Source organism: Lissotriton vulgaris, chromosome 3_1 (assembly GCF_964263255.1).
Source record: "Lissotriton vulgaris chromosome 3_1, aLisVul1.2, whole genome shotgun sequence".
Lineage (NCBI taxonomy): Eukaryota > Metazoa > Chordata > Amphibia > Caudata > Salamandridae > Lissotriton > Lissotriton vulgaris.
This window is the reverse complement of record NC_141689.1, coordinates 560,500,234-560,644,412: the sequence shown is the minus strand read 5'-3', so window position 1 is coordinate 560,644,412 and position 144,179 is coordinate 560,500,234.

The following is a 144,179-nucleotide window of genomic DNA, read 5'->3' as shown; positions in this document are numbered from 1 at the left end:
CTAATAGTCATATGTACTTTGTGAACATATAGAATTACACTCACCCAATTTTCAGGAGAATGTTGCCTCCCCTCACCTGGCCACAGCTCAGGTAAAACGGAGCACCGCTCTATTCAAGCCAAACAAAAGAAAAGATCAGAGGAAGCACCTCGCTGCTGCGAATTAAAATAACACTCTTCGCCTTAACTAAGCTTATAGTGTTTAGGTAAACCATACATTTCTTATTTAAAATACTATAGTCACCGCCCAGTTAAAACACCACTAATGTCATGGATGGATTAAAACTCATAAACTGAGCAGGTGGACTTAATATCTGCAAGGACATACTCAGGACAATGTCTGTACCCAAATTCGTCATTATTGAATGCGACTTACACTCATCAAACTCCACAAAGATTGATCTCACTGCACAGACATGTAAGCTACCAGCCTGATTGAATTGCGTGGCGCTCACTTGGATTCTACAGATTAGAAATACATCGCTGATGCCCAGGAGTCCAGCTAAGTGTGTACGTCATCCCTCATCTAACATAACGAGGTCCATCCATTTGCCGAGCACTCGCATTAGCAGATACACACCATCGTGTGTCTAGATGACACAACAAAACAGAGCGCGAGCCCTCACGCATCGCTCCTATTGTGAAGCGTGTAGGCTCATCTTGCTTTCATTCGGGCGCTAGTTTGAATTATGCTCATTAGCCGCTTTTTTGGTTTACTGATCACAGCTAGAGTTGGTGCCGTATACTCACTAAGCTACCCCTTTATTTAATCTTCTTAAGGAATCGCCAGCCTGCCTACCTGTCCGTCGGTACTCCAGACGTCCTTCTGGGCTGTCTGTGGGAGGTGCCGAACGGACAGGAGGAGGTCTATTTGGCGAATCGTCTGGTTGGCGGCCGCTGTGATGTCATCAGAGCGCGCCCACGAGGCTGTAGGGAAATGTCGTGTATTGTCCCAAATGTGCCGATTTCGTGTCCTATGAGTAGATTTAGGAGTGTCTAAGATCACTTTTCCTAACATCGCCTCACTCGACTGGAGCAATAGAGATATTAAGTCATTAATCCCTCATTTTCTGGAATGAACATAGCACATATCATCACCGGATAAGCAACACGCCTACTTTTCTGACCCCGTGCTATTCTTTAGTTGGTATTCAAGTAATTGTTAGGGCTGTAGCATTGGTTGGTCGTAATTCCCTAGGACCCCCTTTCTTTGTTATAGTTATTGAGTTCTACACCCATCAGTGACACAAAAGGCAGTTTCATTACAAGCCAGACCCACTGGCATTGCCATTGCTTGTTATGTATCGCATAGTAAGAGTCCTATGGGAAATTGCATTGAGAGAGGTCAATTAGGGTGGTGGCTGCCCATGGGAGGAGAGGAGGGGTGGATGCAGGGCTCAATCCATTGGCCAAGCACAGCATGGGGTTGGTGTGACATATGGTAATAAAATATTATTCTAAGTAAAAAATAAAAAGATTCACTGAAAAACTGACGTTATAGTTTTTTTTTAAAACGTTATTTTCATCTTAAATAACAACCAGTCAGTGTACATTGACATGTCAAGTACAGGCAAGATACAGAAGACAGGAATATTACAGGCTTACAGTGAGTGCGGTCGTAGTCCAGGTGTGTCAGACAGTACAATAGTATTCATGCAACAGCAAAAGAGGCATTTCCCACCGTTGGTATATAATCTTCCACATTAACCACCACAGGGGATCAGGTGAGCAACTTCCTTTCTTGCGTTGGCGGGCAGGAATTTGAGCAGGAGCCTTGACCTAATCTCTCTACAGCACCACACACCACCCGCCCAACAAGCATATAAACAATAGCACCGCAAGGCATATGACAACCTCACTCCCCTCTCTATCCATAGATTTGTCACGGTGTGTGCATGCCAGGTACACTTGACATGGACCCCAAATATTTCTTGGGCGATTGAAAAGCGGCATGAGGTCATGATAGGCATCTGATTGAGTATTACAGTACGTCATGTTAGTATGTCACTCTTGCAATGTGGGGCAGGACCCTTCATCCAGTGCATTGCTATTCTATGCCGTGCCAGCAGAAGTCCTAATGCAACAAGCCATCTGCAGTCCTTCAGAACATTCCTATCATAGCCCAGTAGTGCTAATTGAGTAGTATGGGCCATTGTCTCACCCATGATCTCCCGCAGCTCTTGGAATATTGCAAGCCAGAAGTGCTGCACTCCAGGGAAGTACCATGCCACATGCGCAAAGCTGGTCCCAACACCACCTTATCATGGACAGCAGGAATCATCACACAGGCCACAACAAAATAGCCAAGCTGTGATGTAGTACACACGGTTAACATACTTGAAATGTAGTAGCCGGAGGCAGACATTCAAGAGCATGGTTCGGACCACTGAGCAACAGTAAACCCATTGTTTGTCCCTGACAACTATATGTAAGTCCTTCTGCCAATCCTGGCTAACATTGGTGACACCAGGCTGTCAGGCCTCTTGCAAGAAAGTGTATAATTCAGCGATCGCCTGCTGTAGTGATGGCATCTGCAACATATAGGTCAGAGCTGGTGGCTCCAGGGGTTCCACTAGCGCCTCACCCAGCAAGGCAAGCAGCATGTGGTGCTCGATAGAAGTGCATGAAAACAATTGGGTCTTTGCACTGTACACTCACCTGGCCCAGGAGGGCCCCCTCTTCAGAGAAGTCACCCATGCATTGTATTCCAAGCATCTGAAGTTCATTCACTGCTGCCTTCTCCAGTCCCAGAGGAAACCACACACATCACTTCAGTGGTAGCTGAGGGGAATACAGCAAGGTCCCAGCCTGCGAGTCTATTGATATCTTTCAAAGGCATTGCATTGTACCACTAAGGCCCACAATGTGAAAATGACGCACAGACTTGTTAAACTAAAATTGGGGCAAAGACAAGGGAAGAGTAGCATTCCACTCTAGTCATAGGTGCGGAAGGTACACCGGACAATGAAACCATAAGTGGGCGAACATGCACTGTGCACCTCTATAATAAGCTTCGAAGTCGGGAGCATTCAGAGTCCTCGTTGCGTACTGGAGCGTGAGTGTATCCCATCGCACCCTTGGTTGCTTGCCAGCCCACGCTGGGCACACATGTAGGGCATGCAAGGTCTGGAAAAATGTGCAAGGCAAAAGCATGGGGATGTTAGCAAATAAGAACAGGAATCGGAGTAGCACCACCATCTTCATGATGAATATACGGCGATAGAGGGAAAGGGGCAGGTGAATTCAACAATCTATTGCCTCTGTTATGCTCTGCATCACCTTCCCGTAGTTCTCCAACATTACTACTTCTGGGTCCGGGTGGACCTAAATATCACACTGGGTCCATTGCCTACTGTTGCGGATACTACAATTATATTTGCGTTGTGGCCGCAGTTAGGGGAATATAAGAAATGTATCCCAATTGATTTGCAACCCAGAATGACCTCCGAAGAGGGCTGGCAAAAGATTATGATGGGGATTTCAGACATACAAGAACGTATCATCTGCATAGGCGGACACTACCAGGTTATAATGTGGGAAACGTATACACAGATGGGCATGATATTCATATACTGCACAAGCCAGAGGCTGCGCAATGAGGGCATTGTTATAGTTACCTCAAGTAACTATAACTTGCTCCCTTACTATGCACTGCTAATTACCTCACATATTATATCACTCATGACAAGTTCTATGACACCATTGATAACATCAATGCAACATCTGAAATGGCATAACTGATGACCACCTCATGCATTGCGAAGGCGCAAGTATTACTTTAGGGCAGAAGTTAAAGGTTCTTGAAATAACTAACCGGTGAATTTCAGTGATTTTCACTTAACTATAACATCACTTTAACCTTTATTTTTTTCAGTTTATGTACATATATATATATTTTTTTTAGACACAAATATTTAATTGGGCCATTGGTTAACCTTATTATTGATTATGTTTTATTTAAATGAAGTGACACGCAGCGCATGTTAATCTGCTGTTTTTCTTTTGTTTCCATGATGACGTGTGGTATAAAATAGACAAAAGGGCTGCACATTGTTTGTGTGATCTAGGCCATCAGTGGCAGCTGAAATGCGTAACATGGTACTTGGCAAAAAAAATAAGATTATGAGCAATATTTGGTGTCTGCATCAATGCTGCGGGAGGAATTACAAGTGGTGGATTGACAGTTTTGTTACATTTACAGAGTTGTTGTCTCTGTGGTTCAGACCCCCTCCATGTGGGCAAGTGGCATTCATCAAAGCGGCTTGATGCTACCTGCAGTGAGCCTACTCCAACTCTGCAAAGAAAGCAGCTGTGAGCCCCCCCCCCGTGCTAGTGATATCCCTGAATGGGAGTGAGGATGCTGTGGAGAGTCAGATGACTTGCATGATTCTTCTGAACTGATAACTAGGTGAGAGGAGTATGCAGGAGGAGGGCATTGTGATTGTAATTGACATGGCTTGAGAGCCCCAGTCACTGAAACTACATTGAATGTTGTCATGTTCATCGATACATTGTGTGAATGAGAGGAGGTGGCTGAACAGTTTACAGTGATGAAGCTTTACAGAGTCAGACAAGGGCTGCATCTGGAGTTGCTAGCAGCCCTAATGGACATGATGTTCATAACAAATTGAAGTTGCTTGAAAAATTGAGACAGACCAGGCAAACAAAACAGTGGGCGCCTAAGTCCCTGCAGAACTGCCTTGAAGTGGGGTGCATCCCCAGGGGGTTAGGATACTGATTGCACCAAGCTTTGAGAGCCCTATCCAGACATGCTCAGCGAATGGCTGAAAGTAACCTTGAAGTGTCCAACAGACTAATATGCCTTCTTGTGACATATGCTGATATTGACAGAACCAAGATGCATTAACAGATTGATGCACTTAATCTTGAGCTTGACAAAGATCCTCAGCAGGAACTCATCACGAAGTACAGAGAAGACACTGACGCACGCTTGAAAAAACATGAGGAAATCTTTAAGGCGTGCATAGCCTAACTATTTTTAAGCGATCAGCAAGCTTATGATTGTGGTCAAATTTTTACCTTTGCATGACATTTTGACACTATTAAGCATCGGAAGCTTATGGAGGGCAATAGATCTCTGCAAGAGCACAAAGCAGCAGGTACGGAAACTGAATTACGTTCAGATCTAGATACTAATACGGATGATAGCGCCATAAACGCTGGTGTGTCGGGCACAGGAATCAGTGTAAAACAATCTGTCATAGAGAAATTGGATTTTTTAAAGTCTGGACAGACGTCAAACACTAAGGCCTCGAGATTCAAGGCACAAAACCGTAAAAGGAAGAGGCTCAATCACTGTAGTTGATTCACAAGTAAAACCCAATCCAGAGAAATCATGGAGGAAGAAGCATTGCATGTGGCCAATACTCAATCTATCATTAACCTATCACACATTACGTAGAGTGAAGCAGAATTTTTTTTCTCTCTTTGGGCTTGTCATAGAGCCCCACAACTTCACTGAATTACAGTCAAATCAGAATAGACATTTTCAAGTTTATGCACAAACTGTTATTGAAATTCCATGCAGGTCGAAATAACAAACAAGTAAAGCCACCACTAAGAAGCGTCCAACTCCAGCATCAACAAGGCTTGAAAGTATCAGTTATGGATCTGTTGAAGTAGCTTACCGAGCTAAAACATGAATGCTTAGGAAACATAGAGCCTTTGTCTGAGGAAGTTTTAATTAATAAGCATCAGTTGGAAGTTTGGGACGAACTAGAATCACCGTTCAGACCCGCCTCCACATTTCTCCCTGTAACTCAGCATGATTCAGTGAAAGTATTCAATGACATACTAACCGAAGGGCTCAAGAAATTATACAGGGCTACAAACAACGCAGATTCCGCTCAGGATGTGCAGCAGAGGAGATACCAAGCCTTAATTAAAAGATTGCAAACAAATAATGACCTAATAACAAGAAATTTGGATAAAGGGGGCAACATTGTCCACTGGCCAGTAGAGACATCAAGACAGAGGCGTACAATCAATTGGACAATATTTAATGTTACATTAAATGCAGTCATAGGGACGTGATCCAAGTGAAGGCACAGTTCAAATCTGATTTAATTGAGTGATGAAACAAAGGTTTACTCATTAAGGATGAATAAATGTTTTTGCAGTCATGTATTCAATCCCTAAGGTCCACAAAGACCCGTGCACGCCCACTGGTAGGCCGATAATTTCTGCAGTGGCTGGCTATTTTGAAAATATATCAAAATACATTGACTATTTTTTACAAGAATATGTACAGAACTTGCCATCATTCATAAAATACACTGAGGATTTCTTAAAAGTAATTGATGGCATTCAATGAGATGACAACTATGTGCTCATGTCTCTCGATTAAGCATGGGTGAATTTTGCGAATCTGTAGTTTGCGAATTTGCGTATTTGCAAACTCGCAATCCGCAAAATCCGCGAATTCTCGCGAATTTGCAGATTTTTTTTTGTGTTCGCAAGAGTTTCTGTCAGTTTGCGAGGGTTTTGTACCAGTTCGCAATTGCGAACTTACTTGTCGGCTCGCAACGGTCGCGACTATGTTGTTTCTACGTCCGGTTCATCATCACAGGTTCCCAGCACCCTCTGTTTCACCACTGCCACCCTCTGTTTCACCCATGCCACCCTCTGGTACATCAATGCCACCCTCTGGTTCATCATCACTGTAGATTATGGGGGGGGAAAGCAAGCACACCTGCCCTGCTTCAACTGACATGAATTAATTTGGGGTTGATTTATTAATGTGTCACTGTTTTAAAATTCCAGTCTGGCACCTGCTTCCTTATCTGTAATTTGCTTTCTGTTGCAGTGCAATTTTTTTTTCCAGGACCTTTGTGGCCTACTTGTAGCTATTCTATGAGCCTGCTGTGAGGGTCAGAGCAGGGTCATACAATTGTTGCAACTAGCAACTGAACTCTGGAGGGGCCCCAGTCAGGAAGCACTACAGAGAATGGTTACTATTACTAATGATGAGTTTGAACTTTTGCACCTGCTGAGTGCTTTCAGTTTTGCAAAATTCGTTTTCCTGCAGAACAGCAACTGTAATGCCCCAAACAAACATAGGCACCTGAACTCTGGAGGGGGCCCTCAGGAAGTACTACAGGGAATGGTTACTAATGATGAGTGAACTTTTGCACCTGCTGAGTGCTTTCTGCAGAACAGCAACTGTAATGCCCCAAACAAACTTACTTATGAAAGTTGATTTCTAATCCAAAAGTGATCCAAAGAGAGTCAAAAGGCCTCAAATCCAAAAAAGTGCAGGCAAATGTCAACCTGAGGAGTTATTCTGATAAAAATCATTATTTTCAGAAGGTCTATGCTGCTTGCTAGTGGATTTCTTGTGCAAAATTGCAAATTTTGTAATTTCGCGAATGCGAGATTGTTGCTGTCCGCCGCACCTACATGTTCGCAATTGCGAACTCTCGCGATGCGTCTCCAAACTCCCGCTGGATCCCGCAGCAAGATCCAAAATGGTGCAGCACTCGCAAAATATCGAGAAAAACAACTCGGCAAACGCTGAATGACGGTAAGTGAACGCCGCACGCCGCAAAATTGTATCACCAAGAAAAAAAATCCGCTGCGTGCGAATTTGTGGATTTTCGGTAAATTCGCGAGCGTTCGCGGATTGCGAATTTACCGGAAATCCGCAAAATCCGTGAGCGGAATGGATTTTCCACCCATGCTTACTCTCGATGTTATACCATTATATATGAGCATTCACCTCAAGGTTTGATTAGGGTGGTGGAACATTTCTTAAAAAGTTCTCCACTGAAATTGGATAAACGCACTCAGATGGTACTGGGTATGATAAGTTGGTTTCTTGGAAATAATTACTTTATGTTTGTCAATTAATTGTTCCATCAATTGCAGGGCACGGCGATGGGTATGTGTTTCGCCCCCAGCTACGCATGTCTTCAAAATGGGCTGGTAAGAGGAAAAGGTGCTCTGCAATAAACACAAAGTAGCATGGGAAGAACATTTGGTCACGATTTACTGATGATCTATTTATGGTGTGGAGAGGTTCTTAAGAAAGTGCTAGGAAATTTGTTGAGAAAATCAATGTCAATAATTTGAATTTGCACTTTACCAGTGAAATCAGTGAATTAAAAGTGAATTGCTTGGATTTAGAGGTTTTCAGTGCAAATAGCAAAATTAAGTCTAAATTGTACAGAAAGAATACCACAGGCAACACAATATTGCATGTTTCAAGCTTTCATCCCCAGCACCTCATGGGAAGCATCCCTTATGGTAAAATGCTTCGAGCTAAACTTAATTGCAGTTCAAATGCTGATGTTATTGCGTGTCAAAATGACATTATCTATACATTTACTCAAAGAGGATACCGCCAGGGATTGCTAAAACAAACACAGGAGGTGGTGAATAGAAAGTAAAGAGACACAATTCTCTTTGCCAGGAAAACCAGGAAACAGGAAAAGGGAAAGTCAGACTGATTGTGCCTTACAGTAAGCAAGATAAAGGATTACAATAATTGATTCTGGAGAAATGGCTAGGCTCGCTAGTTCCAAGAAGTCCCCTGACTACTTACTGTAGGGCTTTCTCAATGACGGATGCCCTGGTGAAAAGTAGCCCTGAAGTAAGCAAACCAAAAAGCTGGCTCACCCCCAAGAAGGGATTCTTTAAATGCGCAAAGTGTAGAGCACATGTAATCAGCTAAAACATAGCTTAGAATATAGAATCCCTTTTCATGACACATAAAATCACAAGCACCTTTAACTACAAGACTGGCTTTGCAGTATATGCATTAACATGCAGCTGCAATCTCCTATATGTAGGCAGCACAGTGCACAATTAAAGAGTTTGATCAGACATACCCAGTGGCAAGGCACTGTGCAGTATTTCATGACAGTAATGTAATACAGATGCTGTATTTTGTTATTGATGTTACTCCTAGCAATAGACAGGTAGAACGTGTCATAGTATTAAGGCAGCTCGAGACCAAATACATTCTAATTCTCGATTCGAATGTTGCAAATAGGCTTGGAATTGGAAGCAGATTTATAGAGCGCGTAGCTACCCGGGGGCGTCCCAGCGCTGGACTCTTGGAATTATCTCAGGAGCAGAGGCTACCTAAGGGAACAACCATGTTTTAAAGAGATTACGGAATTTTAGTAGGTCGGTTTCCCTGCGAATGTTGAGGGGGAGTGAATTCCAGAGTTTGGAGGCGTTGTATGAAAATTAGCGTCCTCCTGACCGCGCCTTCTTGATTTTGGGGATGTTTTCTAGCGAGAGGTGGTCGTATCTGAGATCCCTGTTGGCTTTGTATGATTTGATCAGGGATTGCAGAATTGGGGGGCCCTTTTCTTGTAGAATTTTATGTGTGATACAGAGGGTTTTGAAGTTGATTCTCTCATGAATTGGGAGCCAGTGTAGGGAGCTTAGCGCAGGCTTAGCGGAGAATCGGTTTTTGTGCCTGTGAGCAGCCTAGCCGCTGAATTCTGGACAAGTTGAAGTTTGTTTATGACCGATTTCAGGGCGCCAAGGTATAGGGCGTTTCCGTAATCCAGTCTGGACAGGATGAGGCCTTGCATGAGTAGTTTTCTGGAATGGGGAGATAAGAGTGGAAGGATTTTGCGTGTGGTGCGTAGGAGGCCAAAGCAAGTTCCCGTGGTTTTCCTAGCTTGTGTTTGAAAATTGAGGTCCTGGTTGAGCCAGACACCCAGGCTTTTTATTTCTTTTTTGGGGGCGGGAACTGGTCCCATGCATGGTAGCCACAAAAGCTTGGTGGTGGGTTTAGATTGATTGCCTAGCACTAGGATCTCTGATTTATCTCTGTTTAATTTGAGGAGAGATTTGCTCATCCAACTGGAGATTTCTGTGAGGCAGGAGCATAGGTTTTCCTGGCAGTGGTCCGTCTGGTTTAGAGCGACCACTAGTTGGGTGTCATCCGCGTACGTAACCAGGTTGATGCCAATGAGGAGCTGTACACCTGTCTGCAATATATGAATTTGCCTTATTTGAGTAGATCATTCTCAGTCAGCTGGATTATTTAACATGTGATTGTTTTTCCTAGATAATTTGTCCTCTTGTTCTGTAGGTCTGTATATGGGCAATATGTACAAAGATATGGTAGTGTCACCTTTTGAGTTACACTTAATTTAAATGTTGATGTAGTATCGATTCTCTTGTGAGCTTGTCGAAATACATAAAATTAGTTGATCGTGGAAACGTAAAAGTGTATTAATAATGGCCCATCATGGCACTATTGTTTTAGTGTCATTCAATAAGGCAACACCGAATGTTCCCACTTGGGCTTAATGGTTCATGAATCAGTAGTATGTATGAAATTCTTGAATTACATACAAATGTAGTGAGCGCTATCAAACGCATGATGATATGGTGTGTTTTTTTTTTAAAGAATGTGCTCATTTTACTGCAATTTAAATGTGATATGTAAGGAATAAGGTAAATTTGTGATTCACCATTATTGTTTTTCAGACAAAATTATTTAATTGGCCCCTTGATTAATCTTATAATTGATTACATTTTATTTAAATGAAGTGCCATGAAGCGTGTGGTATACCTCTGTGTTTCTTTTGTTTCCATGATGAGATGTGGTATAAAATTGACAAGAAGGTGGCGAATTGTGTGCTCAAGGCCACGTTACAGTGTGCTCGCAAAATGAACAAGATTATGAGGAACATATGGTGTCTGCACTAATCATGTGGGAGGAATCACAGGTTGTGGATTGATGGTGTTGTTACACACACACATATATATATCGGAGTAAATCTAAATACATCCCTATGATGCCCAGGGATGCAGTGGATGTGTTCCACGATTGTGTCATCAACGATATAAAAAAACGTTATTCTAAATCCAACAATAAATATCGAAAAAAAGAAATACACAAAAAAAGAACATATGACAATCTAATGAAAAAATTGAGCAGTAATCCTGAGATAGTCATCAAGAAATCAGACAAGGGTGGCAACTTGGTGATCTGGCCCAAAACAGATTACATTAGTGAAGCTAAACGACAATTAGATGATCCCCTCTGCTATATGAGAACTACTACTAAAGAGTATGAGGGTGCAAAAAACAAGTTGCACAAAATGTTGGCGCAATACAAGCGAGAAGGTCTGATATCCTCTGAAGAATTCAAATTTATGTGTGTGGACCACCCTATTTTACCATCTTTGTATTTAATACCTAAAATACACAAGGCTGTGGTTCCCATACCGGGCAGACCTATAGTATCTGCCATAGGAAGCGTGGGAGAGAAAGTGGGGGAATTTATTGACTATTTCCTCCAAGACTTTGTAAAAGAATTACCCAGCTTTGTGCGAGACACCAGTCACTTTTTAAGCAAAATTGATGGAATACAATGGGACTCTGATATGTGGTTAATCACCTTGGATGTTGAAGCGCTTTATACAAGCATTGACCACCAACAAGGGATGGCTGCTGTTAAACATTTTCTGTCTAAGCGCTCCATCATACACTATGAACATAATAAGGTCATTATCGGTCTCATGGAGTGGTGTCTGCACAACAATTTCTTCAGCTTCGGGAAAGAGATATTCAGACAACTTCGGGGCGTGGCGATGGGGGCCTGTTTCTCCCCCAGCTATGCGTGTGTACACGTTGGCTGGTGGGCGGAGCAGGTCCTCATGGTACGCCACAAAATGTGGATGGACAATCATGTCGTATGCTTTTTACGATACATTGACGACATCTTCATTGCCTGGCGAGGCAGTGAAGATGAAGCATTAGCATTTATTGATGACATCAGTAACAATCATTTTAATTTAAACTTTACTGCTCATGTGGACAAACATAAAATTAAATTTTTGGATGTTGAACTTTATATTGAGAACAACAAAATTTATACCACCTTGCATAGAAAATCCACGGCAGGCAATGCCACTTTGCATGCTACCAGTATGCATCCCAGACACACAATAGCAGGTATTCCCTATGGCGAGATGTTGAGATTAAAAAGAATCTGCAGCTCTGCATCTGATTTTGAATCTTGTCTTAGGGAACTTACTATACGCTTAAAAGCTAGGGGCTATTCAGAAGCGGTCATTAAATCTGCCTACACTAAATCTCTCTCTCGGCCGAGGGAGAGTTTGTTTACAGACAATATTCATGAAACATTGATCACTCCTACATCTGAGCTCCCCACTACTTGTCCACGTATGATCACTACTTTCAGCAAGGAGGAAAGGAAGATTAGAGCCATACTCAACAAAAATTGGCCCATTGTGCTGAGTGATCACGTGTTGAGTACTAAATTACCTGTAGCCCCATCTGTTACCTTCAGGAGAGCTAAAACGATGGGGAACTCACTTGACACACCTGCCCCTGAGCTGAAAGCCAAAGTACCCTGGTTAAGACCTACCAGAGGTTTCTTCAAATGTTCGAGTTGTAGGGCTTGCAATTTTGGCATTTCCACGGCACATTACAATACTCCCTTCAGCACTTTACCCAAAACCATCCAGGGTAATTTTTCATGTAAAACTGATTATGCAGTTTATGTTTTAACTTGCACCTGTGGGCTTAGGTACGTGGGCAGCACCAAGCTCCAGGTGCATGTCCGCATTCTACAACATTTGCGGGCTATACTGCATAATGATTCAGCTTATCCAGTCGCAAGGCATTTTAATTTATTTCATAACAAAGACTTATCTTGCCTTAATTATTTTGTGATCGGATCTGTTCCAGTGCTGAGAAAAGGTGGCAATAGAGAGTTGGCACTTAGAAAGTTGGAATCACGGTTCATTCTAGAGCTCGACAGTCGTTGGCCCAATGGGCTCAACAACATTGAAGAGTTACATCATTTCCTAGAGTAACACACTAGAGCCCTTCCAACGTATAGCCATCAGTCCACCTTTATTATATTAATATGTATTTGTACTATAGCAGCAGTTCGCAAGTTAGGTTCCCTATTTGCGATCTGCATCATTACAATGCTCTGATTTTAGGAGTTTATGCTGATAGTATATTTTCATAGTATGTTGTATCTTGCTGTCCGTTATCAATTTTGTTCTAATGTTTTGTATATATTGTGTGTCTTTTGTACGGTGCCATATATGAATTTACATATGGGATATAATGCTTTTTAGATATATACCCATTTTTAATGTTTTCATAAGCAATTCTTTTTGATACTAGTTTTTATTATATGGGATTTTTACATCGTTACTATTTATGATATATATTGCTCACTAGCTCAGGGATCTGAGTTTTAGGATGCATTTATATTTTGTTTAGTATGTTCAAACCATATGATAATGCGCTTCTTCCTGCATAGGAGAAATATAATTTCTCGTATTCACTTTTTGCACTTTATACAATTATTTGCACTTTTTTGATCTATTGCTGCTATTTCAATTTTGCTATTTTGCACATGATAACTTAATTCCTTCTATTGTGATATGATGGTTTTTTGATCTTAATCACTCCTACCTTCAGGCATTATGCTATTTTGCACTACTAGGATTTATTGACCTAATTTTACTTCTGGATTTTAACCTAGTTGTATTGTAGTGTGGTAAGAGTGTTTTTAGCCTTTACTCTCAATTTTGTTGGATTTTAACCAAAAACTGTATTTTTCATGTGCATTATGCTTATTTTCTTATGAGTCAGCAATAGTCTTTCCTCACTTTTTATTCTTGACACAATACTGGAGGTTACCACCAGGGGGTGGTAACGGAGGAGTAGTAATGCATAAAAAAAGACAGTGAATGTTTAGTTAGTCGCAGCGTGATCAAGGGTACTTGTACTCGAAACGCGTCGCTGATGGTTCCGTGAGAGACTAAATTAAACTACATCTTGCTGATTTCCTGTGGTCCGTTCCTTTTCTTTGTTGGCGTGGGTCCCGAGCGCAGAGCAAGCGAAGAAGGATATCGAGTGTTTTGCATATATATATATATATATATTATATATATATATATATATATATATATATATATATATATATTCCAAGGATAATCCGGCACGGCTCAGGTTACCTCCAGGCTGCAGACACGGACCCAAAATAAGTGCAAGTGTAAATTTTATTGTATATCGATGCTCCCAATCGTCACAACGTGTTTCGCGCTTCCCAGAGCGCTTGATCACATGACACAGTAATCACCAGGCATAGGTTTAAATACACTGATCACATGTTATGGCCTACAAATGGCATAGAAACTGAAGAGTTATCACAGTTTAAAAACTACCAAAAACATTTCATTAATAACATTGTACTGAATGTGGCTCGTATGTAATGTTCGGTGGCACATAACTACAGTGATTTTACCCGTGTGTGTGTTAAAACCTAGTCCTTAAACAATAGGTGACAAGAAAAGAAAGAAATGTTTTAAAATGAAAAAGTTTTTGGTATATTTTGGTGAAAGAGCAGCATTAACAGTTTTGTTCTTCTTGATTACATAAACAATGTAACGTGGATTAAAATTGCATTGTCTTGGTATGCCTTCAAGTGCATTTTGTGGAATCGCAATGGAGCCCCATTTGCTTTTACTGTCCACATATTTCTAAACGCACTAGGGCCGGAGATAAAGTGCGACGTACAGTATATTAACCCTCCCATATTTTGGGGGGATTTCTGTTTAGGGGACATTGATATCGGTGAAATACCGTTTCCAATAATGTTGGAGTTCAGATGGTTAGGCCACCTATTGTTGTATTGTAGATCTTTGTGCAAAGTAAGCGTAGAATCTAGGCGTAGATATTGCATCTTTCCCATAAATATCTCACAACCAAAGGTAATAGATATAAATATAAATATATACACAGTCATAGGACTCATAAATACGCCAATAGCTAAAAACCTTAAAATGGTTAAATGATGGCTAAAAGAAGGAATTCATAACAGATATATCTAAAATTCATTACATTAATTTGATTGCTAAACAATGGTAAAAGATGAAGGAATTAATACGATATATTACATAATAAATATCCGCCTAAAAACCCATAAAAGCATGTTAAGTAATTTTTCAAGTCCTGTAAAACATGTGCAAAATAACATAAGTGGCCTACAGTGAAAGATGTACGTTACAGGCAAGTGTAAAGGTCCTCTGTGATATTAAGACCTGAGGGGTGCTTAGTATTTAGTTCAAGTATATAACGTGTCTCGAGGCGGCGCAGTTTTTCCTCCCTGTTGCCACCTCATATACTTGCCTGGCTACAGTCTATTACAAAGTATTTGAGTTCATTGCTCTTAGAATCATGTTTGGCTTTAAAGTGCCTCGCTACAGGGTACATATTGTCCTGATTGCAGATTGCTCTGAGATGTTGTAAAATTCTCTTGTGTACGGAGAGCTTAGTGCTCCCCACATAGTGCAAATTGCATGGGCAAATAAGGACATAGACAGCGTATTCCGTCTTACACGTAAGTAACTTGTCAATCTTGTGTACCCTGCGATCAAATGGCGAGTGGTAGCTATTTTTGTTTACAGCCTGTTGACAGGCTTTGCATACCTTGCAGTTGTAAAATCCCGCCTTGGTCTGAAACCAAATTGTGGATTCTAAGACTTCAAGACTGGTCTTGACTAGTTCATCTTTCATAGATTGCCCCCTACTATAAGTAATAGAGAGCCTTTTGGGGAGATCCCTCCCTATCACTGGGTCACTCAAAATCAGGGGCCCGTTTTCACTGATGATTGTTCGAATCTGTTTCTGTTGGGCGCTATATTGCACAATTAATCTAAACTCAGGTGGCTTGGCGGTAGTGTCCCCACTGGCTGTTAATGCCTTTGAGTCTCCGGCCAAACGTTTGAATCTATCCTTCTGCCCCGATTTATGGATAGCAGCTTCTATGATATTATCTGAATAGCCCCTTTCCTTGAATCTTAGTTTGCTGTCCCTCTGGGCTTCTTTCAAGTCGCTTTTTCTACTATGGATGCGTTTCAATCTCAACATTTCTCCATATGGGATGCTATTTATAAGGTGTTTGACATGCAAACTTCTTGCATGCAGGGTTGAATTCCCAGCAGTCGTTTTTCGGTGCAATTTGGTCTCCACCTTGTCATGTTCAATGAATACCTCAGTATCTAAAAAGGTAATAGATGTTTTGCTCAGGGTGCCTGTGAATTGGAGGTTCAAATTATTCTTATTAAGGTCTGACACAAAACTTTCTGCAGATGCCAAATCCCCCTTCCAAATCACAAACAGGTCATCTATGTAATGTAACCACGTTATTACATGTGATTCCATAGCTTCTGAGTGTTCAACCCTGAGGACCAGTTCCTGTGCAAGCACGCGTAGCTGGGGGAGAAACTGGCCCCCATGGCAACCCCCTGCAGTTGTCTATACATCAAGTTATTGAACATAAAGATATTATTGTTCAGACAGAAGTTCACCATTTCTCCCAGCATGCGTCTATGTTCCGGCATGTCTGATAGGGATCTCTGTAAGTAAAAGTCTAATGCTTTGAGGCCATCCACATGTATGATGCTGGTGTACAGGGAACATACGTCCAGTGCTATTAATAAATAATCATTCTGCCACTCAATGTTCTTGATTTTGTTGAGAAAGTCACTGGTGTCGCTTACATAGGAAGGCAGTTATTTTACTAGTCCCTGTAGGAAAAAATCAACATATTGCGACATATGTTCCAAACAGCTGTTTCTGGCTGAAATGATTGGACGTCCAGGGGGACTTGTTGCATTTTTATGGAGCTTTGGCAAAAAGTACAATGTTGGTACTACTGGGTAATCATTTTTGAGGAATTTGTGTTCTTGACTTGTGATTAAGTCCATAGATTTCCATTTGGCCAGTTTCTTGTAGCAATTCGCATACATTGTCTTAAGCTCGGTCACAGTAAATCTTGTATAACAATTTCTGTCATTTAATTGTAAATGGGCTTCCTTAATGTACATATCCCTGTGCATCAGTACAATATTTCCTCCTTTGTCTGAGACTCGAATGATTACTTTTTGATTTTTCTGTAGTTTTGTTATCAGAGCTGTTAGATTCCAATCCAAAGAAGCCCACGACACTGTAGGAGCGATGTATGGCCCAATCCGCTACCCCTGCCCATATGCCACTCACTGGACAATACACAATGAGAAAGCAGATGAACACCGGGAGAGGGTGGGAAAGGGAAACAAGAAAAACAAGGAAGAGAGACAAGGGAACCACTTCTACTTCTATAGGACCCTCCACGTGTCTGCGCCTACAAAACAAGGCACAACATTACCACTCTACACTGTCACACACTAAACCCCACCCGCCTTTGACCATGACCATGCCATACCCAATACAACACCAATGACTTCCTTAACAGCGTGGAATGCCTGTGACGTCCCGTGGGGGGTCATGGTCCTTTCAACTGCAAGGCTTTCTCTCTGTTTCAGCCTCAATAAGGGAAATCTAAATATTGGTCCCAACCCTTCATTTGGGTTTCACGAGGGGGAAAAAGTCAATTAAAGACAGAAAAAAACCCCTGTGTCAAATACAGGATACGTGGATCACCACGAGAAACGGGGAATTAGGAAAGGAAGTCCAAACAAAGAAGAGCGGAGCACCAAAGCAACTTCTCAGCTCCGTTCTGTTCCAAGGACGCCGAAAGCGTCCGAATCAGCACAACGACGATAAGCGACTCCAAAAGATGCGGAAGCTGGACCCTCAGTTCCAACGCACAGCCGTGCGTTAATCCGACAGTATACGGAGCATAACTTTCCGTCGATTCCTGATGAAGAACGAGGGTACTGGAGCCCCAGAACCCCCAACAGATACCACGAAACGGCCAGAAGCAAACACAGTTCCGAACTCTTCACACGGGAAGGAGCAGGTAGCCAATGAGGTACACGAGGAAGACAGGGGAGGAGGGGAGGAATGTACGAAACACAAATCACGGGGAAATGATAAGCAGGAAAGGAATAAGCAAGAGTGCTATGAGCTCATTAGCACTAGAGTCTCAGAACCACACGGGAAGACGCCCAACACCTGGAACCTAAACCTAGGAAAGATACCAAGCAAGAGGAAAGGGGCGTGCATTGCTTATATCCCCCTGTCAGGCAGGTCAGATGATGGGTAATGCATGGTCATAGAAAGGGGACTGACACGGATCCTAACAAGAGCTCTGTAGTCTGCTGTTTCCTTGTTGTATTTATGCCTGCCCCTGTGTATTTTGATGTTTAAATCTTTCAATTGGCTCGTGACTTGGTCAGGAAAGAGGTCTATGGCGTCTTTCAACATTACTGGATTGAATGTAGATTTCATTTGAAAATTCGTTAGTGGTTTGCTGCGCTGATGAAAGGGTCTATGAGGGAATGTGGTTCGACTGGGTTTGAAGAGTTAGATTGCCATAACTCGTTAATTTCTTCCATTAGGGCCTCAGTGGTTTGTGAGCATTCACTGTCCCCTGTGTAAGTATCACTCTGTGGCGGTGTTCGGTCCCCCCAGACAGTACGGATGACTGCCAGGAGACACCGACGGACAGAGCGGTGCTCCTCATACCTGCGCTGCAGCCAGGTGGGGTGAAGCCTCTCAACCATCATATATGGTATACGGTTGAGTACGTACCTGAAGTTCAGGTGATATTGTTCTTAATTTTTCATTATTACAAGCAGCAGTGTTTTTATATAAGGTCCTGAAGAATGCATTTGAAACTATGTTCTATGTAATGCAGAAACATGTTGACCACTATTAAGTACGGTTATTATTTAAAACCCGCACTTACACTTGCTTTTTAAACTTTAGGGATTGGGAGACACTAATAAATTTTGTTTGTCCACCCGATTCACCTAATTTTATTCTATTTCCCTCACTTTTTCACTCCTACCACCTTAACACTGCTTTTTCAGTAGCCACTTCAATCTTTGTACATAATACACCACCCACTTACCACATCTATCGGTCACGGTAACATCTGCCCGGCCGTTTTGTCTCCTGGGTAAGGAGAACCCAAATGATGAGAAAGAGGGCGGTACAGTGTGGCTTCTGATGGGAACTATTTCTCCATATGCTCCTGAGCCTTTACTTGGCCTGCATTCACTAACATGCATGACGTCCTCACTGGTGTTTTTTGCGTAGTATTGGTGTTGTGATCCATTCTGTTTGACTAACTATTTTTGACCCCCAGGTATTATTTGTTGTGATAATATTGTGTTTTGGGGTATGTACCTGGTTGGTCGGTAAACTCGCCCTTAGACCCTCCTCCCATTGTTTGTTGTGTGTGTTCGGTCTTTGCCAAACTTGTTCACAATAAAATATTTTTTAAACTTCAGTTTTCTCGTGCTTTTGAACACATCCAGTCTTGTATTGACATAATTGAAATCCCTCCTAGGGCAGTATGATAAGCCCAGACTTAATATTTCTTTTTCTTTTTGATTTAGTTCTATTCCTGATAGGTTGACAATAGTTCTGTCCAAGTTTGGGTGGATTACTTGTTCTTTCCCCATCCTCCTCTCTTTTTGCGAATTGCCCCTGCATTTGTTTGCCTTTCTCCGCTCTCGTCGCTTCCAATTTTTGGTGCAGTGTAGTTTTGTTGTTTTGTCCGAGAGCGTAAGGTTTGCCTTCGGTCCTCGCAAAAAAGGGCCAGTTCCTCATCCAATGTGTTTTTTGGACCTGCTGCCCTCGCTTGTTCTTCTTTTTCCAGGTCACTATCAGGGTTAGACCTATTGTCTGAGTTTGACGAGCCTGACCCAATGTTTTCAGATCTTACCACTTTGGGTCTTGTTGCAGACTGTTTGCCCGCTAGTTTTGTTTTTCTTCGAGCCTCATATTTCTTGGAGAAGGTGAAAATTTGCTCCACTTCGTCACGTATACTGTCAATGGGAACACACAGCACTGCAGACTCCAAGGCATTTTCAAATCAAATATTATTATTTAACACCATTTACTGCGTTAGAACGGAAGGTCGACGTGTTTCGGCACTCCGTCTTCAACTGGACCATAGAGTCCCGTCATGTAGATCATCTTTGAAAGTGCTCACACACTGCAGTCCCTTGTCACTGTTCATTAAAATCAACAACTAGACTGTAAGTCTCCATTTTGCTTACTGGCACTAACCATTTGCCATGATATCTTTTTTATCACTGTAAAGTACAATATTCCATAAATAAGCAAAAATTACATTTTGAGAACATATTCAGAAAAATAAATAAAGAGATAAGTAAAACGAAATCATTAAGAAGAAGAGAGAAATTCATATTTTATCAATTCAATTTTCCACTGAAGTGCAAGTGCCTATAAGTTAAGAGTCATAGAAAATGACCATTTTATACGAAGACATGGGGTCCAAATACAAATTCACATTGCATTATTAGTGTTAATTGTTATAATTTTGTATGGCTTGTTTTTTCTCTATTTTCATTACTGCAGAAATGTTGAACTCTGTTCAACAAACTACCAATAAACTTGAGCCAACATATAGAGGAAGGGGCCATGAGACCACTGTGGACTATATACTAATCACAGAAGCCCTAAAACCGCTAATTGGAACATTTAAAATTTTGGAAAACTGCCTCAGTGACCACTCCGCCCTTAGCCTTAGTCTCCAATTACATCACTCGAATCCTCTGATGGTAACTATAGCCAACACTTTATCACAGAACAGGCTCGAGTTGCACAGGACCAATGGCTTCACAATTAAATGGAATAAAGTGGACCCTAATATTCTTACGAAGAGACTTGTTACTCTCGCCTATAAAAATATTTTGATCTGTCTTGATCCCCAAGCGGAGGCGAATCAAATCTTAGAAAATTTTAATACCATCATAGAATATGTCAAAAACCTGTTAACCAGATCCCATAACCAAAACAAGCTAAAGACCACAGGCTGGTTTAACCGAGATTGTACGAAAGCACAAACCAACTTGAGGAAAGCCCTCGGAGAATCTAATAGAGATCCAACAAAGATTCAAGGCCTCAGAAGGGAATATACAATTGCCAGAAAGACGAGGAAAAAAGAACTAAAAACATCCCTTTGGAAGGCACTACACGAGAGTGCACTCGCGAAGGACTCCCAGGCTTTCTGGAAAATAGTCAAATCCCCTTCATTAACTGATCCCAGTGGACCAAAAATAGACGTGGCCATAGACGAGACCACATGGACGAGTCATTTTTCGAAAATCTTTCAATCTACACCTAACTGCGATTTGTATCAGTCCGCATACAATCCAGTCACCTTCCCTATTTCTCTGGAAGTCGACTTACAAGATTTCGAAAAAGCACTATCCTTAAGTAGGCCTGGAAAAGCTCCCGGTCCCGATGGGGTCCCCGTCGATTTATTCAAATTCCTTCCCGACTTCTGGACCCCAATAATTACGAGAGTTTGCATGGCAACTATGGAACTCGGATTGTTGGACTCATGGTCATCATCAATAATGGTCCCCATTTTCAAGAAGGGGGACAGGCAAGATGTCAAGTGTTATCGCCCAATCTCCCTTCTTGACTCTCTAGGTAAAGTGGTTGGCAGAGTCCTCCTTGGTAAGTTGCAACAGTGGGTAGCGGACAAAAACATTCTCTCTGACCTACAGTTCGGCTTCAGGGAGGGATTTGGAACCATTGACCAAGTTTTGAACCTCTCCTTGCTTACATCCAAGTATACTCTCGCAAAAACAGGGACAATTTTCATGACATACGTGGATTTGTCATCCGCATTCGACTGTGTCTCACATTCCAAGCTTTGGCTGCTGTTGAGCAAGATGGGGGTAGACCCCCCTCTTTTGGACTATCTAAGGGAACTCTATAGCGGGGCCACAGCGAGAGTGAGGTTTGGGACAAGAGGAGAACTGACGGCACCGTTTGGGGTAGAGCGGGGAGTAAGGCAGGGCTGCGTTCTCGCCCCCTTTCTATTTTCATTATACACCAACGGTCTCGAAGAGTGTATGTTGAAGGGGGGAAGAGACCTTCCAAAAGCAAAAGATCGCCTGATCCCCGCCCTGCTCTACGCGGATGATGCTGTCATCTTAGCCCGAACCCCAATTGAACTACAGAAACTACTAACCAAGTACGCAGATTTCATGGCTGCCTTGGACTTGCACATAAGTGTGAAAAAAACCTTCGTTATGGTGGCAGGTGGCGCAAAAAAACATGCAAAGACCATTTTTCTGAAAGAACAAAAAATCGAAAGAACCTCACAATACCCCTATTTGGGCATCATGATAGATGATGCCCTAAGTTGGAAACCGGCGGTAGAGGCCAGGAGACATCTTTTTAAAAGAGCGATCATGGCACTAGTGAAATTCTCAAACAGACTAGGGAAAAAACCCCAAGTCGAACTGCTTCAAATATACGCTGCAAAGTGCCAATCCATTGCATTATATGGTGCTGGGATCTGGGGGCATATCAACACCAGCCCCATTCAAAAAGAGGAAAACATCTTTATGCGATTCCTCCTATCAATACCACGAGGCACTTCCATCTATGCCTCGCACATAGAATTGGGAATCCCCTTCATTGAAGACCTGATTAAAATCCAACCTCTAATGCTTTGGAGGAGAGTCTGGTTATCCGAAGAAAATAACCTGACAAAAAATATTCTGCGAGATATCATGGAGTTGGACCACGCAAAAAAAATACCCTGGCTCACATATATTAGAAATTTCCTCTATGATCTAGGGATCGAGAAATACTACAACAACCCAGAACTAATGAGGGAAATCTCTAAAAAAGATCTAAAACAAACAGCACTGAGCCACCTGGATTCCCTGAGACTAGTAACGATGGCCACAAAAAAATCCGCCATGCACGCATTTATGATTCAGCAGACCTTGAAAATTCAGCCATATCTCACACTGGAGATTTCCACTTACGAAAAGATGCTCCTAACAAGGTTCAGATTGAACCTATTTTTCAGACTGGTGACCTTCCCTGACAAGAACAACTGGAGCACCCAAATGGTCCTGTGCCCCTGTGACGATCATTCACACCAGTCCACCATCCACACAGTATTTTTCTGTAAGTTCTATCACCCACATCGAAAGACATGGATTATCCCCTTATTAAAAAAATGGGGCCATAGGCAGTGTCGCCCAGCGATGTTATCACTTCAACTTTTGGATTCTGAATGTACGGTATACCATGTACTAAACTTTTTAAAATGTATCATGAGACATAGAAATAACCTGTAAAACCGTAATTCACTACCTTTCACTCTTCGTAACATTTTAAAATTTAAATGTAAATTGCTTTTTAAGTGAACGTTTTTATATTATGTTATCTTTTATGGCTTTTTCAAACTGTAAAAACCGAATAAAGATTATCATTATCAAATTACTGCAGAAATGTAGTGAAATGAGAAAAAAATCCTTCTATTCAGTGTTTTTACTAAAGTTCAAATTTCAATGTACAATTTCCAACAAATCTATGCCTAAAACACTGATACTGTTATATAAAAAGTTCTATATTAATTCATTTTTCACTTGTCAATTTACATTCTTCAAGTTGTAAACAATATTTTTTATATAAAAGGTGCAATAAATATTTCTATTAAATAATTACAGTAAAATACTTAAGAGTAGAATTGATATTATTGAATAAGAATTACATATGAAGTGCAAATTCATAAAAATGTTCCCTTATCCATTTTGAAGTTATAGCCACAATTCAGGTAAAGATTGAAGGAAAATAAGGAAAGCACCAAACAGTTCCATTGACTTGACCTAAAACAAGATTTGTGTGCAAAAGCTGCAAGATATATCTATCAGAATGATATCCCAAAATAATATCATCAAGTAAAGTGCAATTTTGTATAAAGTGCATTGTGCATTGTCATTACACCTACAATTCAAATTAGGAAAAATAAATAAAATCTATAATGCCTGCAGCAAAATGTTATATAGTGATGTAATATGTGACGTCATCAGCAGTGCATTGCGGGTGCTCAAGTTATAGTTAACTGAGCTAACTATAACGGAGGAATTTCAAAGGTTTTGTATGAGAGAAATGTTCAGCTAACTATAACGTGTGAAACCTATGATTTTTTCAATGAATTTGAATAGTTTTTTAAATGCTAATTCCTAACTATAACGAACTATAACGTGTGTGAAACCTATGGTTTTTTCAGTGAATTTCAAAGGTTTTGTAAATGATGATTTATAAATGTATTAATTATTATGTATTTTTTTATACTAATTTCTTATATTTTTAATATAAATAGTTATATTTATTTAATTTTTTAGATTATATTTCATATTCTTATTATGAAATAATAACAAAACTAAATTGCAAAGTAATTTGTGGATGAATTATTGCTTGACGTCGGTTGCAAGTATAACACAGCTCCAGCAATTCTCTTGGGGCCCTATGCTCACAATGCTGTATCAATCCTTACATCTGCTTCAAGCACGTGCAAGGTTTTGACGCAGCATAAGCTCAAAACTCACTGAATAAAATGTTATACATTTCACTCAGTCACTTTTACGAGGCCTTGCTGCACCCCCTTCTGCACAAGAAAGCCTCTTCTGGCGCAGCGCTTTACAATGTAATACACCCTCCAGATGCATCACATTGTTAATAGCACACACCATGGCACATCTTTTGCACCACCACTGTGTCACAAAAGTGACGCAACGGCTGTGTAAAAGAGGCACAAGGGGATTGTAAATCCGCCCCTAACACATACAAATTCACCCAGGCACTTTTACCAGCAGCGCAAATTGAAGCATACACTTGTAACATATTTATGTACATATGATACATTCAAGTGCTTCGGACATACTACAGTATACTATAGATAAACACCTTATAGATTTATGCTGTAGCAGTTCCTTATAGTTCTGCACTTTCGCATTCTCCATACACTAGTAACATATTAATTCATTCATTTATGAACTACACATTTATCCTAACAAACTTTTACACACTACCATAGAAATATAGTTATTTTTTTGACCAGTGAAGGTAGTTCTAAAAAGAACTGTTTTTTTTTTCTTTTGTATTTTTTTTGTGTTTTCTCAACAAATTCCAAGCGGAACAAAAGAATGAAAAAAAGAACAACTAATGTCGAGGACAGCAATGATCCTGCATCCTGCGTTTCATCAAGTATATAGACTGTTCCCCATAACACAAAAGTTTATCACAATAAATGCATAGAATTTTAACTTTAGCAAAGTCAGAATCAATTTGTGGGTGCGGACTGCTTGCTGAAAATGCTGTTGCCGCAGTTGATGTGCTTGGTGCAGTAGCAGGTGGATTCTCGTGCAACCTCCATCTTGCAGCTCGAGCAAAGTTCTTGGGGTGCAAGTTCTTCATGTGTCGCACCATATTTGCTGTGCCAAAGGAGTATTTTTTACATGGATCACCCCTTGAAAGAGTTGTTTGGCAAATTTTATAGGTTACCTTTGGAGCATTAACCTTTTTTTGACCTTCTGGAAAAGTGAAAAACTTCCAAATTAGAGCTGCTTCCCTCTTCTTTCGACGTTCTTCAGGAATGAAATCTCCCTCTGAAGAACTGCTGGAAGATGACTCCATTGATCTTATTATGGTGATCTTCCTTCTATTTGAGAAGATTCTCAGAACAAATGCTTCTTCTTTGAAAGTCAAAGTTGAATAATTATAATGGGACGGAACTTTCAACGGTCGCAATAGGAAAAGTTATGAACCAATCAAATCTCTACTTTTAAAGTCACATGGCTTTGCGTACGCTTATGATGCGCTTGCGCAGCTCTTTCAATACGAGTACGCATGATGTTTTACCGCGATTTGTGTATTTCTTTTTAAAATATATGATTGTTACAAGTATTTTAAAAAATTCATAGTTATCCCAAATGTCTGCTCTTAGTATGTACATTAAATACATACATGTTTTAAACCAAGTAGAAACATTGCCCCCTTTCGCGTACAGAACGCCGTACATGACGTCACACCGAAGCTTTAATGCGACCCGTAACGTCAAAGCATATTTGTACCGTATGCGCGGGTACACGCTGAGTATGATAAGCAGTACAAACTACGGTGCAATCACCCTCTCAGTGACAAATCCAAGCTCATGGCGCGCTAAAGAGAATGATTAGAAGTGATGACTCATTGCAGACCCGATTCTGGGCCTGCCTCTGCGCACATGATAACACCGCCCCATCTCTCTCTGTTGTTAAGTGTTAGTGCACACACTCATACTTGCACATGCGCAGTGCACGCCCGCCCACACTACCCACATGCCACCACCTAGCATGCTTGCTATCATATAGCCTGGAAACCAATACATTATCCAATGGCATGTCCCCATGGCCATCATGCTTACAGACCGCGAAAACGCTACCAATGACGGCCCTGGCCTTGGTGTGGTCAGCTCCCGTGTTTCCCATATAATGCGGGCACTGACGTGAGCAAGCTCTCTTTTGCCTGCCTGTGCTGCGGTGACAGACAGACTGTCGAAAACACCCCAGACTCAGCCAAACCGCAGCCTTTCAAGACACGACAAAAGACGACAGAAGCAAAGGTAAGACAAGACGTCACAACATCAGCCTCCACTGTAAATTGTATACTATTTTTTTATCCTTCATATGGCTTTCCTACCCCTCAATGGTTTTAAATTGTACTAACATAATTGAAATATTTCTTTATGTCACAACGTCCTATACACGTCTAATCTTAAAAATTGTGCGTGCAGACTAATGATGTTGACCTCCCCCGCCCCCTACTGGTGTTCCTGACCCTGTCTCTGGTATTGGCAAAACGTGACATTACAAAATATTGGGGGGCAGTGAACGCCCCTACTGTGGAGGAGTGGAGAAGAGGGTTGGACCTTTACATGGCGGCAGAGCGGGTGACGTATAAGTCAAGAGGCTGCCCGAGAAAGTTTAAAAAGGTCTGGTCGAAGTAGAGACATTACCACGGGCTGGATGGAGGGCTGGGGGTGGGAGGCACATGACTGCGCCTAATGTTGAAGGGAGGGTCGAGATGGAGTTGAGATGCACGTCCTGAGTGGAACTTGATGCAACAGAAACACACTGATGGACGAACTTTACATGTACCAATAGTCTGCCAGGCGCGGGAGGGAGGGATGGGGATTGAAGGAAATATATGATGCCACTACCATGACTGTACAGTTAAGTTATGAACAAAGTGTTATTAAGCCGATTTTTCATTCACAGTAATGTTTGTTCTGGGGGGAGGGGGGGAATATAACAGAAAATGCGGATGCCTAGATGGCTTACATGGATGCCCTCTATGCTAGGTTGATGGTGTACGGAGAGCGCACCACCGATATTGACAGATTGACTTTTGAGATATGTGCTGAAGAGACACGTGGGGCTCCATGGTCTATATTCTGATGTGTAATGCTGTTTTATTTGAATAACTATGCCAATGTTGACCGTCTCTTATCTGAGTATCTGCAATAAAAAATTTATTTAAAAAAAATGTGCGTGCATAAAATTCTGTGTCTTATTTCTGTACTACGCAACGTGCTTAGGCCTCTATTATTATTAATTGGGCATCCATGACAGTATTTTTTTTTCTGCGTCACAAGGCCGTCCCAGGCCTCTATTAACGTATTCATCTTCCTTTGTTTGCTGGAGCTGCAACAGTCTAACTACGAAATATTAAGAACCCACATTAAAATTCACTTTTGATAGTAGTTACGCAACTCAGTTTACGATGACTAATCAAAACGTCCTTTTGTTTCCTTCAGCAAACATCGTTCAGAAGCAACCACGGCCTATCGAGCAACAGCAATGGAATTCTCTGCAACTTATTGAATATACTTTGACGTATAGAAGCAGAGTTCAAGTCGAATGGTGAACTCCGGTGGCCACACTCTTTATACAAGATAAGCACAGCAGCCTAGATCTACAAAGCCTTCATAGCAATGCATTAGAAATCAATCGCCATAACGGGCGTCAGTAACGCAGTAGGCACTTCCATATAGACACCACTTGAACTCGGCACTATAACAACTGAAAATACCAGGTACACTGCACTCCTAAAACTGTAGTGTTAGCTTTATTTGTGAAACGAGAGAGGAACATATTATCAAACCTTGGCAACAAAATTATCGCCGCTTTATTGGCAGCAAACTGCCGCTAAAGTGGCCATAATAGGTTTGATAATATCCTCTATGGAATTCCAATCGAAGCTCATGTTAGATGTGAAGGACATTTAACATGAGCTTCGATTGGAATTCCATAGAGCATATTATCAAACCCATTATCGCCACTTTAGCGACACTTTCCTGCCGATAAAGTGGCGATAATTTTGTCGACCAGGCTTGATATTATGGCCCAGAGTGCGTAGTGTACATCAGCTTCTCTGTAAAATCTATAATTAGCTCCGAACAGTGACAACAGATATGTTACAACAGTCTGTCAAACAGATCCACAACCTTATTACGAAACTTTTGAGTCACTTTTAACATGGGTAAAGTGACGCAAGGAGCTAGTAAATATACGTCTAACCTTTCTAGTAAAAATCTCAACTCCAGACTCTGCGACACAGTTTTAATGTTGTTTTCTCTCTTTTTCTCTCTCTGACTCTCTGTGACATCATTTCTCGTTCTCTCTTAAACTTAGACACTGCTGTCTCCTTGGACGTGTAGAAGAACAGCCCCAGTGAAGTTGTAAAGTCTACTTCCTTATGTGTTTGGCCGCAAGGTTTATACAACGGTAAGCACAGAGGCCTAGATCTACAAATACTTCATAGGAATGCATTAGAAATAATTCGGCATAACGGACGTTAGTAGCGCAGTAGGCACTTCCAAATAGACACCACTTGAATGCGACATTATAACAAGTAAAATGTACCAGGTACACTGCACTCGTAAAAGTGTAGTGTAACTTTTATTTATGATAGTAGAGATGACCATATTATCAAACCTTGGCAACAAAATTATCACCACTTTATCGGCAGCAAACTGACGCTAAAGTCGCCATAATAGGTTTGATAATATGCTCTATTGAATTCCAATCGAAGCTCATTTTAGATGTGAAGGACATCTAACATGACCTTCTATTGGAATTCCATAGAGCATATTATCAAACCCATTATCGAGACTTTCCTTTGGGCTTGATAATATGCCCTTGTGAATTCCCATAGTAGCCCAGGTTAACACCAGAACCTGGACTGCTATGGGAATTCACAACAGCATATTATCAAGCCCATTATCGCCGCTTTAGCTGCAGTTTTCTGCCGCTGAAACGGCGATAATTTTATCGCCGTTCTTGATAATATGCCCCGTAATGCTTCAGCTCATTTACTCACATCTACATAATTCTAAACTCTAATTTTATTTTTTATTTTGCAGATTACCAATCGGACACCTTTTGAAATCCATTTCACAATTTGTTTATAACATTGTTTAAGTTATTTTTCCAGTTCTAATATAGTTATAATTGAGTTTTGTTTATATTTATTGTTTAATAAAAGTTAATTTAAAAAAACTACATACTTCTTTTATTTTGTCGGGGAGGGGTATGACGGCCCACAATAAAAATAATGTTTAAATACTATAGTAAGATATTCAAGACTAGGATTGAAAACTACTGAGTTCTAACTAACAGATATAATAAAAACAACGGTGAGAAACTACTAAAATGGCGGTGGACGGAGTACGTAATCAACGTTTGGTGCCTCGGCACTACCTTTCAAATAAATATATAAAAAATATGACTATTAATACTGTACAAAAGTACAGCAGCGGATGACACAAACGAACCGGGAAAAGAAAACAACAGATTTACTAACTGATATAAAGAAAGATTTGCTTGTTGAACTTGAAGAAAAAGAAAACGTGGGCTTCAAAACTACGCTGAGCATGCGAAGAGAGTACAACTGCTACACCAAAAAAAAAAGGAAAGCTTTACATACTATCATAGAAATCAAGGAGCATATTATCAACAAAAGGCGATATATTATCGCCGCTTTTATCGACAGGAAACTGCCGATAAAGCGGCGATAATGTGCTTGATAATAGGCCCTTGTAACTTACCATAGCCACCTAGGTTCCGGTGTTAACCTGGGCTCCTATGGTTATTCACAAGGGCATATTATCAAGCCCATTATCGCCGCTTTATCAGCAGTTTCCTGCCGATAAAAGCGACGATAATGTTTCGCCTTTTGTTGATTATATGGCTCATTGCTCTTTTTTTGACCAGTAAACTTAGGTGCATGTTATCATGGGCCGGTGTTAAAATTATCGCCGTTTTATTGGCAGGAAACTGCTGATAAAACGGCGATAATGAGCTTCATAATACGGCCCTGTTATTTCCCATAGAAGCCCATGTTAACACCAGAACATAGGCTTCTATGGGAATTTACAAGGACGTATTATCAAGCCCACCCTCCCAACATTAATAAAAAACTCCAGACAATGCAGGTACCCGGAGCTGGAAGGTAATTTTACATATCACTGCCCCAGAAATGTGGCGTTCCCCGTGATGTGTACGGGGAGAGAGAGAGAGGGAGCTCACAACATTTTTTTTATTTAAAAAAGACCCAAGGGGTGCCGCTCACCAAGACTGCGGGGAGTAGGGCCGTAACCTCCCCCCTGCATACTTCAAAATAAAACCAAAGGAGTGCCGTTCCCCAGTGCTCGGGGCACCTTACAAGCCCCCATTATGCAGAAAAATTGCCCCCGTAATTTCCCCCCCGGGACCTAATGAATAAAACAGACTTCTACTTTTTTTCACCTTTTCCACCGCGTACAAGTACTGCACGAGTACCCCGCCATTTTTTATTTAAACAAAAATGAAAATTGAGCCTAAAGATCCATATACCACCCCCTGACCAAGATTATAGGGTCAGAATCTTTCTACCCTGCCCCGTTTCCTTATTTCTCAACTTTGTTTTACTGTTTTCTCGTGACTCTGCTCTCCCGACAAACAACATGACTGCCAACACTTCCTGGTTTGGAGTATTGACAGGCAATCAGCATGCAGCTCCTGCTCGTAATTGTACGTATTTCCATACGTGTACGCCGCGATTTTTCTTAAAAAAAAAAAAAAAAAATAGAGCCTAAACATCCATGTACGACCCGCCGAGCAAGCCTAGAGGGTCAGAATGTCTCTACCCTACCCCCTTCCCTTATTTCTGAACTTTGTTTTACTGTTTTCTTGTGACTCGGTTCTAGCGAGGCACAAGATGGCCGCCAACACTTCCTGGTTTTGAGTGTTGACTGACAGTTCACAGCCAATTAGCATGCAGCTCGCGTTCGTAATTGAACAGATTTCAGTAAGCGTGCTAAACTCCGTCTCTAGATATCGCTATGATTTTACTTGCAATTTTCTCAGAAACTACTGAACGGATTTACACCATTTAACAAAAAGCACAATCTGCGAACAGAACTCTACCTCTCTGCCAAATTTCGTGTAATTCCGTTCAGCCGTTCGGCTGTTGCCCTGGCTAAAGGTCCCTATGGAAAATTGCATGGGGAAAACACGTTTTTTTTCTCTGCCCCCACTTGACAAATCACCCCCCAAACTTTCAGGGAAGGAGCGGAATCAAGCAGGCCATTTTCTTGGAGAAATTCACAAAGATTCGTCCACCGGCGCCAAAGTTATTCCAAATAGAATGTTGTGGATATCCTATGGAAACAAGGTCCTAACTATAACTACCTACTGGCGACCGCCAGTAGGTTATATATATATATATATATATATATATATATATATATATATTTATATATATATATATATATATATATTTATATTTAGGACCTTGTTTCTATTCAAAAAGCGTTTTTTATTTTCCCAATAATTTTAGCGCCGGTTGACGAATCTTCGCGAATTTTTCAAAACTAGTGGGGCACTCCGGTCCGCTCCTATCTTGAAAGTTTTGGGGAGCTTCGGCAAGTGGGGGACGAGAAAAAAGGAAGGTCTCTAAAAGTGTTTTCTCCATGTTAATTCCCATAGGAAACTTTAGACACGGCTACAGCCCGAACTGCTGAACGGAGTTACAGTAAATTGGAAAAAAGGTATCCCTTGTTTCAGAAAGAACTCTTTTTGTTAAATGGTATAAATCCTTTCAGTAGTTCCTGAGAAATTAAAAAAATAGAGGTAAAAAATGCATTTCCCATAGGAAACTTTAGACTCGGCTACAGCTCGAACTGCTCAACGGAATTACTCCAAATTTGGCATAAAGGTAGCCTTTGTCTCAGAAAGAAATATTTTTCTTAAATGGTGAACATCCATTCAGCAGTTGCTGAGAAAATAAAAAAATAAAATTTTAGATTTATAGAGGCACGGAGGATCCGCGCACCCTGCCGATCACGAGCTGTATTCTAGTTGGCTGTCAAAACTTTAAACAAGGAAGTGTTGGCCGAGGCACAAAAAAAGAGAAAAAGAAATGCACAAAACAAGAAAAGGGGGCAGGGTAGAAATACCCTGACCCCCTAGGCCGGCTCAGGGGTTCCCACAAGGACCCCCAGGGCCCCCCAATTTTTTTTTTTTTTTAAAGAAAATCGGCAAAATCCAAAGACGATCTGCCGGTCTGGCCGAGAAAATAAAAAAATTGAAGCACGGGCTCCTGCGGGTGGGCTAGGTCCTGGGGCAGGGAAAAAAGTTTGGGGCCCAATTCCCCCACACTGCCCCGGGGACAGGCTTGATTACATAGTTGGGGGGCACCCAACCCCCCCTAGCCCTGGGGACCGCCACCCCCTGGGCTAATTTTAAAATGTGTGGGGGCATCAAAGGCCCCCAAAGCCCCATGGACCGCCAACCCACCAGGGATTTAATTGTTTAATTTGCTGGGGGGCACATGGCCCCCCTGCTGCCCCGGGGACCCCCACTCCCAGGGCTTTGAAAAAAATAACACATGTGTGGGGAAACTCAAGCCCCCACACGCCCCAGGGACCGCCACCTCCCCGGGGCACTAATATGTTAATTTGGAGGTCCGTGGCAGACCCCCGGCCCCGGGCACCACCAACTCCCGGGGGCTATACATGTAATGGGAGGGGGCAGCGCGGCCCCCCTCCTGGTGCCAGTGAGGCCCTAGGGACCGCCACCCACCAGGGACGGCTCCTGCAGTGTCCTGGGGTGCCCACCTGCGGGACACTGTAGTTTGCTATGGCAGGGTGGGAGCTGTGCTGCTCCTGCCCAGTCATAGGAAACCTGCTCTCTCTTCCAAAATCCAAATCAGATTGCTTTTCCACACGGGGAGCTGCATGTCAGCAGCGCCCCTTGTTGAAGAGCAATGTCGGCTCCTGCAGGACGTAGGGAGCTGGCAGGGACCGTGGGGGAATTGGGGCTCCCCCCACGATCCCCAACAAGGTGGCCAGACCCCGGGGGATGGGGTCCCCAGGACCAGAAGTGGCAAGGGAGGGGGCCCCCCCTCCCCAATAATATAGTTTTTTTAAATAATCACACAAAGGTCGGCCCCGGTGGATGGGGTCCGCAGGGCCATAAATACCTGAGGAGGGGGCCACGCAGCCCCCCTCCATAACAATAAAAAAAAAGAATTTTGCCATGCCCTGGGAGATGTGTCCACAGGCCCGTAATTGGCCATGGGAGGGGTCCCACGCGGCCCTCTCCCCATTAATATATATATTTTTTTAATGGGGTCAGGCCCTGGGAGATGGGGTCCCCAGGGCCCACAAAAGTAAAAAGAAGGAGGGCAACACAGCCCCCTTCCAAAAAAAGATCATTTAAAAAATCTCGGGATCTTGCTGGAGGCCCCACCCCCTCCCAGCAGCACTCTGCAAACGCACATGTACTCACTCATCATATGGTACTGAAACACCTATACATCCTGTTAAACACCGCCACTCATCCATAGAGTTACTCACACACGTAGTCACACATCCAAACAAAGTATCAAAAATCCATTTACTTGCATATACAGTTATACACTCACCACCACGCTTACTTATACAGAAACTTACACATACTTACTAACTTAAACAATCCCTTATAGAAACACAGACGTATTTATACAGGAACTCTTCCAATCTCTCACTCTCACATATACTCACTTAAATACACCAATACTCACATATACTTGTTTAAAACATATGTAGTTACTCATAAAGACACTATTGAGACAGTCATTCATTCACTAGCACACCCATACACATACTCATCCACCCACACAGTCCTCCACACATGCTGTCTTCAACACATAAAAACAGTGAGTCACTTATTCATGCATCTATGCACTAAGTAATACCCCCACCGAACCATACAGACACTCAGACACTCATACTGATACTCAAAAAAACAACTAATGACCGATATAGACACTCATGTAGCTACTCACCAACCCATGCAGCCACTTATACACAAAGTGAGAGACTGATACAGATATTTACATATTTAAACATTACTCACTAACCCATGTATTCACTAAGATACACTTAATCGGTCAGTTATACAATCAATTTTCCGAAAAAATCATACATTTAGACACTCATATAACCATTTATTCTTCCATCGACCTTGAGATATAGATATATAAAACATATTTAATTTTCGGAAAAACACACATTCACTGGATGATGTCATCAGTGATGTCATCAGTGATATCATGAGTGATGTCACTGACCATGTCATGAGTGATGTGATGTCATCAGCAGTACATTGCGGGCGTGCAAGTTATACTTAGCTGAACTAACTTTAAAGGGGGAATCCTATGGTGTTGTACGAGTGAAATGTCCAACTAAGTATAATGCCCCTGAAACCTATGGTTTTCTCAGTGAATTTCTAAGGTTTTGGAAATGCTAATTTCTAACTATGACATGCCTGAAACCTATGGTTCTTTCAGTGAATTTCAAAGGTTTTGTAAATGACAATTTTTAAATGTATTAATTGTTATAATTATTTTTTTGAAACTGATTTACTACATTTTTTTAAACTATTTGTTTTTAGATATTAAATTTTTTGAATTACATCATATTTACATTATACATTACATTACAAAATATACTTTCTCAGAATGAATTACTTTAGTTTAAATACTTTGCAAATAGGCAATAGACTTTTAAGTACAGTAGTTACAGTTGTTGCAATGGGCAACACAATTTCAAACACAATGCAACATTGAGCTCAATGGGAATTTCAGTTAAATGCAATTAGTTTATGGATTACTTTTCTAACCACAGGACTGGACCCTAGATTCAGTCCTGGGACATCCCTTGTAAACAGTTGAGTAAAAGCATTTTGGTTACAGTACTGATTTTTAAGGAATATTATTGTATTTTAAAAGTTGACACAATAAACTTTTTCACATAGAATCAAGAATTTCCTATGGGAGGAAATTCACTTAGCAGGTAAGTAGTGTTATCGTTACTTTTTCTTACTCAGTGATGGATCCTGGACCCAGCACTGGTGCATCTCCTGTAAACAGTTGAAAGAATGCATTTAAGTTATATAGGCACTTTTTAAGGAATATTTGTCGTTTGTGAAAATCGACACTTAGAAACTTTTCTGGTGAAAACCACACAATGGATTCCTATGGAAGGAAATACAAGTTACTGGTAAGTACGGTTAGAATTACTTTTCAGGGTCAGAGCTGGGCTAAAAGATGCAGCACTAGGTTCTCTCCTGACAACAGGTGAGTTAATCGGAATTTTTGTTCGGATGATTTTCGGTGAATATTTTAAAGTTCCAAAAACTCCACTCTTAGAAGAATTTCCAAGTGAAACCAGTCAATGTTAGCCTACGGAAGGAAATTCAGTTAGTACAGTTAGAATTACTTTTCAGGATCAGTACTGGGCTCAAAGATGCAGCACTGAGGTCTCTCCTGATAACAGGTGAGTAAATCGGAATTCGTAGTCCGGCTGATTTTAGAGGAATATTTGTGAGTTCCAAAACTCCACACTTAGAAGAATTTCCAAGTGAAACCAGTCAATGTTAGCCTATGGAAGGAAATTCAAGTTACTGGGAAGTACGGTTAAAATTACTTTTCAGGATCAGTACTGGGCTCAAAGATGCAGCACTGAGGTCTCTCCTGATAACAGGTGAATAAATCAGAATTCGTAGTTCGGCTGATTATACTTTGGTCCACTATATATAGAGCCACTTTCCTACACCATCCCCTCACTTCACCACTGTGTAAACGCGCCCTGTATCCGTTTTAATTTGGTTGATTAAGTACTATTGAATCCTGAGGGTCCCTGGGATCTTGGTAGCCCGCTAGGTACCTCCAGTAGGCGTCACAGGGCTGCGTTGCTGAGAGGTGTAAAAAGGGGCACGGCCTGGGCCACCTCTCTGCAACGCAGCGCAGTGGCGCTTACTGGAAGCACCTGGTGGGCTAGTTAGCCCCCAGGGGCCCTCAGGATTGAAGGGGAGTTATTTCCTCAACTTAAAACACGCACATGGCATGTTTGCACACGTCACCTCAGGCCATCAACCAGTGCCAAAGTTATTCCAAATAGAATGTTGCAGATTTCCTATGGAAAATAGGTCCTAACTATAACTACCTACTGGAGACCACCAGTAGGTAATATATACAATTACAGTAGATAGTTATAGTTAGGACCTAGTTTCCATAGGAAAAGCGTTTTTTCTTTTCTCAATAACTTTGGCACCGGTTGACTAATCTTCGCAAATTTTTCAAAACTTGTGGGGCATTTCGGTCAGCTCCTATCCTGAAAGTTACGGGGTGATTCGGTAAGCGGGGGCGAGAAAAAAGGGGGTCCTAAAACATGTTTTCTCCATGTTATTTTCAATAGCAAACTTTAGACACGGCTACAGCCCGAACTGCTGAACGGAATTACACCACATTTGGCAAAAAGGTGGCCCTTGTTTCAGAAAGAACTCTTTTTGTTAAATGGTGTAAATCCGTTCAGTAGTTCTTGAGGAATTAAAAAAAAGGTTGAAAAATGAATTTCCCATAGGATACTTTAGACATGGCTACAGCTCGCACTGCTGAAAGTAATTATGTATAGGCATTTATATAGCGCACTACTTACCCGTAGGGTCCCAAGGCGCTTCGACCGCTGCGAAACCCTTCCTGGCTTCCCTGAGAGATGGTCCCTTAATGGGTATCTCCAGGGTGAGACCAGGCATCCCCGGCGGTCTGGTGGGGCCGTTAGTGAAGATGAGGCAAGCTAATGCCCAGAGTTGCCGAGTGTGATCGCTGATCGGAGTGGGCACCGAGGCGAGAGAATTATCGAGTCCACTGACCCTGGTCCAGAAACCTGCCGCGCCGGGAATCGAACCCTGGTCCGGGCCGTCCTCTGCTCTCGGGTCTGCCGCCTCTAACCAGTGAGCCACACTACTTCACTATTACACCAAATTTGGCAAAAAGGTAGTTCTTGGTTCAGAAAGCGCCCTTTTTTTTTAGATTGTGTAAATCCATTCAGTAGTTGCTGAGAAAGTCAAAAAATAAAAGTTTCGATATCTATAGGCGCATTGGATCCACGGACCCTCCTAACCATGATCCTTATTCTAATTGGCTGTCAACACTCCAAACCAGGAAGTGTTGGCAGCCATCTTGTGACTCGGAAGAACCGAGTCACAAGAAAAGAGAAAAACAAATGTGAAAAACAAGAAAAGGGGGCAGGGTAGAAACACCCTGACCCCCTAGGCCTCCTTAGGGGGTTCCACAAGCACCCCCAGGGCCCAAAAAAGCATTTAAAAAAAAAGAATTGTCGAGATTTGTGCACCTAGCGCGAATTTTGGCCGAAAATAAAAAACAACACGCTTTGTTAATATTTATCCCCGGGTGGGCCAAGTCCCAGGGCATGACATATTGTAATTGTGGGGGCCCATGGAGGCCCCCGCAGCCCTGGGGACTGCCACCCCATGGCTTTCCTGAAATATTCACGGGGGCACATGGCCCCCCTGCAGCCTCGGGGACCGCCACCCCCAGGGCTTGCTTTATTTAATGTGTGGGGGGCCTCTAAAGCCCCCCCAAGCCCTGGGGACCGCCACCCTGGGGCTTTTCTTAAATATTTGCAGTGGGCACATGGCCCCCTGCAGCCCCAAGGACCGCCACCCCCCGGGGCTTGTTTTTTTAAAGAACCTGTGTGGGGGGCTTGAGCCCCCCCACATGCCCCGTGGACCGCCACCTCCCCGGGCACTAACTATGTACATTTGGGGGTCCGTTACAGATCCCCGAGCCCCGGGGACCACCACCTCCCCGGGGCTTTGGCAATGTTGGGAGGGGAGCCACGTGGCCAGGGCCGGCTACTGCAGTGTCCCGGGGTGCCCACCCTGGGACACTGCTGTTTGGAATGACAGGGCGAGAGCCTTGCGGCTCCCACCCTGTCATTGCAAACTGCTTTGCTTCATTGAAGCGAGAGCAGGGAAACCTGCACTTGCTTCAATGAAGCAAAGCAGATTGCTTTTCCACAATGGGAACTGCATGCGCTTCATTAATATTTATCCCCGGGTGGGCCAAGTCCCGGGGCTTGACATATTGTAATTGCGGGGGCCCAGGAAGGTCCCCGCAGCCCCGGGGACTGCCAACCCCCGGGGCTTTCCTTAAATATTTGCGGGGGCACCCGGCCCCCCTGCAGCCCCAGGGACCGCCACCCTCTGGCCTGTTTTATTTAATGTATTGGCGCTTCCAAGGCCACCCAAGCCCCGGGGACTGCCACCCCCTGGTCTTTTCCTAAATATGTGCAGGGGCTCATGGCCACCTGCAGACCTGGGGACTGCCACTACGGGGCTTTTCTTAAATATTTACGGGGGCACATGGCCACCCGTAGCCCCAGGGAACATCACCCCCTTGGACTTGTTTTTTTTTAAAAAGAACTTGTGTGGGGGGGCTCGAGCCCCCCACACGCCCCGGGGACCACAACCTCCCCGGGGCTCTAACTATGTAAATTTGGGGGTCCGTTATGGACCCCCGAGCCCCAGGGACAATCCACCTCCCCGGGCCTTTGGCAATGTTCGGAAGGGGCCACACGGCCCCCCTCCAGGAGCCCTTGATGGCCCTGGGGACCACCACCCCCAGGGCCGGCTACTGCAGTGTCCCGGGTTGACCACCTAGGACACTGCTGTTTGGAATGACAGGGCGGGAGCTGTGCGACTCCCACCCAGTCATTGCCAACTGCTTTGCTTTATTGAAGCGAGAGCAGGGAATGTGTGGTCTTGTGACTGAGGTACAGGGTTGAAATGGGATCCAAAATCGGCCTGGCCAACGTAAAAGAAGTGGCCCATGTTTGCCTATTGTGCCTTGTCGGAAAATACTGGGGAGGTGGGGCTTTACAAGTGACATGTTTTATTAACTTCAGGGAGATAAAAAAGAAATGCAAATGTTGCCTGTACACTTTGTGCATGGATTTGTTTACACTGGTGAAGCATACCTGAATATTAGGGAAGGTAATAGGCTTCCTGCCCATGCTGAATCTGCGTACATCACAGGGCAAGCAGATCAAAAGACTGGGAATGACGAATGACGAGTCTCTTGACTCCCCCTCCCCCCAATGCTTCCTCTCCCCTGATTGTAAAAAGAAAGGTAACAGAGGCCTATCTGCGTTGAAAAATACCACTTAGATCCTCACTGGGCTGTTGGCGGCATCTGAAGAGCACAGATAAAGTCCCAATCGGCTACCATGCTATACAAAAAAGTGTCACACAGTTGCAACTTACATACCGGCACATTGTACATTGCCAGAGTGTCCGTCTTAGCAATGCGACTTTGCTGCGGTATTTCTACACTTCTACATGTATTTTTACACGTGTCATGTATCGGAAGATCCGATACCTGTAAAACACAGGTAAACATCTATTTGTATGTTTCTTTTATGGATGATAGTACTAACAAAAGGCAGAGGCGAAACAGTCTGAGTAGTCGGTGAAAAGTGAAGCTACAAGAGAAAACTAAGGTTTAAGTCATGCTGGCAGAGGGATTAGTGATTAGGTTACAATCAGATATTACCTACGCAAACATGGAATTACTGAGGCCGTAGTCTTGCATTCAACCATTCAGTAAGCCACTACCTATGCACTCATCTATTCTGTTAAGCAATACTGAAGCAGTCATTGAATGATACAGGCACTACAGGTGCACTAAACCTTTCACTCAGACACTACCCATGCACTGATTCATTTCCTGAAGCACTATAGATGCACTCATCCAATGACGAAAACATTAGCCCTGCACTCATACTTTCACTCAGGTATTTCCTATGCACTCATACAATCACCCAGGCTCTACCTTTGCACACAATCATGGAGGCACTATGCATGTACTCATGCAATCAGTAAGGCACTAGTTTTGATCTCAACTGTTCACTCAGGAACTACCTATGCAGTTATTTATTCCCCCAGGCAGTACTATGGCACTCATCCAATGACTAAGTATGGGTGAATTTTGCGAATATGCGGTTCATGAATTTGCGTATTCACGAATTCGCAATCCGCAAAATCCGTGAACTCTCGCGAATTTGCGGATTTTTTCTTTTTTTTGTGTTCGCAAGGGTTTCTGCCAGTTCGCAAGGGTTTTGTACCAGTTCGCAAACGCGAACTTACTTGTCGGCTCGCAACGGTCGCGACTATGTTGTTTCTACATCTGGTTCATCACAGCACCCTCTGTTTCACCACTGCCACCCTCTGTCTCACCCATGCCACCCTCTGGTACATCACTGCCACCCACTGGTACATCACTGTAGATTATGGGGGGAAAAGCACACCTGCCCTGCCTCAACTGACATGAATGAATTAGGGGTTGATTAATGTGTCACTGAATTTGAACTTCCAGTCTGGCACCTGCTTCCTTATCTGTAATAATTGCTTTCTGTTGCAGTGTAATTTTTTTTAACAGGACCTTTGTGGCATACTTGCAGCTATTCTCTGAGCCTGCTGTGAGGGTCAGAGCAGGGTCATAGAATAGTTGCAAGTAGGCAACTGAACTCTGGAGGGGCCCCTCAGGAAGCACTACAGGAAAAGGTTACTAATGATGAGTTTGAACTTTTGCACCTGCTGAGTGCTTTCAGTTTTGCAAAAATCGTTTTTCTGCAAATTCGCGAGATCGAATTCGGAAGCCGCAAATTTGTGCGAATATGCGATTTTATTTTTTTGCGGCGTGTTAGTTCGCAAGGTTTTTTTGTGTTTTAGCAAGCCGCTTGTAGCGCAACGGCGTGAAGTTACCCTCACGGTCGTACACGGGCGCGGTCATCTTGTTTGCGTGACGTATTTCTGTTTCCGGGCGCTATGTGTAATCTCGCAAAGTGTGCGGCTCGCTAGTACAAGTTCGCGTGTGATCGCGAGGGAAATCTCGCGAGAACTTACCCACGCGGTCCTGAACGGGCGCAGCCATCTTGTTTCCCATTCATTGCTATGGTTCTGGGCATGCTTTCTGTATCCTCTGTCAATCTCTGCCATCCTTTGCTTGTTTGAAGTTTTTTTTAAATCTATTTTACTTATTATCTATACCTCTATTTTTCTAGCTCTATAGTTTTGTGTTTTCTGCTACTTTTGGTTAATTTTAAACTACTTATTTAAATTCTTTTCTTTTCTTCTTCCCTATTCTATTTCTTATTTCTTATTTACCTTCCTTTCTGCCCAGACCATGGTAAAGGGAGCCGGGAAGCAGCCTGAGAAGGGGAAGGGTCCCGCACCCCGTGCCCGGCTCCCGTGTGGGCGTTTGAGGGAGGAGCAAGTCACAGATCTTTAGCGCGGAGGAGGTGGCGGCACTAGTGTCTTATGTCCAGCACCGCCTCCCCAGGACAATCATGGCAGACGGCAAGATCGCTAGCGCCAACGGGATCCGGGAGCGCCGGAAGCGGTGGGAGAAGGTGTGCCGGGCCATGTATCAACACTCTCGGGTCCGGCGCACCTACAACCAGGCCACCCACCGATGGACGGATCTCCTGGACCGGGAACACGACTTGGTCGACCCGCTCGGTCTCGAGATCCCCGGGCTTGGTGAGTAGTAGTAGCTATTTCATCACTACTCAGTTTTCTCCTGCTCTGTGTGTTATTATATTGCAAATGTTTGTTTTTAACAAGAGCAATAATGCTGCCGATTACATTGCAGGTAAATTTAATTATATTTCAAAATCTTCTGGGCATTTCAGGTGCACTGCTCTCCTTCTCAGTAGCGTTGCTACTGTGCTTATTTGTTTTCGAGTTTGTGTTCATTTCATTGGCCTGAGAAATTATGTATGAGTTTAGTTTAAAGAATTGCGTAATGCTAGACACTAAGGGTCAGATTTTCAATTACCGGCGCATCCCTACAAAGTAGCAGGGATGCGGCAGTAATTGTGCACCACGCCACCACCACCCATGGTGCGCCGTATTTACAATCCGGCGCACCATGGGCCCAAAACGTCACCGAAGCTTTACGCATCTGTGCCCTAAAGGCGGCGCATTGCTGGAGTTGCGTCGCAACGATGGTGCAGCTCCAGCAATGCTCTGGGGTGCCCTATCTCCCCAATGCTGTGACAAGCCGTACGTCTGCTTCAAGCAGGCGCAGGGTTTGAGTCATGCATCATTGTCCTAAAAGTGACTGATTGAAATCTTGTAGATTACCCTCAGCCACTTTTAGGATGCGTTCCTGCACAGGAACACCCTCCTTGCACCGGAACGCCCCCTGATGGCACAGGGCTTTACAACGTGATGCATCTCCCATATGCGTCACGTTGTTAATATACGCCGCACCATGCTGCGTCACAAAAGTCACTCAACAATGGAGCAAAAGAGCCGCAAGGGGCTTGTAAATCTGCCCCTACAGACTCAAGTCCAGTCATTCCTTTGTACACCTGGCAATAAGAAGAAAGAGTGGTGGTGGATTGATAGTTTGAGTATTTTAATGACAGGTTAATGTAGTAGGAAACTTTTTAGTGTTGTGTTGTCGCTGATCTGCAATCACGATGGAGTTTGTCTGTCACTTCGCGTGCTGTGGACTGCTGCCTGCCAGTCCTAGGCGAACCATTTTAGTAGTTTGTTTAGTGAGGTACATAACTTTCCAAGTCGACGTCCGCAAATCAAGCAATACTAATATCGTAGTAGACCACATGAGATAGGTCAATATATCCCATGGAATAGTTGTTTATTTGCTATTTCGCCAAAATATTTTGTTATTGTTCTTTTGAAATGTTTCATTTGGTTGACAACAATCATCCATGTTTTCGGATCTTTCTTTCTTTCATGTTGTACATCAGCTCCCCCCAGGGGCAAGAGGACAGAGGAGGAGGCTGCTGCTTCTGTACAAGGCCAGGATCGGTCAGGCAAGAGCTCCTTTGCTGGCCCCGGTAAGTTTTAATTTTAATATAGAGTACCTATTTTTTCCTAGCGTTCCTAATTCGATTTTTTCTAAATCGTCTTTGATCTTCTTGTAGACTGTATCTAAATTCTTATCCTGCCTCTACTATGACTCCCTGTGGTATTACTAGATTATTCTTATTAGTCTGTCTGTGTAGCTAACTAAGATTGCACATTTGGCAAAAGGTGTTAAAGTAAACTCCCATTCTAGTCAGCAATAGCTCTATGCACTGAGTGCAGTTCTCTGGGATTGTCCATAATGTCTTTTCAAATCTTCTAAATGTTTATGCTTTGACAATTACCAACAATAAAAAGGTGAATGACCACCAAGAAAGAATAAGATACTACTTTACTTTTGGTTTGGATAGGAGGACAATCCATACTACTACTGTTGCAGGGACAAATCTGCACAAACAGAACTATGGACACTAAATAGTGCATTGTTTATCAATCATAATAGGCGCAGGTAGACTTTCCACATACCTCAGTGATATCAGACTCTGAAGAACCCCCAATCTCCTTACTGACTAGTTAGTGTGGCAGAGTCATTTAGCTCCCAAATTCATCGATGATTGATCCCCAATGATGATTATCCAACGCAGGACAAGAGTACGGAGTCAGAGTCCATAAGTGTCAGAGGCACGGACTCATGCTTGCAAATTGCAAAACCTTTTGCTCATTCACTCTTGACCAAAAGCCACAGAGTCTATTTAAGTTTTTAAGCTTTATTAAAAGTAAAAATATTTATTAAAATCAAGCTTGTCATAAAACATAAACGGTTGATTAGAAATGGAAAAGTGCTTAGTGATTTATTTAACACATTTATTGTGGGCGAGCCGAGCCCTCACCTGGTTTGAACTTTAATTTTTCTTTTTGGTGCTAAATCGTTGGTCACTCCGTCCTCTGTTAATAAGTTTAGTAGAACTCGGTCATTCATGTGTGGATGTATCACTGTTCACTCAATAAAAAGCAAAGCACTTAAAGTCATCCCATATGTAAGCAAATACATACCATGTGCAGTGATAGATAATCAGATTATTTATCTTCTTCATTTTCCTTTTCTAGAATTCATTGGCACTGTAGGGTGAAAGTTAAATTAATTAAGCAGTAGCCCTTGTAACAGAGTTTTCTCAGTGCCACCTGTAATAGAAAAGTAAGAGCATCACCACCTGCATGTACTGGACTGGTACAGTAACGCAAGTCCGTCTCACTCATCATGGTGGGCGTCTGTTTTTCTCGGGTGCAAGTTGACTGCGCTGGCATTATGCCGGCTTGCAGAAGTTAACGTACCAATTTTTCTAAACAAGAGAGAAGAAGAAGAAGACTGGTGTACTGTCATTGTCGACTCTAATGGAGTGAGTCCATAGTGCTCGTAAAATTGATTCCTTAAACTCCCACTAATGTTAGAGCAAGGATGAAGAAGTGGGAGGTTAGATAGATACTGGCCACAATAGTTATGTACTGCGCTTGCAAGTTGCTAGTTCTACTGTGAGACAACTTTCTGCTAAATCATTTTGTGTTAATCTTAAAGAGCATTGGTTACAGACTATGTCTTTCTTTCTTCATATAGATGCTCCTTCCAAACAAACATGGAAGGAGCTGGCTAAAAGGGCCCGGCAACGGAGGCTGGAGGCCACTGTCGCCGAATATCGGCAGCTGGTGGCTCAGGAGGAGGAGGACACGCAAAGTACGTCGACAACATCCACGGCGACACCTGCATCCTCCTCCGTGTTCCCTGGGTCAGCCAGTCAGCGCAGCAGGTCTCCAGCGGTACGGAGCCGGGGTACCGCAGCCACCCGCCACCGCCGAGCAGCAAAGAAATCAGCTGCCCCCCACAGCAGTTGCAAAAAAAGGATGCACCGCCTTTCCCTCAGGGTGTCCTACCTCGAGCAGGAGCTCCTCCACACCAAAACCCTGCTCGAGACCCTCAGCAAGGAGCATGCCGACCTGGCCCGAAAAGTCAACAGCAGCCAGCAGTAAGAGGAGACTGTCCCTTGCCCCTTTTTTAAAGACTTCTGGGGGGTGGGAATTGGGAGTTGGGTTTTCTACTTTTTTGGACTTAGTTTTCACGGACATTCGTTGGGGTTCGGGAGGGGGGGTGGGTTGGGTCTTGCGAGAGATTATTAATGTTAGGGATATATAAATATACTTTAAACTTTATCTTAGCATACATGTTTTTTACTGCTTTTGAGGCTGGTGGGTGGGGGTTTAACAGTCCTGAAACTTAAGTGGCATCTTGATTCAAGTTGTGTAAGTACTAATGGCCCAAATGTTTTCAAAAGTAAGTGCCTCTAACAGAGTAAGTGAATTCAGTAGTCCTAGGACCGTCAGTCTCTCGTCTCTCCTAACACTCCATTATACTACCTCCCCCCAAACGCTTATCTTACCTGTAATTTGTGTTTGGAAATAGGGCTAGGCACAGGGCTGGCTGCATGCGAAATGGCGATTAAGGTTGGCAATCGTGGGCGGATGAAATGTCATCATTGCGGTGGTACTGTTGTTTGTCCTTACCGTAGCATTAGAACGGTACAATAGAGAATATAGCAGGTGACAGTACACTAGAACAGTGACACAATGTAGCCTAACAAATGGTAAAGTATTGAAAGTATAACTAGTACATGCGTTGAATTTCGTTGACATTGGCTACTACTACAAGAAATAGTACTGAAGGTGAAGGACACAGCAGCGTAATAATTTGCCACGTCTGGGAGGAGGATGTTCTTGATGACCAATCAAGTTGATGGCGCACATGAAAATCTGCTTTCATTTGCCAATAGTGACTCAGTGTCAAGCTGAGTAAGAATATATCCTCAGATTCCTTCACCAGCCTGTTGCTATGACCTTATCCTCCCCAGCAAGTGTGTGGAATTATTGCTGTCATTTAGTCACACATCAATCAAAACCACACAGCCCGGGGGAAGAGGGTTAGGGTTTGGAAAATGGATGGGAATGGGGGTTTTTGGGAAAGTTTTGTTGAGAGAAGAAAAAAAAAGCACAGCATGGACAAACAATAATTGAAGAGAAACAAATCTTTGGGTACAAAGCTAACCATAAATCTTTTAAGTGACATAAAGGAAGTGCATGCACTACTGCATGCATGGTTACTGAAAAGTAAGTAGTACTTTCGACAACCGTGAAGGAAAGAATGCGACAGTACAGGGCTGCAGTAATAATTATGCGTTTTCACTTGCCTATCTCTGCACTCACTTCTTACATTAAAGTAGGTTTAAAAAATAGCAGAAGTAAAACCTATAGAATGGCTGTAGGGATGAATTTAGAAGCAGAGATCAAAGAAATGCAGAGTCACACTCATAGAAGTTCACAGCAATAACATTACTTAAAAGATAATTAGAAAAGAACGGATACTGTATCTGTATGTTGTTGTAGTTGTCCTGTTGAATTTGGTAGGTTGCATGCATCCAACCATTCCTCTTATTAGCGGGACTCCTCCATTCCATCTGACGCTTCGTCCATCAATGTTGGTGACCACCAGAAGACACCCTGTACACTGCCTGCCTGGCGGATGCTGAATTGCGGCTTGCTAATGTGAAGCCTGACTTCATCCTTTTTTTCCCATTGCACAGGCTGAAACCCGGCCTGTAATTATTGATGGAAAAACAGGAAGTGATATTAGAACACCACTGACAAATAAATATAAGGTATGTACTCTGTGTGGTGCAAAAAGTCACACTTTTAGTTTCCTAATAGACAGTACAATATTTTTGAAAGTGCGTACTCTGAGTCTCCTTTTGAAGGATAAATAAGGATAAATAAGTATGGGCGAATTAATTTAGCGGATCTTTCCCCTCAAGCTAGGTGTACTGTAAACTGTGTTTTCGAACAAAATTAGACCTACCCAGCAGTGCTCCCAGACCCTTACTAAACCCAGTCTCAAAAATGTAGAAGGCCCCCAATCAGATCTCCAAAAACGAAGCCTAGTAGAAAATTGTGACAAAACGTACTTTGAAAGTAAAGTAGGCCCAAATCCCCCCTTACCCACCATGGATTGTATTCAAACCACTTGCAAGCAAGCAAAAGTGTCCATACCCAGCATCGCTCCAAGACTCGCAAACCCCCCCACAAACAGCCCCCCACCCAAACACATGCAATACAATACTGCTAACCCTAACGAGCCCTAAGTTAAGAATAGTGGCAACCGCTTTCTTTAACTAGGCCAAATCCCCCCTTTCCCACCATGGATTTTCTTCAAACCACTTGCAACCAAAATTACACATTCCCACGAGTGCTCCAAGACCCAGAACTAAGTTTCAAAAATCTAGAACACCCCGAAACACATGCAATCCTGCTGCTAGTGCTAACCCTAACGAGCCCTAAGTTAATGTGCCAAAACGCTTTTCAGCATGGATTTTCTCCAAACCACTTTTATCCGGTATTAGACCTTCCCAGCAATGCCCCAAGACCTGCCAACCCACCCACAAAAAAGCAGAACCCCCCCATACAGGCAAAAAGCAAAAAATGGAAAATCTCATACTTAGAATATTTTCGGCCTTCTTTCAATTCTGTCCAAACGCGCTGTGCAGCTAGGCCCTAACTCCCCTTTTCCACCATGGATTTCCTGAAAAACAAATGCAATCAACATTAGACTGTGCCAGCAGTACTCCCAGACCCCAAAACCCACCCACAACAACCTAAAAGCCCGCCAAACAGCACTCCAAAGACAGGCAAGTGATCAAAAGCGCAAAATCTTTTTCTGCTCCGATTTTCTCCAAACCACTTTTATCCGGTATTAGATCTTCCCAGCAATGGCCCTAGACCCATCAACCCAAGCGGAAACAAGTAGAAGACCCCCAAACAGCCGAAAAGCAAAACTACAAAAAAAGCTAGGCCCTAACTCCCCTTTGCCACCATGGATTTGCTTTAAACCTCTTGCAATCAAAAGTATCCATACCCAGCAGTGCTCCCAGACCCCAAAACCCACCCACAAACACCCGGAACCCCGCCAAACCCAAACAGCACCTCAAAGACAAGCAAGTCAGCAACAACGCAAAAAAAAATTCAGCTCCGATTTTGTCCAAACCACTTTGATCCGGTAGTAGACATTCCCAGCAATTGCCCCAGACCCCTGCAGCCACCCGCAAAAAAGCAGAACACCCCCAAACTGGCAAAAAGCAAAAAATGGGCCTACTACCTGGAATTCAGTCCAAACACGCTGTGCAGCTAGGCCCTAACTCCCCTTTTCCACCATGGATTTCCTGAAAAACAAATACAATCAACATTAGACTGTGCCAGCAGTGCTCCCAGACCCCAAAACCCACCCATAACAACCTAAAAGCCCGCCAAACAGCACCCCAAAGACAGGCAAGTGATCAAAAGCGCAAAATCTTTTTCTGTACCGATTTTCTCCAAACCACTTTTATCCGGTATTAGACCTTCCCAGCAATGGCCCCAGACCCGTCAACTCACCCGCAAAGAAGTAGAACACCCCCACTAGTGCAGAGTCTTTCTTCATTGGGCGTAATCCAGCCATCTGCTTTGAGGGAAATAGGAGTCTGGAGGAGGAGGATAAAGGAGCATGTTCTAGTGAACTTGTGAACCTGAGAATGCAGACTGCGGCACCTTCAAATCAATAAGCAAACAAGTGAAGACAGTTCTGCTGATGAGCTTGTTTTTGTGATTAGGTGATTAAAGTTTTTTTATATAGATTTTGCAAAACAAAGAAAGACAGACACACAGGAATAAAAGTGAATAAGGACGAAAAAGAAAGTTAGTGATTCATTGACTCATTTTCAGGGCTCGGTGTCAGGGAAGAAGAGCTCGTCCTCATACTCTGCAAATTCAGGCGGGAGTAGGTCACCTAACAGAGAAGAACTTCCCTCATCTAAGTTTGTGATGGTGTCCTCCTCGTCTTCTTCCTGCGTGTATTCTCGTATTTTGTAATCTGGTGGTATGAAGTGCTGATTCATCTTGATCATTGTTAACCTCTCCACATTTTTGGGCGAGAGGCGGGTCCTTTTGCAAGTTACAATGCCACCAGCAGCACTGAAAACACGTTCAGAAGACACACTTGCGAGTGGGCAAGACAAGTAATTTATAGCCAGGTTGGTGATCTCTGGCCACAATTCTCTTTTCCCATGCCAATACGCCAATGGGTCATCATGAACATAGACCTCTGTTGAGTCATTCAGATAGTCCTGCACCATCGACTCAAGGTTCTCCACGGTTCCTCCACTTTGCTTACTTTTTGCTGGGACCTTTTGAGAAGCAAACCCAAGCTGAGTTAGCAAATCCTCTTCTTCACACAATGTTACTGTTGTGTCTGGTGCAGATGATACGGTTGCTGGTGTCGTTAACGGTTGAGAGGGAAAATCACTCACTTCTGCCACAGCCACAGATGCAGAAGTGGATTCTTTTGACTCCGGATGGCCTGCTGATGCTGATGTACTGCCTTTTCCTTCAATTTCCTGCCGTTCTTTTTCAAACCTCCTGGCTGCCACAGCTAGCCAATGTTTGTAATTTGTACATTCTGTGTCATCAAAAGGAAAGAATACTCTGCCTGCCAGTGCCTTTTTGTACCGTGGATCCAGAATAGTAGCACAAATGTAATGCTGTTCTGTGTGGATCTTTTGAAGACGTTCATCGCAAAGTAGGCGCTCTAATAACTTCTCTGCCAGCTCAAATGCTTGTTCCTTTTCTTCAGCAGTTTGAAACCTAGAACACACCGCCTTCAGTTGGTGCTCTAGCATGCGCAACAATGGGATAGATTTTCCCAAATTACAGTCCTCCCTGCTGACTGCACGCGTGAAAAGGACGAAGCATGTCTGTCAGGCTTTGAACTAGCTTCCATTGCTCCACATGTATCCTCAGGTCCTTCATAGCTGCACCCTGTGTAAAGAAATACTGATTGACTACCGCAAACTGCTCAGACAGACGCTCAAGCATGTAGAAGGTTGAGTTCCAACGTGTTGCCACCTCCTGGATAAGTGCTTTTACTGGCAGTTTACGTTCATGTTGCAGGCACCTCAGCTGCTTCCGGGCCTTAAAAGAATGGTTGAAATGTGTGCACATTCTTCGGCAGGTGGTCAGTAACTCGCACACTGGACTTTCTTCACTCAAGAATTTTTTAACAACCAGGTTTATACAGTGCGCCAAACATGGCACTCTGAAATAGTTACCCACAGCCATTGTAACACCTTTGTGTTAAACGCATGCAAACTGTTTTCTCCCGTATGACTTTTCTCCATGCCAAACATGGCTAGTGTTGCATGTTTCCGAGTAGCTTTAAAAACGTTGTCCAGGTCAACACCTGCTCTTAGCTTTGCTTTAACCCCTGAAAAAGAGACCCAGTGTGCAGTGATGCACATGTAATCAACGGCTCGGCAATTGGTCCACATGTCTGTTGTCAGAGGTATAGTCTGAACAGCACTCTTCTGCAAAGCTGCCCCAATCACCTCCAGCACATATTCATGTAGTGCTGGGACTGCAACTCTGGCAAAATAGAACCGGCTAGGAACCTTCCATTTAGGGCAGAGCGTTGCCACTAAATCAAGAAAACCAACCCCTTCCACAAAAGAAAAAGGGAGAAGGTCCAGTGCTAGCATTTTAGCCAGCTTAGTGTTATACAGACGCGTCATTGGGTGGTTGCGTTCAAATGGCGCATCTGAAAACAACATGCTTCTAATGGTGGGCTGGACCATTTTACGGGATGATGATGATGATGACTTCTTCGACCCAGTTACGCTCGGTGATGATGAACTTTTTCTCATTGGTGTCTTACTCTCTCCCACACTCTTAGTGTGGCTCATATATCTTGCAGGGGGTGTGCTGCTGACAGGGGTACTGGGTCTAAGTGAAGAAATGTTTGACGCTTCTTCCTCCTCGTCATTATCAAATGAAACATCAACGGATACAGTTTGATGACTTGGAATTCGGGCTTTCTTGATCTCCTTTGGGTGCGCATGCCATTTGACAGTGTGCTGTCTCTCAAGCTGACCTCTCTAGCCTCCGGTACCATAGTTGGTACCAAGCTTACCACGACTAACTCCAAGCTTACAAATGGTACAAATGGCTATGTTTTCCCTTGTTGGGCTAACACTAAAGAAGTCCCAAACTGCGGACTTCAAATGTCTGTGGGGGCGGAGGAGGCGATACTGGTAATGGTAATGCAAGATGAAGTGGAGGATGTGTGTTGCCGAACTTTACTACGTTGTGCACTTGCAGCACCACTAATTGAGGAAATGGAGGTCGAGGTGGATGGAGGTCCCTTCTGTCGAGAAAATATGGAAGCGGTAGGTGGTGGTGTACTAGTTAACTGCATTGGTGGTGGTCCCATTGCCTCGTCGACAACATCACCCTCAGCAGCTTTTCGGGCCCGGGTAATAATGTCTGTTTGCTGCATGCCCGCTGGGGCTGAAGTGACGTTTATGATGACTGCGTCGTCGTCGTGAGAGTCTTCATCAGCAGTAGTATACGCCACTTCTTGTTCAGCGTCATCATCACACTCCATAAGTACGAGAGTTTCGGGGACCTTCCTTTTACGCTTAGCTACCTTTGTCAGATCATGGTGTGCCTCACTCTCAGACGGCAGTGGTGGTTCCCAATTTGGATCCATATCATCAGAAGGAAGGGGGCTTGAAGAAGATGTAGACACCATCCTTGATCTTTTCCTTGCTAGGGATCTGGAAGACAATGAATGATCAGGAGGAGTGGCTTCCTCAAATGATACCTCGACTTGAATGTCGATTTCCTGATGTGCCCCTACTTCGGGAGGAACAACTATTGTGGGCAATTGTGCCGCTCCATGCACCTCTGCTTGCGCATCTCCTTGCGCTGCCTCTCCTTCCACATGTACTTGGGCTTGTACTTGCACATGTGGTTGTTGTTGCGGCTGTGGTTGTTGAACACTCGTCAGATGAGTTACAACAACCTGTGTTGATTGAGGGATGCTGCTACTTTCTTGCGATGAGCCAACATCACTGGTCGATGGTGATTGAACAACTATACTGGCTGCCTCTAAAGCACTCAAGGGCTTGGACTTAAGTTGGCGTGGTGGTGGTGGCACTGAGCCAAATGGAGCGGGGGTGCTGCTCCCAGCTTGGTCCCCAGCAGACCCCGCTGCTGCTGCAGGCGTACTTTTTTTCCCCAAAAAATGTGGCGGTTGGCACACCAGTCTCCTTGGTAAGTGGCGTCACTTGCTTCTTCTGCTCCTTACTGGCAACTTTCTTGCTAGAGGAGCTATGGGGAACTTTTTCTGAGGCCATCTTCTTCTGATGTCAGAACAGCAGGCCCCAGTTGCACAAGTTGCAGAGCTGTCTGTGGCCACACGTGACGTTGTGCTGCACACACCGCAGCAGGACTTGTTCCTGGCACTGATGATGAGGAACGATAAGGCTGATGATTCGTCTTTCTGCACCTAAAAGCAAACGAAGCCAGAGGAACATCAGTTAAATAAATGTTGCATATGTAGCGCTTCAATTAATAGTTTGCAAGTAAGCATTTTTATTATACCCACCCCGCAAAATGGAAAGACCAATAAAATGCACCACTGACAGAGTACCCCTGGGCATAATGGATGAAAGCATGGCAGACTGGGTGCAGGCCTATGGCACAACAAAGCACACTGCCTGGCTTCAAAATGGCCCCTAGACCCCCACCACATGGCCTGGCCCTGCCTGTACCAGTCCTCAAAATGGCCCCCACCCACATGGACAGGCCCCATCAACACCCCAAAAATCGAAAAACACACAAAAATCACCACAATCCAATGCCATCCATGCCCTCAATCATGTTCAAATTCAAGACACCCCACAGAAAGACTAGGCCCATGCACCACAGAGTACCCCTGGGCATAATGGATGAAAGCATGGCAGACTTGGTGCAGGCCTACGGCACAACAAAGCACACTGCCTGGCTTCAAAATGGCCCCTAGACCCCCACCACATGGCCAGGCCCTGCCTGTACCAGTCCTCAAAATGGCCCCCACCCACATGGACAGGCCCCATCAACACCCCAAAAAATCAAAAAAACACACAAAAATCACCACAATCCAATGCCATCCATGCCCTCAATCATGTTCAAATTCAAGACACCCCACAGAAAGACTAGGCCCATGCACCACAGAATACCCCTGGGCATAATGGATGAAAGCATGGCAGACTGGGTGCAGGCCTATGGCACAACAAAGCACACTGCCTGGCTTCAAGATGGCCCCTAGACCCCCACCACAAGACCAGGCCCTGCCTGTACCAGTCCTCAAAATGGCCCCCACCCACATGGACAGGCCCCATCACCACCCCCGAAAATCGAAAAACACACAGAAATTACCACAATCCAATGCCATCCATGCCCTCAATCGTGTTCAAATTCAAGACACCCCACAGAAAGACTAGGCCCATGCACCACAGAGCACCCCTGGGCATAATGGATGAAAGCATGGCAGACTGGGTGCAGGCCTATGGCACAACAAAGCACACTGCCTGGCTTCAAGATGGCCCCTAGACCCCCACCACATGGCCAGGCCCTGCCTGTACCAGTCCTCAAAATGGCCCCCACCCACATTGACAGGCCCCATCAACACCCCAAAAAATCGGAAAAACACACAAAAATCACCACAATCCAATGCCATCCATGCCCTCAATCATGTTCAAATTCAAGACACCCCACAGAAAGACTAGGCCCATGCACCATAGAGTACCCCTGGGCAAAAGGCCCCAACAACAGCCCAAAAATCAAAAAACACACAAAAATCACCACAATCCAATGCCATCCATGCCCTCAATCATGTTCAAATTCAAGACACCCCACAGAAAGACTAGGCCCATGCACCACAGAGCACCCCTGGGCATAATGGATGAAAGCTTGGCAGACTGGGTGCAGGCCTATGGCACAACAAAGCACACTGCCTGGCTTCAAGATGGCCCCTAGACCCCCACCACATGGCCAGGCCCTGCCTGTACCAGTCCTCAAAATGGCCCCCACCCACATGGACAGGCCCCATCAACACCCCAAAAAATCAAAAAAACACACAAAAATCACGACAATCCAATGCCATCCATGCCCTCAATCATGTTCAAATTCAAGACACTCCACAGAAAGACTAGGCCCATGCACCACAGAGTCCCCCTGGGCAAAAGGCCCCAACAACAGCCCAAAAATCAAAAATTCCAAAATTGTAGTTGCAGCAACTGTAATGCCCCAAACAAACTTACTTGTGAAATTTCTAATCCAAAAGTGATCCAAAGAAAGTCAAAAAGCCTCAAACCAAATATCCAGCAGCATCCACAAAAAGTAATTCTTCCAGGTCAAGATCCAAATCAAAGTGACCAGCACATGAAGAAAGCACTGGGAGGAGCCTGCTGGACAGGAACAGGAAGTTGGAGACTGTGGGGCACTTCCTCCCAGCCCCCCAAAATGGACTCCTTGCAAAAAAAGTGCAGGCAAATGTCAACCTGAGGAGTTATTCTGATAAAAATCATCATTTTCAGAAGGTTTATGCTGCTTGCTGGTGGATTTCTTGTGCAGAATTGCAAATTTTGCAATTTCGCGAGTGCAAGATTGTTGCTGCCCGCTGCTCCACGTGTTCGCAATGGCGAACTCCCGCTATGCGTGATCACGGCGTACTCGCGTTGACAAACTCTCGCTGTGCAAGGTGGCAAGCCGCGATGACGTAATCACGGTCGCCAAACTCCCGCGGGATCCCGCAGCAAGATCCAAAATGGCGCAGCACACGCAGATCATGGAGAAAAACAACTCTGCAAATGCTGAATGACGGTAAGTGAACGCCGCGCGCCACAATATTGTATCACCAAGCAAAAAAATCCGCTGCGTGCGAATTTGCGAATTTTCGGCAAATTCGCGAGAGTTCGCGGATTGCGAATTTGCCGAAAATCCGCAAATTCCGCGAGCGGAACGGATTTTACGCACATGCTTACCAATGACCCAGGCATTACTGTTACACTCATGATTTTACTGAGGCAGTATTCATGCACTGATCTAAGCATTCAAACATTACAGTTGCACTCATGAAGTTACTTAGGCACAAGTTATGCATTCATGCAATAACACAGGCACCACCTCTGCACTTATGCTATCACATAGGCACTTGCTATGAACTTATGCAATCAGTCAAGTACTACTCTTGCACTCAGCCATTCACTCAGGCAGTACCTATGCAGTCATCCAGTCACTTATGAAGTACCCATGCAGTCATGCAATCAGAGAGGCACTATCTATACAGACATCAAATTAATGAGGCATTACCTATACAGTCATGCATTCACCTAGCCACTACTCTTACACTCAAGCATTCATTCAGGTACCACGCACTCATCCATTCACTCAGGCCGTACGTATGCATTCATCCAATGATGCAGTCATTACCCTTGCATGGATCGTTCCATTCGGGCAGCACCCATACACTCATCGAACCATGCAGGCACTACTGTTGCACTCAAACAATCACACAGGCACTACTCATGCACTCATGCGATCAAGGATGCACTACCTATGCACACATTGAATAATAAGACATTACCTACACAATCGTGCAATGAATCAGGCATTACTCTTGCACTCATCCATTCACTAAGGCACTACCCATGCACTGATCCATTCTGTGAAGCACTATCCATGCACTGATTCAATGACGCAGGCACTACAGTTTGATTATTGCATTCAGTCAGGCACTACCCTAAGCAGCCAGACATTACTCTTGCACTCAATCAATCAATCAATCAATCATATCATTTGTAAAACGCACTACTCACCCGTGAGGGTCTCAAGGCTCTGGGGTGGGGGATGCTGCTACTGCTTTAAAAGCCAGGTCTTGAGGAGTTTTCTGAAGGTCAGCAGGTCTTGGGTCTGCCGTATGTGGATGGGGAGGGTGTTCCAGGTCTTGGTGGCGCGGTAGGAGAACGATCTGCCGCCTGAGGTCGCTCTTCAGAAGCGGGGGACTGTAGCGAGGGCGAGGTCGGCGGAGCGGAGCCGGCGAGTGGGGGTGTAGAAGCTGAGTCGTCTGTTGAGGTACGTTGGTCCGGTTTTGTGGAGTGCCTTGTGTGCGTGGGTGAGGAGCTTGAAGGTTATCCTCTTGTTGACCGGAAGCCAGTGCAGGTCTCTTAGGTGGGGTGTGATGTGGCTGCGGCGAGGGGTGTCGAGGATCAGGCGTGCAGAGGCGTTCTGGATGCGTTGGAGCCGTCTCAGGAGTTTGGCCGAGGCTCCTGCGTAGAGGGCGTTTCCATAGTCCAACCTGCTGCTGACAAGGGCCTGGGTGACTGTTCTTCTCGTTTCAGTGGGGATCCACTTGTAGATCCTACGGAGCATGCGGAGGGTGTTGAAGCAGGAGGAGGAGACGGCGTTGACCTGTGTAGTCATGGAGAGGGTGGAGTCGAGGATGACCCATAGGTTGCGTGCGTGGTCAGTGGGTGTTGGAGCGGTTCCCAGTGCGGTCGGCCCCAGGAGTCGTCCCAGGCCGAAGGGTTGGATCCGTGGATGAGGAGCTCCGTCTTGTCCGAGTTCAGCTTCAGTCAGCTGTTTCTCATCCATTCAGCAACTGCCTTCATTCCTTCGTGAAGGTTGGTTTTGGCAGTGTTGGGGTCCTTGGTGAGGGAGAGTATCAGCTGGGTGTAATCGGCATAGGAGAGGATGTTGGGGTCATGCCGACGGGCGACGTGGGCGAGCGGTGCCATGTAGATGTTACACAGGGTTGGGCTGAGGGATGAGCCCTGGGGTACGCCGCAGATGATCTTGGTGGCTTCGGAGCGAAAGGGGGGAAGGCGGAGGCTCTATGTTCTGCCGTAGAGGAAGGAGGTGGTCCAGTTCAGGGCCTTCTCTTGAATCCCAGCATTGTGGAGGCGTGTTTGTAGTGTGTGGTGACAGACCGTGTCGAAGGCGACTGACAGGTCCAGGAGGATGAGGACCGCCGTTTCTCCATTGTCCAGCAGGGACTTGATGTCATTGGTTGCGGCGATGAGGGCAGTCTCGGTGCTGTGGTTCCTGCAGAACCCGGACTGGGAAGGGTCCAGGATGTTGTTCTCCTCTAGGTAGCGGGTCAGTTGTTCATTGACGGTCTTCTCGATGACCTTTGCCGGGAACGGGAGCAGGGAGATGGGCCGGAAGTTCTTTAGGTCCTTGGGGTCCGCCTTGGGTTTCTTGAGTAAGGCGTTTATCTCGGCGTGCTTCAAGCTCTCTGGGGAGGTTGCTGTCTCGAAGGAGGTGTTGATGACTTTCCGGAGATGGGGTGCGATGGATGAGCTGGCTTTGTTGAAGATGTAGTGTGGGCATGGATCTGACGGAGATCCGGAGTGGATGGTGTTCATGATCTTGATGGTGTCATTGTCGTTGATATTGGTCCAGTAGAGCAGGGGGTTGGTGCGGATGGTCGTCGTGGGGGCGGAGGTCTCAGTGGTTGTCGGGGTGGTCGTGGCGTTGAAACTGTCGTGGATGTCTGTGATCTTGCGGTGGAAGAAGGTGGCCAGCGAATCGCACAGGTCTTGCGAGGGTGGGAAGTCGCTGGTGTTGGATCTGGGGTCGGAGAGTTCCTTCACAATGTTGAAGAGCTCTTTGCTGTTGTGCGTGTTGTTGTCTAGGTGGTCTATGAAGGAGGCCCTTTTGGCAGATCTGATGAGGTGATGGTGTATGCGGGTGGCATTCTTGTGGGCGCCATGGCTGTCCGGTGTTCGTTCACGGAGCCAGATTTTCTCCAGCTTTCGGCAGGTTTGCTTGGAGGCCCGGAGGTCTTCAGTGAACCAGTTGGCTTTCTTGTTGGTATGATTGTTGGAGGGTTTCTTGATCGGGGCGAGGGTGTTGGCGCAGTCGTTGATCCACTGTCTAAGGTTGTGGGCGGCGGTGTCGTGGTCGGTATGGTCGGCGGGTGGGCTCTGGGCGAGGGTGGTGGTTAGCTGGTCTTCAGTGACTTTGCTCAAGCGGCAGTGAGGCATCTGTTGGGTGCGGTGGTGCGTGGTGGGTTTCCTGAAGGTGAAGTGGATGCAGCGGTGGTCGGTCCAGTGGAGTTCGTGGTATGGTTGAAGGAGACGTGGGGGCTTGCGGAGAAGATGGTGTCAAACGTGTGACCGGCGGAGTGGGTGGGTGTTGTGACGAGTTGTCTGAGTCCGAGGTTGGCTAGGTTGTCGATCAGGGTGGTGGAGTTGGTGTCGTCATTGTTCTCGAGGTGGAAGTTCAGGTCCCCGAGGAGGATGTAGTCCATGGAGGCGAGGGCGTGTGTGCTGACGAAGTCGGCGATGGAGTCGCTGAACTGTGGTCGGGGTCTGGGCGGTCTGTAGATGACGGTTCCTCTGAGGGTGGTGTTGGGGTCGGTGTGGCTCTGGAAGTGCAGGTGTTCGGCGGTGCTGAGGGTGTCGTCGCTGTTGGTCAAGACTTTGAGAGTGTTCCTGTGGACGATGGCGATTCCTCCTCCCGCTCTGTTGGTGCGGTCCTTGCGGGTGATCTTGTAGCCTTCCGGGATGACTATGGCTATGTCGGGTGCCGAGGCGGGGTTCAGCCAGGTCTCCGTCAGGAAGGCGACGTCTTAGGAGGTTGAGTCGAGTAGGTCGCAGAGTTCAATGGCATGTTTTCGGGTGGAGCGGGTGTTGAGAAGGATGCATCTGAGCTGGTTGGGTTCTTTCCTGGTCGGCAGCATGGTGGGGCAGATGCTTGTGAAGCTGCAGTTCCGGCAGGTGAAAGCTCCGTGGGTGCGCTTCTGGGCGGCCAGGAAGCAGGTGTGTGATCGTCCGGTGTTGAGTGCGTGGAGGGTTCTGGCATCGTAGCGGTGTCGGGCGTCGTGGCGTTCGTGGTGTCCAGGGGTCTTGGCGCTGGGCGCGGTCCAGGCACAGACGGGCACAGACGGGCTTGCCTTTGGTGCGCCAGCGGCGCGCGGCCGCGTAGCGGCTTCCATATGAGGTGATGTGGGTGGGAGGAGCAGCTGGGAGGCGAATGGGATTGCAGGTGGGCGGGTCCGCAGGGATGCAGCGGTGGGAAAAACAGGCGGGGCGCGGGAGAACTGGGCACAGGAAGGAAAAACAAGTTTAGGCAAGAAAGCAAGTACAGGCACAGGGGAATAAAAACAAGTCTGGGCAAGAAAGCAAGTACAGGCACAGGGTAAGAAAAAACAGTCTGGGCAAGAAAGCAAGTTAGGCACAGGGGAAAAATACAAGATTAGGCAAAAACAATGCAGGCAGAGCAGTGCAGCAGCGTGGGGAGCGACCTGCCTGCGAGCAGGGTCATAGGTCGCTCACTCATTAATTTACTAAGGCACTAGCCATGTATGTTCATACATGTTATGCATGTGAAGATCGTAGACCTATAAAACACAGGTATACATGTATTTGTATACTCTTTTATGTATGATGTCATTAACAAAAAGCACAGATACATGTATAAATGTTTTCAGGAATATGATGACACTTTCAACAGTGACATGCAAAGTGTTCATGCTTTATATTTGGCTAGGCCCAACACTTTTAGAAGTTGCTGAATAGTAAAGTAAAAGTGCTAGACAAAAGTGAGGTTTAACACATGCTGGTAGAGGGATTAGTGATTAGTCTACTTTGTTGAATTGTCAGTGACATCCATGAAATAAGGATACAAATACATGTATACATGTGTTTTATAGATGTACCATCTTTAGGTGGATAACGTGTGTGAAAATAGACGTACAAGTAGAGATATAACTCAGTCACAAGCCCATGCACTCTTTTCAAGTAGAGACACTGCACTTTCAAGAACAAAATTTATATGGCGTACTTCAAGTGTACCTATCCACAGACCCGTACAACTAGCCTAATCAGTAATTCCTCTGCCAGGATATTTTAAACCTCAGTTTTCTCTTGTAGCCTCACTATTCAGCGACTACTCAGAGTGTTTGGCCTAGCCAAATATAAAGCAGCCACACTTCACATATTACTGTTGTAAGTCTCTCCATATTCCTGAACGCATGCATATGTCTGTGCCTTTTGCTAGTGGCATCATATATAAAAAAAATACATCCAAAAAGATGTATGCTGGCACTAGTAAAAGTCACAGACACATGCATGCATGAATCATACTTTGAGGAGTACGATGAGACGTAAAATAGAAACATTGCAAAGATTGCTGTTTTGAATTTCTGGAGTTCTCTTGCTTGTTTGCGCACTTGTCTGGACTGTTCCTGCATGTCAATTCCTCGTTTCTGCACTTGTCTTGTTTCTTTCTGCATCCTTCTTGTGTATTTCTGGAGCTCTGCTGCTTGTTTTTATACTTCTCTTCTTTGTTTCTGCATCTTTTTTGCTTCTTTTTGCAGGTCTCTTTCCCATTTTTGCAGCTCTTTTGCCTCTTTCTACACCTTTCTTCCGTGTGTCTCCACTTCTGTTCCGTCTTTCTGCACCTCACTTTTCTTCCTGCAGATCTCTTGATTCTTTATGCACTTGTCTTGCCACTTTAACCACGTCTGTTGCTTCTTTCTCCACTTGTCTTGCCTCTATCTGCATCTCTGCTGGTTCTTTTGGCTGTAATCTTGCCTCTTTTTGCACCCATGTCGTATGTTTCTGCACCCCTTTTCTCTCTTTGAGCAGGTTTGTTGCTTCTTTGAGCATATTTGTTAGCCTGTTTCTGCACCTGTGTTGCTTCTTTTTGCACCCCTCTTGTGTTTTTCTGTACCTGTGTTCCTTGTTTTGGAGTTGTCTTGCCTGTTTCTGCATCACTCTTGCATCTTTGTGCATTCTCTTGCATGCTTATGCACTTCTGTTACTTCTTTGTTCACCGCTATTGTCTCTTTGTGCAGCTCTGTTGCCTCGTTCTGATTTTCTCACATTTTTAGTAGCTGTGTTGTTGTTTGTGTATTTCTATTAGGTGTTTCTAAAAAAAAATCTTTCTGTCCCTTTCTTTCCCGTTCAATATGATTTTTCTTCTTTCCGCAGTTCTCTTGCTTGTTTCTACACGTTTGTTTTTTTATTTGTAATATAGAGAATAGCAATGAATTTGTAATTAATTTCTTCCTAGTAACTACCAGTATTCATATGTAATTAATATAAAATAGTTAATTCATGTAATAAACTATTGAAACTGTTATTTGTTTTTCATAAAATTAATTTGTTTGGATCACAAATTCAAGATGGCAAGAAAACACGAAAAAGAGAAGACAAATAAAAAACAGATCTACTTAAAGAAAAGTAAAAAGACTACCTGGCACATGCATCAAGCATACATTTCCTCGCAAAAATTGTGATTCGGTAAAATAGACCGCTAGCCATTGCAAAACAGCACCTCCCAATGCAGCAACCAAAATACCAAAAATGCAAAAAATTCGCAAACAAAATCTGCCGCAAAATTAGCGAGAAACAACATTGCGAATCTTTAACAGCGAAACATGCAACCGCAAATAGCGATTAGCAATTAAAGAATCGCAATGCTATGCATGGAAAATGGCAATTAGCGAATATCAAGAAAATGCCTATTTAGCAAGTACAGAATAAGGGGAATCACAATCAGGTGGTAAAGTTAAAAATAAAAATGTGCACAGGTGCCACTAATCTGAAACCCTTTAAAAATGGCTCAGGAGACCCGGGAAGCCTTTCACAATTGCAGCCCTCTACGTGCTGGCAAGGAGGAGGATCAATGCAGCAGCTCAGCGAGAAGGAGGATACAGGAGAGGATTTTCTGAGTGCGCATTACATTGCTGGGCCAAACTTAGGATGAAATATACGATAAGTACAGGCTGAACCGTGCAATGATCATGCACCTAATTGAAGAATTGGAACCCCTATTGCAGCATCAGACCCGTAGGACCCATTCTATCCCCACACATGTACCGGTCCTATGTTGCCTGCAATCACCTTCCCCACAACCCCACAGGAGTTGAATAAGACAAAACTTGACTTCTATCAGGTAGCACAATTCCCTCATGTGATCGGATGCACTGTACTCATGTCCATATCTGTCCCCCAGCAGCCAATGAATACATCTTCAAGAACAGGAAATCCTATCACTCAATTAATGTGCAAGTTGTGTGCAATGCTAAGCATATCATAACAGACATCGTGGCACAATTTCCAGGAAGCACCCATGATTTCTATATATTCCGGCACAGTGGCATCCACAGGCGTCTGCTCAGGGGTGAATTTGGCGCAGGACATCTACCTGGTACACACATATACCTATTTGCTATTTCAATCAAACAAATGTAATTGCATAACTGTGGCTAACCCTATGCTTTCCACCCTGTAGGTGATAGCACATATGCCGTGCGAGACTACATCTTGACACCGTACCTCAACCCAGCCACACAACATAAGAAGAGTAAGTAGAGTAATTCAAAATGTATTAAAAGATTGTAAAAAGTATAAAATAAGATCAGCAGCGTATTAGAAGAAGCAACACATTTGATTTAAAATGAATTTTTTTTATTTTAACATTGAAGAGAATGGAAACATTGGATAAAATAAAATAATAACGTTTGTGGAAGACAAAAGCAATAGCAATATTGTTAATAGAAGTAACTTTTGTAAAACTTTCACTGGTGAGTGGAAGCACACTTCTACTACTGAGCCTTTCTTTAATGAAGAAAGCTACTTTCAACAGAACACATAAGCGTATTCAGTTGATACTAGTGGTCGATGCTATGGGATGAAAAATGGCTGTTGTAGTAGCTGAAGAAGTGCAAGGGAAGCGTACACAAGCTCTTGTATAAAAGTGGGATAGTAGCAGTATTTGCAGTTTTCGATAGGAATCTGTTGACATATTGCGATTTCTTTTTTTACCAGAGTATGCAAAAAAGTGTTAAGGATGTTACAAGGACTAGATCCATGTAATGTAAGAAAATATAGTAAGTTAGTAAGGAAAGTGTATTATTAATAACTCCTGCATTATGTTCATGTGAAATGAACAATGCTCTTTTACACAGTTGTTTATCAGATGTACAAAAAATGTGTGATGATATACAGTTTTGTTTTTCTGGTTCACAACAGCATTGTGTAGAAAGTGAGAGCTTGATAAGTATAGATGTTGAAGAACACGCGAAAGAGATTAGTATTGATGAGTTTGTAGATGAAATTGCAAAGTTTAAGACAGTGTGCTCTGTTAAATCAAACTATGTTTGTATTTGTTGTCAACATACTCATTATTGAAGTCAAACTAGGAATGTTAATTTATATTTAAAAAGGGAAAAGGAAAACAATAAGTGGCAGCAATTTGGTGATTACTTGTTGGTTGAAGGTCAATCAACATAGTTGTAAATATTATTACAACAAATTAGAAGAGAACAAAATGCCAGCTAGTGCAGTTGATAACAACTTAGAGTTAGTAGCTAATCCAGATGAACTGGCAGATTTGAATGAATATGAGTCAGTTCTTATTCAATCTTATTCAATCTGTACACCCATTTCAAGCCATAATTCCTATGGAGCCTAAAACAGGTAAGCTGCCAACAACAGATTTACAAAGAGGTCTGAAAAGCAAGAGTTGTGTACTTACCTTTAGATTTTAAGAAACATATTGAAAGTGTTGGTGGAGACCGAGAGGAAAATGAGCCAGTAATTATGCTAGTAAATGATGTCCCAACGAAGAGTTGAAAAATAAGGCACGACTTTGTAGATGTTAATAAACTCCAAACAGCTACATTATATCTTGGAGAGAACAATATGTATTATAAAACTGTAAATGTTGATGAACAGGTAATAAGTTTAGAAGGTGAATCAGAAATTTCAGGTGGCCAAATAGGAAAAGTGGACTAGTCACGGAGTGAAGAGTTTTATAAACATTACACAATACATCCTCTAAATTCAAAAGAAGTGATAGGAAATAGCATTGAATTATTTCAAATGAAAAAAGCAAAGGGAACTCCAATGAGTGTATGGGAAAAAAGCTTAGAAGCTTGTTGTTTTCCACAGCGGTTCCCAACTAGCAAAGGTGGACAATTTGATGAGCGACCTGTACAGATTCCAGCTTCAGAATACCTCTCGACAAGATTGTACCCTGAAGATCCTAGATTTTGACAGTACATTCCATATATATTTCATCTTCTGTTTGAAAGTGATTTGTCTTCTCTTTCATATGCAGTGAACCACATAATAAAAACAGGAGTTCATCAATCCGTTTCTGCAAAAGAATTTATGTACAAAGTTCAAAAAAGAGATGAAAATTTAGAATCACAGTTAATTTGATGGCATGTCAACATGGTACCTATGACTATTAGTTTCGTTGTCATGGTAAACTTAAATGTATGTTAAAAAACTTAGGTACACCAACATGGTTTGTAAAACTTAGCTGTGCTGAATATGCATGGTTAGAATTTCTACGAGTAGCCAGTTTAAATATAAAAATATTGAAATGAAGACACCTGGATAACTCTGTTCTTTGGATCCTGTAAATGTGTGCAGGTATTATAACCATAGGTTTCAAACTATGATGTCATTTATCTGCAATAAAAATAATTGTTCTCTTGGAGAAGTTACTGATTTTTTGGGCAAAAAGAGTACCTAGCCAGAGGTGCTCCTCATATACACATGCTAATATGGATGAAAAATGTTCCAAAATTTGGAACTGAAACTAATGAAACTGTATTGTCTTTCATCTAACAGTACGTTACCTGAGATATTCCAAGAGAAGGAAGAGAAAAGAGCTTGAGTCAACAAGTTTTACGTTTTTAAAGTCACCGCTGTTGAAAATACTGTCGGCGAAAATACAAGTCTAAAGGGAAATTTTATACAAAGTGTCGTTTTGGATTCCCACGTCCAATAATTTCTAAAGGAAGAGTAAATTATTTTTTGTCAGCAGTAAGGCATACAATAACTCGGAAATCTCCCAAGAATACATACAACTTAAAAAAAAACAGAACGGGGGCGTGGTCTTGCTAGCCAGGCAGTGAGACACGCGTTGGGAGAGCTACGGCCGTCCGCTGCTAATAAAAGCTATTTTAGGGGAGCTGAGGGAACATCGCAGTCATTCTTGGGGGGACCCAGGCGGCTGATGGTGTGGGGCACAACTTGCTGAGCGGAAATGTACCTGGAGGTGATAGCAGCTGTGTAACTGCTGTGTGACATCGGCTAACGAGCTGAACTGCCCACCATTTTGTGGCGCCTACAGCAGAGCCCTTTAGCGATGCAGTAAGGGCATTCCTCTGTGCCCTCGCAGCCTCCTTGGATCCCTCCGGCACAGAAGCAGATGGCGCAGCGGCGGAGATACCAGAGGGGCAAGAGCGAGTGTGTGACCTGATACGAGTGAGCGGATCGGAGGCGGGCTCGGGGCGGCATCTAGCAGGCCACGCCAGGAGTGTCCCCCGGAGTGGGACGAGGTGGGTGGCTTCAGCTTGGCCTGGCGGGCCCCCTCCTGGTGCTCCCCGCCGGGCGATTATGAGGCACAGACCCTGGTAGGGCAGAATCATGAACACCGACGGCTCCTGAGGGCCTCCCCCCAGGGGAGCGGGAGAAAGCTTGAAGACAACAGCAGGCTGTGAACTACAGTGTAGAGGGCCCGCCATCTTTAGGATTCCGGGCAGGGGCGCCACCGAGGAGCAGTGATATCTGGCTCTGTAAACCTGGGTTTGGAGCCGACCTGGACGGCGGAGCGACAGGAGCGTAGTACCCCAAGGCCACGACGCAAGCAGCGGGCTGGGACCGTGTCTATGGCCCCACAGTTGGAGCGGGGGTGCTGTCACTGCCTGTGGGAGGACAGGGCTGTCCCTCCTGACCACGCCGGAGCTAAGCAGTGGCGGAGACAACGCATCAATCACGGTAGGGGGCGGCAGGAGCAGCCCTGCTGATGAGTGCGAGCCTCTGGGAGCCTGCGGTGCAGACAGCTGCCATTTTAAGCCTGGTGGGTGCACTGCCTGGACAGAATAATCTGGGCCATATAGGGCCCCTGGAGTGGGCGTCTTTGCAACCCCTGGTAGCGCTGTGGCCTCCTGTCGCTTGGACTTATCGCCCTCGGCCCCGCCTGCCCCCTGGAGCTGTCACATGGCAGGTGGCAAGACTGCAGGACCCCTGGTGATTTGGTGGTCATCTTAGGGACAGTAACTGGAGAACGCGATGTGGGTCCTGGGCCGCGGACCCCCCATGTGGAGCCTTGGCCCTCGCACGACTGAGACGATTGCCTTGGACCCCTGCCTGCCTCCTTGGAGCTGAAGTGGGGCGAGTAGTGGGCATGACTCGGTCGCCATCCTGAGCCTATGGGGGCTAGGCGCATGCTTTAGCAAGAGTGCCATGGACCCTGAGGGAATGCTGTGGGCCTAGCGGGAGACACCAGGTACAGGCAGTGCTGCAATCTCGTGTACAGCCCCGACCGCCTACACACTTGGGCCCATTACCTTGGGCCTCCCTATCCTCTTAGAATTGGTGCGGTGGACTCACGGGTGGCCGGCTGCATGGGGACTGTGCCTTCCTTGGGGAACCTGCTGTGAGGACGCCATCCACATGGAATCGCAGTATGGGATGGAGCGGACTGGGATAACCTCTGCTATTGATTTCTTCGCCTGCCCCCCCATACTTGGACACTAATCCCGGCCCCTGCTGTCTTACGAAGGCTGTGCGGTACGCGCTTGCTCAGGATCTTGATGGCCACATCGTTGACGGGCTTAACAGGCCGTTAGGGGGACCCAATGACTAACATCCCAGCCGCTGCTGTCTTCCCTGGGGGCCCCTACATCTGACGTGCAACGAGTTTCCTTGACAACCAGACTTTCCTGCAGGCAATCCTACGGACCCTCACTGTCCCTTGTGACTGGCGCTCTGCAGGATGTCTACGGATTAGAAATGACATGTTCCAAGGGGGCAAAGACACCTCAGTGGTGAACTCCAAGGACAACTCTGGAGCGGCAATGTGGGGCAAGGTGGGCGCGTCAGCCCCTGCTGAGGTGGCTCCGCAGGCTGGAGGGAACTCGCCGCTAGTAACGCAAGCTTTTATGGCCTCATTCATGTCCGAACTAAAGACTGAAATAGGCTCCCTGCACACTGAAGTGCACTCCTGTGTTTGGGAATTCTAGAAGGAGGTTACAGACATGGGCAAACGAGTGGACAGGCTGGAAGAGACAGTTGAAGCCCACACGGAGGACCAGGAACAACTCTGGGAATGCCTGCCCACCCTGGAAGAACAGCATATAGAGCTGCAACTGAAGCAGGAGGACCTGGAGAATCGGAGTCGCCAGAACAACCTCCGCATCTGGGGGTTCCCCTCGGGGTGGAAGGGAAGGACATTATGACCTATGTGGCACAGCTCCTCCATGAGGTCTGGGGGGAACGATGATGCTTCCCCACCAGCCCTGGACTGGGCCCATCAGGTCTCCGGACCCTCGGGCAGGCCGGGTGTACTCCCAGCCATTTTAACTAGGGTCCACTTCTTCACAGAAAAAGAGGCTATACTCAGAGCAGCACGAGCTAAACAGGAGCTCGCCTACAATGGGAACAAGATCCAGATCTTTCAGGAACTAGCACCTAACACCGTAAGACGCAGCCGCAATTTTAAGCCTGTGACGGACAAGCTGCAGAGCATGGATATCTCCTATCATTGGGTTCACCCATTCGCCCTCATTTTTCAGTGGGAAACCAAACGCAGAGTGATGTGGCCCTACAAAGAAGCGGCTCAACTATTTTGACTTCCCTCTTCACCAGCTGCCAACCCACTCGCATTTCCCCTCCTACCCGGGTGCCTGCATGACGCTCGCCGCACCTTGATGAACAATCATCTTCGCAGGCTAAGCAGGACAACATTGAACACATCCAGTCCTTGGAGGCAGGTTTGCATCCCCCTGATAGACAGTTCTCATACCTGCAGTACACTACAGGACTTGCTTCTGGGAATATGTCCCCCTGCCGAGATCGATAACTGCTCAATCGACCTGGACAACACCCCAACTCCCCGCCTGCAGTGTAGATGGTGCCGGAGCTCCCCATCTGGACGAATCCGAGAGCGGCAGACGACCCACCCCCATCTGTTCTTGAGAGAGTGACTTCTCTGAGATCACCCAAACCTTGTGGTGTAGGCTGACCCGCGACTGGAACAGAACAATGTGGCCCGGTTGGATAATGTTGGTTATCTACTTTTCAATCCTATATTTTCCTAGTTACCTGCCTCTTTCTTTCTACACTTTCCTGTCTACTAGGTGTGACGGACGAGAAACCCCAATGTTATGGCGCTCCCCTCGTGATAGGAAAGGTACTCTCTGGCGCACTCTTCCCCTTACCCTAACCTGCTCTCTACGGTGGCATGATGGACTCATTTGGGTTCAGATACACCTATGGCTCTCCCCTGCCCTTTAAAGGTTATATCCCTCAATGTTAAGGGGCTTAACTCTCCCAACAAGTGGCGGCAGACGTGGCATTACCTCCTCCAACACAACCAAGATATTATTTTTCTTTAAGAAACCCATCTTTTAAAAGTAGACATCCATCGCATGGCACATCCTAAATATCCCCTCCAATTCTGGGCTACGGCAACCACCAAAATGGCTGGAGTGGCAATTCTGTGCAGAAGTGGCATCAGGCAGGGGGAACTCAAAGTCTTTTGCAGCGCAGATGAATGTTTCATTAGAGCAGGGGTAGGAATTGGGAAACACCTATTTACGCTGTGTAATGTGTACGCACCCAACCAGATGCAGGACTCCTACCTCCGGACAATTTTGCGGGAACATGTGCCACAGGGTGACCCCTCATTGATCCTGGGTGGAGACTTTAACCTGGTATGGGATTCTAGGATAGACCCCAGTGAAGCTTCTTCGAATGGGACGAGGGCCATGTCCTCCACCCTCCAAAGGCAGATATCGGACTTTGGCTTGATGGATTCATGGCGGTATCACTCTCCTGAGGTGCGGGGTTTCTCGTACTATTCACACGTCCACCGCTCATACTCGCATATCGATTATCTTTTTATCTATGACGCCCTGATAAGGGACATGCTGGCGGCATCTATGTCCGCCATATCGCTCTCCAACCATGCTCTTGTTGAGCTTCTCCTATAGGACCCGGCCACTTTCCCCACCCGTCCCTCACGGTGATGCCTGCCGCCGCACGTCCTACAGGACCCAGCTGACGTGGAAAGCATAGGGACTGCCATTGACTCTTACTTCTCGAGTAATGATATACTCGAAACACCTTTTCCTGTACTGTGGGATGCCTTCAAGGCTATGATCTGTTCCCACATCACATCCCTATTGATTGCGCAGACGTGCGAGGCCCGACACCTGGAGGATAACCGCTCCAAGGATATTAAAAAATTAGAGAGACAAGACCAGGAACACCCCTCGCTCGAATGTCGGCGGTGACTCGCAAACCTTCGGGGACAACTCCTCTCCCTGCGTCCTAATAAAGCTAAGAGATCCCTGCTAGCCTTAAAGCAATGATACTTTGAAGGGGAGACAAGGTGGGCAGATTAATGGTGAAATGCCTGCAGGCGCCTGCAGTGAAGGCCCATATAGCTAACATCCAATGGAGAAAGGGTCACCACGGAATGGGTCAAATGTGAGGACTTTCGGGCCTATTATGCTGCTCTTTACACGGCAGAGGCTCCATCCCAGGACCACATCGACGGCGTTTTGAAACAGTGCCCCTGGACCCCAATACATCCCCACCATGTCAAACAGCTGGAGGGTCCTCTCACTGCGGAGGAGCTAATAGCAGCGTTTAAAGACCTCCCTCTTGGGAAGACACCGGGACCGGATAGCATACCGCTGTCCTTCTACCGCATGTTTTTGATGCTACTCCAGCCCCACCTCTTGCAACTATACAATTCTTTTTCAGACACGGAAGGACCGATGCCCTCCATGGTTATGGCAGAAATAGCACTTATCCCCAAACCAGGAAAAGTCCCACGTTATGTGCATCCTATCGCCCCATAGCTTTGTTGAACACGGACCTTAAAGTCTACACTAAAATACTTTCTAAACGCCTAGACCCTCACATGCCTGGCCTTGTAGTGCCGGACCAGGTTGGCTTAATCCGAAACCAACAAGGGACTGTTAATGTGCATAGAATCGCACACCTGGTGGGGAAAGCGCACCACTGGAACATACCGGCCTGCCTTCTCCTGCTTGATGCGGACAAGGAGTTTAACTGGGTGGACTGGACCTTCCTCCGGGCAGTGCTGCCGAAAATCGGCCTAGGCCGGAACATGATCTCTATGTTCATGGCCCCTTACCTCTCCCCACAAGCTAGAGTACGGGTCAATGGGCAGCTTACAGATCCCTTTTGTCATGCATCGATCACCGGCAATCACTGTCTGCCGTCCGAGTACGGGAACAGGCAGAACTACATTTCCCAGGCTCCTTGCGGGACACGCTGCACTTGGGCGGCTGTATATATATATAGCAAAAGTGGTCCTAGACACAATTTTTTAAACAATGCAAATGATATGAGTATTAATTATTCACAATCCACAAAAAGTCAGACTTAATCTGAACAGACAAACACATGGAGATGTAAGATTAGCTAATTCAGCTATAAATGCAATGAACCCAACACAACAGTATCAAGACAAATTATACTGCAGTTTATTTACATATTTATAAAATTGAACGAAAGGAAAAGAGGAAAAGTGGGTGCTCAGGTGATGAGAAGAAAAAGCTATAAGCAAAGATTTAGGATGGTTCAGTGCAACAAACAAAATATTTTTACATTGCACATATAAAGCCTATCCATACACAATATATATACACTATTATACAAGGGGACAGGGAGGGACTGGTATAGGCTTTAAGAAATAAAAAAATGGGGGATCGTCGACGTTTCGACCCTGGCGCAATACGGGAAAATCACGACCTCTGCTGCGGGTCTTCTTCAGGACAGTTGGGGGACGGGGAACGGGGAAGCACCTGTAAGGGTAAGTATAAATATATTTTACAATTTAGTTATGAAGGGGTTCCGGTATTTAAGGAGTAAAAGGAGTGTTGGGTACATTACCACAAAAAACTGTAAAGGTGTAACAAGGCCAGATCAGTTGGGCGGTACATCTATGAGGGGTAAGAACAAACGGGGAGACTGTTAGCCCATCTCCAAAGGCACAGTCCTCCCACAAACGATATGCCAACCAAGAAGTGTGCAGCCCAATTAAGACTCACCTCTAACTCAGAAGTTCAGTGTTGAAAGGTTGGTACAAAACGAGCAGGCGATATAAATCGTGCTGCATAAGGGAAAAATCAATCAGTCACATGGCACAGTATAGTGACCAGCAAGTAACTCTCGTAGGTAAAGAAACACTCACCCTAGTCCGGTAAAGCAGTGAACATATAACCGGTTACTGAAGGCGAGGAAGTAGTGGGTATAATTCAGGAGGACCTGTGTTGAAGCAAACAACCAGGTTTGAGTCAAAAATACCGCCACTCACGAAGCATAGTTAAAAGCACTAGCGGTAGTTGATGCCGATATACTCGGTTTAAAGGAAAGGCATCTACATTTGGTCACTGACAAAGCAGTGTCAGTCGGTTTAAGGTTTAAGAATTACCTTAAATTAGTTCGTAGATCCTGTCTTTCGTGATTGAAAGTCGTGGGTTTGGTAACTATTGATTCAAACCGGCACGTCCCGACTCTCACATCCGGGAAGCACCACGTGATCGGGCACGGCCAATCACGACTATTAGTATCTGTAGGCGCGTAAAGCTCAACGAGGGACTAATCAGTGATGGAGGTAAACAAGGGACTACATTCTGTCGAACCCTGAGTAAGAATAAACAAGGGACTGAGTCCATTCAAAGCGTGAATGAGGGTACACGGAGAAAGATACCGAGCAAGGTATCGGACCATATCTCCCTATTCTTCGAATTTACGACCCGCGATTTCAAAAAGAACATATTATAATTCGTCAAATATCGGGGGTAGATGCTCATACAATTTAACAGCAATTCATTTTATAAAAGTGTCATTAATTACAAAAACAAAAACGAAAATCACAGTTATGGTAAATGCATAACGGAAATACAATAATTTACATAACAAAACAGTACAAACAATCACAATTTGCAAAAAACGAAAATTACATTCATAGTGAAAGCATAACGGAGATACAATAATTTGCATCACAAAACAAAGCAGACAATCACAAACGACAGCATGTATCGAGAGCAATTACATAGGGGAAATGCTATAGCTGCTGTAAAGAAACCCATTGACAATGAATTGCATATAAAATGGGATGAGGGGTTAATCAGATACAGCGTAGTACAGAGTCTCGCTTAGAATGAAATGGAAGCAACACACCGTAAACAGAGGTCAGCCAATTGGCAAAAGTGCCATTTGTCTCATTACTTCCTCTTGTTCATTCAGACCCCTATTCACAGTATCGAAGAAGTGCATCCATCTGCATTCACGGATGCTGATGGACTGTGCCAAGTTACCTCCCCTAGGGTTGGGGTTAACTTTCTCAATTACGCACCATCTAAGACTTTCAGGGGTGTGGTTAAATTTGACAAAATGATCAACAAGTGGGGCTCCCTGCACTTTGCACCGGACCCTACTGCAGTGTTGCAGGATGCGGGTTTTCACCTTCTGGATAGTTTGGCCTATGTACATGAAGCCACAGGGACAGAAGATGGCATATATTACCCCCTAGGTATTACAGGTGGTGTGATTTTGTAGGGTGTGAGTATAGTCATTATAAGTACATTCCTTGATTTCCATGGCCATCGCACAGGCCTTACAGGATCCACATTTAAAATGGCCTAGTACAGTGGGGAGATTCCATAGTGTAGTCTGATTCTCCACAACTTTCTTATGTAACATAGAATGCACAACATAGTCTCTCACGCTCTTTCCCTTACGGAAGGCATGCATAGGGGGGTTCGGCAGACCTGTCTCTTCTGCCACCAAGTGCCAATGGTTATTCACGATCCTTTTGATCTCCGTACTCCTGGTGTTAAACGTAGTAACACATATCAACCTCTCATCCTCAGTCTCCTTCCTTATTTTGGGTTCTAACAATACCTCTCTATGGCAAAACCATGCTCTTTTACGAGCCTTTTTTACCAGGCTCCTTGGGTAGCCCCTCTCCACTAGTCTGGTCATCAGGATGGTTGACTCAGTGAAATAATCCACTTTACAACTGCAGTTTCTCTGCAACCTCAGGAACTGTCCATAGGGGAGATTGTCCCTGAGGTTGCGGGGATGGTGGCTGGAATATCTCAACAGGGTATTTCTCTCTGTCGGTTTTCGAAACAAGGTGGTCTGTAAGACACCCTCTTCCTCCTTAATAGTAATGTCTAGGAAATTTATAGCTTGGTTGCTACACTCCATGGTGAACTGAATGTTAGCATCTCTCCCATTTAGCCAATTATGAAAAATGAGTAGATCATTCTTTGAGCCTTTCCATATCAACAAGACGTCATCGATATAACGACGCCATAGAGTGATGTTCCCTCTATGTGGGTTGTTGTCACAGAGAACCAAATTGTGTTCAAAATGATCCATGTAGATCACCGCCAGGTTTGGGGCAAAACTAGCCCCCATGGCTACGCCATTTATCTGCATGAAGTAATCTCCATCGAAAATGAAGAAATTACGTTTCATAGCGATCTCTAAAAGATCTACTATAAACTTTGTAGGGACTCGGTGTGGCCTAATTCTGTCTTCCAAAACAGTTCTTATCACCTCCAAGGCCGCGTGTTGTGGAATATTGGTATACAGGGAGGTGATATCCATAGTAACCAATAGTTCTTCGGTGGGATTGAATACTTTCTCATCCACCAACTTTATTACCTGCATGGTATCCCTAAGATAACAGGCTGTATTCTCTGCAATGGGCTTGATAAAGATGTCAATAAATTTACAGAGTGGTTCAAGGATTGAGCCGCACCCAGACACAATAGGTCTCCCAGGTGGATTGTGTAGCCTTTTGTGTACCTTGGGTAAGGTGTAGATCGTTGGTAGACGAGGGTGAGTGTTATTAAGGTACTCATGTTCATGTTTAGTGATAAAGCCCTCGAGGAGAGCGTTATCTGTGACCTTTTTAATGGCCACGGCAATGTCCTTGGTGGGGTTAGCAGATAGTTTCATATAGTTTTCAGCCACCGATAGTTGGTTCCAAATTTCTTTTGTATAATCATCCCTATTCTGAATTACAATTGCCCCGCTTAAACCGAGTATATCGGCATCAACTACCGCTAGTGCTTTTAACTATGCTTCGTGAGTGGCGGTATTTTTGACTCAAACCTGGTTGTTTGCTTTAACACAGGTCCTCCTGAATTATACCCACTACTTCCTCGCCTTCAGTAACCGGTTATATGTTCACTGCTTTACCGGACTAGGGTGAGTGTTTCTTTACCTACGAGAGTTACTTGCTGGTCACTTTACTGTGCCATGTGACTAATTGGATCCTTTTTCCCTTATGCAGTACGATTTATATCGCCTGCTCGTTTTGTACCAACCTTTCAACACTGAACTTCTGAGTTAGAGGTGAGTCTTAATTGGGCTGCACACTTTTTGGTTGGCATATCGTTTGTGGGATGACTGTGCCTTTGGAGATGGGCTAACAGTCTCCCCGTTTGTTCTTACCCCTCATAGGTGTACCGCCCAACTGATCTGGCCTTGTTACACCTTTACAGTTTTTTGTGGTAATGTACCCAACACTCCTTTTACTCCTTAAATACCGGAACCCCTTCATAACTAAATTGTAAAATATATTTATACTTACCCTTACAGGAGCTTCCCCGTTCCCCGTCCCCCAACTGTCCTGAAGAAGACCCGCAGCAGAGGTCGTGATTTTCCCGTATTGCGCCAGGGTCGAAACGTCGACGATCCCCCATTTTTTTATTTCTTAAAGCCTATACCAGTCCCTCCCTGTCCCCTTGTATAATAGTGTATATATATATTGTGTATGGATAGGCTTTATATGTGCAATGTAAAAATATTTTGTTTGTTGCACTGAACCATCCTAAATCTTTGCTTATAGCTTTTTCTTCTCATCACCTGAGCACCCACTTTTCCTCTTTTCCTTTTGTTCAATTTTATAAATATGTAAATAAACTGCAGTATAATTTGTCTTGATACTGTTGTGTTGGGTTCATTGCATTTATAGCTGAATTAGCTAATCTTACATCTCCATGTGTTTGTCTGTTCAGATTAAGTCTGACTTTTTGTGGATTGTGAATAATTAATACTCATATCATTTGCATTGTTTAAAAAATTGTGTCTAGGACCACTTTTGCTATATATATACAATTACCCAGGTCCTATTGATTTATTGGGTTTACCCCATTGTTTTCAATGAGCACTTGGGCGGCGTCATCTCCGCGGCTGCAATATCATGGTGGCGACCGGAGGAGAGAGTGCCGATAATTCACTGGAGACCTTCGTTGCTGGCGGATTCCGGCCAGCGGCTCTATCGTAGAACCACTGAGAGGCGGTAAGGGTGCACCTGCACCAATCCACAAGATCGCTTCCTGCCGGGTGACATTATTCGGTGTTTCCTTGTCCGCTCTGAGTATTCAGAGAGCGGTGTTTTCCGACTGTTGCTATCTTCGAGTCCAGACCACTTTCCTCTGTTAGAGGAGACCGTGATTTCCAACGGTCTCATGCAGAGTTGAACCGGGTCTGGGACTCTGTTCTCGAATCGGGCTTCTCTGTTGGATGAGACCGGAAACTCGGTCTTGTGCAGAGAAGCTGATTGAAAGGTTACTAAGCAAAGAGGTATTTGCTTCAAAGTCTTTCCAGTGAAAACTTTCACACTGGGATAAGGCCATAACTATTGGTTGTCATTTGATTACGAACTGTGCCAACACTCGAATACGTAATACATACCTATGTGATTACAACTGGATGTGTACTTGCTTTAGAACTCCTTTCTTCGTGTTGACCTTTGTGTTCTTGGGATACAAGACTTCAACATTTTCTTTGTTTATATTTTACAGGAGAGAGTGGGGGGGCCAGTACTCACGTAGTGTTAAGGTTAAGCTCCGCACCACTGTTACTATGGTATGCACACACCCCTTATGATAATCTTGAAGCGTGATGCATGTATACTTAGCCGAGGGTAACATTGTGTTCCATGTCTTTTGTGTTGCCTCCATAGTGTGTGTAGCAGCCTTATAACTGCCCTCTTCTCTCTTCTATGGTTAAAGCACAACATATTTTGCTTTTCAGGTGAGGGGAAGGATAAATCATGGTAACACTATAATTGTATGTAATGTAATTAGTAGAGTGGTACTTACGTTTGTTTCATTCTTTTGTCTCCCACAAGATCTCCCTCCCCGCTGTCCCCTTCCCTCCCCGCGCCCCTCGCTTGATTCCCTCTAAGTCTGTGTTGGTACACGAGCCAGATTTGGGGCAATCTAGAGGTGGGCTTCTTAAACTACATCTGCACCATCCTGAGGATCGAACGGTGGAGCCTGACACCTTTTCCATCCATAGGGGTACACGGTTGCTCCCTGTCTCCTCTGCTGTTTACCCTCGTGGTAGAGCCTCTATCGGAGATGATGAGGCAGACTACGGACATCCCTCAGAGGTCGGCAGAATAAGGTAGCACTTTTCGGAGATGATCTTATCCTCACATTATCGCGTCCACATATATCTCTCCCGGCGCTTCACTCCCTGCTACAGTCTTTTGAGCAGGCCTCAGGCCTTAAAATTAATCATGGAAAATCCTTGGCTCTGAACCTTACAATCCCTGGGGAGGAGATACCAATCTTAAAAAAAGCTTGCTCCTTATCAATGGGCCACTGATCACATCCGATATTTAGGGCTTCAACTGACTCCCCCCCTTGACACTTGGACCCAAGTAAACTGTTGGGAATGCAGGAGAACTTTTTTGGAGGACTTGAAAGGGTGGACATTTCTGACCCTGTCCTGGCTGGGCAGACTTAACGCTATTAAAATGTCGATACGCCCTAAATTCCTGTACTTATTTCAACCCACCCCTATCTTGCAGCTCCAGATTCAGGGCCTTCAGCGAGACCTCACCAGCTTGATATGGGGTGGACATAGACCATGATTCTCCCACAAGATCCTCATGCTCATGCGAGACAGAGGAGGGCTAGCATGCCCCAAACTTCTGGAATACTATTGGGCCTCTCATCTTCACTTTGTCTCGGAGTGGACAGCCACTGAAAGTTAAATATGGACAGGATGGTCACTGGGCATACCACCTGGGATCTTACGTGGCTCCACCGTACTGTGCGCTCCCGCAGCGCATATATTGCATTGCCCACAAAGACGGTTCTAGATATATGGGACAAGGTGGCCGTGCGTAAGGGACTCATGACCTTTCCCTTCTCCCATACTCCCATTGCAGGTAACCCACTATTCCCTCCTGCCCTTCATCCACAAACATTCACCAAATGGTTGCAGGGGGGATGTAGAGTGATCAGTGATCTGTACGAAGGGGGAACGCTTAAGACGTTTGCCCTGTGCAGATAGGAATTTCATCTTCCACTGAGAGCGGGACTGCACTACGCACAGCTGCGACACTGGGTGTCCTCACCAGAGATGCAGCAGGGTTCCGTTCGGCCATTCACCCCCTTTGAGCGGCTGGTCCGTTCTGTTGGTGAATCGAAGGGCCTTATCTCTCGGACATACCAGATCCTGCAGCATCCCCCGTTAATAACTACTCATCCATATCAACACCAATGGCAACTGATGTCCTCCACGGACATCACACCTGCACAGTGGAATCGCCTATGGCGCATCATTCCAAAGGTCTATCGTAGTATCTCGCAGCGGGAAAATGCATACAAGATTATGACACAATGGTATTACCCGCCCACTAGACTGTGCAAAATGTTCCCTGCCACGTCCCCTTTGTGCTGGAGTTGCTCGACTGCATCTGGAGACTTCATTCATATCTGGTGGGCTTGCCCACTCCTTACCCTGCTCTGGAAAGAAGTCCTTAGTCATATTAATGGGGTATTGGGCTTCCCCCTGCCTGAGAACACAACCAAGATCCTTTTAGGCCTCAAGCCTGACAACCTAAAGGCACTTACACGGAGCGATTGGACTATAGCACTTCACATGCTTAGAGCTGCTAAACAACTTATAGCGTTATAGTGGAAGAAAGTGGAGACCCCCCCCAATTGCCCCGTAGAGCTTCCATCTCCGCAGCCCTTCGATCCTTACACTGGCTGCCTCTCCACAAGAGAATTTTATTCAAGATTCTAATCGTCGCCTTCAGAGCTTTCAATGAATCCGGCCCAAAATACCTGCACAGACGTTTTCCCCACTACACCCCCAGGCGATCTCTCCGTTCGTCCCAGGACAACCTCATCCTTCCTGCAAGGTATAATCTGAAGATGAAAGGAGGTAAAACCTTAAGCTACCTGGCCACCAAAGCATGGAACAATCTGCCCAAACACCTCAGGCAACTAACGCAAGAAAAACCTTTCAGAAAGCTTCTGAAGACTTGGATCTTCAGCCTCCCCGATGACCTCACTAAAGCTGCCATCTAACTCCTCTCTGTCCCCAGACCGGTCATCAAGGATTCTTAGCGCCAAGATGCTCCTTCCGGAGCGAACGCTGCGCTCTACAAATACCCCTACAAATACAAATTGCCGCTTGATTTGTGCGCTTATGGCATGTCCTAACCATGGAACCATTTACAGCGCGACTGCAATCATGTGACAACCACTTCACTGCTATCTGGCAGCCCTAAGTTAAATATATTTGTAAAATAGAACATTCACGCTACATACCCTCAAAGCTCAGAGCTTTACAACTCCTTGAAGATGCTGTAATACTGACTGACCCCAACAGTCTACTCCTGCAACCTGATGAACTCTGTGCGTAACCCCCTCTGATAATTGTTAGGACTTTTGCTCACAATACCGTACACCGTTGATCCCTTCCCCCTGTCCGCCCGCACGGTCTCTTTTGCTGCTGTCTACCTTTCTATCCTACTGCCACTTCTCTTTTCGACACCTTCCTGTCCACTCACCACTACTTACTTTATATGGGCCTCTTGCTCGTGTTCTCAGTGTTGTTGTCTTTAAAGGGCCCTGAGACTTCCCACAATAGCTCAGAATTGCTACGTATAATATGACACGCGGCCGGCCCAACAAGGGTTGTAAGCGACATGCTGTGTTTAAAATACTTCGCTAATGCTTCTCCATAATCTTGGAGACCCTCTTACATTACGCGGCCGGCCCTAAATAGGGTTGTGGGCCTAACGCTGTGTATATCTGGTCCTGTGTTCTATTCTTTTTTCTAGAAAATAAAAACAGATTTAAAAAAAAAAAAAAAACAGAACAATCAATGTATATTAATGACTACAATCCAGTTACTTTGAAAATGTGGAATGCAAACATGGATATTCAACATGTTGCAGATAATTCAATTGCCATTGCATGGTATGTTACATCATATACAACAAAATCAGAAAAGACAGAGATGAAAGAAATGTGGGAAGAAATTTCACAAGAGAATAGTCTTAGCAAAAAATTGTACAGCTTGACCATTAAAATGCTTTCTCATCGAGAGATTGGATCCTTTTTTTTTCTTTTGCAATTTTTATGCAAGGAGTAAACAAGCATTACAAGTACATGAAAAGAAAAAAAGAAAAGATAAAGAACTTTTACATGGGGTCAGAAAGAAAATTATGTATATCAGACAGTTCAACCAAAAAAAAAAACCACAGCAATCAGGTGGAGGAACCAGTGTGGCTTAAATCCATTCAGTCACAGGGGCCCACACCCTTGCCCCAAAAAGTATCTTCCTACTCCCCTTAGTCTTATAAATGGCAGTTTCCAAATTGTACATTGCCAGCAGTCTTGCCCGCCAAGAGAGAAATGATGGAGTGTCCGGAGAGATCCAGTCCTTCGTGATACAGGCACGTACAATTGCCATACAAATAAATACAAAAGCAGTTGTTGTTTTAGATGTAGATAAAACAGGTTCTGTCTGAGCTCCTGTTAGCACTAGTTCCCCAGTAATACAAATTGGTATGCGAATTAGCAATAACAGACAATGTTCAATAGCCGTAAAAAAATCCAACAATTTAGGGCATGAAAAAAACATATGCAGCGCCTCAGCCGCAAAACCCCACATCTACTACATTTGGTTCCAGCGCCAGTACCCCATTTTGAAATTTTGGCAGGAGTATAATACATATCATAAACAGACATATAGTGCTGTGCCCGCATCCTCCCTGTCAATAAAACTTGGTTGCCTAATAGTATAGAATTAGTTAAATCTATCCCTTCTATATTTAGCTTAATTGCCCACTTCTCTTGGCATTGCTCTAGATCTGATGAAAGTAGCATTATCAGATTAGAATACAATAACCCAATAGGAGTTCGTTTCTCCAAGAGATCTATCAATGGGAAATTTCTAAATTGGGCATCTAAGTCCGGTCCTAGCGTATTCAAAAAGCTTCGGACTTGCAGGTATTTAAAAAATTCCTGTCTTGGCAAGCCATATTGAGTTTGGAGATCTACAAAAGCTGGTAAAATACCATGAGGACAGATATCTCCCAAGCGACGGAGTCCCTTCTGATGCCACTGATATACAGTTTGGTCTCGAAAGATAAGAGGGAGAACCCCGACAGTTTCTAAGGGGGTGTAAGCATTCAAATTCATAAGACCTAAATGTCGCTTCACACGTTTCCAAACCAAAAAAGCAGCCTTTAAAATTTTGAATTTAGTTTTTTTATAATAACTATGTTCCAAGACTTTGACCAGACAAGAGTTAACTGCTTCCCCAACCCAAACTCATAATTGAGGGGGAATGACAATGCAAAAAATTAGCTCTACCCCCAACTATCAGTGGGGAAATAAACTGTAGGACAGCCGACCAATAATAGAACAAAAAATATGGAATACCCCAACCCCCATCAGATCTAGGCAAAGCCATCTTCTTATATGCCCTTCTATGCCTTGTATATCTCCAGAGGATTCTAGAGCAAGTGTTTTCAAGTTTTTTAAAACAAGATGCTGGAAATTCGAGCTGAATAGTTCTAAAAAAAATAAAGAATTTTGGGTAACACGAGCATTTTTAAAACATTCGACCTCCCATGCAATGATAGGTGGAAATGATCTATTTTTTGTAGCGTAGAATTCACTTTTTATTTAAAGAGTTTTATATAGCGCTTTACATAAGGTTCCACATGGTTGCACAATTACATCAGTTACAAGTTACCAATGATATCAGTAAAAACATTTAAGGAGCATAGAAGAAAAGGAAAATGGAGTGAGAAGGGAAAGGGGGTAGAGGAGAGAGGAGAGAGGGGAGGCGTATAGATATCATGGAGAGACGAAGGGAAAGTCTGCCCAAGATCCGGCTGGGTAGGTGACGGACGAGGGGGAATCCGTAGCCTATCTCCTCTACAGCTATCAGGTATCTCTACGGGCATCAGTCAAATTGGTAGGTCTCAACAGAAAAACATTAAAGGGATAGAAGTGTGGCTCACTGGTTAGAGCAGGCAGACCCTGAAGCAGAGGTCAGACCCGGGACCAGGTTTCAATTCCCGACGTGGCAGGGTCTTGAGCTCAAAATGTCCATGGACTCGATAATTCTCACTTCGGTGCCTGACCTAATCATGGGTTCACACTCTGCAACTCTGGGCATTAAGCTTGCTTAATCTCCACAACGGCCCCCCTGCGGCAGGATGCCTGGCTTTCACCTTGGGGATGCCCTGTAGGGGCTATCTCACAGGGAAAAGCCAGGACGGGTTCCCAAGGCAAGCGCGGAGATACCCCTTCGGGGGTCAATTCTGGCGCTATATAAGAAACATAATAATAATAATAATAATAATAGAAGGCAAGAAGAATGGAGCGTAGAGGGCGAAGGGGGTAGGGTGAAGAGGTAGGAGTTAGATACGATAGAGAGACAAAGTAACAGCTGCCCAAAGTCCGGCTGGGTAGGTGACGGCCGAGGTAGATGGATCGTCAAAAGTTACAGAGTGGCTGCCTATCACGTAGCAAGGTGAATGGGTTCCCAGCGATAATGGGAACATTCCTAAACCTCCAATAATGTGAGATTCCCTAAACACTGTGGACTTTCTCAGAAGGTTACCTGAGACTCCAGGGCAGAAAAGCAGGATCTCTCCCCAACAAGGGGAGAAGGAGTACTTTGGCAAGGGGTACATTTAAAAGAGGTCAATTAAGGCCTTTTCCAATAATATGTGAGTCCCAAGCACTGTGGACTCTCTCAGAGGGGAGTCTGAGACTCCGGGGCAAGAATGCTGGATCCCTCCCTAACAAGGGGAGAGGGAGCGCTTTGGCAAAGGGCACATTGAAGGAGGCCATAAGGCGCATACATCCCTAGAGAAGCTAACCTAGAAGGTAGAGGGGAAATAGATCAAAATCCGTTCAGCCTCAAGGTCTAAAATGAAGGGGCTAGCAGAAAAAGAGTGTGGGCAAAGAAGGATTAATATTCAACTCTGGAATCTTATTAATTGATCTTATTAATTGATGAGGAAAGCTTAATCCCTAAATAAGTGGCTTCTGCAACAGTGGATATGCCCTCTGGAGTGCTCCCACCAATACATAAGATCTGTGTTTTCGTGAGGTTGAGCTTGTACCCAGAAAAGAGCCCAAACTCTAATGCCTTTTCTTCAATTATTGGCAATGTGGAAACTAAATCTGTGGTGACAACAACGATGTCATCCGCATAGGCCATTGCTCTATATTCTATATCATGAATCTTAACTGGTTTAATATCAGCAGAATAATTTAATTTGGCCAAGAAGAAATCAATATAACGAGCAAACAATAATGGCGAACAGGGACAGCCTTGTCGCGTACCCCGGCTGATTGAAACCAGGCCCGATTCTCTACCATTTAAGCGAATACAAACGGTGGGGAGATGATATAAAGACTGCAAAGCTTGCACCATGACCGGACCAAACCCCTTCATATGTAGCACTTCCCACAGATATGGCCAGGCCACCCTGTCTAATGCCTTCTCGGCATCCAACAGGGTGATTCCAATCATATTATTTGTGGCTTCTGCCCAATCCATCATTGCTATCAACCGCAGGGCATGATCAGCAGTATCACGTCCGGGGATAAACCCATGCTGGAATTTTGACACTAAAGTTGAGATGATTCTAGATACACGCCCGGCAAAAATTTTAGAATAAATTTTATTGTCGGCATTAATTAGTGAAATTGGTCTGAAAGAGGAGGGTGAAAGAGAAGATTTGCCCTTTTTTTAAAAGACCAAAATGGTAGAGTTCTGCCAAGACTTCGGGGGGGGGGCCTCTTTGTGCACATAAGAAAGTTTCCAACATTTGTCCTTTCAGAGTTGGAAAGAAAGTTCTAAAAAATTCAAGGGGTATCCCATCTGGTCCCACTGCCTTTCCAACAGCAAGCGATGTTAGTGCTGCCTCAAGTTCTTCATACATAATGTTGGCATTCATCTCTTCTTTTTGTTCAAAGGAAATTTTGGGAAATTCCCTCTCCCCCCAGAAATCTGCTAATTTCCCTGCTATTGGAGTATAACATTTGCAAAAAATCTTGAGCACTTTTACTGGATTCTCATGCAGTACCCCCTGCTCATCCTGAATAGAGATAATCCTGATAGCGACCTCTTTCTGCCTCAACCTTTTAGCTAAAAGGCGTCCTGAATTCTCACCCACCTCGTATAGCTCAGTACGGTGTACTGCAATAAGAGATGGCAATTTTGTTGCAAAGTTCTGGTATACCTTCATCTTCTGCACAGCGAGATCAATCGAAATTTGTTTGTGATCCCGTCCAGCAGTGATGGCCATCATAAAATTAGTCTCTAAAAGCCGCAGTTTGTTTAATTCTTCTGCATACTCTGCCCTTAACCTGGATTGTTTATGAATAGAATAGCTAAGGGTCTCCCCCCGCACTCCTGACTTAAATGCATCCCATACCATCAACTCTGAAGCAGAACCACAATTAAATTGAAAAAAGTCTGTTATCCATTTATTCATTCGCTCGGAATAACCCGGATCAAATAAAAGCTGGCGCTCAAATGTCCAAGGTTTCCGTGCACTCCTATACCCATCTCCTATTTCTACTTCCAACGTAATTGGATTATGATCCAAAATTATTTTCGGGTGAATCTCAAACCTATCATTCGTAGACATAACCATGGACACAAAAAAATAGTCAAGTCGAACATGCTTATGATGGGGGCAAAAAAATAAGTGCTTCCGGGAGCACCCCGTCCTCTCAGCCACCAAACATCTACCAAACTGAAATCAATTAATAAGCCCTTGGTGGCTTTAAAGACTTTTCTCTTTTTGCCCTTATATCTATAATTACCCCATATCTATAATTACCCCGGATGTCTACATCTCCAGGTAGATGGATGTTAAAGTCCCCGCAGAGAATTAATGCAGATGGCCAATTAGCCAACTCAATACTAAGATCATTCAATAGGGCAGGATCATCAGAATTGGGCCCATACAATGAGCAGATCGTGATGGCCGATCCCTGTAACCTTAATTCGCCAATCGCCCACAGACCGTATGAATCCACCTTAGCCCGGTTGCATTCCCCCATCCATATTTCTTAAAGATAGCAGCACCTCTAGTGGTCGTGCCTTGTCGAGTACAGCAAACAAGTTCTAATCCTAAATCTTTTAACCATGCCCATTGTTCCAGGCTATGTGGGTTTCCTGTACACAGAGCAGTTCTATTCTCATTGTTTTTAAAATCTGGGCCATAATCCCTCTTTGTTTCTATTATTTAAACCACAGATATTCCAAGAGCAAATAGTGAGCTTACCCATCATAAAAAAAATAATGTTATCACAATTTCAATAGCAAACCACACAGATCTTCCCCCAGACCCTGATATACAAAAATAATTGTAGCCATAAAAGCAAGAAATCATAACAGTGCTGAAGCAGATTTATTCATCCAAATTTTACTTGATTTAAAGGACCCCTGCTTGTAACTCCTTGCCCCTCCACCCCCCCTACCCCACCCTCCCTCTCCCCTCCCAATCCCCTCCCTACATCCCCCAAACCCACCCAACTGGAGCAACAGGACTAAAGAGTCCCGATTGGTGATGGAGAGAGGATTAAGTGTTCCCCCGCCCACCCCCAATCCTGCACTTAGACTGTAAAGAAAACAGAAACAAGCATTTACAATGCAATGGTTTTGCCTTTGTTAAAGTTAGAGCTATTAGCATTGCTCTTGACATTATTTTTATTTATGTTTTTTTTTAACATAAATAAATGGCATTGTCATTTACAATGCCACTAGCTTTATCTCGCAAATGACACACACAAACACCCACAGAGAGCCCCCCCAAACACACACAGAGCCCCCCCCACACACACACCCACACAGAGCCCCCCACACACACACCCACACAGAGCCCCCCACACACACAGCCACACAGAGCCCCCCACACACACAGCCACACAAAGCCCCCCACACACACAGCCACACAAAGCCCCCCAAGTATAAGGTACTTAAAATGAGTAATTTTGTCAAAATGACACGTCATGTGTAAGATTATAATGTGTTATTACGCATGCTCCGTGTGTGCGCCTGGTATTGTTTGGCATTAAGATGTGATACAAAGTGACGCTCAGTTAGTACGTCTTACTTTGTTTTAAGTCCATGGGATTTTTGCTGTCCTCCCCGATGCCCCTTCACTGCATTTTGCCCTCTTTGTATACATTAACCTGAGGTTGGTGCTTTGTGATGCAAGGCCTTTTTGGGGCTACACTTGCCTCAGCTTTGGAGACACAAAGACTTTTAGTGCGAGTAGGTGAATGGACACTCCTGTATGCTCCACTTTGACTCATGCAACAGCCACACAGAAACAAATAGTAAATCTGGGACTGGCACTATGTGGAGGTAGTAAGTAGCACTGCTAGTGATGGTTAGATTTTGTTTAATGCCCCCTATTGTAATAACAAGAGAATGATAGACTATTCTTACCCAAAAGGTCTAAGTACTCTTTAGGAGAAAAACATGGAACCTAACATCCTTAATACAGGTAAGAAACAAAAAAATCCTCCTCAGTAGGTATGCTCAGCATCCCTCCGGTGACTTTTATGACGGCCACTACATTCCTTCTTTTGCTAGCCTCTCTCATTTCTATAGGAATCAGAGGTTCCCCATCACACAAACACTCAAATACACTAAGGTTTTGCACAGGCACTCGTGAGGATGCAAAGTGGTGCAAAGCACTGTGGTGAGCTACTAAACATTATTAAAGGCCTCTGGGAGCCGCCAGATCGAAAAAGTCCCTGCAAACATTTGTAAATTTGGGCAAAAATTCAGTCTAGACATAGCAGGTGCAGGTGGTCCACCTCTTCTCTGCCTCGAGAGCCACTAAGAGCAGCACATTCAATTGAGAGCCTTGAACTGTGAATAATGCCGAAAGGTGAATGTGGTAAGGCTAGTGGGCTCAGTTAGGGGATAGCCACCAACGACCAAGCATTCACCAGTACATAGTGGTCCAGCCCTCGAGAAGAAGCCAAACCAGTAGCCCGCTGTTGGGACTTGTGGAAGGACCTCAACTGGTCCCATCATCCCAAACCTATGGCATTTGGAATTGAATACACAAGTACCTTCTGGGGAGTAGAAGTCCAGAGTGCTCTATACCCAATATATATATTCGGGGAACAGGGGCTGCCCACAGTGTAAATACCCTTGGAACCAGGGGCAATCAACATACACATGACAAGGGATCCATGTGAAGAAACATTGAATAATTTAGAATGCAATAAAAGTGCACAATTAATGAGAGGAGACACAAACATTGCAAGTATTCAGCATTTTACTGCTAAAAACGTGCTCCCTTGTCGTGGGTGTTCACACAGTGATCAATAACAGATAAGGAAATAAAGTGTGTGCGAAAAACAGCCCAGCAAGGATACTTGAAGAGTAGGCAATCGATGATACTGCATATACATTCAATTAGAGATCAGGAAGTTAATAGTACTGCATCAATTCCATTCGACATTTTTCGTCAACTGTAATTGAACCCCAACCAGAAAAATGCAAATTAATATTTTGACAGATTAATCAAGGAGTGAGCCCGTCACCAAATTGCAGAAAAGTTGAGGTAACTCGCACTGTGTAATATTCCACATTCGGTGAACAATTAAAAAAGGTTGCATTCGGAGGGAGCACGGAAGGGTGACATAGAACCTCAATGTAAGATAGGGGCATCCCTAGAAAATCCAGTAATTATTATAGAGCACCAGTTATGCTTCTTCACATGGGGTATTTTGGGTGGCAGCTGACCAGTGGGAAGTCTGCCCCCTGGGCAGATTAGGAGGGTGGTGCAGTCCAGTGACTGCCATTTTGTATTGGACTGCATATGTCGCCCAAAAATAGCCCAATCTATATTTAAGGGGTCATGTTTGGTTCCCTTCCACCATTTTATGTTTAGGTGAACTGGTGGCAGGAAGCACAGGAGTGTTTAATTTCTGGTGAGGTAAATTAGCCTTTGTGGTATTAAACATTTCCCCGGTATATTATTTGTTCATGAGTGCCTTACTGTGAAGCGTATCCAGTGACACTCATGTGGCAGAGGTGATGAGACTCCTGAGGGAGGTTGGAAGGTTAGAGCTCATGATAAGTGGAGAGGCAGGCATTGGTGGGTGTTGCTGTCACGGTTGTAGTATTTTCTCCACCTGAGAAAGTGGCAGGGGTTAGGGCCATCGTTGACGAGGTGAGTGCGAGGTGCCACACTGTGAACAGATTACCTGGAAATAGGGAGCGGGCCCTCAAGCTTGGCCTGGGGCGCGGCCTGAGTGAGAGCCGGCGCTGCAGGTGGGAGGGGAGAGGATGTGGTGAGGGGACACTAGGGAGTCCGGCATGGTGGAACCCTTGACCAAGGGGGGGTTGTTTAGAAGAAGAAAGTCGGGGCACAGCGGACCATCCGCACAGTGTGCACAGCTATGGGGCCACGAGTTGTAAAGAAGCGAGGAAGCATGCAGTATCAGTAGAGTTGACGCTCTTTATGGGTATCGAGGGGGGAGGATATAAACAAGCTGCATCTGTTGAGCTTCACGTGGTGCTATGTGAGAGTTTGGGGGATGCGCAGAAGGGTGGGGTATGAGGCAGGGGGAGTCCCAAGTGGTGGAACAGAGCCTGCGGCCTAGCCAGCAGCAAGCTGGGTTGCATCAGCCAGTAGAGTTTGAAGAGTTGGAGGGTGGAGTGGCTAGGGGCGGAGCACAGAGGAAAGGACCCATAGCAAGGGGGGGACACGGCAGATTGGGGGGCATGAATATGCTTGCGCACTGGGTGGAGGCTTACAGGGAGGGAAGGTTGGACAGGGTGGACGACTACATAGGAAGTGGTGGATCACACCGATGGGTGCAAGCACATAAAAACAAGCATTTACAATGCAACGGAGGGGGGGCGGAAAGGCACGGAGAGCGGGAGGGGGTCGAGAACAGCCACACACTGACAGCGGGCGGGGGGGGGGGCGGGAACAGACACACACGGACATAAAGCAACAAACAAAAAAACAAAGCACTCACCTGGACTTCTTCCGGTAGATCTCTTGCTTCCTGCTCTCCACTCCTCCTCCCGATGACGCGGCGGAGGCTCGGCCGGCTGGGCCAATCCCAGCGCGGCCTTGGCTGGAGGCGGACGGCTGCTTCCTTCGGCTGGAGAACTCGGCTTCAGGGGCCGCAGCGGGGAAACAAAGGGACAATGCCAGGTGGGCTCCGGCTTTAGAGGTCAGCAAAAGCGCTCCACGCCATCTAAGTGAGGCTCCTTCTCACGGCCCGAGCAGGAAGGCGTGTGCCGGCAATGCCGGACCAGATTCGGGGGCGTTCACGGCTTTTGGCTGACGTAGCGTGATGTAGCCAAAAGCCAAAAATTCAATTCTCGGGAACGCCCCCGAATCTGGTCCGGCATTGACGGACAGGCCCGTCTTCCAATGGCTAGCCTCCATTTATGGAGCTAGCCAATGGAAGACGGGGGCCGTTCCTGTCTCCCCTACCATACTCATTAGGTTTTCGCCTGCGCGAAAAAGCTGCGCAGAGCGCAGCTTTCGCCAGGCAAAACCTAAAAAAGGGAGAGTGATAAAAAAAGACAAAGGAAAAGATCTTTATAAGATCTATAGGCCCGAAAAAATCAAGTCCTCAGTACAGTGTTCCCAAATATTCCTTTGCTAGTATCTCTGACGTAAAAAAAGATGTTTTCTCCTTATAAATTACCTTCAGCTTAGCAGGATTAAGCAGATAGGCTTGCGACCCCTTTGCCTGGAATAGCGGAATAAGCCGGCGCAGGTGCCACCTTTGCTGCACAGTTGCCTGACAGTAGTCAGGACGAACAAAGAAATCGCAGCCCTTTGCCTTTCATTTGCGATCAGGACGTGCCAAATCATATAGCTTTTTCGCAGTAAAAAATTATTCAAACAAATCATAATTGCTCTCGGTTTAGCCGTAGCCCCACTATGGCCACCCCGAAGCTGAAACGGAAATCTGTGAACTCTTTGCAGCTCAATATCCCACTTTCACTCAGTCGAGTTCAAGTTTATTTCACGTTTATTCGGACCGTTAGTCCACAAACAATACATGTCGCTAAAAAATTCATCCAACAAGTTAAACAAAACATTTCATTAACACACATAAAATCTCCTAAAACTTATTTGATCTAAAAGCCCACAATTATCTGATCTAAAAATAGCTTTTTGTTAAAACTCGTTAAAAAGATATAAAACTGCCTTTACTTTTTGCATATATTTCCCCATAGCCACAGCAATATCTAAGTGGGCCATTTCTGTCATTAGCATCACAGCCTGGGTCCTAGTTTTAATCTCATATTTCATAAAAATTGGTTTTAAAAATGTAATACGTGAATCCACAAACTTCAGACAATCAAACAAGATGTGCAGCATATCACATTTGGACTCCAAAGAGCAAATGCAGCTTCCCTCCTCATTGATCATAGCCCGCTTTACAGAGTTGTTCATATAACAAGGGTTTACCCCAATTCTTACCCTCAGAATCTCATTTTGTAATTTGCGGGCAGGTAACTTATCAGTGTAGGGGAAGCATTGACCATTATTCCATGCATCGATCATAAAACAGATCGAAGTTTTACTTGCAAGATAGATTTTGTCCTGTGCATGCAATACTTCCTTCCCCGTCGACCTAAGTAACTTTTTATCAATATTAGCAACGGAGACCGTATAGCATACATTAACGCTCATCTTCTTGCATAACTTTGTGATTATCCCCCTGGTCTCTCTTGCCCATTTTAGTTCACTGTCCTGAATTTCATTTTTGCACCATTGTGATATTTTGGTAATTGCGCCTATTTCTAGGCGTTGCCAAAAGCGCAAAAGGGCCATACCAACTGGCGTACCCCATGAAGTCAGGCCTAGTTCCAGTCTTACTGCCTGAACCATTGCTGACCGGGGGAGCATAAATAACTTTTTTAGGTGTTTACCTTCTTCCACATCCCAGTTTTCCTTACCACTTAGGAACAACAATTCAGCACCATACAAAAAGTCAATTCCAGGAAAGCCTCAGTACAGAGATCAATGATGAACTGACAAATGTCTTTCCCCTCGAGTCGCTCCGGAATGCCCAGTATACGTAGATTGTTCCTACGAGCTCCGTTTTCCATATCGGAAAGTTTCCAATTTATATCATCTTGGGTCGATTGAAGGGTAGAAAGGTCAGCTTTCTGCGGAACCAAGTCATCCTCTATAGCCGATATTCTACCCTCAGCTTCCCCCACTCTTACTGAGAGCTCAGTACATGACTTGGCAACACGCCGCACCTTGTTCTGTAGTTTCCTAACTGCACCTTGAACACAAAGACTTTCAGCCTTAGTCTCTTCTCTATGCGCCATAATGGCCTGGTAAATAGTACTAAGGGTAATATCATTACCAAAACCAGCCAGGTTCTGACACCCCTCTACTATCATTCAACCCGACGGATTGTAGGAGAATAGTAAGATCCAGAGAAGGAGAACCTTCACCACTCATCGCCCTCTCCAACAGTGTCCCCTCTAATTTTCGTGCCTCGCTGGTGCTTTCAAAAGTCAACACACTATGCCTCTCCTCTTCAAAAGGGGCTGACCCACTGAGACTCCTATCTTCAGCCCAGTCCTGTCAGCTCCTGAGGCGAAAAGCCGGGAGATTTTAACTTTGGTTTTAAACTTGGTGTTTAATAACTGTGTGCTTTTAAAACTTACTGCTGCTTCGACGTGCATCTTCCCGGCGAGCGGATCTCAGCGCTCACGAGGGATTTTGACACACCTGCGCCGGCAGAGGGGAAGACTGCGGCCACGCCCACCACCCTCAGGCCACGCCCCCTCTCCTCTTAGCTTTCAAAAGCGCGTTGAACCACAAGCGCGATTAGAGTCCTGTCAGCTCCTGAGGCGAAAAGCCGGGAGATTTTAACTTTGGTTTTAAACTTGGTGTTTAATAACTGTGTGCTTTTAAAACTTACTGCTGCTTCCACGTGTATCTTCCCGGCGAGCGGATCTCAGCGCTCACAAGGGATTTTGACACACCTGCGCAGGCAGAGGGGAAGACTGCGGCCACGCCCACCACCCTCAGGCCACGCCCCTCTCCTCTTAGCTTTCAAAAGCGCGCTGAACCACAAGCGCGATTAGAGTCCTGTCAGCTCCTGAGGCGAAAAGCCGGGAGATTTTAACTTTGGTTTTAAACTTGGTGTTTAATAACTGTGTGCTTTTAAAACTTACTGCTGCTTCCACGTGTATCTTCCCGGCGAGCGGATCTCAGCGCTCACGAGGGATTTTGACACACCTGCGCCGGCAGAGGGGAAGACTGCGGCCACGCCCACCACCCTCAGGCCACGCCCCCTCTCCTCTTAGCTTTCAAAAGCGCGCTGAACCACAAGCGCGATTAGAGTCCTGTCAGCTCCTGAGGCGAAAAGCCGGGAGATTTTAACTTTGGTTTTAAACTTGGTGTTTAATAACTGTGTGCTTTTAAAACTTACTGCTGCTTCCACGTGTATCTTCCCGGCGAGCGGATCTCAGCGCTCACGAGGGATTTTGACACACCTGCGCCGGCAGAGGGGAAGACTGCGGCCACGCCCACCACCCTCAGGCCACGCCCCCTCTCCTCTTAGCTTCAAAAAGCGCGCTGAACCACAAGCGCGATTAGAGTCCTGTCAGCTCCTGAGGCGAAAAGCCGGGAGATTTTAACTTTGGTTTTAAACTTGGTGTTTAATAACTGTGTGCTTTTAAAACTTACTGCTGCTTCCACGTGTATCTTCCCGGCGAGCGGATCTCAGCGCTCACGAGGGATTTTGACACACCTGCGCCGGCAGAGGGGAAGACTGCGGCCACGCCCACCACCCTCAGGCCACACCCCCTCTCCTCTTAGCTTTCAAAAGCGCGCTGAACCACAAGCGCGATTAGAGTCCTGTCAGCTCCTGAGGCGAAAAGCCGGGAGATTTTAACTTTGGTTTTAATCTTGGTGTTTAATAACTGTGTGCTTTTAAAACTTACTGCTGCTTCCACGTGTATCTTCCCGGCGAGCGGATCTCAGCGCTCACGAGGGATTTTGACACACCTGCGCCGGCAGAGGGGAAGACTGCGGCCACGCCCACCACCCTCAGGCCACGCCCCCTCCACAGTATAAAAAAACATGTGCTTCCCCCGGAAGCGCAGCGGCCGGGCGCAGCGGGCGCACCGGCTGCGCGCCAAAGGCGCGCCTAAGGCAAGCCCGTCTGCGCCCGTCCGCGACCGCACAGGACCAGGGGCCACTACCCCTGGCCAAAATGAGGCTCTGACATGTTGGAGCGCCCAACAACTTCATGACCTATGTCCCGAGTATGCCAAAGCCTGTCTCCACAGCCTGAACGTGGAAGATACCATCAGCTGTAAGGTGTGTCAGTATAACTGGCAAACTAAACCTCCTGCCAGGACTGAACATACTAAGCTTACGTGTGGGCTACTTAACACCAGATCCATGAGGAAACATAGTCTTGATATTTATGATCTGCTCTCTGACATGAAACTCGATCTACTATTTCTTACGGAGACGTGGCTTGATTCCAATTCAGAGCCAGACATAGTTGCCTCTCTTCCTGCTGGTTACACTCTGGTTCATCTGAACAGACCGCTAGGTAGAGGTGGGGGGATAGGGATAATATCTAAACAGCCATTGAGCTGTCAAATAGAACCTCTCGCTATCGCTGACAGCGAGATAGGAGCTTTCTCCATTAAGGTTAACACGGGGAACACTGTGAATGGCTTATTGATATATCGTCCACCTGGCCCCTCCACCCAGTTTATCTCCAGCCTGACTGAAGGCATTACAGAGGCAGCCCTGCGTAGAGATAAGTTTCTGCTCTTGGGTGATCTTAACATCCATCTGGACAATCTAGCAGACAAAGGTATTACTGATTTCTACCAGCAACTTCAATCCCTCCAATTATCGATTGTATCAAAAGCCCCTACCCATCTTAAAGGTCATTTGCTGGATCCCATCTTTGCCAATTGGGCAGGTGTAGAAGTCCAGGATCCAGTACCTCTCCCCTGGTCTGACCACTTTTTAGTACCTTTTACAATAACCATTCCTGCCAGCAATGCCCAAAAGCTTTCCAACACTAAATATCTGAGTCGCAAATGGACTGCGTTCTCTAAGGCTGGATTTGATTCCGCCCTCACCAACGGTGGCAGCCCAGGAGGGGAGGATGTTGCTACAGCATCCGATAGACTTGATGAGCGCATTACCAACGCCTTAGACAGCATAGCCCCTCTTTGCTATAAGAAACCCGGGAGTAGACCTCTCAAATCTGCGCCTTGGTTTAATGCTGAACTTCGCCTAGCCAAAACTGAATGTAAGCAATTATAAAGGCAATGGAGAATGGCCTACCTCCACCAAGCCAAATTGAGATACATAGGCAAACGCAGGGAATACCACAATCTAATTAGGGGCGCCAAAACGAACTATTTCTCAGGTAGGATTGGAGAAGCTCAAAACTCCACTAAGGAGCTTTTTAAAATCTATAAAGAAATTTCTTTATGCAGCTCATCTGTTGATCCCTCCTTGGTTTCAGTGGAATCCTGTAACCGCATTGCCACCTACTTCTTTGATAAAGTGGCCACTGTCTATTCCGCCTTCACAGGGGGAAAGGAGAAGGCAATAGAGTTCAGTGATAACTCATCATTAGATGAGGGCGTAAATAGGCTAGGCAAATTTGTTACTCCACCATCTAATGAGCTTCAGCAAATCTGCCGCTTGATTAAGTCAGGTTCCCCCCGTGATCCGGCCTCACCGAAACTCCTTGGAGGGAGTATGGAAGCTCTGGAGCCCTACATCAGAGATGTTCTGGATCTTTCTTTTAAAACCGGCACCGTACCCAAAAAGTGGAAGCAAGCGATTGTTCTCCCGCTCCCTGTTTAACCTTTACACCTCCCCTGTTGCCACCATTGTAGAAAGGTAGGGTATCCAACTGGTATCGTACGCTGACGACACACAGCTGGTCATCTCTCTGTCACGGGCACCCGAAACCGCGGCACTCAACTTCAGTGCGTGCATGCAGGAGCTTGCCTCCTGGATGTCTAACAACTGCCTGAAGTTGAATGAGTCCAAAACAGAAGTGCTCGTGATGGGGGGGGGGCCGTCTGTGTGGTCCTCAGCATGGTGGCCTGATTGTCTGGGCTCAACCCCCGTGCCGGGTCAACAGGCGAAAAATCTTGGGGTTCTATTCGACTCTGATCTGTCTTTCGCTCCCCAGGTAAATCGGGTGGTTGGAATGTGTTTCGGGATACTTAAGAGCCTACGAAAGGTCCTTGACCTACTGCCGGTCGGTGCTAGACAAACTCTTGTGCATGCCTTGGTTACATCGAGACTTGATTATGCCAACCTATTATATCTGGGTATTACGGCTAAAAGTCTCAACCGTCTCCAAGTACTGCAAAACGCCACAGCCCGGCTGGTGCTGAGGCTTCCTAGGAGAGCACCCTCTAAAGCCGCCTTGAGGTCCCTTCACTGGCTTCCGATCCGTGAAAGGATTACCTTCAAAGCTTTATGCATGTGCCATCGCATCTTTGGAGGTAGAGCACCCGGCCCTTTGAACAGCCTCATCACCCCCTATAGACCAGAGCGGATGCTTAGATCCTCTGGCATGGGTCTGGCTGTTGTCCCCAGAATCCGTAAAGCTCGGATGGGGGGCAGATCTTTCAGGCTTTTTGCAACCAAGCATTGGAACCTGCTCCCAGCTGAATTGCGCCTCGAACCCTCTGAGACCAAATTTCGTAAAGCCCTCAAAACCCACCTTTTCCGCCTAGCACTGTTGTAACTTCCTATCCCTCTCACAGGCTCTCTCTCAGCGCGGGGACACGCCGGAGCGCGTAACCAAGCGCTTTACAAAATTCCAAAATAAATAAATCTCCTTCCAGGCTTTCCTCTGCCTCTGAGGTAACAAACACATCAGACATAGAATAAAAATGTCCACATGAGTCCCCCGAGTTAGCCTCAGTGCCAGCCTTATTACTGTCAGTAATTTGTAGACCCCCATCCTCCGACGCAGCTGTAAGTAAGTCCGCAACCATATACACATTGGAGTCATCTGGCATGGAAGAGGGAGCGCCTGAGATACCCCTGGCACAGATTTGGGAATGAGGCGAGGTCATACTAAAAGCATTAGAGGCATTAAGAGGAGCCAGAGTAGCACTCTGCAGGGGGGTTACTTCTGCTCCCTGCTCGAAATTCTGGCCGTTACTCTTGGGGGGTGTTTCTTCCTAAAAATACCAGGAATGGTTACCTGGTTTTGCTTTCTCCTTTCTTCTTGGGTGCCCCCTGCAGCTTCTCCAGCGGCATGTTCAATCGGAGTCGCTGTCACTGCCACTGCCATTTGTATTTCTTCCCGAGCGTGCTGACAGTCTGGATCTGCATTTGTACACGCAGCCCCCACTGGATCAGCAACCATAAATCCTGGCACAGGCGCAGAGATGCTCGTAGTACTTGCAGCGCTTGTAGTGCTTCCATTGACTGAAGAGACTACCGCTGCCGCTGCGCGAGTCTTCCTAGAGGCCTTCGCGGTGGATGTAGCAGGGTTCTTGGGCCCTATCCCTATTTGTTTGAATGTGTGTCGATCCAATTCCGGGTCTTTACTATGACCCTGGACTAGTCTTCCAGCAGCCACGCCTCCCTTCTTACCAGCGCCGAACGCTAGCCGCGGAACCGGAGTCAAAGCGACAGCAGCAGCAGGAGACAAAGTAGCGCCGGTGTGTGTGGAAATGTTTAACTGTTGCCAGCAATCCAGCATTGCGGGCCCTTAAGTTAAGCATAATCCCCTCTCACGCAGTAAAAGGAACGTGGAAGAATGGTGGGAGCAGAGAGCACTCGCGTCCACCTCACTCGGACGCGGCCGCGTCCGCCATCTTGCTCCGCCTCAAGAGAGATTGGATCCTCTGTATGTTTGGATCACTTGTGCTCTTGTAGTTTATATTCAAAGCCAAGAGGAATCATTTGGGTAAGTATATGTCTTGCCTGCACACGAAATAGAATATTGAAAATATTAGAAGTACTGAAATTCTTAAAACTAATATGTTGGATACATACTATCGCAAAGAAGTCCACATATGGAAAAGCTATGTCTGTATGAAATACTTCAACATAACAGCTTTAAAAAAAATAATACAGAAAATATAGAACAAGGACAATATGCAATAATTGGATGTGACGAATGTTTAGTAAAAACATGCCAAAGGAAATCTTATTAACCACTGAAAACTCAGTTGTGAAACTCCAGATCAGAGAGAATTTTACTATTTAGCACTTCTGCAACCGTTCAAGCCGTGGCGTAATGTAACAGAATTACATGGAGATTTTAACTGCTACGAAGATACATTTAATGCATGCAAAGATAGCATTCAATTCACAATTTTACCTACAGATCTACAAATGTTAAATGATGAGATTAAACAAGAAAGCACTATTGCAGCTGAAATAGCTAAAGATAGTTCTCAAGATAGTGAAAGTTCTGGTTCACTGAGTCATGATCCACTGGGACAACCAATAATCAAAAATGAAGCAGCAATACCCATGAATGAGGTAGAAATTGCATTCAACAAGCACAGCAGGATAATATTACATTGGAAAAGTTAGAAGAACAACTAAGTATTGAACAGAACAGACACAACATGGTTTAATGCATAAAAAAAAGAATGCCAATGTTCATCATTTAAAACTATTCTCATGTACATCAGTGGTCAAGCTGGAAGAGGTGAACGTTTTTTAAACAAAGTTTTAACCAGTTATCCACAGAAAACAACAGAATCACATTTATCTTGTGTTGTAACAGCTCCAACTGGATTAGCGGCACACAATTTTAAAGGGATTACTTTACATAGATTACTTATCCTACCAGTTGAAAATGAGAATACATTGGAATATCAGAAGCTGTCTGGAGAAGCTTGTTATGAAGTGTCAAGAGTACTGAAGAAAATGAAACTTTTAATCATTGATAAGGTGAGCACTGTCTCAAACGTAATGCTTGCCTTCGTACACTTGAAAATGCAACAGATTTAAAAAACAGAATACAATATGCTGTTTGGAGGAAAATATTTTGTTGTATTTGTAGATCTACTAGAACTAACGTCCGTAAAAGGACAACCAGGTTTTAAAACATTTGTGTATGAAAACACTAGAAAACTTTAGGAAGTATTGGAAATGTGAACATTTGGTTACATTTTGACTATAAAGAACTTGAATATGCGACAAGCTAGTGATGAAAAGTATGGAAATATTCTTAAAGATATAAGAATTGCTGTCTTGACAAAACATGGTAAACAAGCTTTAGAAAGTCGGCTACTAAGGAACTTATTCACAACTGAAAACACAACGCCTGAAGTAATATACAAAAAGATTGGAGAAAATAAGTCTATAGTTTGCATAATGCCTACACTGCAAGAGTGGTCTACATTCAATCAAGAGCTTTTGAAACTGGAAAGATAAGAAATAGTTGAAATTGAAGCTACTGATAAAATTAAACACCAAAGAGTGACTATTCTTCTTCCAGAGAAACTACAGACTAAATTGCAGTCTTTGGAAAAGTCTGATACTAAAACTGCCGTCTTAGAAAAAACTTTACATGTATGTATAAACTGTTGGGTAATTTTACAGCGTAATTTGCAGGTAGAAGAAACATTAGTAAATGGCACAATGGGAAAAGTTGTTGATTTTGTAAAATTTCAGAATAGAGATGGAACTGAATTTTTGTAAATAAAATTTGATCAGATTAAAGAGTTAAGACAGAATTGGACGTTGTGTTGTACATTTTTTGCTTGTAAAAGACTTGTATGTTCGCAGAAAAAAAGTTTCCTCTGCCTTTAGCATATGCAGTAAATATTCATAAATCTCAAGGTTTAAGTATAGACAGTGCTTTGGTAAAGATTGGCTGTACAGTGTTCAAAGAGGTAATGGCATATGTTGCATTATCTCGAGTAAGAACATTGTCTGGTTTGTATTTGATTGATTTCGATGAGAAAAAGGTTAGTGCTGATGTAAATTGTGTAAGAGGCTATAATTGTTTAAGAAGACTTTATACACCGGATTTAGGTGAATATCCCATACATGAGAAATGTGTAATGTGTCCAAAATGGAAGTAGGTCAAAGAATCAAGTGAGGTTGAAAAAAATAAAAATATTTAAGAGGAAGTTGAAGGTGTGAAGAAACAGGAAATGGAAACTGTTGATGACATTGTAAGATACCAGTTGGAAAATAGTTCAGGTATCAACTGTTATGCTAATGTGATTCTGAATGTTGTGTTTTATCTACAAGATCTTCATCACGAAATCATGGAAAATCATGAAAAAAAGGATATATTTTCTTTACTATGCCATGTATTTCAACAGTTGGTAACTGACAAAAGTAAAATCCATACTTCTTCTGGCATTCACCATCTTTTGAATATATGTACTGGTTCATTGACATTTACTCTCAATATACAGCAAGATGCACAAATATGTCTAATGCTTATGCTTGGAGTATTAGAAGATGAAGGAATACAGATTGAAAACTTATTTAGCCTAAATTACATATGGGATCATAAATGTGAACAGTGTTCATTTACTTCCGGCACTGAAATAGACAAAGAACGATTCATATACCTAATGATACCAGACTGCAAATCAGTACCTTTTAACAAATTAGTAAAAACAGCCAATCATGATATGAAATGTTCGTATTGTAAATCAGATATGTCTACGCTACATATAGAAAGATATGGAAAATATCTAATTTTAATGCTACAACTTTGTAGGGCAAATGGAAGAAAATTGGAAAGCAAAAAAAAAAATGTTGTTGAAAGTCAAATAACTATATGTGGAAGAACTATTATAACAGTGGCTATTATTTTCCATGCTGAAACTACTACCACATCTGGACACTATACTGTGTATTTAAAGTGTAATAAAGGAGGGACACATTGCAATGATGCCCACTTGGAATTTAAACCTAGATTGTCTTATGAATTACCAAATTAATTTTTTTTTTTTTTTAATTTTTATTTATTCAAGTTTTTTAGTAGAAATGTCGAAGGAAAGAACAAAAGAAAGGAAGGAAAGAAGGAGAAAAAAACACAGGCGACAATCCGTCACATAGCCCCACACAGGGGGTGCTGGAGAACGCTGCATTGTAGAAAATATAAGGGGAGACGGCATATACGACTATTAAGTGCAAGTGGAAGAGTCATTGTTCGTCAGATGCAACAGATGAAGGAAGCTCAAACCCCTCAGCAGATGATACAAAGCATGCCATGGAGGGAGACGTCCCCAATCAGGAGCACAGCCATAGAAGAAGGCAATCTGGTCCGTCTCCATAAGCGAAGTAATGTCGCAACCAAGATAGATTAACAACCCCATCCCAACACCCCACACACACCCCTTCCCCCCAACCCCCACCCTTTCCCCGGTGGTGGCGACCAGCATTCATTCACAGCAACTTCATACATAGCAGGTGGTTAAATTTGGAAGAGGTGTAGATCACGGAGCGCGGAGGGGCAAACCGCAGATGGTAAACCTCGAGATAAAAATCTGACCAAGGGACCCCAGCGGAACATGAAATTTTTAAAATTACCCAGAAATATGTCCGACATTCTCTCCATACTCAGTAGTCGCCATAACCGTGTGTGCCATAAAGAGATTGCTGGAGCAGTCGTTTTTTTCCAGGCGGCTGCCAAGGTTAACTTGGCCGTCCCCAAGCACAGCCATATAATGCGTTTGTCTGCTCTAGTCTGATGTTCCAACAGTGGGTCCCTAAGCCCCAACAGGACATAATCCATTGATTCTGGAATCGGATAGCCCATCACCTCCTTAATGTGAGATAAAATCTCAGACCAGAACGGTCGGATGGTAGGGCAATCCCACCAGATGTGGCGGAAGTCACCCAGCATACCGCAACCCCGCCAGCACCTATCCGAGGCAGTTGGGAATATCCGACGCAACTTGGATGGGTAAAGGTACCAGTCGAACAGAAGCTTCATATGAGCCTCTCTAAGGTCTACCGAATGGTTATGTGCCGCCACATCTCGCCAGAGGCTCTTCCACTCGCTTTTGGAGATGTCCCTGCCCAGAGTAGTCTCCCAATGGTCCATGTAACGAGGACGGGGAGACACCACGGTGTCTAGTAACAACCCATAAATGAAGGAGATCGTCCCTTTCATAGTGGACGTGCGAAGAATAAAGGCCTCAAACTTCGACAATGGTCTTGTAGCGGCGTCCACCACTCCAGCCGATGTTGCCCAGTGCAAGAGCTGAAGGTGTCAAAAGCGTTCAGTGGGCGGAACACCATAGCCTCGCATACAATTGTGAAAGGTGATAGGTGTCACACCGTGAAACAAGTGGGTGAGGGCTCTGCATCCACATTCTCTCCATACACCAAAAGGTCCGTCGTTCAAAGCCGGAGGGAAAGCCGGGTTGAAATGAATAGCTGTAAACGGAGACGGGAAGGTGGTCCAACGGTCATCGCCACTGACCGTGTCCCAGACTTTTAAGACCGTGCTGGTGGGAGTGCTGATATATGCATTCCTGGGTCGGTCAGCTTTAGGCTTCCAGGCCAAATCCCAGATGGATCTCCCGGCCACACTCCGATCCATATGGAGCCAGTGCTTCTCTGAAAGCTGCTGGGACCATTCCACCAGTATCCTCAGCTGTGAAGCCTTATAATACAAGTGCATGTCCGGGAATCCCACCCCACCCTCTGCTCGTGGACGCCGCATCGCTGCATATGAGAGTCGCGCTCGGCCTCCTTGCCACACAAACTTCAACATCAAGGTTTTAAGCCGGCGAAAAAAGTCTAACTCCACCGGTATAGGTAGCGCCTGGAAGAGATACAAAAACTTAGGAAGGAGGACCATCTTGAGCGCGTGAATCCTACCTAGCCACGAAATGTACTTCGGCTTCCATCTCTCCAACTCCGTGCGTATCATTGTCAACATCGGGGGAAAGTTAGCCGAGAATAGCGAGCCCAGGGTAGAGGTCAGCCGTACGCCCAGATACAACAAAGACGAAGTCGACCACGACAGTGGCGTAAGCGCTCGAACCCGGTGTACCTCCTCGGGAGGAAGAGTCAGGTTCAGAATATAAGATTTGTCGAAGTTGACCCTGAATCCCGCTACCGCTTCAAAGTCAGAGAGTACCGTGTGGATATGGGGCAACGATAGCGCTGGGTCCCCTACCGACAGCAGCACATCATTCGCGAATAGCGAAATCTTATGCTGTTCACCTGTGAAGGGGAGACCTATGATTTGTTCCTTCTCCCGAATCGCAAGGGCCAACGGCTCAATACTTAAAGCGAAGAGGAGTGGGGAGAGTGGACATCCCTGACGCGTTCCGCGCGAATGATGGAAGCATCGGATCTATGTCCGTTAATCATCACCCTAGATGTGGGATTGCTGTAGTTAGCCTCAATCATTCGTATGAAGTGGGGAGAAAACCCGAAGGCTTCCAGAGTGCGATGCAAGAAACCCCAATCGACGCGGTCAAAGGCTTTTTCCGTGTCAAGCCCCACTAATACCGCCGGTATATGGAATCTATTGGCCTTCTCAATCAGATGGATCACTCGCCTCAGGTTGTCGTGAGCCTGCCGTCCTTTTATGAATCCGGACTGGTCCGGGTGAATGAGGGCTGGCATCAAATCCTGTAGCCTACTTGCGATGATAGAAGAGTACAATTTAGCATCCAGGCTGAGGAGAGCTATCGGGCGATAAGACGCGCATTTGGTAAGGTCTTTACCCGGTTTGGGGAGAACGGTAATCAGGGCCTCGGCCAGAGGTTCGTCCATCAGATGCCATCCCATTAAAGAGGGAGACCAGGCAATCGCACAACTCTGACGCAAACGTTTTGTAAAACAGGGCAGTATAGCCATCAGGGCCTGGGGCTTTGTGGAGTTTCAGAGCCTTGATAGCGGCCAATACCTTCACCCTAGTGATAGGGGCAGACAGCAAGTCATTCCATTCTCTGGAGACCCGCGGTATAGGGAGGCCGTCCAAGAACGTGGACTGGGCCTCCGGATCAAGGGTGTCGCCATTATAGAGATCGGCGTAAAAGAGGCCGAAAAGAGCCGCCTTGTCTGCATCCCTGTGTTGCACGGAACCCGTGTGATCCTGTATACCCCCAATGTAGTCCTTCTCCCTTTTGTCCCGGAGTTGCCTGGCCAAGTGCCGCCCCACTTTGTTCCCCTGAGAGTAGGAGACGCGTCTGAGGAGAAGGAGAGTAAATTCAGCCCGATTGTTGTAGTGGGCTCTCAATTTTCCCCTCACCGCTGTCAGGGGCCGGAGGGTCACCCTAGACGGATTTGATTTGTGTGCCTGATCCAAAATGGCGAGTTCCGCCTCCAGGTCTTCCCTCTCTTTCCTCCGAAGTTTGTTGAGGTTTGCATTGAGGGCTAGGCATGTGCCCCGCAACGAGGCCTTGCACGTGTCCCAGGTGTTATACACCGAGGTGTCAGATGGTGGGTTAAGAGCCAAGAAGTCTCCTATGGCCCTCCGCAGTTCCTTACAGGATACATAATCCCGCACCAACGCCGCTGGGAAGTACCATTTCCGCCAACCGTCCCCCCCCACTGACCAGTGCAATCCAAGAACCACCAGGCTATCATCTGATACTGAGAGTGGAAAAACGCTGGAGACTCGGACATCCCCCCTAAGAACCTGACTAACAAAGATATGGTCTATACGAGAGTAAGAGCGATGGACATGGGAAAAGAAAGTATAATCCTTAGTGTGAGGGTGCAAAAAACGCCAGCTGTCCACCAACCCCAGTGCGCCCACCTGCCGCTGTGTTTCATCCGAAAAGACCCCAGAGTCTGCCCTCTGAGCTCCCGAACTATCCATGTCCCTGTCCCACACCATGTTGAAGTCCCCCAAGAGGAACAAGTGCCCTTCCACAAAATCCCCCACTTTGTCCAGCAACTCCTGTAGAAAGCTATTCTGTCTAGCATTGGGAGCATAAACTACCACAAAAGTACACTGTCGACCATATAACGTCCCCTTCACCATTAACCAGCGACCTTCCTTATCGCCACTTACCCCCAGAGGCTGAAAGTGAAGGGACGCCCGGAACAGGAGAGCCACCCCCCTATGTTTGGTGGACGCTGATGCCCTATAAATGAGGGGGAAGTGTCTGTGCCGGAGACTAAGTTCATCTTTCTTGGCTAAGTGAGTTTCCTGGAGGCCCACTACATCAAGATGATGATCCGACAGGTACTTCCAAAGCTTCTGGCGCTTCTGCGGGGAATTGAGGCCCTTCACATTCCAAGTACCCACATTAACAGGCATAATGAAATAGTAAACCCCCGTGCTGTGTGCCCAATAGGGTGAGCAGTGCCCGCCCCCCGACCTTCTCCGACATCCACTCCATCCTCCCCGGGCCAGTCCCATCTCTAAGCACCCCCATCCAACACCCAAGCCCTCTCTCCAACCACAGGTCCCGCGCTTCCAGGCCCCCCATAGGCCAGTCGTCCATTGCAAGGTACAGGATTACCAGCAGAGCATAACACAGTGACAACACCTGAGTTGAAATACCAGTATCAATGACCCACCCAAAATCCTTCCATAAGGAACAGCACACATCCCACACATCCATCGGTCGCCACCACCCCTTCACCCCCCCTCCCCCCTGACCCCAGTGCCCCCCCTAGGCAATCCCCTCCCCCAACTCCTCCCCCCTACCCCCCTGCAAACAGAAGAACAGTAAAGACATGAACAGAGAGCACAGTGCACCGAACCTGAATATTGCACTCCGCAGTTCCATTAGTCTGTAGTCCGTAAGGCCCTCCCTGGCCTGGGGATGGGGTTGGGGCACCGAAGTAGTGTCTCCCAGGGCCACGGTCCGGGGTGTCTTCTCCCAAAGTACAATCAACCCACAGGACCCCAGAGCATGTGCCCCTCCGGCACCAAACCATCAGCGGCTCATGGCTCAGGCCGCTCCAGAGCTTTGCTGGGAATCTGCCAGTGTGGCCGACGCCACCGTTGCCGCCGCTTTCCCCCTCTCCTGTAGACTAGCAGTGCGGTCCGGCCGCACCCGGTCCGGAGACGGGCCCACTCTATGCCATGAGGAGGACCGGCGACGCCTCCGCGAAGGTGAAGTGTTCGCCTCCTGTTCTGGCGTGGCATCATCCAGGCCCAAAAGATCCTTTGCTACTTGAAGAGAACGAATCTGCGCCAGTCTATTTTGCCACCTAAAGATGATGCGGAAGGGATGACCCCACGAATAGGAGATATTGCGTTCCCGCAGGAAGGAGGTCACAGGGCGGAACTCACGTCTCTTCTGGAGGGTCGATGCCGCCAGGTCCTGGTAGAGCTGCGGACGGTGCTCCCTGAATTGTAAAGAGGGGATGGCTCTGGCCTTTCGCAGGATGCGTTCCTTCAACTGGAAGTCGTGGACACAAACAAGGATGTCCGGAGGAGGACCTCCTCCTCGCCTGGGCAGACCGACTCTATGCACTCTATCCATCCTAATGTCCTGCACCTCCTCCTCATCCAAGATCTGTAGGAAGAGCGCCTGGACATATCCACGCAGGTCCCCCACTTCACCGTCCCAAGGCACAGCGCGGATGCGAATATTTTTCCGCCGGGAACGGTTCTCCAAGTCTTCCGTGTGGGTCTGGAGATTTAGATTTTGTTCGGTGAGTCGGATGATGTCTTGCTGCAACTGGTGGACATCGTTTGCCACACTCAGGTCATGATCCTCCAGCGTTGCGACCCTCTCTCCAATGCCATCCACATATCTCCTCACCTCCCGGAGGTCCGATGCCAACTGGGCCCGAAGTTCGGAGATGTCTTCTTTAATAGAGGTGAAGAGCTCAGTCATAAAGGCCTTGGTGGCGGGGGCATCATCATCCGACTGCTTGGACGATCCGCTGGCACCGGGAGAAGCCGGCTGCTGAGAGGATTTCGATGCGCCATCTTTCCCAGGCCTCCCCTTGCGTAGCGTGTTAGACATCTCGGGAAACTCGCCTCGGCGGGGGGGGGGGGGGCAAGGCAGCCCCACTCGATCCACCGTGATGTATGCCACCACCAAACGTCCCACTATAACCGGAGAGGGAGACTGAGGGTAAAGCGTCCCTTCCAGCCAACTCAGTCGGGGATCCGCTCTCCTACCTCTCCTCTAGTGAGCACTCCAGAGACCTCACCCCAGGAGACACCCCCGCAAAGTCTTCGTCAAGCCACCTGCTGTGTCCAACAATGGGGGAACCGGGTGTTGCAGGACCCCGAGCTCAGTCCAGGCAGGTGGGCCCAGAAACGGTAGCCAGCAAGCGTCCAGCTGGGGCAGCGCCGTAGCAATGGCCTCCCGGTAAGAGGGCACTCCCCCTTCTCTCCGTGGATCCCCCCAAGCAGGGGGCAGCCCGAGACCGCTAAGCGCCAAAAGTGCAGGCCGCGTGGCTCTATCTGTAGCGCGAACCTGCCGCCACCCCAGGGCGGAGAGAGTCCGGGCCCTGCACTCACTCCAGGTCGGGGATCCGTAGGCCTCAAATCGCCGACATTCACCGCTGCTCCACCCGTCTCCTCCGGCCTTCTGGTGTCTCCCGCCCCTCCTGCGTCACACAGAGGGACACTGCCGGACCCCCGCAGTTAAGTCAATCAGGTAGGGTAGCTTGCCCCGGGCCCAGAGCAGAGGCGCGCCGGCGCAGCACCGCGGCCGCCGTGCCCACTGGCCCCAGCCGTCCCGCCTCACCAGCACTCGTTCCCGGCCACTACGGGGCCCCTCAGGCTGCCGCTCCTTTCTGATGGTAGGCGTTAGGACCGGAAAGCGGCGGGACGGGAGCCGCGAGCTCAAAGTCCGCAGCGGCCCCTCGCCGAAGTCCCGATTGCGCTGCTGCGTGTCAGGGGGCCCGGCCTCTCCGCTACGCAAGGCCGGGGCTTCCAGGCCGCAGCTCGCCGCAAGGCCGATGGTCACAGGGCCTCCACTCGCTGCCGCTCCGCAGTCCGTTTCAGGCGGCCTCCGCTCCCGCTGACCGCACCGGTCACTGCTCCTCCGCTTCGGGGATTCTCCGCAGGGCTCCGGCAGCAATTAACACGCCACCTGCCAGGCAAATACAAAGCTAAGAAGGGTCAGGTGCCGGAGGGACACGAAAGAGCGTCTCACTCCGTCGCCATCTTGGCCACCTATCCCAAATTAATTTTTTATATTTTTGAAGCCAAAGTTTTGAATACTGCCAAAAGAACAATTGATGGACGGAATGCAGAACAATGTCATACATTCACCTCAGTACAGAGATCTGGGCCTAACTCCATCTTTTATTTGTTCACCATGCCATTCCAGATCTCTTGACTGGGGTGAATGTATGATTTATTCAGCATTCCGTCCATCATTTGTTTGCATAGCATTTTTCACCCTAGTGGGATGGGTTTGCCCAGACGTGGGTCCCTTGCTCACTGCGCTACTGGGTTCAAGCTAGCCTGGATGATGAAGGGTAATACCCAGAAAAGGATCCCAGGATACATGTTTCCGGTCCAGGAAGGATCTGGCTTGGCAGTTCGGTGTGGACTATTCCCATGAGGCACAGGGTCAAAACTGATTTGCATGTGCCTGGGTCTAAACAGGGGTGGCATGGTGAGCAAAAGAATGATGGGTTTAACCCAGATCTCATGACTGGTGGTGAATGTATGATTTATTCAGCATTCCGTCCATCATTTGTTTGCATAGCACAAAGTTTTGAATACATAGCACTTTTCACCCTAAGTGGGAATGGTATGCCCAGACGTGGTCCCTTGCTCACTGTGCTATTGGATTCAAGCTAGCCTGGCTGATAAAGGGTAATACCCAGAAATTGGGCCCAGGATGCTTGTTTGCCGTCCAGGAAGGGCCTGGCTTGACAGTTCGGTTTGGACTGTTCCCATGAGGCGCAGTGTCAAAACTGATTTGCATATGGCTGGGTCTAAACTGGGGTGGCATGGTGAGCAAAAGAACGATGGATTTAACCCAGATGTCTTGACTGGGGGTGAATGTATGATTTATTCAGCATTCCGTCCATCATTTGTTTGCATAGCGCTTTTCACCCTAAGTGGGATTTGCATGCCCAGACGTGAGTCCCTTGCTCACTGTGCTACTGGATTCTAAGCTAGCCTGGTTGATGAAGGGTAATTTCCCAGAAACCGGTCCCAGGATGCTTGTTTACGGTCCAGGGAGGACCTGGCTTTGCAGGTCGGTTTGGACAGTTCCTATGAGGCACAGGGTCAAAACTGATTTGCATATGGCTGGGTCTAAACTGGGGTGGCATGGTGAGCAAACAAACAATGGAATTAACCCATATCACTTGACTGGGGGTGAATGTATGATTTATTCAGCATTCCGTCCATCATTTGTTTGCATAGCACAAAGTTTTGAATACATCATTCGGTCTATTGGGAAGATATGAACACGAATTAACAAATTCATACAGATATTTTGGAACCATAAGTTTTGAAAACATCATTCGGCCTATTGGAAAGACGTGAACAGAAAGTAGAAAGCACTGGAAACCATTACTAATTATAAGTAGAGTTTGGAGTATTAATTGTGCTAATTGGTATTGCATTTGGAAAAATTGTGTTGAAAAGCAAATAGTTTATGTATTTGTTGTGTATATAGTACCAGATGTAAATGAGAAGGTACATTTCAGAACTATCCTGGAGATAAATAATAGATGTACTGTACAAGAAGGATATAATAAAGAAACTGTAGTTAGGAAAACACATAGTTACACATACTAAAATAATGCTCTACGCTGATTTTTTTTCTACAATCTAGTTGATTGTTTTTTCCCCTCTGTTCCATGATGATACTACGTTGAAATCACTGTATATGGTGAAATTAAGTGGAATCTGAGAACAGCAAAAAAGGGAAACGGAAATTATTATGTGATTCTAAAACTATGTTGTCCTTTTCATCATCAATCTTTATTTCCATACAATAGTGCCATAGAGATTCATAAAAACATACGCTATTACATTAAAATATTAGTTGATGTTATTACAAAATACCAAATGGTGTAAAGTGCAGTCAAATAGCTATTACAAAGGAGACAGTTATAGGGGTGTTTATCATTACATTAAAAACCTGTATAAATAATTTAAAAGGCATTTATAATATTTAAAAACACGTAACATTCGAGTCTATAATTGTTCTAATCAATCCAGCATTAATAATTAATTCAAAAATTTGAATATGTATACATTATAAATTCATTCTAAGTTCATTGTGGTATAAGTAACATTAATGCTTAGCACTGCGACGCATACATCTCAAACTACAATTTCAAGCCTACTTTAGCTCTTATGAAATTTGTGGCTAACAAAAACCTGCTAATACCAAAAATAATGACCTGGCTAGTATCCGTCTTTAAAATGCTCCCTGCTTCTCTATACGATCTTATACCTATATTTAAACAGAGTGGTCTGATCCATCTTTTTCTGGGAACTACATACGCGGAACAAAAAAACAAAATATGCAGGTCATCTTCTTTAGCTTTACCTGAACATAAGGTGCATAAATCATTATTATCATTTGACCACCTTGCTACACTTGCGTTAGTCATCAGTACTCCATATCTATACTTCACATATAGAGTTTTAGCAAGTGGTGGGTATACCTCATCTAAAAAACATTCAAAGCAAGCACTATTTTTAAACATAAGAAACCTATTAGTTAAAGATCCATTTACTCTTTCACTGGATCTACAATGGTCCATGAATGCCCAAAATGATATCTTTGAAATCTTTTTTGAGTTTTGAGTTAATATTGACGGATCGTCCCAAAAGTGTGACAGACCAATCTTTTTTAGCCAATTGCGAACATGGTTGAGCCATACAATACTATTGTTTTGGTCCAATTCCATTATTTCCTTTAAACCATCCTTGTAATCTGACAGCTCTGGTGTCGACCACAGTCTGACCCAAAGCATCAGTGGTCTCAATATCGAATGATGGTCTGTACATTTCATTTTCAAATCAAGAATGATTGGTATTAGCAGGGTATGCACAGGTAGTCTTAGTAATTCTCTATAAAATTTATTTTCGCCAACCTGGTAAACCTGTTTGCACGAGGGTCCCCATTGTTCAGCTCCGTATAATGCTGCTGATTGGGCTTTGAACTTAAATACTTCTACTGCTGGCGATACTGCTTTACTAAGACTATTTCCGTGCCTTTTCATAATCGGTGACATGTTTAATGATAATATCATTTAACTTTTTCTATTTGGGTTTTCCAAGACAATTTAGAATCCAGGGAAACACCCAAGTAGCTAAAATTCTTAACATGCTCCAATTTCTGGCCATTTAAAACCACATTTTCCTTAAACGTTTTATGAGGGTTTATAGCCATGTACTTGGTCTTATTAGTATTGATCTCAAGGCCTTTTTCGCTACAACATGTTTGGAATTTGTTTAGTAAACATTGTAGTCCTTTCGGTGTTTGCAATACAAGTATAGTATCGTCAACGAAAAGGAGGGCTGGTATTCTTTCGCCCATCAATTTGAGTGCATCGTTTTTACATCCCTCTAAATAAGATGGAATATTGTTGACGAATAAGAAAAATAAAGTGGGCGCCAATACGCAACCTTGGCGTACTCCCCTCTTTATGGGGATTTCCCTTGTTAATTCGCCACCCGGGCCCCATCTAACCTTAGCATAATTGATATTATGCATCCTCATAATCTGTTCAAGAAGGTTTGCTGGTAGACCTTGCTGGCTAAGTGTTTTCCACAGCATATTTCGAGGAACAAGGTCAAACACAGCTTTAAGATCTACAAAGGCTACGTATGAATGACCCTTTCTTATGTTTACATATTTCCAACTCAAGCAAAGAAACATTAGGACCTGGTCTACAGTACTTATTTTTGATCTAAACCCTGCCTGAAACTTGGTAAAGATCGCTTTTTCCTCAATCCAAATGTTAATACGGTTTAAAACATGCCTTGCAAAAATCTTTTGTAAAATGTCAATTAAACTAGTAGGGCGGTAATTCTCAGGATCATTCCTGTCGCCCTTTTTAAAAATTGTGATGATTTCCGCCCCTTTCCATGTCTCCGGAAGCTCAGCCCCTGAAACTACAGCATTACACAAACAATTAATGTACGGGCCTGTAATGGCCGGATTTTCTGCTTAGATGGGATCAGCCCCTAGGGGCCCCTCTAACCCAGCCAGAACGTAACCACATCCCTCCTCAGGACCATCTATCCAGGCACCTGGGTACCTACCTGAGGATGGAGAACTCGCAATATACAGGCTCATATTATCAGAAACACCACTAAATCTATAGGGATACTAAGAATACTCACTGATTACTAAGGATATCCATGCCTTACACCACACTCATACCTTATAGTCTCGCGGCCACTCAGACCCAGACTAATCTACCCTGGGGCAGATATGACACACAATCTGGCGTGTCTACACACGTGGGTCTGCAGCCCCAGTGCTCTCATTTTCCAAACGGTCCACAATCTGGCAGAGCTCCACGCTGGTAATCCCCCCCAGCACTCTCACTTACACACGGTTCACAATCCGGCAAACCTACACGCTGGTATCCTCCCCAGCGCTCTCATTAACGCCGTATATCAACGACGACCACTTTTCTATGAACACCTTCAGTTATATGTTGGGAAGTCTCTCTCTCTATTCACTAAGGGTTTGCTACTACAATAATATTAGGAGTTAGCCAATTAATAATATGTGGCTTCTGCTCCTGGCATCAAAGGTCCCCTCGCTTCCTATTTGTTTGATCACTACTTACTTGATCGGGATTTCACATCCGTTCATGCAAACAATGCTCAACTAGAAACATGAGTTACTACGATTGAACAAGAATACAAGGCACATGTCAGTTCACTAAGAACTAGGGTTGCTTTATTCTAACAATATAACCACATACACAGATCTGTATTATAATGGACACATCCACATGTAACTGACAAAGACTATAGATAGAACACACCGCTGCAAAGAAAAGGATTAGCAATATACTAGCCTAGGGAATAAAGACAAGATTAAGATGTAAGTGTAAAGTAAACTAATATGACAGGACCGATATCACCTGATTAGTGTGAAGTCTTGTTCTAGCTGTCATCTGGGTTCCTCTCTCGTCTGTGCCTTGGCTCATCTCAGACTCTCTCTCTCTCCTGCACTCTTGGATACACCTCTGCGCTGATCACTTTGCACTGGACTCCTCTCCCCCACGAACTGTCTCCACCTTCCAGCTTCAGTCTAATGGTTTCTGCCGCTCTGACTCGTTCGCTCCACTAGCTTGTTCACTCTGTTTAAATGTCTCTGTGCCAATGTCCAATTAACTCCAGCTGCTCCCACAGGTTAATCCACGATCTCTCCTCAGTCTCTTCTAAAAGGCATTACTTCAGACTCCAGCTATTCACACCTCCTCCTGATAAGTAACTGCTTCTGACTGCTTCCTTCAGTTCCAGCTCACTGACTGTCTGTTTGTCTTCTCTCTGTTCCAAGCATTTTCTGTCTCTTCTCCTCTTGCAATTCCACTCCTCCAACTCTACCAACACTCTCTGCTCCTCCAATTCAACTCAGCTCTCTCTAGCTTGAACCCTCTCTCTCTCCTACTCCAACAGCTCCTCACTCTTCTACCACTCCAGCTTGACTCCTCACCGCTCCTCCAACTCAGCTCGACTCACTGACTCCGCCTCTGCACTTCACTAATATAGAATGCCGTTTCCTCATGGAAAGTTCCAGCCAGCAGCTTCCTCCCACCGATCCCATGCACCAGGCTCCTTGCGCTAGACGCTCCCACGCATGTTTCGTCTAGAGACCTGAGCCCAGGAACACTTCCTGATTAGATTCAGCTCTGGCCGGTTCTCTCCGGTTCGCTTAGGGCGAACAACAGCTTTAACAATAAACTTTACCTTTACTCTAAAAGCCTCTCAGCTCCATCAAGATGGAGTCCCTCTAGTTCTAGGCCTGTAGGCCTGAAAGGGATGAAATACCCCTTAGCTCTGTCAGAATACCTACATAAACCATACCAATGTGTAATATAAAGTCAGGACCACAGGATCCAACCTCTACTATAAGCACAAATAACAGGCCAAAGCCAATAGGCAATAGATGGCCTCTTCTAGGTCTGGAAGAAAGGGCTTAAAAGGGCCAACACAAGCTAAGAATAACTATCCTAGATGTGAGCAAGATTAAAGTCTATATCACTGCTAAATAGAGCCAAAAACCCTGCCATTACATTCCACCCTTAGACTTTATTTTGCGAACATCTATAAACAACAACATCCATATAAACAAACATCAACACAATCTATCAACAAATCAAAAACCAAAAAACTCTCTAAAATGAATGACAACTTAAAGAAATTCCACCTGAAACTCAATATAGGGAATACAAATCTAACAACCACCTGAAAACAAATCAAAGCACCCTCGACCTGAATGCTGAAACATATCTAAGATGTGAACTGATAAGAACAGAAACTATCCAAAGCATCCTCAAACTAAATGTGCCTCAACTTCTAGTGATAACTGGTGAAGTCTAGTGATGTAGGGACTTATGTGTTGAATGAAAACAGCAAGGGGCCTAAATGGGGCCTACTGACATTGGTCAACTTAAGGAAAAAATTTGGTGAAATCTGAGAAGTAAACATGACAAACGGTTCTCAAGGTCTGGGCAAACATTACTAATAGATGTAGGACATAATCATACTAAAAGACACACCTCCCAGGACAACCTAAAGTCTAGGGTAACCACCCTTTGATCAATCAAAGTGAAAGTGTAATAACAGGAAAATAAAGACAACCCCATTCCTACAAAATAGCTGGTGTAGCACTATGCATTATAAAATTTATCTAAACGTGGTGCATACATAAAAGCACAAAACAGTTAGCACCTAGTTTTCATCACACTGTGGAACACATGTGTGCACCACCATTTTTTTTTCCATTCCTCCATACTGTTTTGCAGAAAACAGGAAAACTATAATAGGTGACTGCATCCTAAAAAGCAAAGATAGTACTACATAAACATCAAAACCATGAAAACATTTCTTTTTGTTCAAAAGTGGGGCCTGTTCATAGTGATTGCAAAGAAAAACATGGGAATAATGCAGGCCAAGGAATAACAAAATCCTTTTGCGGGAAATCATATCATGATGGGTTCTTAAAATTTTTTTTTAACTACTGGCTTTGTCAAAAATATATCCAAAGTTATTTTATATGTAATTTGAACCTGACCGCTGAGGCAGCCAACATAGAACCCCTTCCATGCTCATGACGAGCTCAGCCACAATTTGTAAGTCCAATGTCCTAATATCGGGGTTCAAGGCAGTCAAATTTTGGGACATCAGTGTAGGTCACCACCCTGCATCTTCTGTATCCGGTACCAAGAAAGCACTTCCTCCGATGCGGCCATCCACCACCAATCCGGTCTGGTCTGCTCTGGTTCCATCTTCCAAAAATAATAAACTAACATAAAAACATGAAAGTAAAAAACTAAAATAATAAAGGGAGTGGGAGGGGGGTGGGCCGACGCACGCACCAACACCACAACCCAGCAACCTAGGACAAGAAAACAAGTATCATTAATCTTGCAGGATAAAATTTTCCATTTAAAAAGCACCCCAAGTGCTTTTCATTGTTGAAAAGAAAATATCCTAATTAATTAAAAACATTATTCTGAAGTCAAGAATAATTAAAACCATATACTTTGAAATTTGTTTGAGCAAAATCTAATTTTTAAACACATCCAGAAGGGCCTAGTAATACTCTAATCCTCTGTGAGACAGCCCCTCCCTTCAGAAAGATGTTCGTGCTCAGAGTTTTGAATCTGCTCCAAAAAATACGCAGAAGCCAGGCTACAGTGTGAAGTAATTTGAATCACTGCCAAGTGATGATCTCATAGCAGGAGCAGGGCGCTGCCAAGCACTCGGTTCAAGCCTCTCTTTCTCTAATCAGGGAAGCCTACCCAGGCCTACTGTATCTAACTAACTCCAAGGGCCAAGAGTCTGCCAACTACTCTGCATGTACAAGGATCCCTTATCTGGAGGCAATGAAGCTGTCTGCGCCGACAGCAAGGAAGAGCGAGTTCACCCCTCCCTTACATAAACATTCCGTCCGCGGAACAAAATTGGATGTTAACCAATCATAACAAGACAGGCAGTGTTCGGAGCCTCTAGAGGGAAAAAGCCCCCCTTTACAAAACATCTGGTCTTGAGAGCCAGGCAAAATCAAGGTCAAACACATTTCCTGGAAGCCAAAACAATTCTGTTCCCAGGCCAGATTCTCTAACTAACGAAAGCAAATTCAAATGTGGGAAAAAGCAGATTAATCTGTCTACTTAAAGGCTCCACTTTCTAAAAAGACTTTTGTCTAACTAATTCAGCTAAAAGGCAAGACATTTGAAACATGGGCATTTATTTAGCATGCAGATCAACACACAAAAAGGGGCAATTTGCTTCTGCACACAAGACTATGCATTTTGCATTTGAAAAAACGAATTATCATGGACTGTTGGGTTTAATATTTCTCTGCACATATATCTATCAGGCAGCATGTTTAATGAACACTGCTTTTACCGTGCAAGGTATTACCTTTCTATCAACAGCTTGTCAAAGTACATAGGCAAGCCTTGTAACTAAATGCAAATTAAACTAATGTAAGGGACACATAGCAATGCATTAAGATGGTAGTGTGTTATAGTTATCATTTTTAACAATATATTCTGCTCCACCCTAACTATACACACTGGCATCCAAAAAATTAAATATATACTGTCAGCTGTTGAAAGGGAAATAATATTAAAACAACATAAAATGCAGACACATTTCATCATTGCTTTTGTGTTCAACCAAGGGCAACATGTAATTTTGCATTGCAGCATAATTTATCGTGCAAGCCTTTCAATTCAACCTAATAAAAGGGCCAAATTCATATATTATCAAACAGCCATTTATTTTCTAACTGAGCGGGTTAACTTACATATGCCGGTCTACTGCATATTAAAACATCCACATTTGAAAAAAGGTTCAGCTTGCATCAGGGAAAATAATAATGAGAACACATTTATTTCAAAGCACACGGTTGCCTTTCACTAATTAAAAGCACATTTTACTGTGCACTGTTGGGCAAAAATAATAAATCACAATCTGTGACCATTCTAAAACACCGGTTGGCATATACCTTTCTAGTTGAAAACCTTCAAAGAAATAATTAATGAAAACAGCCCGTAGCATGCATTCTAACCGGGCCATCTCCTTAATATTTCACTCATTTTAAATCATGCATTCAAAAATAATTCTCCAAACGTCTGTGGATGCATATTAAGAAGCACATTTAAAAGAACACAGCTCTCTCCGTGCAAATCCTTATCTCAATCCGACTGGCTGATTTATAACTTACCGACCTCTAAGGGCCAGACACATGAAGTCATCAGTTCCAAGGCAAACCCACACAAATTCGTAGACGCATTTCAAAAAGAATGTTAAATGAACAGAGCCCTACGCTCAGCACAAGATGTTACCTTTCCTTCAAGAAGCTGACAAAGCACGTAGGCAGACCCAGGAACCAATAAAAGTCAAAATCAAACCATCAATCATCAAAATACTCACTGGCTTCTAGAGTCAGCTCAAAGAACCATGCATGTTAAACAGCATGTTAAAATAAATACTGTCATCACAATTCAAGATATTAACCCTCTGGCAGCTCAAGCACAATCATTCCCCAATGTCCGCGGATACATGGGAAAGTCATGAGCTCATCTCTCCACGTTTACAGATAACACGTACGCACATCTACAAAACAATTTATCCAAGCATTTGAAAGAGAACCAGCTCTCTCCTACCTAACGCAACAATAACATGCTCTATCCAAGCCATAACCACATGGCGCTATTCACAAGCCATATGTACAAGACAAGTCAACAAGTTCAAAAAATGACACGCTCCTCACAAGGAATATATCCAAGGCGCAATTCACAAGGAACACAGCAAGTCAAAATGAGAACATGCACCTCACAAGCCACATTAACATGGCGCTATTCACAAGCCATATTTACAAGGAGCTATATACAAAGAACACCACAAGTCATATTACATTGAACACATTACACATTGCACAGCATAAGCAGATGCAGCAAGCAAGTTAATGGACAATTTTAAAGCATTTTGTACACACATTTATACAATTGGACCATCACAAAGATGTTACTGGCTCCCTCATGTAATGCCATCCTTCAACCCTGACAGTTCAAACACCAAGATGAAAACCATTTCTTCCACCCTGAATAAACCAAATGCCATGATGTAGTGCAATCTTCTCCCACTGCAACTGTCCAAGCCCATAGGTCACACAGGCTACATAAACTGCAAGATTACGCCAGATGGAACCGGCGCTCAGGGCACTCCCTCACAACACATGGGAAACAATCTAAGCACATGGCCAGGTCACACAGGATTCGTAAGATGACGACTACGCCAGATGTAATGTCTGGCGCTCAGGGCACTCCCTCACAACACATGGGAAACAATCTAAGCACATGGCCAGGTCACACAGGATTCGTAAGATGCCGACTACGCCAGATGTAATGTCCGGATTTTCTGCTTAGATGGGATCAGCCCCTAGGGGCCCCTCTAACCCAGCCAGAACGTAACCACATCCCTCCTCAGGACCATCTATCCAGGCACCTGGGTACCTACCTGAGGATGGGGAACTCGCAATATACAGGCTCATATTATCAGAAACACCACTAAATCTATAGGGATACTAAGAATACTCACTGATTACTAAGGATATCCATGCCTTACACCACACTCATACCTTATAGTCTCGCGGCCACTCAGACCCAGACTAATCTACCCTGGGGCAGATATGACACACAATCTGGCGTGTCTACACACGTGGGTCTGCAGCCCCAGTGCTCTCATTTTCCAAACGGTCCACAATCTGGCAGAGCTCCACGCTGGTAATCCCCCCCAGCGCTCTCACTTACACACGGTTCACAATCCGGCAAACCTACACGCTGGTATCCTCCCCAGCGCTCTCATTAACGCCTTATATCAACGACGACCACTTTCCTATGAACACCTTCAGTTATATGTTGGGAAGTCTCTCTCTCTATTCACTAAGGGTTTGCTACTACAATAATATTAGGAGTTAGCCAATTAATAATATGTGCCTTCTGCTCCTGGCATCAAAGGTCCCCTCGCTTCCTATTTGTTTGATCACTACTTACCTGATCGGGATTTCACATCCGTTCATGCAAACAATGCTCAACTAGAAACATGAGTTACTACGATTGAACAAGAATACAAGGCACATGTCAGTTCACTAAGAACTAGGGTTGCTTTATTCTAACAATATAACCACATACACAGATCTGTATTATAATGGACACATCCACATGTAACTGACAAAGACTATAGATAGAACACACCGCTGCAAAGAAAAGGATTAGCAATACAATAGCCTAGGGAATAAAGACAAGATTAAGATGTAAGTGTAAAGTAAACTAATATGACAGGACCGATATCACCTGATTAGTGTGAAGTCTTGTTCTAGCTTCATCTGGGTTCCTCTCTCGTCTGTGCCTTGGCTCATCTCAGACTCTCTCTCTCTCCTGCAGTCTTGGATACACATCTGCGCTGATCACTTTGCACTGGACTCCTCTCCCCCACGAACTGTCTCCACCTTCCAGCTTCAGTCTAATGGTTTCTGCCGCTCTGACTCGTTCGCTCAACTAGCTTGTTCACTCTGTTTAAATTTCTCTGTGCCAATGTCCAATTAACTCCAGCTGCTCCCACAGGTTAATCCACGATCTCTCCTTAGTCTCTTCTAAAAGGCATTACTTCAGACTCCAGCTATTCACACCTCCTCCTGATAAGTAACTGCTTCTGACTGCTTCCTTCAGTTCCAGCTCACTGACTGTCTGTTTGTCTTCTCTCTGTTCCAAGCATTTTCTGTCTCTTCTCCTCTTGCAATTCCACTCCTCCAACTCTACCAACACTCTCTGCTCCTCCAATTCAACTCAGCTCTCTCTAGCTTGAACCCTCTCTCTCTCCTACTCCAACAGCTCCTCACTCTTATACCACTCCAGCTTGACTCCTCACCGCTCCTCCAACTCAGCTCGACTCACTGACTCCGCCTCTGCACTTCACTAATATAGAATGCCGTTTCCTCATGGAAAGTTCCAGCCAGCAGCTTCCTCCCACCGATCCCATGCACCAGGCTCCTTGCGCTAGACGCTCCCACGCATGTTTCGTCTAGAGACCTGAGCCCAGGAACACTTCCTGATTAGATTCAGCTCTTGCCGGTTCTCTCCGGTTCGCTTAGGGCGAACAACAGCTTTAACTATAAACTTTACCTTTACTCTAAAAGCCTCTCAGCTCCATCAAGATGGAGTCCCTCTAGATCTAGGCCTGTAGGCCTGAAAGGGATGAAATACCCCTTAGCTCTGTCAGAATACCTACATAAAGTCAGGACCACAGGGTCCAACCTCTACTATAAGCACAAATAACAGGCCAAAGCCAATAGGCAATAGATGGCCTCTTCTAGGTCTGGAAGAAAGGGCTTAAAAGGGCCAACACAAGCTAAGAATAACTATCCTAGATGTGAGCAAGATTAAAGTCTATATCACTGCTAAATAGAGCCAAAAACCCTGCCATTACAGGGCCCCAAACACTAGTTTCATGTTTATATAAATCTCCTGGAATTTTATCTAGTCCAGGGGCCTTCCCATTTTTAACTTGGTCAATTGCAAATATTGTTTCCTGTAAATCAAAATCTAATTTACATTCACTTGGCCTTAGCAATAACTCATCACATAAAAGAGGCGTGTCATTCTCAGGTGCTTCATACAGTTTAGTAAAATGATCGCTCCAAGTACTCTCATCGAGAGAAACATCCCTAGGTCCTGTTTCATTTCTATTCCCTTTGGTCGCAAGCCTCCAAAATGACATTTGATCATGGTTCTTAGCAGCCATTAGTAAATCAGATCAAACCTCTTCATCCCATGATACTTCAGCTTTCTCTTGTACTCTCCTATATTTTAGTCTTGCTTCTTTAACTTTCAGCATGTTATTGTTTTTTAGAGCAAATATTAACTCAGCCTTGGCAGTTCGACAGTCCTTGTTATACCAGGATTTCCCTTTCTGCTGGAAAACACAATCTCTGCCGGTCTTCTTTGCTTTTTTGTTACCAGCGGAATAAGTTCTTTGAAGAACCCCTTCTGTAACTCCAAGAATGTTTCCCTTTCCACTAATGTGGTCGCATGTCTACAAAAGGTATTTGCAAATATATTATAAATACTTGCCAATATTTCATTGTGTTCCAACAAATGCGCCCATTTAACTGAGCGACAGTTGTTACTAACCCTTATATCATCTAAATTATGTTGTCCTTTTAAAAATGTGATAGTATAATTTCTGTAATACATTACATTACATAACAGTTTTTCTTTTTCTTCTTTATAGTAGGTAGTGTTGAACTTTGAAAAGAGTTTTAATCCTGTTTAGCACAATATTACTCGAAAATAGTTCAACAGAGTCATGTTTCTAAATTACCTAAAAAGGTAAGAATACATAAGATAATATGTATGATCACATGAAACAATGTTTGAATTTTATTTACATGTTATTTATGTGTAATTAAAATTATTCTTGATCCTTTATACTATTTAATAACGTTGGTTGTGTTGCAGATGTCATCAGTCAGGTAGTCATTCTTCACATAAACACTATCTATGCTCTCATGTAATTTCTGTAGCATGACTTTAATAGGATAACCCAGGCATTATCCTTGCATTTTTCATTTTACACAGGCACAACTTATGCACTCATGGTATCACCCAGATAGTACCCCTGCACTTATGCAATCACCAATGGACTACTCATGAACTTATACTATCGCCCAGGCACTACTCATTTACGTATCCATTCACTCAGGCACTACTCATGGAGTAATCCATTCACTCAGGCTGTTGCAGGGATTCAGCCCAAGGTGACAACTATGCGTACGATTATGGGACCTTAGTAGGTAGGGACTGAGATATCCTATTACCTGAGTGCCCATAAGCCCCGGACCAACTTGCTATATTGTCTCATTTGCTCTCCTAATCCCTTACAGAGAAACAAGTAATTAGATAATCCAGAACACAACACTCCCACATCTCTCAGGAATTGCTGGAACAAGACACACCCTTTCACTGTCAGTCTTGTCCTTGTAAGATCTGAGACAGACATGAAATATTTTTAAATATTTATTTTAAGTAACATGGCGTAATGTGCATTATATGTGCTATAACAAGAACAAAAGTGTATGAAAGGAATATAATCAGAATAGCAGTTAGTCCATATCTGTCATCTTAAAAAGACAATGGAGAAAAGACTGTACTGTGCAACCTTCCTCTACTTTGCAAAAATGAAGTATTATTATATAATAGAAGATCTCTGAGCTTTGTCAGCAAACCACATAACTTTGAATATAGATGGTAAATCTAAATTATAGGTGCTGTTTCGCTGTTCTCTCTGGAAATGTTTCTGTACAAGTGTGTGTGTCACCTATTCGTGTATCCCAATTGTATCACAGTATGGGTGTTCAACAACAACTGCATTGGTATGTCTTATACAAGTGCTAGGGACTGACCAGAGCAAAATAAGAAAGGACATTGTTTATCGACCTTGCCCAGAATGTTGAATTTAAAGTTCCGAAAGATGCTCAAGAGAAACACAGCAGACAGTTCTCCGGTGAAAAGTACAAACAGGGTATTTTGCTAAAATAAAGCCTTGTGTTATTGTGTGCAAAAACTGCATAATGGCTGCAGGGCTCATGATAAGCTTATTTAAGTCGATAATGCCCCCAACTGCCAGGTTGTCCCTCCCCTTGGGCAGCTGTGTAGCACCCAGGTAAATGGAACGCAAAAATAAGCAGAGCCAAACAGAATCTGTAAAGGAGAAATCGTAGAAAAAGTTAATATATGAAAGTTCACAAGGAACGAAAAACTAAATGAGAATAAGTTTTTTAAGAACAGTGTTCTTGAAAAGTAAAAATAACAGGCCATCAAATCAGGTTCCCATGCGCACTTATGGAGATCTATTGAAATGCAAGAATTCATAAGCACCGCAAAATGCAATCAGCTCCAAACGGTCATCCGCACCTCTCCAAGCAAAGAGGGTCGCCATCCAATTGAGCAAGCCAAAAGAATAGACAGGGTCATCATAATCTCTTGCAACCAGGAACATGTTAGGGCAACCTGCGTGATATTCGATGATACTCCGCTACAAAAGGCGCTGGGCATCAGCACACATACTCCAGCTCCCCCTTATTGCATGATTAAACGCATCTATTACGCTCGTGTCTCCGGGGCAGTCGTGGTCATGAGCCAGCAACGGACTCGCCAGCAGTTCCTAATCCAGGTCAGCACGTGAGGTAGTGGAGAGGCAGACATCCGGGTCGCACTCCAAGGGGCACCAGAGACAGTGGAGCATAGGTTGCACGCAGGTGAAATAGGCGTAGCAGAAGTTGAGCCTATAGCTGATGCCAAGAGTCACCACTGGCAAGCATCCAAAATGTTGCAGCATTCATTCACTGTACAGCCACAATTGGCTTGGATGGTGCTCAACCACAGAATGGGCAGCCATTTCGTAGTAGGAGCAGAAAAACGAGCACTGCGCAAACCAGCAAGGGCACCAGGGAAACCCACCAAATGCGCTTGGAATATTAGAATTAATAAAATCCAGTAATACTCCAAAAATAGTCTGAAAAGAGATAAAGAGGCCAAAGTTGACTAGTTTAAAAAAATGTGGTAGGCCTTTGGTTTCAGACTCATTAAATATTTGGTGCATTAATTCTGCAAAATGTAGTGGGAGATTGGTATTGAGCAGTGACTCAATGTCACTTGGTAGTTTAGACACCTGATATTTGAAGGTCTCACAAGCTGATGTGAGAGCCATTTCTTGTTGAAACAATAGCGCTTTGAGTCCGCATACCTTATTATAATCTGTTTTGAAAGTGGGAATGAAAGGCCATAGCAAACTACCTACAATCCCATGTGGGGGAAGACAAAAGACATTGGAGCAACATGTAACACGTTGTGAAAGAATTGGTACATACAGGACGCCTGTTCATAAGCCACAGCAGTTGTGGTTATTTAGGCTAAGATAACTGGTGTTCAAAATCACAATTAGCGTGGGAATAACAGCAGGCACTGGAGTTTCTTAAAAAAATAAACATTACAAATTACGGGCCGAAACGTTAAAATCTCTGTTTATTTTAACTTGTTTACAAAATAAAGAATGTTCTACGTAACAATCACAGTAGTTCCATGTTAGGAAAACTTATTTATCTGCATGCTGACAGCAAAATGCAAAAGCAACAAATGCAATTCATGAATAAAAGTACTTCCAAGAGACTTAAATGTACCAATGGGGTAATGTTACATGTAATCAAGGACGCATTAGCTTTACACGCATTGAATCAATCAGACATTACCAACGCAATCATGCAATCATCCAGGTACTACTCTTGCACTCAATTATTCACTCAGGCAGTACCCATGCACTCATCAATTCCCTCAGGTACTACTCATGCACTCATACAATGACCCAGGAATCACTCTCGTAGTCATCCTTTTACTGAGGTAGTACCAATGCACTGTTCCAAGACTTTAGTCATGCACTCGTACATTCACTTAGGCAATACCCATGCACTCATAGAATCAAGTAGGCACTACTTATACACACATTCAACATCACGCCTTACTTATGCAGTCATGCAATCAGCCAGGCACTACTCTTGCACTCAACCATTCAGTCAGGCACTACATATGCACTCATGAATTCCCTGAAGCACAATCTATGCACTTATCCATACACTGAGGTACTACGCAAGCATTTATCCAATTATCCAGGCAAAACACTAGCACTCATAGAAACTGTCAGGCAGTACTGTTGCACTCATTCTTTCACTCCAGCAGTATGCATGTATTTATGAAATCTGCTAGACAGTTAATATATACTCATAGAATGCCTTATGCACTACAAATGCACTCAGGCAATCATTCAATAACACCACCCCCCAACTTTCATACTATTAAAAGTAGTTATGGAAAGTTTAATTTATCAAAACATAGTTAAAAAATAGGTTAAACATGTTTTTCTAAATTTTCTTTTTTATTAAAAAAATCTGTAATATATTGACACTACAAAATTGCAAACAAGATCTCAATATTAATTGAAAGAAATAAGAATATAAATGTATGTTCAGCTATGTTATATGTTTTTTTTAAACTGCTTATAAATATTTGAAAACTTTTTACAAATATTTTTTAAATCATGAACGGAAAAAAAAACTTAGGAAACATCTTTTAATATATTTTATTTTTTAAAGGAACAGTAGAAAATCATACATAAACCATAGGCTTGAGGGACATTACAGTTAGGAATTAGCATTTAAAAAGCCTTAGAAATTCACTGAAAAAAACATAGGTTTCAGGGACATTATAGTTAGGAATTAGCATTTAAAAAACCTTAGAACTCCGTAAAAAAAACCCACAGGTTTCAGGGATGTTATAGTTAGGCTGACATTTCACTCGTACAAAACCAAAGAAATTCAGCCGTACTCGTGCCCTCGTAATGCACTGCTGATGACATCACATATTACATCACTCATGACATGGTCAGTGATATCACTGATGACATCACTGATGACATCATCCATTTAATATCTGATGCTCCCCCTCACACCCTAATTTAACCTTTCATACACCCACCCTAAAATACAGACTAACATTTTTGAAACCATAGACACACTAATGCCAGTTATAACATACCCACTCACTGATTCATAGGTCTACACACACAAATCCACTCACTCACCCATAGTTATTCAGACATGCAGTCACTCAGCAATACAGCCACTGATATATGCACTCATATACCCATACGGACACTCAGACACTGCCCCTCACCCATAGAGTTATTCAAACACCTAGTAAGTCACCCAAACAATTATTCACACTGCCAATTACTCACCTATCTAGTTATACACACTATCTCACTTATTCATACAGATAGTAACACAAGCACACACTCACCCATATAGCCACTCACACACTCACTCACTCACAGTCAGTTATATACTCCAACACTCACATATACAGCCTTTCACATATGCAGTTACTTACCCATATACCACTGAGACATTCATACACTCACCGACACAGTTATATGCACACTCACTCAACCATACCGCCTCTCACAGACGCACTCATGAACCTATACACCCAGGAATTCACCCAGTCAAACATTCATGCAGGGAGTCACACAGCACCTCACCCATCCACGCAGACGCTAGACACCCATACAGGTACTCAGACACCTAATCAATAACCCATATAGACACTTATGTACCTACTCACCAACCCATGCAGCCACTTACACACCAACTGACTAACTGATCCACACATTTACACAGATTAGTCACTCATCCATACATTCACTAAGACATGTTTAATCACTCATACAGTCAGTCACGCACCCAACAAATCATCTATACAGACACTCATACACCCACTCATTCTTTGAATACACCTTTACGTATATATATAACATTCTTAAACTTTTTAGAAACACTCACACTTACAGGAGGATGTCATCAGTGATGTAATTTTAGAAGTCGTCAGTGATGTCATCAGTAATGTCACGGACCATGTCATGAGGGATATAACATAACATAACATATGTGATGTCATCAGCGGTACACAGACAAAATATCGAGTTTTAAATTTCGATATACAATTATATCGAAGTTTAAATATCGAAGTGACATAATATAGAAGGTAAGTAATATCAACACTTTTAATATCGATATTAGTAATATCGAAGTTTTAAATATCGATGTCAGTAATATCGAAGTAAATAATTTCGATGTTACTAATATCGATTTTTAAATAAATTTAGTGTATATTATATAGTATTTATTATGTTTTATTATGTATTTTTAATGTCATTTAATTAAAAGTTGTGTTTTAGTACTGTAGCGGGTTGTGGGTTTATAGGGGAATAGGGTGGGAAGTAATTTAAATATGCTAAATTAATTATGAATTAGTAGGAATTATTAATTAATTAATTGAGAATAATTTTTAATTAATTTTAATTAATTGATTAATTGATAAATATGTTGTGTAGCGGGTTATGGGTTTATAGGGGAATAGGGTGGGAAGTAATTTAATTATGGTAAATTAATTATTAATTAGTAGGAATTATTAATTAATTGAGAATAATATCTAATTTTAATTAATTGATTAATTGATAAATATATTCTGTAGCGGGTTATGGGTTTATAGGGGAATAGGGTGGGAAGTAATTTAATTATGTTAAATTAATTATTAATTAGTATGAAATATTAATTAATTAATTGAGAATAATTTTTGATTAATTTTAATTAATTGATTAATTGATAAATATGTTCTGTAGCGGGTTATGGGTTTATAGGGGAATAGGGTGGGAAGTAATTTAATTATGTTAAATTAATTATTAATTAGTAGGAATTATTAAATAATTAATTGAGAATAATTTTTAATTAATTTTAATTAATTAATTAATTGATAAATATGTTCTGTTGCGGGTTATGGTTTTATAGGGGAATAGTGTGGGAAGTAATTTAATTATGTTAAAATAATTAATAATTAGTAGGATTTATTAATTAATTAATTGAGCTTTTTTAATTTAATTTTAAATAATTTAATAATTGATAAATATGTTCTGTAGCGGGTTATGGGTGTACTGTTGCATTCTCTGGAGTTGGAATAGTAATTGTTACCCCTACGCTATCCAACACTTTCCCTACTGTTGCACTCTCTGGAGTGGGAATAGTAATTTTTACCCCTACGCTATCCAACACTTTCCCTACTGCTGCACTCTCTGGAGTGGGAATAGTAATTTTTACCCCTACGCTATCCAACACTTTCCCTACTGTTGCACTCTCTGGAGTGGGAATAGTAATTGTTACCCCTACGCTATCCAACACTTTCCCTACTGTTGCACTCTCTGGAGTTGGAATAGTAATTGTTACCCCTACGCTATCCAACACTTTCCCTACCGTTGTATTCTCTGGAGTGGGAATAGTAATTGTTACCCCTACGCTATCCAACACTTTCCCTACTGTTGCACTCTCTAGAGTTGGAATAGTAATTGTTACCCCTACGCTATTCAACACTTTCCCTACTGTTGCACTCTCTGGAGTGGGAATAGTAATTGTTACCCCTACGCTATCCAACACTTTCCCTACTGTTGCACTCTCTGGAGTGGGAATAGTAATTTTTACCCCTACGCTATCCAACACTTTCCCTACTGTTGCACTCTCTGGAGTGGGAATAGTAATTGTTACCCCTACGCTATCCAACACTTTCCCTACTGTTGCACTCTGTGGAGTGGGAATAGTAAATGTTACCCCTACGCTATCCAACACTTTCCCTACTGTTGCACTCTCTGGAGTGGGAATAGTAAGTTTTACCCCTACGCTATCCAACACTTTCCCTACTGTTGCACTCTCTGGAGTGGGAATAGTAAGTTTTACCCCTACGCTATCCAACACTTTCCCTACTGTTGCACTCTCTGAAGTTGGAATAGTAATTTTTAACCCTACACTATCCAACACTTTCCCTACTGTTGCATTCTCTGGAGTGGGAATGTTAATTGTTACCCCTACGCTATCCAACACTTTCCCTACTGTTGCACTCTCTGGAGTTGGAATAGTAATTTTTAACCCTACGCTATCCAACACTTTCCCTACTGTTGCACTCTCTGGAGTCGGAATGGTAATTGTTACCCCTACGCTATCCAACACTTTCCCTACTGTCGCACTCTCTGGAGTGGGAATAGTAATTTTTACTCCTACGCTATCTAAAATGTATTTGGTTTTGTATTACTTTTATGTTGTTATTAATTGTTATTTATATGTTTATTTAATGTATATATATGTATTAGTAATTTATTATATTATTATTTATTTATAAGTTATGAAAATAATTGATTTAGAGTTATTATTAATGAAAAAAATATTATGTATTATATATTTATTAATATTCGTATTAAATTATGTATTAATTTTAACTATTATAGTACATTTTTAAATATGTTTATTACATTTATAAGTATATTTTTGTTAATATTACATAATTATTGTATATTAAAAAAAACGATATTTTACAAAAAACTATATTTTTGTCATTCTATTTTTTTTTCCGATATATTTGTACTTACCTTGTTAGGGATAGGATTCCGATATTTTTGGCATAGATATTTTGGTTCCGATATTTTTGTATATCGATAATTGTGACTTCGATATTTTGTCAGACATTCGTCATCAGCAGTACATTGCGAGCACGCAAGTTATAGTTAGCTCAGCGAACTATAACGGCCAAATTTCACTGGATTTTTAGCGAGTGAAATGTAAGCCTACCTATTACGTCCCTATTACCGGTGTTTTTTCACAGAATTTTAAAGGTTTTTTAAATGCTAATTCCTAACTATAACGTCCCTGAAACCTATGTTTTTTTCAGTGAGTGTATATATATATATATATATATATATATATACATTTATATATCACAGTTATCAGCGGAGGTAAAAAAGCACGAAAGTGAATTGTGCAGCAGGGAGGGACAGTGAAAGGCAAAGCAGTCAAGCAAGAGTGCGCGATACAATGTATGATTCTAAATTTATTTTGAAATGCGGGCTCATGTTGTACTTTCATGACATGTTTTTAAAAAGATATAACACAGTTTACAGCATAAGCAAAAGCGTACTTAAGTGAAATGTGCAGTGGGGATAGCGCGATACACCGGCCCCATATGGTCGATGTTACTGGACTTTCTGCACTACCTTGCTTTTGCTGATATATATTTATGTGTTTTTATTAAACTCGTTGTTTCTCCATGCATATTATATGACTTATAGCATGTGAAATCATAGCAGTCATAACAATCATAGCAGTCATAACAATACTAATTACATCTCAGATTACATCCTTTCCAAAAAACAGTGCATAGTAGAGTCGCTAGTTATACTTAACGTAGTGTGCCGAGTGATGCAACAAGACGCTGTCCTGGGGTGTGGGACATATAGTAGTTTGAAGGTGGTACATAAATTATAATTGTAAGCTATAACTGATGATTTGTAAATTAGAAAATTAAGTTATAACTGTAACTTTAAAATTTCTTACGTTTATATAGTTTAAGTTTGGTTTGCATAAAAAGAATAAATACAGTTTTCCTAACTTTCACTTAGCTTGGCATTCCCATATGGTATCCCCGCTTCGCCTTAGCCATGGATCAGTAAACATACGGAGTGTGGAGCTCGCAGTTGCAGGAATGTGCCAAAGAGCTTGCTCAGTAGTGTGCCTGGGGCTCGAGCTGGACCCCCTGTGATTTGTACTAATGTACTTAGTGCAGTTGATAAGACGTGACACCCCCTCTTGGTAGGAGCTTTGTGAGGCATTTCACCGTGATTCTGATCAGCTCCTTGTTTTTTTTGCTGCAATGTTTTGTTTGTTTTGGTATTTTATGTATTTAGTACGGTAAATACTAATAAAGACAAGTTTAAAAAAACTATAACAGCTTTAAGCTTTCGTTTTTTCATTACATTTAAATGTTTTTTATTTTTTAATAAAAATGTATTTCAAATCGCAGTATTGAGTGTCATTCAGTTATATGTTTATTAAGTGGAGTGTGGTAGAGTATAGTAGAGAACAGTGGCATAGAGTGTAATGTTGTACATTGTAGTGTTGTACAGTGGAATAGAGTGGAGTGAACTAGAGTGGGGCAGCATATTATACACTGTTGTGCAGTGGAGTAGCGCGGTGTGTTGTATAGTGGAGAGGAGTATTGTAGAGTAGAGTTGAGTGATGTGTGGGGGAAACAAACACACCTACCTGCCACCGGATACTGCCTGGCAATGCTTCCTTGCTCCACGGCCCCGGCAGGGGCTTGCTGCTGCCTGTTGCTGCTGCGGGCGGGCTCTTGCGTCGGTATTGGGGTGAAACTACACCTCCCAGCACCCAGAGCGTTGTGCCCACTACTGACGCCAGATACCGCGCCATGAGGTGCATAAGTAGAGGCGGGGGCCCGCACCCGGGGGGAAACAAACAAACCTACCTGCCACCGGATACTACCTGACACCGCTGCCTTGCTCCACAGCCCCCCTGGGGGCTTGCTGGTGCCAGATGCTGCTGCGGGCGGGCTCTTGCATCGGTGCTGGGGTGAAACTACACCTCCCAGCCCCCAGAGCGCCGCGCCCACTACTGACGCCAGATACCGCGCCAGGAGGTGCATAAGTAGAGGCGGGCCCCCGCGTCATGCGGGACACGAGCGGGAGAAGCCCGGGACAAGGGAGGGCCGTCTTAGGCCGTCAGAGGCCGGGCTGGGCCACCCCCCTTAACTTTTTCATTTGGGAGCCCCAGTGCATTGCTGGATTGAAAGTCAGCGAAAATAAGATTGGTGGACCAGCCTAACACCACCAACCAGCTGCCCTGTACCATATTTATAGGCAGGATGAGACTAAAAACAACAAGAGTCACCCCGATCGCAACAACTCAGAACATTACAGGGTACACTGGAGCAAGACATGTAAGAACCCTGCCAGCCCTAAGGTATTGATTTCTACTGTTTATAATTGGTCCTTTTGTAACATCCTGATCAAACCAACCAGATATTCCGACTTTCGCATGATGAGTAAGCGGAAGGCCACATTTTCGGCAGTGGGGGGGGTGTCAAGGGGACTCTGGATGCATTTCTATCAAGGGCTGAGTCTCTCCTAATCCATGAAATCCAGCTAACGGAGAAGAGGCTCCCGCTGGACATAATCATAGACAATAAACGATCGTCCATGGGCGCTTAAGCTAGTTGTAAATCACCTGTTGTGGGGATTCCCCTAGGCCAATTGAATAAAACAATTGGCAACACCACGAAGGTTCTAATTCATACCACTCCATTGTCACAGGGGGTGGGAGTGGCTCCAGAAGATCCAGAATTAATCATTGTTGATCGGAGTCCGACGCAGAGTTCTACACTTGAAACGGAGTGCCACGCAGGGCGCACTTCCATGACATAGACCTGATAAGGAGAGGGGAAGGCAAGAATGAGACATCTATTGACGTGTCAGAAACAGGGATCACCCCAGGGGATAGGGATGAGGTGGTCACCCGCTCAAAAAAAGCCCTGAAAGCTAAGGCCACACTACCCATGGCCCCTTCTTTAACCGATTCCAAGGCTCCAAGCAATCGATCGAGGGGTGGGGGGCATCATATGCCGAAATCAAAATCGAAACAGAGGGGTGCACTTAAGGCGAGTGGGGCTAGAGAAGGAAGGGGTCCCACAGTTTCCTCTTAATGTCAAAACTGCAAGGACGGGGGGGCGTGGCTAGCAGCCGACGAAGATGGCCGCAGCTTAGGGAGGCTTTGTGCTCTCCAGGCCAACCCTGACGATCCACACACTAAACCGGCAGCTTTCCTCACCCCCAACCATGAGCGGCGATAGCGGAAAAAGCGAGGGCCTGAACGATCCGGTCCCGTAGTGTGAGGAGTGATCTCCGGGCCGGCAGACAGCGAGCGCGGCTCTGGGGTCTGGTTCGGCGTGAAGAGCCGGGGCCTCGATTTTCGCATCTGCCCGGAGGCCTCCGCTGACATGTGGCACTGAGTGCCGGGACAAAGTGCGGGGCAGCTGAACGTTTCTGCCCGCCTCAGAACTGATCCTGCTACCCTGTCTAGACCTGAAGGTGATCCAGTGAGAGCCCGTGACCGCTGCGCGGAGACTGGTGGGGCCGGAGAGAACCTGCTGTGCAGTACGAGGCGGCCATTTGAAGCGACACAGGGACACGGAGATCGCCACCACCATTGCTGTTGATCCGGCGCTAGGCAGCAGATAGGACGCCCACCGGTAAAGTAAATAAAGTTGGACTGAGTGTCAAAACAGCATATGAGAGTCTGCTGGGAGTGAGGGACCCGTGAGGCCTGGTGTCGTGTGGTGAGCCGGGACCTCGAGTTTGGCGATTAGCCGGGGAACGACTGACGACCTGGACCCAAGATCTAACTGGCTTTGAGGCAGATATTGGAGACACCCCGCGGGTGGGTCTGAAGTGACCAACATAGGGGCGCTTCTGTGTATGCCACGATTGATTTGGAGGTGCAAAGGGACCCGGTGTTTGGAAGAAGGCGGTCTGTTACAGCGCTGCGGTGTCGCAGGAAGTGGCGCAACATTTTGTATCTGTCAGGCGCTGCGGAGCAACCTTGGTCTATATTGTTCCACGACCCAGAGCCATAGTGTATGAAGTGGACTGTTGTTGTGACAGACGATTATAATTAACAACTGCCGCTGGGTTCGGAGAAACCCCCTGCCGATAACTGTGACTGGCGGCCATACCCCTGGACCTGGCACAGACACAAGTATTCCGTAACAATAAGCATCAGGAACGCCAGAGGCGCTAACCAGATAAAGTTGGATAAATTTACATACACCAAGACACAGATGACAGCGCCCGACAAGGAAGCCCCACCAACACAGGGCAAAAAAAACAGAGAGGACCAAGAGGTGACACTGCACGACATCATGGCGACATTAAATAAGGTGGACTCTCGTATTGAGACTCTTGCAGTGGATTTATCACTAATCAGGGCCGATTTTAGTAAACTGTCGACGAGAATCTCTGAAATCGAAACTGTCTCTGAAACACTAACAGCTGATACCGCCACTCTCAAAAAACAGGTAAACTACCTCCTGACTGAAAACAAAATATTGGCTGCCAAACTGGAGAACCAGGAAGGGCGCTCAAGGCGAAACAACATCCGCCTTATTGGTATGCCGGAACGGACCGGGGGACAGGCCCTTAACCTGTTCGTGGAGGATCTGATTACACACCATCTTCAGCCTAGAGGTTTGTCCAAATATTTCTCTGTTGAACTCGCACATCGGGTTCCTGGTGGCAGACCGAGGCCTGGGGCGCCGCCGCGGCCTATTCTGGCCTGTATATTCAACTTTCGAGATAGGGATGTGATATTGCAGGCCGCGCGCGCAGCTCCCCCACTGAAGATAGACAACGCAAATGTGACGATTTTTCCAGACTACACTGCAGCTGTCACAAAGCAACAACGGGATTTTCTGGATGTCAAAAAGACGCTTCGTGACCAAGGCATCAAATATTCCAAGCTCTTTCCAGCCAAATTGAGGGTGGAGGCTGAAGGTAAAACGTGTTTTTTTGTCACCCCGGATGAAGCGCAGGCGTGGCTGGAGGGTTGGCGGAAAGCTGGTCGACCTGGTAGAAATGGTGACACTGGAAATTGGCGCAGAGACCGCCTGCTGAGTGAAGAACGTGAGTGACTCGAGTCACGAACTGCTTCATTGATAACTGCCTCATGCGGTACCGATACAAGGATGTGAGTACCAGTGCATAGGCTTAGATATGATGTAAGGAGTTCGCCAACAGCCTTGTTTTGGCGCAAGTGGAGTACTAGAGACGTTTATAGACTATAATAGTGTGTTCCGCTGAATTGGCCTCACAGACTGCGTGACTCTTGAATAATTTATACTAATCTGCACTATGTTTGTTGTACTTCTTCACAAGATAGCTTTATGGCTCGGGTTGGGGGGATGGGGGAAATTCGCGAACCTGTTTATCTTTGTGGGGTTGGGGGGTACCAGATGCTATCTTTCACCCCGGTCCACTGGAAACTGGGAAGGGAATTAAGCACTCTGCTTGGTTGAGGAGGCGGGTAGTTTTGAATCGTCAGGCAGGGAGGCAGGGAGAGGGTGGGGGAGGTAAAGTTCTCAAGGTTCTGTTTATATTATCTTTCACAGTTTATAAGGGCACATGTAATGAACCAAATGGCTGCCAACATACTGGGGCTGAATTGTACTATTAAGTCAGCAATGCTGCGATTTTTCTCTGTAACATATGACTACCCAAAGTCAACACGACACTAATCAGCAAACGGCTCAGCTCTCCCCAGGGACTCCATTGACTTTACTCACCTGGAACGTGCGGGGTTGGGGGACAAGGTGAAGAGGGGTCTAGTGTTGCAATACCTAAAATGATGCGCACCTGCGGTGGCATTATTACAGGAGACGCACTTGATGGGCTCTACATGTAAGACCCTAGATAGGTGGGGTTATAAAATGGTGGCCCACTTTGAATTCTCGTCTGGGTCTAGGGGTGTGGGTATACTAGTCAAGAAGCAGTTCCCGCTAATAATACAACAGACGCGAGTAGATGATCAGGGCCGCTTCGTGGCAGTCACGTGTCAATGAGAAGGAAAATCGTTTAATCTAGTCTCAGCTTACATTCCACCTTCTCTGCATGCGATAGCACACCCTGCATTTACGGCATTCTTGCTTGCCCTCCCGGAGGCCGAGATTGTGATTGGGGGAGACTTTAATGACATAATGGACGGTACTCTAGATAGATACCCCCCTAAACCAAGTGCAACGGGCGGTCACCGTATGAGCGGCTTCCTAGATGCCCTAGGACTCACAGACACATGGCGATTTAGGCACCCCAATGCAAAACAATACACCTTTCATTCAGGGGTGCACAACAGCCTCACACGTATTGATTACTTTCTAGTCTCTGCGGGCAACCTGGGGGGGTGGTTGAGGTGGATATTCGCCCTAGGGGTATATCAGATCACTCACCGATAATGCGGATGTATTCCCACCATCAGACTGTGAAACGCCGCATTTTTCCCATAAACCCCAGTTACTTGCTTATAACTGCAGTGCAAAAGGGGATTACTGGTGCTACTAGGCACTTTTTCCAAGAAAATGTATCATCGGTGCAGTCACCCAGCATTCTATGGGAGACCTTTAAAACGGTAGCACATGGACATGCTATAGCATCTATCACAGGATACAAATGGGAAAAACGGGCAGAACTAGATAGTTTAGAATCGGAACTAGATGCCGCAACAATGCAACACACAGAACACCCAACACACCAAACCTCCCAAAGGATGCGTCTCAAACAATGTAAATTTGTGACGTATCAGAGAGAGATGGTTATGGCTAGACTACATGCCACGCGCCACAGAATATACGAATTAGGGGATAAGGTAGGCAAGTTATTAGCCTGACATAGTAGATACGCTGGCCGATCATTTTGAGCACATATATGCCTCACGCTCGGCGTTTACAATAGAAGAAGCCCACGAATATATTAAAGATATTGCTATGCCAAAACACACGCCAGAAGCGGCTCTGCTCTTAGAAGCCGACCTTTCAGTTGAGGAACTGCAGACGGCAATTGGCTCCCTTGCGTCCGGTAAGGCGGTGGGGCCTAACGGGATCCCCATCAAACTTTATAAAAGAACTGCGGACTTGACGGCCCCCTTTCTCTTAAACATGTTTCAGGACAGTCTCGAGACTGGAAAACTGCCTCGAGATTAACAGTTGGCCACTATCATTACGATCCCTAAGCCGGGCAAACCCCCGGAGAATTGCACTTGGTGTTTTAGGGGTGGACTATCCAAGGATAGGAAGCAGAGGGATCCCCGTCCTGCTTTACGCGGATGACGCCGTGCTCCTGGCACGCACCGTGCGGAGTCTACAGCACCTTCTAGATGGTTTTGTTAACTTTATGGAGAGCCTGGATTTTTCCGCCAACCTCTCCAAATCATATATAATGCAGATGGGAATAAGACCAACCAGGAATTTTATTTTTAGGATTGGTACCCATCGTATGGAAAAAGTGCAGGTATTTTCCTATTTGGGTATCTTATTTGATAGTCGCCTATGTTTTAAAACCCTGATAGACAACAAATGCAGAACACTAACCAGCTCTGCCGGGGCAATCATGAATTTTTCACATAGGCTGGGTCGCTGGTCCCCGGAACAAATACTGAAATTATATAGTTCCATATGTAATGCCAAAACTCTATACGGTAGCGAGTCCCCCAGAGTACACCCTCTTATATCATTCATGAGGAAGTGGGTCTTACTCACATCAGAAACAGGATCCAACTAAAACCCATCACCTGTTGGATTAAAATATGGACAAACCCTGAAGCTGTATTAACCCAACAGCTAATAATGGACTGTACTACCCGGGAGCGAGGGGGGAACATCCCCTGGCTTAAATATGTGAGGGAGACTCTCTCAGGCCTGGGCTACTTTGATTACTTTAACCATCCCACAAAACTGTTAGCCCGGGACAAGGCCCTCATCAAGTTGGAATTTTTAAAGAAAATGGCATCCATTAGGAAAGATACCGAGTTGATTAAACCATCAGTGAGAGCCCACCTTTTGACCAAATCCTGTATGGGCATGGAACCTTATATGTCCTATTTTTGTAATGCACAGGACAGACTTTTTATGACCCGGTTCAGGTTGAACCTATTGCATCACACATTGGGGGATCCTACAGGGTATTTAACATCTACAGAGTTGAGGGGTCCGTGCGGCTGCGACCAACGGTCTCCGCAGGACACGATTCACTTAGTTATGTTGTGCCCCTATTACGCACATCCCAGGAAGTTATTTTTAAAACGCATCCTAAAAAATGCTAGCTTCGGACAGGCAAAGGTGGCCTTTGGGATTCTAAAATTGTCCGCAGAGGTTTTTACACTTTTTTGTACTGTCAATTTTTTAAGGATGGCTGCGAGACTCAGAAACACAAAAGGAGATGGATGACTGAACTTGACGTTATCTCTCTTTTACTAGCCCACATGCTGTTTAAATAATGTATTATGTGGGAGGTGGGTTCCTTTTTATTATGTTGGTATTATATATCAGTGCCCTTATTCTGACAGATTTTAAATGTAACTGTTCATACATTTTTGATGGCCCACTGTTATTGAGGATAATTTATATAAGTATCATGATGATTTTTATAGATATTTGTTAAATATTTCTGGAGTGTGTGCAAGTATTTTGAACAAGGCCAAAATTATTGTTGTTTCTTAACCTCATTGTACTTTTATGGTATTTTTGTATACCGAATAAAGTAATTTTGATGATGATGATGAGTGATGTGTTGTATAGTGGAGGAGAGTGTCATACAGTACAGTTGAATGTCGTACATTGGCGTGTCCTCAAGTGCAGTGTTGTGGAGTTGGGCATCGTACAGTAGAGTGTCGTACAGTGGCATAGAATGGATTACAGTGTTGCAGAATGTAGTGGCATAGAGTTGAGTTCAGTGGAGTACAATGCTAGTTCAGTGTTGTTGAGTGGACTGTCGTACAGTACAGTTGCGGAAAGTCTTGTACACTGTAGCGTCGTATAGTAGGGTGCCATAACGTGGTAAGTCATGCAGTGGATTGTGGTTCAGTGTTGTATAGTGGAGATAATTGTAATACAGTGGAGTGCTGTGTAATATTGTGGAGTAGCGTGTGATAGAGAGGAGTAGAGTGTCATGTCCAATAGTGTCATACAGTGAAGTATAGTGTTGTAGTGTGGATGTGCATAGAGTGGAGTAGTGTCATAAGTGGCATCTAGTGTAGTTGAGTCTTGTAGAGTGGTGCTGCATAGAGTAGAGTAGAGTGTTTTAGAGTGGAGCAGTGTCGAGTGGGGTGTCGTATAGTAATGTACAGTGGGGTAAACTGTCATACAGTGGAGTCAACCGGAGTGGCATGGTGTAGAATGGAGGTAAGTATCAGATAGTGGATTGGTGTGTCCTACGGTACAATGCCATGGAGTGGAATAGAGTGTAGAATAGTGGTGTAGCATGAATTGGAGTAAAGTGTTATATAGTGGAGTGGTATGTCATACAGCGGAGTGGTATGCTATGTCGTAGAGTGTGGGAAAGTGTTGTAGATTGGTATAGAGTGGAGTACATTGTTGTAGAGTGGTGTGCGGTAGAGTGTGGTACAGTAAAGTAGCATACAGTGTTGTAGATTTGAGTGGCATGAAGTCCTGTTGAGTGGGGTGGCATAGAGTGGAGTATAGCGGAATAGTGCATTATAGAGTAAAGTAGAGTAGATTCTGATGGAATGGCGTAGATGGAGTTGCATAGAGTGTCGTAGAGTGGAGTTCACTTTGGTAAAGAGGCCTAAAGTGAACCACCGTGCTGTATAGTGACATAGACTGGAGTACAGTGTTGTACAGATGGGTAGTATAGAGTAGAGTACAGTTTGGTAAAGTGGAGGACAATTAAGTTTCATAAAGTGGAATAGAGGTTCACAGAGCAGAGTAGAATCAAGTGACGTAGAGTGCAGTGGCATACAGTGTTGTGTCATAGAGTATTGCGGTATACAGTGTCATAGCGAGTGTTGTGCCTTGGACTGTTTTTGTGTACAGTATGTGGTATAGAGTGGAATGGGCTACATTAGAATGTTACAGGGATTACAATTAGTCATCATTTTAGTTTTCCTTTTTCACTTAGCATCTTTTTACGATGGTGGTTTGAACCTGTTTTTCAGTAACATGAGAAAATGCCATGCACACATTTATTTTTGGTACACATTGTTGTTCTGTACTCCGCACTGTTAGTTCCAGGGACACTCATACTAGAACGTGATGTCCTTGCATTATTATGTGCTCGTACACGATGACTCTGTTCCTCCAGACTAAATAATGGTGTTATTCTGCATCTCTAGCATTATGAGATAAGGCTGTTTTTTTTTTAATTTAAACAGCGGGCATTTTGAATTCAGTGAGAGGTACTTCACACCGAAGTTATCACGGAAGCTGCTGAGAGCTGTGACTGAGCTGCAGCTTCTCAGGCCTGACATTTATCCTAAGAAGGAAAACAGATGCACAGGCAGATGTATGTAGGCTTGCACACTCAGTTGGAGTGCATTTGTTAATGCACCGCTCCTGGCTTCCTGAGGCATTACACCAAAGTATGTGGTTAGATCATTCCAACAGGGTCTGGCAGAAGGATACTCCCACCATGCTCTTGCTAGTGTAGGGGTCTTGATAGATAGGAGTCAAATTAGGAACAATTAACATATTTAAATTGTTTGTGTTCTTCACCATTCTAATAATGCTTATAACAATGATTTCTAATAATCGCAGTTCATGTTTTATTTAAAAGCATCAGATCTTATCAATAAACATTTGAAAATGTATCATTGTTTATTTTCTTTGTAAAACTTTGGGCATGCAAAAGTAACAACCAAAGGGTCAGATCTGTTTCCATGCATTCTTTGAGAATCAAAGTGGTCTTGCTCGAGGTTACCAACATCATCTACAATTTTGGAGGTTTAGGAGCTTAGATGCAGTACTGTGAGATAGCCGAACCACCATTTACTGAGGAAATGAGAAGACAGTCTCTGTATTAAGAAGTTTTGTTGATCTAATACACAGCCGTCCTAAATTTGTAGGAACCGTATCACAAGAATGGTGTATAGTGGAGTGCCATACAGTGGTATGCCGTTACAGTGGAGTGTCAAGTACTGGAATAGCTTAGAGTGGAGTGGCATACACTAGAATGACATAGAGTGAAATAGCGCACAGTGGAGCGGCATAGAGTAAAGTTACATACAGTGGAATAACTTAGAGTAGATTGCCGTAGAGCCGAGTGACATACAGTGAAGTGGCATACAGTGGAATAGCTTAGAGTGGAGTTGTGTAGTGTGGAGTGTCATTTAGTGGAGTAGTGTACCATGGAGTGGCATACAGTGAAATTGAATGGAGTGGAGTGCCATACAGTGGAATAACGTAGAGTGGAGTGTTGTACAGTGGGGTGGCGTATAGTGGAACAGCGTACAGTGGGGTGGCATACAGTGGAGTGGGGTAGACTGGAGAGGTGTACAGTGGAGTGGAGTAGAGTGCAATGGCATATAGTGAAGTGGTGTAGAGTATAGTTGTGTACATTTGAACAGAGTACAGAGGAGTGGGGAAGAGTGGGGTGAAGTGGTGTATAGTGCAATAGCATAGAGTGGAGTGGCATAGAGTGGAGTGGCATACAGTGGAGGAGTGTAGACCGGAGTACCGTGCAGTGGAGTGTCATACAGTGGAATAGCGTAGAGTGGAGTAGCGTACAGTGAAGTGGCATATAGGGGAGTTGAATAAACTTAGGTGGTGTACAGTGGAGTGGGGTACAGGAGAATAGCATACAATAGAGTGTTGTACACTGAAGTAGCATACACTGGCGTGGCATACAATGGAATAGCACTGAGTGGAGTGGCGTAGAGTAGACTGTCATATAGTGGAATAGCATAGAGTGAATTAGTGCACAGTGGAGTGCCATAGAGTGCAGTGGCAAACACTGGAGTGGTGTACAGTTTAGTGGGATATAATGGAATAGTATAGAGTGGAGTGGCGTAGAGTGAAAGTGCATACAGTCAAATAGCGAGGAGTGGATTCGCTTACGGTGCATTAGTGTACAGTGGAGTTGAGTAAGGTGGAATAGCATACAGTGGGTGGCATACAGTGTAGTTGCATACCGTCAAATAGCGTGTAGTGGCATACAGTGGAGTTTCATATAGTAGAGTGGGGTACAGTGGAGTGGCATACAGTGGAAAAGCAGAGCTGCAAGGAGTGGAGTGCCATACACTGGAATAGAGTGGAGTGGCGTACAGTGGTGAAGAGTGGAATAGCGTACAGTGGAGTGGCATACAATAGAGTGGCGTACACTACAGTGGCATAGAATGGATTAGCGTAGAGTGGAGTGGCATACAGTGGAATAGCATAGAGCAGAGTGGCATACAGTGCAATAGTGTAGAGTGGAGTAGTGTACAGTGTAGTGGCATATAGTGGAGTGTCATAGACTGGAGTGGCCTACAGTAGAGTGTCGTAGAGTAGAGTGGCATACAGATGTAGATTAAATTTGGGAGGAATGTACAATATGGTGTGCAGATTAATACAGGAAAGCGATTGGTGCTGCTGTGCGTTTCTCTAGATTTACCAAAAAACACAGGGCCACGCATGGTGGCCTTGTGTTGCTTTGTAAATGTGAGTTAAGAATTGCATATATGGGCTTATGAAGGAATTAGATTTCCATGGAAGAAACTGAGACGTAAGCGGTAGAAGGGAGGACTGTCCCTCCCAGACCTGCAGTACTATGCTTGGGCTTTCAAACTGTCCCACTCCAGGATGTTGTTAAAATCACCAGATCGAGAAGGGGTAGGGGTAATGTTGTCAGCAATGTTCAAAGGTTCCAACTTGGTCCAGGAGGGATTTATGTTTAAGTATGGAGAGCCCAAGTTCTTTAAAAATATAAGATTAGGGGGGCGGAGCTTGCCAGCGTTGATGGTGGATGTGTGAGTACAGAGCTCCGCGCCGTTACCCTCAAAATCCGGACAAAATCCTTCACAACACGGAGCCTAAACCATTGCTGAAGTGCGGCGTGACCCCCGGTGCCCACTGGTGTCCCCGAGGGAGCCTGCAGAGAATATTTGACTCCCGGGTGCCGTGAAACGAGCTGCCGGACGTCCCGACGCACTGGGCCCCAAAGCCACGGTCTGGCCTGGAGAGCTGCCCGGCTTGCGTCGCCCGACGTGCGCCGGAAGGCTGCGGCGTTTTACCCGGAGGAGCCGGGGAAATTCGGGAGTGTGGAAAACCTTCCAGCAGACTATTCCGGAGTGCCTGTGGGGGAGGATCGCTGCCCCCGGACACGGCAAACTGCAGCGCTGGAACCTGGGGCTGAGTCCGGACACCAAGGAAGATAGAGGTGAGCCTGCGGCCCTGCTGGCGAGATAGGCCACGGGCCCCTCGGGATCGCTAACGACGTTGCTCCGGGGGCTCAGTGAGCGGCACAGCCAGAATTCGCGACTCTTGGCCCGGGGGCAACAACATACTTGCAGGGACCTGATAGCACTGCTCCTATGCCCCCTCCCTCCCCTTCTGGCAATAATACCTTGGGGCTGCTGACCTGCCGCCACAGTGTGCTGGATCACAGAGCTGAGCGCTGAGAGGGCACTAATACCTGGGCGGATTGTGGCTACGCAGGCGACTGAAGAGGGGCACCACGTGGAGGGAATACGACTGGCATTGTCGGATATCCGCTGAGGTCCCCCCCTCCTAATCAAGATTGGGCCTGCCCGCGAGCTCTAGGGGGGGTGCCCTGTGTGTGGTACACACTCCCCACACCTGATAGTGGATTGGTGGAGCCGCCTTCGACCGCTGGAGGAAATACCCTGCTGTGTGGCTGGTCCAGACCTCCGACACTGCGCCTACAGTCGACCACATCTACCCGGTCTAAAAAAGAAGGGGTAATCCCACAAGTGCTTGTGGAGAGACACAGTGGAGTACTACCGAGGGGAGGGCTGTGATGCGACTGGCCACTAGAAACGGAGCGGATTGATCTATTTCCTAGCGTATTATCTGGACATCATGGGCAAGGGAGATAAAACGCAAACTAAGCTCCCCTTTGAACAGCGCAGAGCAAAGGCCCCGGACCTACAACAGCCCGAGCCGTCACAGCAGAATAGGAGCTCGGAGGGCTCGATTTACTCAGAGTTCAAGGAGCTGCTCGTCAACATGGAAAAGGGCCTATAGGACAGCATGGCATCGTTAGGCACAAAGATCGACTTCCTGACCTATCGAACGGACCGGATGTCAGAAAGAGTGGATAAGCATGCGTTGAGATTGGACATGTCGGAGAGACGCCTGACCGAAGTGGAAGAGGCACAAATGGACCTTGATAAAGATCGCAAACAGATGGGGAGGCTTCTACAGGTAATCCAAGACAGGTCAGAAGATTTGGAAGCCCGCTCTAGGCGCTCTAACATACGTATCACGGGAGTTTCTGAGACAACGCAAACTGGAACAAGCATTTGCAATGCAATAGGTCTCACAGCATTAAAGTTTGAGTTATTGGCATTGTATATGACAATGTGTTGCATTAAATTTTTAGCAAAGTCTGTATTGGTGTATAAAGATGATTTGCAAGATGATAGCTGTTGCAAAATATTAAGCAATGTTGGTAATAATATTATATTATAATAATATTGTAAGTTACTGTTGTACGTATAAGCATTTTGTGATGGTGTGAGAGCGTAGGTTTTGTGATGTTGTGAGAGTGCAGGTTTTGGGATGGTGTGAGAGCGCAGGCTTTGGGACAGTCTGGGATTGCTGGCTCTTGTGATGGTGTGAGAGTGCAGGTCCTGGGAACAGTCCCTCTTGGACATTGGTCATCTCATCCATTCACCCTGCTGCCCACTGCTTTTTTAGTTGGGAAATTTTAGATTCACACCTATTGAATCTCACTGAATAAGCTCCACACCTGGGGGTGAGGGAGAATAGAGAAAGAGAGAAAAAGAGAGAGAATGAAAGTCTGTGTGTGTGTGTGCACACGTGTAAGGGAAACTTACACTGCTTCTCCTCAGAATAATTTGAAGTCCCGAAAACCGACATCTCACTATTTAAAAATATTATTTCCCTTGCTCCAGCTCCTGTGAGAGGCACTGGCCTGGATGTTGGAGGTATTGGGGTGACTGTGATGGAGAAGTGGATGATTGAATATTTCGACCAGGTAATTTCGGAGGCATGGCTGTATCTGATTTTGTTGCTGGATGTGAAGATGGGTTCCAGCGTGCGTCCGGCGATGTGTGCAGGATTGGCGAGAAGTTGGGTGAGGCTGAAGTTGTTCATGCTCTTAAGTAGGTTGGCTGTGTTGGAGTTGTTGGGGTCGTCAATGTGGAAGTTGAAAGTAGGAGAAAGGGTTTAGTAGATGTTGTCTTTATCATCATTGACAGCCCAAAACATAACAAATCTAAAACTTTTCAGAAATTTGCTTTTGGGGGGACAGTCTTACATTTGGAGCATATGTTCAACTTTTTTTGTCATTCGCAAAGATTTCTAGGAATAATGAACACAATCTAAGGCAGTTGTAGGTTTCCTTAAGTACTCAAAATCCTAAATCTGTCTGCATGCAAATTTTCAGCAATTGTGCAAGTTTAATTGCACAAATTGAACACAAATACCTAGTTCCACATTTAATTTTTATTTTGTTCCTCTGTGGGGAAATTATTTTTTGCTAAAGTATTTCTCTTGCACGTTAGGGATGTTCCTTACCATGAAAATACCCAAATCCCTGCCCTTGAATGCAGTACATCTGCATGCCTTTCTAGGATAGGAAACTGCGTGTTGATTAATGGTGAACGCCTACAGAAGTGCACGTTTGTGGGTGTTTACCAACTTTTCCATGTAGACAGACTCTGGACGCCAATAATCCCGCTTCTAACCTACGAGTTTTGAATATGGAAATTTCAGACTACTGCATGCTCCTTTTGCCACAGTAATGGTCCCCTTGAAGACTGCGCCTTTAGCCTTGCACTTGCTGTGTGTAACAGCCTTTAGCACCGGGTGCTGATAAAACAGTAACTGTGTCTACAGTGTTGAATTTGTACTGGTGGTTTCCGGTGCTCAGTACCAGCACCTAATTGTCAGCACTGGCACGTGTGATAGTCTGCCACAAAGTGGCGCTGTCAGCCTAATTTAGAGTGACCATAACAACAGCTAATTACTATTTCAATAACCATTAAAACTGACTATTACCTGTCTCCAAAGCCATTCTTATAGCTTTGGGGCCCTGAAATAGTCCGAATTGCCACACTCGTAGGCGTGTGGTGGGTAATAGTTGGGTTTTTACTATCATTGTCAGCCCTGGCAGGGGCAATGTGTGGAGCAAGCTGCAGTGGCCTCCTGACGAGAGCCCTGGCACATCTTAAATATTAAGCATTTAATCACCTCCAGATATAATGTACGATTTCCCACTTGCCCCAGTGTTGCAATTGCTTTCCCTGTCGACCTCTGAATTTGTCTGTCTGGCTAGCCTCCTAGTACTGCAAGACCCCCAGCGGCCCACCCCCTTCTCTTGCGGCCTCGGGTCGCCACGGCTGTTCGGGCTTCCGTCTTCACACAGTGTGAGAGGAAGGCGCGAGCCCGGCCAGCCTCTACGCTATTATTTTTCCTGGTAGTTCTACTGCGGAGCCCTGCCAGGTTCTGCACTCGCTCGCAGGTTGGATAACATTTCTTCTTTTCACACCGAAACTTTTCGAGCCTCAGCCGCGTCACAGGCTGCCCGTGGGACAGATACTACCATAGGAATGTTAACCTAAAACGAGAAGACCGCAGTATGTGTACAGATGGCACCTGC